General features: G+C 57.2%; 2 protein-coding genes across 5 annotated transcripts; both read left to right on the forward strand.

Annotated features, from left to right (window-relative positions):
- The first annotated feature begins 4,791 nt into the window (after positions 1–4,791).
- MEX3D (mex-3 RNA binding family member D) lies at positions 4,792–38,055 on the forward strand. Its single transcript, XM_075903262.1, has 2 exons — positions 4,792–5,462; positions 35,800–38,055. Exons 1-2 carry the CDS (start codon positions 4,961–4,963, stop codon positions 37,071–37,073), a joined length of 1,776 nt encoding a protein of 591 aa, XP_075759377.1. The 5' UTR covers positions 4,792–4,960; the 3' UTR covers positions 37,074–38,055.
- A 7,924-nt stretch (positions 38,056–45,979) lies between these two features.
- LOC102444310 (unconventional myosin-Vb-like) lies at positions 45,980–105,936 on the forward strand. 4 transcript variants are annotated; one of them, XM_075903258.1, is made up of 38 exons: positions 45,981–46,116; positions 62,185–62,295; positions 62,579–62,741; positions 63,233–63,377; positions 66,056–66,212; positions 67,875–68,018; positions 74,840–74,921; positions 75,956–76,063; positions 77,213–77,325; positions 77,535–77,800; positions 78,600–78,681; positions 79,820–79,960; positions 80,248–80,373; positions 82,109–82,192; positions 82,755–82,808; positions 83,337–83,489; positions 84,113–84,210; positions 84,543–84,629; positions 84,724–84,835; positions 85,816–86,027; positions 86,443–86,599; positions 87,425–87,664; positions 89,115–89,330; positions 91,055–91,148; positions 92,138–92,283; positions 92,744–92,860; positions 93,506–93,745; positions 93,856–93,968; positions 95,143–95,329; positions 95,688–95,781; positions 96,613–96,762; positions 99,159–99,310; positions 100,830–100,919; positions 103,000–103,150; positions 103,573–103,843; positions 104,415–104,589; positions 104,962–105,042; positions 105,194–105,936. In XM_075903258.1, exons 1-38 carry the CDS (start codon positions 46,090–46,092, stop codon positions 105,350–105,352), a joined length of 5,298 nt encoding a protein of 1,765 aa, XP_075759373.1. In that variant the 5' UTR covers positions 45,981–46,089; the 3' UTR covers positions 105,353–105,936. The 4 variants fall into 4 exon arrangements, with proteins under 4 accessions (XP_075759375.1, XP_075759373.1, XP_075759374.1 ...); XM_075903260.1 differs by lacking the exon at positions 80,248–80,373 and having other exon boundaries at positions 45,980–46,116; XM_075903259.1 differs by lacking the exon at positions 82,755–82,808.
- Positions 105,937–113,116: the final 7,180 nt, after the last annotated feature.

The following is a 113,116-nucleotide window of genomic DNA, read 5'->3' on the forward strand; positions in this document are numbered from 1 at the left end:
GAACAATCAGTTTCATACATACAAAATGGGAAGCGACTGTCTGGGAAGGAGTACGACAGAAAGGGATCTAGGGGTCATAGTGGATCACAAGCTGAATATGAATCAGTAGTGTGATGCTGTTGCAAAGAAAGCACACATGATTCTGGGATGCATTAACAGGTGTGTTGTGAGCAAGACACAAGAAGTCATTCTTCCGCTCTACTCTGCGCTGGCTAGGCCTCAATTGGAGTATAGTGTTCAGTTCTGGGCACCGCATTTCAAGAAAGATGTGGAGAAATTGGAGAGGGTTCAGAGAAGAGCAACAAGAATGATTAAAGGTCTAGAGAACATGACTTATGAGGGACGACTGAAGGAATTGGGTTTGTTTAGTTTAGAAAAGAGAAGATTGAGGGGGGACATGATAGCAGTTTTCAGGTATCTAAAAGGGTGTCATGAGGAGGAGGGAGAAAACTTGTTCATCTTGGCCTCTGGGGATAGAACAAGAAGCAATGGGCTTAAACTGCAGCAAGGGAGGTTTAGGTTGGACATTAGGAAAAAGTTCCTAACTGTCAGGGTGGTCAAACACTGGAATAAATTGCCCAGGGAGGTTGCGGAATCCCCATCTGTGGAGATATTTAAGAGCAGGTTAGATAAATGTGTATCAGGGATGGTCTAGACAGTATTTGGTCCTGCCATGAGGGCAGGGGACTGGACTCGATGACCTCTCGAGGTCCCTTCCAGTCCTAGTATTCTATGATTCTATTATATGCTTTGCTTTATGGACTACAAGTAGTCCCATTGGAGTTCATGACACTGGTATGCATATGCATAAATTTACACACCTGCTCAAATATCTGCAGGATCAAGGCCTTATTTTTAAGTATCCTTCATACGAATTGTAACCCATGCAAGCTTTACGGAGATAAATACCACTGTGAGAGGATCAAACATCTTTTGTTGCTACCATCTCCCCTTTTGAAGGATGATGATTAGTATTTATAAAATTAAGAGCTCTAAACAGGAGCAAGAAAATATCTTTCTTAGCAAGCAATCTGTATGAGAGAGACTTTGCTGTGTTGACTACTAAGAAAAATATTGCACTATCAATAATGGTAGCAATGGAAAATGTATTAAAATCCTGAAAAATCTGATAAGTAGCTAATGGGATTGGGGTGGGGATTAGAAATTCTGAATGCAACTGCCTGTATCAACAAAGGCCGCAGTTTTGCAATTAAAGTTCAGTGCAGTTGAAGTGTGATTTTCCTATTTTGATATATACAATAGTATTCACTTACAAATAAAGACCATAGAGAGAAAATCATTGGTTAACACTTAATGCTGTGACTGGCTATATATGTTCATGTACAGCAGGATCATCTTAATGTTTACTTAATACCACCTGTTGGGGACGTCCATCCTGTCAGTACAGGAGGAGTGGACTACATTTTTATCTAACAGCATTGTAGGCATATGTGGTACAGGCACTTTGCATGCAAATAAAAGATGCCCTCCTTCCCCAGAGGAGCTTACAATCTAGGTTAGACGACATGCCATGACACAGGGAGGGGGAAAAAGCAGAAAACAGAAGAAGCTAACAAAGTCTACTGTTATCAGGTTTCTGTTTTCATGTTTTGTTTCCACATTTTGTTGGGTTTTTAAAAATTCCTTTTTATTAAGTTGGTAATCTGAGATCTAGTGGATCTGTTCCATCTTTCATATAATTTTGCAGTGCATGCTGAATCATGTATTTTATTCATTTCATATATTTTGTGGGTCTTTATTGCTGATGTTAACAAAAAATGCTCAGACTATTACTCAGTGTGCTGTTTGATTATTCTGAGATTATGGGAGGTTAGTTTTTTTAGGGGGAAAAACAAAACAAAGGTGGAGGATTAATGCTGGAGGTTTCTAGTGCAATGTTTCTAGGATACCACCAGGTATATTATACAGGGGTGGCATGTGACTATAGGCCGACTCGGCCGTTGCCTAGGGCGCTGCCTTCAACGGGGCGCCCGATGATGATGTCACGGGGCGCCCGATGATGACTTCCCTCCATTGACGGCCATGCAGGCGGGGGCGCCAGCTGCTGCAGCCCGCCTCAGGCCGCTCCTGATATTATATGGAAATTGTAGTTTACGGAGCTCTATATTTATATTCGGCTGTATTAGCTTGGAAGCTGCTCTTCAGGAGAGAGCAGAATTATATTAAATTATAGGGGGGTTGGAAACAACGTTTAATATAAAGTTGCCTGACATTTTCCTTACATTATAAAAATTAGTGCTGGGCCTGTTTGTTGAGAGCTACATCCCATGAAATCCTAGAAATGTCAGGCTCGAAGAAACCTTGAGAGGTCATCTACTCCAGCCCTCTGCGCTTAGGTAGAACCAAGTAAAGCTAGACAGATGTTTGTCTAACCTGTTAACAAATTTCCAACAATAGACTTTCCAATAGACCTCATTTGGACGTATATTCTGGTGCTTACCTAGCCTTATAATTTGGAAGATTTTTCCTAAAAACTAACCAAAGTCTTCCTTGCTGCAGATGAAGCCCATTACTTCTTATCCTAACTTCAGTAGGAGAACAATTGATTCCTGTCCTCTTTATGCCTGGATCTACATTAGGGAGTTATTTTGAAATACCCCCCCCCTTATTTTGAAATAATAAGCAGAGCATCCATGCTACCAAGCCTGCTATTTTGAAATAACGGTCTGGTTATTTTGAAATCTGTACTCCTGTCTTCCTCGGGGAATAAGCTTATTTCAAAGCAGTTATTTTGGGAGTAGTTTTTCGAATTTAGTTATTTTGAAATAATTTCCTCGGCAGTCATCTTTCCTCAAGACTAAACATGCCCTTTTTTTAATCTTCTCTTCTCTGGTAAGGTTTAATAAACCTTTTATAATTTTTGTTGCTCTTGCCAAGTAGTCCAGCTGAGACCTCCCCAGTGCCAAGTACAGCAGGCCAGTTACGTCCAGTGTCTTACGTACATCTGTTAACACACCACAGAATGTCTTTTTCCCAACTGCATTAAACTGTTAATTCTCAATTTATGATCCCCAGATTATAAACCCAAATGCAGTTATTCCCCGTTTTGTAGTTGTGCATTTGATTTTTTTCTTCCTAAGCGCAGTACTTCCTAAGCATTTGTCCTTACTGAATTTCATCTTAATATCAACCCAATTCTCCAGTTTGTCAAGATGGTTTTGAATTCTAATCCAAAGTGTTCGCAACTCCTCCCAGACTGGTGTCATTCACAAATGTAAGCATCCTCTCCACTCCAATAGATAAGCTACGGATGCAAATATTGACCAGAACCAGACCCAGGATACGTTCTCCCAGTTTAACGGTGCATGACTGATCCACTTACTCTTTAAGTCGGGTCTTTCAACCTTCTGTGCACCCGCCTTACTGTCATCTAGACCACGTCGCCTTTGTTTTTGCTTAGCACGTGTGACTATCAAAAGCTTTACTACAATGAGGCTATATTACAACGCCAGTATCCCCGCCCCCATCCACAAGGACAGTCATCTTGTTAAAGAAATAAGGTTGTTTGTCATGATTTGTTCTTGATAAATCCATGTTGATTATTCCTTATAACCCTATTATCGTCTACGGCAGAGTCACTCAACATGCGGCCTGTTTGTAGCCCGTGATGCAGTTTGGATTTACACAAGGCTCACCATGTGGCCCATGGGTGGGAACCGTTGAACATGGCCTCCTCTGGAAACACGCTCCACAACGGAGAGGCATCTCCCAGGTGGGTGAGCATTTAAAGATGCAAGCGGACGGGCTCACTGCAATAGATGGGTACAGGGTATTGGCGTTTCTAGACCCTAGGGAGGAGGTGCCAGGAGCACTGAGGCATTGTGGGAAGTGCTGGTTGCTTAGCCTTGTGGGCAGAACCTGAGAGGTGCTGACTGGCTTACACAACCCACATTTAGGTTCGGTGCTGGGGCTTAATCTTTGTTTTTCATGCCCATCAGTGCAAAAGGAGCTATTTGCATATATTTGCATGTAGATGTAACCACTCTTAAGCTGTGGCCCTTGGCATGTGTTGTATTATTGTGGCCCCCGGGGCTTCCAAAGTTGAGTAGCCCTGGTCTAGGGGCTTCAGTCTGATTGACTGTCATTTGGGTCACGTGTCTTTTTTCCCCCCCTCTCCTGATACCGGCTGGTCTGTAATTCCCCAGGCCCTCTTTGTCCCCGTATTGTGTTTGGCTTCCCCTTGTTTTCTGCACCCTCCCCGAATTCTTACCCCGAATGGCTAATGGTTCCAAAACTGCTTCCCCTATTTCTGTAAGGACGCGACCGGTCGCTTCGCCAGGTGCTGCCAGCTTGAGATAATCTCGCCTACCTGAATATTCCTTACCTGGGGGTGTGAAAGCATCCCCCGCCCTGCCAGGGCCCCCCAAGTAAGCATGCTCTGGCTGACCATGCAGAAGGCCGGGGCTGGTTTCCCCACTGACTTGGGGCGCTATGGGGGTGCATTCACACCCTTGCAGCGCACATTTGTAACAACCCCCCCCCCCCCGAAAAAAAAAACCCTGCGCCCTGGGGCTGGCCCCGCATTGCTAGTCCCCGGGGTGCTGCGGGTCCCCGGTTATTTCCTTCGCTGCCACCGACGCGCGAGGCGTGGCCCGAGCTCCGGCCGGTGCCTTTTGCAGCTGGGGGAGCCACAGCGCCGCCCCCCCGCTCCAGCGCCGGCTCGCGGGTTGGCTCTCTCGCCCGGCGGCCCCGCCCCGGCCACATGGGCCGGGGGTGGGTGGGGGGCCCGCGCATGCGCCGCGCTCGCCCTGCCCCATTGTTGGGCTGGGGCTGACGTCCTGGGCCTGCGGGAGGCGGGGGGCGCTGCTCGCGGCGGCCCCTTCCAGCCCTGCTGCTGCCGCTGGATGCAGGCGGCCGGCCGGGCAGCAGACAAAGCAGGCGGCGGCGCCGGGGCGGGAGGCTCCGAGCGCAGGGGACCAGCCCGCGGCTGCTCTGCAGCATGCCCAGCTCCATCTACCAGCCGGGCGGGGGGGAGGCTGCCGGCTGCCCCGCGCCCTGCCGGGGGCTGCTGAGCCCCGCGCCGCCGCCCAGCCTCCCGGAGCAGCCCGACCCCGAGGAAGCGGCCGCCGCGCTGAGGTTTGCCCTGGACCAGCTCTCCATCTTGGGGCTGGAGGAGGAGGAGGCGGCGGCAGAAGAGGACGGAGCCGCGGAGGAGGAGGCGCTGGAGGTTGGGGATGGCGGGCTGGAGGAGCTGGACCCCGGGGCAGGGCTGGACAGGGGAGTTGGGATGCTGGGGGGGCTGCCGGTGCTGGATCCAGAGGCGAGCCCCCCCACCTGCAGCGCCGCTTCCCCTCCAGATGTGTTCGGCAACTTTCACCCCCACCCCTCCATCTTGGCGGAGCAGCTGAGCATCATTGGAAGCAGAAAGAAAAGCGTCAACATGACTGAGTGTGTCCCTGTCCCCAGCTCTGAACATGTAGCCGAGATTGTGGGGAGACAAGGTAAACTTCAGCGGCCTTTTTTTTCCCCCCTTTTGTTTTGCACACTGGCGGTGGGGCTCTTCCCTGGCACGCCCTCAGTCCCCCGCTCTCTGATAGGCAGCGTGGGGCTCCCCAGGTAACACTGTCTAAAATGGAGAAAGGAGGAGACGCAAGTCTGTAGAAGAAACCAAAGTATTTCTACATATGTCACTTAAAATACCCCCCTCCATATTCGAGAGAGGTTAGCAGACTTACAATTAGTGCCTGAATAACTTGGCCTGGGAACCTGAATACATGGATAGGTTTGGAGAGAACTAGAGAATCTTGTAGCTTAAATACTCCTGGGCCAGAAAGGTGTTGGCCTGTCTTTTTGGCAGGGATGGCATAGCACAGTGATGTGTGTGTGCTTTGGTATTTTGGGTTTTTCTTTCCCTGAACACCTATGCCCGGGTAGCAACCAAAAATCCTGCAGTCAGAAAGTCTGAGATGCTCTGGCCCATCCCAGTTTTTATTTGGGTCAGTTTTCGTCTTTGTTTCTTTGTGCTGAGGAGTGCAGTGTGGAAACTTGTCAGAAACAAAAGCTCACCAAACTCTTCGTAGAGACACTTTTAATTCTATTTCAGGACCAAGCCCACTCCCTGTGTGTCATTTTAAAATGACTCCACAATTGTAAATATTTTGCTTTATAGTTTGCTGTTGTTTAAACTATATAGGCCTGCTACACAGTGTGTATGTTACATACTGGCAAAGTTCTCATGTTTGCTGGACTTTTCAAGTCTGTGGAAATAGACTGCAAAATACAATGACCATGAAATAGATGAAAATACTTTCATTTATTTAATTGATTACTCCACCCGCTCTCTTAAGGCAATACTGTCAGAGACTTATTTGATCTCAGTAGGATTCTTAATTTCAGCTGCTACTTAAAAATATAGAAATGTAGCTGTGTTAGTCTGGGGTAGCTGAAGCAAAATGCAGGACAATGTAGCACTTTAATCTGAGGAAGTGGGTCTGGCCCACGAAAGCTCATCATCTAATAAACCATCTTGTTAGTCTTTAAAGTGCTACATTGTCCTGCATTTTACTTAAAAATATGTTAAACTCTTGAGATATGAAGTAGCTGTGGAGGGGTAGGGATCCCTCACCGCAAAAAAATCTGTCACAAAAGGACACAAGGGCACGCCTCAACCCTGGTGATACTTGGCCGGGGGTGTGCCGGTTGGATTTTGTTTCTTTCACATAAAAAATATCCTTCTAGTCTTTCAGGTTATGTCTTAAAGAAAACTGCAAGCTAAATAAAATACACATTTTTAGTATCAAAAATCATTGTGGAGATCTGAGTCTTGCCTGTTTGCAAGCTGACCTCCAGGATACTTGGCCTTTCTGCCGTGACCTCTGACTGTGGCCTCTCTTCGTAGATGTGGGGCGCAGGGTGATCATTTCATTTTCATTGATAGGATTTGTGGGGCCCTCGTGTGGTTTTCATGGGTGGAAGTGGGGCAGTGTTGGTAGCCCCATTGTTCTCTTTGTTAGCTAGAGCCATGCTGTGATTAGCATGATGACATCATACTCTCTGCTTCCCATTGGCCGGCTCCCGGAGCTCCAGCCCACTTCCAGGAGCACACGATCCCGGTTTGTACCAACCGCTCATGCTCCGCCTCCACTTTCTGCGCTTCCCTTTCTGTTCCTGGAGGCTGTGCTAGAGCTTGAAGGCAGGCGGGGAAAGGGGGCGTGATCACGGTAAGGATGATACCTGGTTAACTGACTCCTGGGTCAGGGTAGCAGGAGATCCGGGCTTCTTGGCCCGCTCTGCAGGAAGTATCAACTTCCCCTCCGATCCAGCCACTCCTAAGGGAAAGATTCAATTATCTAGTAGGTCTTTTCTATCCCTGAGCTGTCAGGTTCACAAACCGGAGTCCTTTCAGCACCTCCAATTTGCTGCCTGCATGGGTGACTTCACTATAGAAAAGGCCCAGTCATGAGTCTCATCCACCCTTATCAAATTACATCTCCTTAGGCTGTGCACTCCTAGTCCCCCAGGAAATACTCACTGCAAAGGGAAGCCTGGCTTCTTGTCAAACTCGGGGAACTGGTGCGGTTTATGCTGATACACTGCGAGGACATTAATAAGCAATGTGACTTCTAGGAGCGGAGTTGGGGGCCTTGAACAGCACATGCAAAGGCTGAAATGGGATGGACGCTTGGGTTCAAAACAGACTGTAGTTGCTCCCACTACCCCCATGCCTTGGGGAAATACTTAAATACTTTCACATTTTATATTCTCCCCTCTGGCGGTGTTCCCTGTCTCCCCGTCTTCTGGCTCTTCCAGGCATCCCTCAAGAGCCTGATTCAGCTCTGCCGGGTGGCCCCTCTGTTGGCATTAAGAGGCGGTAGGGCTGGCAGATTCGGCTCTTGAGGGATTCCCCCTGCACAAAGGTGCCAGGACCGGCAGGTTGGCGCTGCTATGTTTCGGTGACAGCCCAGTAAGGGGCTTCCAGGAGAGGGGGAGGTGACCCAAGCATCTTTGTGCTGTAGCTATTTTCCACCACCCAACAAGCCCTCGAGACGACTGGTGCAAGTTAGGACTGTGCTGAGGCTGCTCCAACCTACGTCAGAGGCCAAATTGGATCTGACCAAGCCCCGAATAGGGACAGCACAAAGGGGACTTTACTTTCTCTTGGTCTTGCATCAGGCTCATAGGTTGCCTGAAGTTTTTGGCTCTGTGCTGATCTGTCTTGTACCTTGCCCCTGGATTGAGCTTTACAAGCAGAGCTCTTGTGGTTCTGAGGCCCTCTGAGCCTTTTTTAGCCCTACCGGAGGAATGAGAGCCGTGGTTTTTAAATGACTTGGGCTTCTGTGCAGAATTGCAGCATCCTAGGAAACTTTTGTGAAACCCGTGTGACCTGCAAGCACCAGACTGAATTGAGCCCCCAAATCCCTTGATCACCATGGACACATGAATATGCTCACAAGACGCTTCTAAGCTAAAGTCAAGACTCCTTTAGTTCGCTGTCCCAGCAGATGACCTGTCACCCCAGTTAAGCAGGCTTACCGGTGAGGAGAAAGCAGCGGAGATCCCCTGCCCGTGTTCTCGCGTGCAAGGATTCTCAGCCTTGCTCTGGTTAAACTCCACAGCCTCGCTACAGCTGTTGTTGTGTGTATAAAAGCCAGGGCCAGTGTTAGGGGGTACCAAGCAGGCAGTTGCTAGGACCCAGGCCACAGATGGACAAAGCTAAGTTGCTTTGCTCTCCCCTCCCCCAAGGGAGGGGCTGTGGGTCACAGCCCCCTGAAACCTACCTGTGGCCCCCAGGGTACCCTGAATCCCTAACTGAGAACCACTGTTTTCGTGCCTAGTCTGGGCTAAGTGACTGTGGGTAACTGATATGTTAGTGGGGGGGGGGGGGGAAGGGCTCTCTCTGCCTCAGTTTCCCTGTCTGCAAGATGGGGAACTATTTTGCCCATGACCGCCAGAGAACCCGGTCTGAATGCAGTCCATCACAGCATCCCCATTTAGATGAGGAAACTAAAACCAACAAGTTCACTCACTTTTCCAGGATCTAAAAGTCTTTCTGAGCCAGGATCAAAATGTGTTACTGTGTCCTAGGTCTGTGCTTGGACAAGTAGGCCCCACCTCTGCGGCTACATTATATTTCTTCTGTGTTGTGAAGGTCCTGTCCCCTTGGTACCCAGATCAGTTGTAACAAGGAAAAGGGGTGTGAGGGGTGACGTGGGAGATGCTTTGTTCCCGGGGACACTAATCTCACAAGTGCACCGTTGACCTCGGGAGGTGTAGAGAGCAATGGAGGGGTCACGGGTGAAATCAGTTGGACCGCTGGCCGTTTTGCCCACACCAAACGCTTGCTGTGCAGCCCGGCCCGGTTCAGGGTGTGTAACGGCAGGAGAGTCCTGGTGTGGCAGGCCAGGACTGAGGTGCATCAAGAGAAGAGGCTGGGGAGATCCCAGGGACTGAACAGCAACGAGTGGGGAGCTGCACGCCTGGATTGAGGTGCATGGACGGAGCTTTTCACACAAGCTTCTTGGACCAAGGCCGGTGCCTCCCTGGATGGCACCTAGCGCCCTATGGGAGTAACTGGAATGCAGAGACCACCCCCTGGTTGGTCGGGGTTTAGTTGCCTGGCTTCCATAGCACCAAGCGGACGTTCCCCAACCCTCTTAACCTCGGAGCTTGAGCAGCACCACCGGTGCTCGTCGGCTGGGCTGGACAAATCCAAGATGAGGCTCAGCACAACAAGACCGAGCAACCCCCATCCCAGCGCACCAGACGGCTGGCGCGAGTTCGGTGACGGTGCTCGGCGCCTGTGCACCTTCCCACGGGCCGCCTGCCGGCTTGGCCCCTTCCTCTCCTCCCTGCTTTGGGAGACCTGCCTTGGCACCAAAAGGCAGCTCGGCCCAAGGGATGCTGCTGCCGTGCCTTTGCATGCAAACCCGCTGGTGAATCTCTGTGGGCGGGGCTGGCTCGGAGTGGCGCTGTGGACATTAACTGCAGCCATCGGGGCTGCTTTCGGACCCGCAGGAGCACTAATGAAATGAAACTAGTGCTGGGTGGGGGACGTGGTTACCGGAGCAGAGGGCTCGACGGAGGTTGCTGTGCCGGACTGGTGCCAGGGCTGCTCGCGTTACGCCGAGGTTGCTTCCCTCGCGTCCTGTCTCCAGCGAGGCAGGGGGTTCTACTGGCTCTGCCATGGCATCTCCTTGGGCACGTCCGCTCCCCTCTCCGGGACTCAGTTTCCCCATCTGCCATAAGGGGACAATTCTTATCTCCATGGGGGACTTGGAAGAGTTGGCGTCTGTGCAGATCCTTGCAGGAGAGGTGTCAGAGAGGGGTGCAAAGTGGCTGCTGGCCGGCATCACCCCAGGAATCCCAACACTGAGAACAGACTGTAAGTCCCACGTCTGCGCTGACATGGTGCTGCTCTCCCCTAGGCCCGCTGCTGAGCTTTCTTTTGACTCCCCTCACTTCCTTTCTGAGCCCTCCCCTAGCACGTGGCTCCTTCACCCTCGGCGTGTCAGTGTTTTATCACTTCCCTTTGTGTCCCTCTGAAATTCCCTTCCACGTGGCTCCTGTCCTTAGTCTGAGCTCAGGGTCAGAGGTTCCCTGTGCTGTTGCTGAGCTCTGCTCCCTGCATGGCCCACGTGCCCATCTTGGCTCTGGCGCTGAAGGTGTATTTACACTGCCTCCCCCCCCCCGTAGTGGCAAGTCTCAGATTCTGGGTCAGCTGACCTGGGCTTGTGCTACAGGGCTAAAACCAGTCGTCTGGATGTTCCTGCTTAGGCTCGGACCCCAGCATGGAGCGTGGCTTCGGAGCCCAGCAAAACCGTTTACACTGCTACTCCTAGACCCGGAGAGTGGCCTTAAGTCAGTTGATCCTTGCTCTGGGGCACGTCTCCGCAGCAAAGAGAAGCCCCTGGCTGGGGCTGTTCCATTGCTAGGTAGACTTCCTAGCCAAGCACTGGAACGCTCGGCACCACCAGCCTACGCCCAGGCATCCACACAGCAGTGAAACGGCTCCACGGCGGGCGGGGGCCCGCCCCAGGTATCTAGCTGCTGCGTAGACGCCTCCTGACTCTCTCCACTGCGGCTTAAGCAAGCGGCTTGGTCTCGCTGCCTCTGCTTCCCCACTGTTGGCGAAAAGCCGGAGGTGTGACGTGCCTGCCTCCCAGCGCGGGGTAAGGATGAGCTTCTGCACTGCTTTCCCAGCACTTGGGCGCTTAAGAACATGAGAGGAGTGCGAAGCGCTGTCGTTCTGCTCCTCTCCAGCTAGCCCAGCCCTGGCGCCAGCCTTCCTGTGTCTCTCAAACTTCGCGAGCTTTGTAAGGCTGGTCGTAGCATAGGCCTGGCACGTGGGCAGTGAAGGAGCTGGAGAAACGACAGAGCAGGCTCTTACAGAGAGAGCCATCGTCCAGGGGGCTGGCTGGGTTGTGTTGACCAGTCAAGGGTGGGGGCACCTCGAGGGCTTCTCGGAGGGCTGTCCCAGCGGCTAGCGTAGAAAACATCTCTGGTAGATTAGCTTGGGCAGCCTCCGACTTGCCCTGGTGCTGCTTGGGAGGCGTGGCAGGGCTGCAGGCTGCTGGGTGTTTGGTCCGGGGGTGACTGTAGCAATGCGCCAAAGCTTCCGAGGAGGAGCCGAGTTAGTCTGTAACTGGAGAAACTTCACTGACAACGAATGGTCCCGCAGCACCTTGGGGACTAACGTAGATGGGACCGTGAGCTGTCCTGGGTTGCCAGGCCCTGCCGATGGGCGTCCCAGAGGAGTCGGCCGGCTCCATGCGGTGTCTGGTGGGATGGGAGCGCGGGAAGGGGCTTGGCCAGGCCAAAAGCGGGAACAGGGAGACCCAGCTGCAAACGAACGCCGCCGCCGCAGCACAAACTAGGGATGTCAAATCCCATTGAATTGGTTAACCAATTAAAGGGGAGGTGGGATGGAGGAGTCACTCCATCCCAACTGCAGTGGCCCCCCCGCTCACCGAGGGGCTGCAGCAGCCCTCTGCCCCCTCGATGCAGGCTAGGGCCAGAGCAGCCTCTGTCCGCCCTTCGCCCCTCCCCCCCCCCCATGGGGCTGGAGCAGCCCTGTCTGCGGGAGGCCCCAGCCCCCACGAGTTAACCTTAACTGTTAAGCTTCACCCGGACTTGCCGGTTAAGTGCTCACATCTGTCTCAAACCACGGCAGACGGGACAGGTTGGATCCGTGCCCCCAGGCCAGCAAGTTTCATGTCCCATGCTCTGTTGGGGGGGGGGCGGGGGGAGCAAAGCAGCTCATGAGAGTGGCCTGCTTGTTTTGCCCACAGCCCTGTGTGGCACCATGGAGGTGGGGGGGTGGGGTATCGATAAGCCATGCAGCCCGAATTAGTCACTTACTTTCCTCCAGCTCTCGTGTCCAAGCCTGCGCCAAGAGCAATAAAGCCCAGCGTGTCAATGCAAAGTCCAGTGCAAAGGGCACACTGACTTGGGCTGGCTAGGAGTGCCGGGGAGCGGATGTTTCCTACCCTGGTGGCACTTTGAAGTGAGAGACTCTTCATCTCCCTCTGGTTTCTCCCAGTCACCCCAGGTCAGTTTAGAGGGGGGCTGGCCAATTGCCCCACCCCAGCGTTGGTGACGCGCTCTCCATGCCTCTGAGACAGAGCCCGATCCTGCCTCCCGACGCTTTGCAGAGCCCTGATGTCCTGGCCAGATTCCAGTGGGTAGCTGCATTCTGCTCTTCACTTCCTGTCCTGAACAGGGCCAACATCAGCGCTGCGCCATTTCCCAGAGGTGGCTGCAGTTCATTAAACGGCTTCCGCCATCCTTGTGCCCATTCCCAGCTCCCTCGGAAGTGCCCTGCGATCCTCCAGGGATGAGAGGCAGAGTGGCAGCCTGGGTCCTAGGGATGTGAATATCGGTCAATTGAATAGTCGAGTGACTATGAATTCTTATTGGTTAGTCGACTAGTCTACAGTCCCCGGGGGTGCAGCCAGCAGCGCGGGGCGCCCGGCAGGAGCTAATCCGTGAGGGGAGCCAGTTTCAAAACCAGCTCTTCTTGCAGAGGCAGCAGTGTGGGGTGGCAGCAGCCCCTGTGGGAGGGGCGGGTCTGAGTTCCTGGACCCGGAGTAAACTGGAACTGAGCTGGGCTGCCTGCCCATCTGGCTCCTAACACATTTTAAATGCAGAGCCGTAGCGGGGGTAGGTCCCGGACCCGGCGTGAGCCAGGACTGAGCCGGGCTGCTGGCTAGCCTGCTAAATTGTACTGGTTCGGGAGGGTGGGGAAATGCCTGTAGTCGGTAGCAGTAACCTGTAAGCTTTTGCTTATTGGTTAATCAGTTAATTGACTGCACTGTTACATCCCTACCGGGTACAGGGAGAGCGCTAGTCGATAAGGGCGCCTCTGCCTTTGGAGTGTAGCAACAGCCAGCGGGGGACTCAGGATAGCCTGTCGACTAATAACATTTGCTTACTGGCTGGCCGATTAGTCGTTCACCTGCCTAGTGGAGACGTGGGGCTGCAGCCAGCCTTGGACACTTGAGGTTTGAATGCAGCTCTAGCCGCCCCTCCACCCTGGACTTAAGATGCATCCTGGTCCAGGACCGCCCGTGCTTACGTAGTGAGGCTGTGCGTGAAGTTAAGCACCGGCTGTCCTGAGCGAGGCCTAAGGCAGGGCTGAAACGTGGCCGGTGTCGGTTGGAGGGGGAACCCTCGCGGGGGGTTGTCAGACTGGGGGAGTTGCACAGTGGGGTGTCTGCCACTGGGTCCCCTGGGGGCTGAACGAGAGTCACTTTGGTCTCTAATAGAACCATGTACATGCCCTTCTCCCTCCCTCCAGTGATTGACTCTGCCGAGGGAGCACCAGGAGGGAGGCTGGTCCAGTGGTCCAGGCACTGGCCTGGGATCCAGGAGACCTGGGCTCAAGTCCCTACTGTTCCACTTCAGTAGGACGTCACCGCACAGCTCATCTCACCAAGCCCCTCGGGAGGGGGAGCCGTTCGCTCGGTTCGGACAGTGCCTCCCGCAGCCGGGTCTGGGGCCAGGACGAGGGCTCTTGACCTACGAACACAGAGAGTTAATATCTGACACCGCACCCTTTGGGAACAATGTCGGCCCCTCTGCAGCTCTGCCCGCTGGGCATAGCAGTGCCTGCCAGGCAGCCTGTGGGTCGCTGCGGAAGCTGCCGCTCCCTCCCCGGTGGTTTCTCCACGGAGTGCTGCTTCCCGCTGCCTGGGGTGGTCTTGAGCTGCATCCCCTGCTGCCGTACTTGAGGCTTTGCAGCCCTTGCCTTCCTCCCACCGCTGCTGCCCTGGTCCATCCTCAGCGAACAAAGAGCCCGTCCCTACTGTGGGGCTGCCTCGGCTGCCCCTGTGTGCGCTGGGCCCGGATTCCTTAGCTCTGCCTTGCCCTTTGCCCTGGCTGGATGCTGCAGGCTAGTCTCAGTTCCCCGGCTGGCTGGGCTTCTGGCCGTTGCTTAACTCCACAGCGGTACAGGGGCTGTTTGTATTTGTTAGGTTGCATCTGGCCTTGGAAGTCGTCAATTAAAAGCGGCCTAATCGGTATGTCCAGGCCACCCCTTCACCACCTCAGCAGCGGCTGCTCGGCCCTGGGGCGGGGGAGGCTCTTTGAAACTCTTCTCTGGCCCTTTACGAAAGGCCTGATTCAGCAAAGCACTGAAGCACGTTCTTCAGCCCCTCCGGAACCCCAGGGGGCTGCACGCCGATTTTATGCCCATCTACCTGGGGGGGTTAGGGTGCGGTTTGTTTTGCCAGTGTGTGGGGGCGGGTCACCAGCGCGACCAGTGTCAGGTCTGCAGGGAATTCAGGCCAAGACCAAGCGAGTCGTTGATGACTTGACCGCTCACTTCCCCTCCCCTTGCTGCTGCGATATCAAAGGCAGCATGTGGGGAAGCAGAAGCCGGTGCTGGGGAGAGCTGGCTTAACCGCCCCCCCCAGCACTGTCTCTGTGTTGCTGCCTGCCCTCCCCAGCCCCACCCCCACCCCCAGCTGCTGCCTCTATTAGAGGCAGTGCGGGGGGGCAGGGAATGCTGCCATGAAGGCTCAGGCTCACCGTGGGCAGAGGCTGCTCTGCATCCCGTGGAGCAGCCCCTGTCCACGGGGTGGGGGGGGGGTCCCAGGACCCCCTATGGACAGGGGCTGCTGGACTTGGCATGGGCCAGGACTGAGCAAGCCCAGCTCAGTCCTGGCTCATGGCTGGTCCGGGACCTACTCCTGCTGCAGCTCTGAAGTTTAAATGTCGTAGGAGCCGGGCTACAGTGCGGTTTAGCTGCTGGACTCGGTGCGAGCCGGGACTGAGGCTCCCTCTTGTCAACTGCACGATTAGTCGATAGAAATTCTATCGATTCCACGATTAGCTAATTACTCCCTGCGTAATATTCCTACCGAGAGCCATAAGAGGGAGCAGGAGCTCCGTATCCTTCTTGTGGAGGCAGCCGTACATCCCCAATCAGATCCCAGCGCCGGAGACACGGTGCCCAGTGCTGCCGCCGCCTCTGTCAGGAGTGCCCCAGCGCCTACGTCGAAAGAGAGAGCCTCAGGCTGAGACCGGCACCATCAGACGAGTTCTTGGGGCTGGCCAGGCCCTGGGCACCGTGGCCAGTCACCCAGTCGGAAGAAGAGGAGGGGCCAGGGTCGGTCTGATTCCAAGCTCAGCTGATTGGCCGGTGCTGGTACCGCAGTTGGGCCATGAACCTGAGCCCACTGTCGAGGCCGAGTTGGTTCCTGCTCAGCCCAGACAGTTGAGTCCCAGCCAGGACCCTTCTGCGGTGCCTTCGGACGCCTGCCCGTGCCCTGCCCGCCAGAGGCTTTTCCAGATTTGATGCACCTTACGGCAGATACTGCGACAAGGGTGATGGCCATGGGGGCTGTGATGTGTAGGGGTCCTGCTTACGGATCTGTGCCCCGCCCCACGAGGTGCAGCAGACTATCCAGGACTTACTAGGTGAGGGTGACGGTCTCTTGACGAAGATGGACAAAAGGCCTTACCAGGCTCAAGGACCCCACTACGCCCCTTCCACCCAGTGAAGGCCCTTCCGCCCGCAACCTCCGCAGCGTTTTGTGCAGCAGAACCGTGGGCCCTAAGCCGCCCGCTGTCCAAAGCTGGCCTTTAAAGGTGTGCTCCAGGATGGCACCTCCCATCGGCCGCCAGATCCACACCAGCTTCACTTTCCCCCCGACTATCCCCTTTCTACCGGGCTAAGGCTCGTGTTACATCGGACCAATGGGTGTTCAGCACGGTAGAAGGCGGAAACTCAATCCAGTCCTTCTTCTGTCTCTGGTCCCCCCGTCCCTCCTCAGGGACCCTTCTCATGAGCAGCTTCTTGTTCAGGGGTGCAATTGCTCCCACAAGTAGGAGCAGTGGAGGAGGTTCCTCGGGAGCACGAGGACAAAGGGGTTGACTCCTGGGATTTCTAGACCTGTGGCAACTCAAGTTCATAGGAAAACACAAGTTCTGCTTGGTCTCCCTAAGCTTCCATTATTCTGGATCTGGCAGATTGGTTTGCCCCCTCGACTTAAGACGCGTATTTTCCCATAGTGATCGTCCGTTTGCACAGGGAGGATCTGAATTTCATCATGAATGGGAACCAATATCCATTCACAGTTCTGCCATAACATCAGAATGGCCGTACGGGGTCAGACCAAAGGTCCATCCAGCCCAGTGTCCTGTCCTCCAACAGTGGCCAATGCCGAGTGAATCGAACAAGGAATCATTGTGATCCCTCTCTGTCAAACATTCCCAGCCTTTGGCAAACAGAGGCTAGGCTCCATTCCTACCCATCCTGGCTAATCCATCCTCCATGAATTTATCTAGTTCTTTTTAAAACCCTGTTAATGTCCTGGCCTTCCCAACATCCTCTGGCAAGGAGTTCCACAGGTTGACTGTGCATCACATGAAGAAATACTTTTTTTTTAAAGCTGCTATCTATTAATTTCATTTGGTGACTCCTAGTCTGTGTGTTGTGGGAACAGTAAACAGCTTTTCCTTATTCACTTTTCTCTATACCTGTCATGATTTTATAGATCTCTATCCTGTCTCCCCTCAGTCTCCTCTTCTCTAAGCTGAAAAGTCCAACTCTTTTAAATCTCTCTTCATATGGCAGCCATTCCAAACCCCTCAGCATTCTTGTTGCCATTTTCTGAACTTTTTCCTATGCCAAGGTATCTTTTTTGAGATGAGCTGTACACCGTATTCGAGATGCGGGCGTACCATGGCTTTATATAGAAGCAATAAGATATTCTCTGTCGTCTTCTCTCTCCCATTTTTAATGATTCCTAACCTTGCTTTTTTGACTGCCGCTGCACATGGAGTGGTTGTTTTCAGAGAGCTAGCCACAATGACTCTTGCGCTTAGGGCGTTAACGTCCGAGCCGCTGTACACAGTGTCTTGCCCAGATAAAGTCCAGCTCCGCCTACATCCGGTGCTTTCGCCAAAGGTGGTCTCCCGTTTTCATGTGGGTCAGGACATTTTTTCCAGGTTTTCTAACCAAAACCATATCCTAGTGTTAGGGAACAGAGCTTCCATCCTCTCCAGGTACGTAGAGCGCAGGCTTTTCACCTTGGCAGAACGAGGCCGTTTAGGAAGTCCCCTCAGTTTCTTGTGGCAATTGCTGAGGGGATGAAGGGCCAAGCCGGTCTCCTCTCGGCATGTTTCTTCATGGGTAGTATCCTCTGTCTCTGAATGTTACGGCCTTGCAGGGATGCCCCGCCCCTGCTTACGGCACACTTTGCCAGGGCACTCGAAGAAGAAGAAACAACTTCCCTTTCTTGGCTGCTGTTCAAGTCCATTCCAGGACCCATCCTCCGTCCCCTCTGTCGGAGCATGGCAAAAGGATCTGAGAGAGATGGTCAGCTGTGTCCTATATGGGAAGCCATTTTGGCGCCGCTCCAGGAGGCGCTGAGGCTGACCCTCCGGCTAACTGCTAGTGGGAAATTTGTCTGGCTGTTACGTACATGCGCGAGCGCACACCCGATTGGAGGGGTGTTCAAGTACATTCCAAAGAACAGCAGTTACAAAAGGTAAGGAACTGTGTATTCCTCTTCCCGTACAAGAATAAACTCTCCTGATACCCACGTAACTGCACCCACAGTAAGGGCTGTACAGCTCAGACTGCACCAATCTGTTCTAAGTGTAGCGTAGGTCCTTGTGGCAATATACCTGTGTTCTTTTGCTTTGTTGCTCCTACGCAGCTGTTGGAGAATTTTGTCTGACCAAGGGCAGCCTGGTTTGTTTTTTCCCGATACAAAAAATAGCTCCAGGACACGCTAAAAATCTATAATTGCAACAGTGCATTGTATGTTTATTATTATAGCTAGAGTATTACATGAGTGTACTTACTGTACATTTTAAGCACATGCTCTGTTCTGCATCTGTAGGCTACTAACATTGTATCAATAAAGTGCTATGCATTGAGTTAACATTATACAAGTATCCAGTCTTATTTTGAGAACAATCGAACATCAACTGTGACAGCAAGCCAAGCCTTTTTGCTCTTGTAAACATTTTTTATACATGCACTTAACTGGAATACTTTGTGTGCGAGCTAAGTCACCCTGGAAAAAGGCATTTGCTAAACAAATAAATAATACTGTAATAACCCGCATTCAAGTAGTATTCCACATCCGAATGCATTCTGTTTATACCGTATCGGCTTGTAAATGGCTTCCGAATGGATAAGCTCATTTCACGGTGAAAGAACTCTCTTCATTTGCACTGCTGCTTAGTCACAACTCTGATTTGATGATGGAAATCGGTGTCCCAAAGGGACTTCTTGTCCCTGCCATCGAGTGTCCCTATTTGCAAAAAAAAATGCCAAAGTTTGTTCAAAACCTTCTGTGGCTCAGTTGGTTGAAGGTGGAACTTCATCAAAATCATCCTCGCTCTGTTGATTATCCTCTTGATTTATGATCTATTTCATCCACAGCCGCTCGTTTTTCCGGTCTTGCTGCAGCTCAGTAATTCCTCTTCGGGTTGCTCTTTGAACATGAACAAATCCTCAACCCGAGCAGCTGCGAAGTTCTCTTTTCTTCCCATGTTGACTGGCTGTGGAGCATCTTCCAGGGGATCATCAAGCTCTTTAATCTCCTCATCTTGCCCACCTGCTGTCGGCACAACAAAATTGTCTTTCCTGATCAGCTGTTATTGGCTTTGTCTTGCCCTGCCTTGGCAACCGGGAGAACCAGCAAGCTGAGGAAAAGAACGTGAGGGACCGGCAAATACTACTGCAGTGCTGTAACCAGCATCCAGGCTCCTCTGATTTGCACTGCTGTTTGCAGCTTTGGTTTCTAGGGTGGGTGACGAGAAAGTAGGTGTGCTGATCCCAGCGACTGGGTGTTCTAGAGGTCTCGCTCTCCGTTATCACTGCAGAGGTCCTGCGTTCAGTCCTAGATATGCCTGGGACTTGAGACCTGGGTTCAAGTCCCTGCTTTTCCACAGACTCTGACTTGGGCAGCTCATTTTGTCCCTCTGCCCCTCAGCATGGGCGCTGCAAGGGGGTGATAATGGTAACCTTGCAGACAGATGATGGTTATGGTTCCATCATCCTCAGCATCATCATCCAGGACAGTCAGGCCTTAATGAATGTAGGGGGGCCTGGCTCTTCAGCAGATCAGGCCCTACCCTGTTAGCCCCTCCGGCACTAGGGCCTGGTCTATACTAGATCTTAGTCTGAAATAACTGTTCCTCCTCCCCCCCCCCCCCCAATGTCTAATTTTAAGCGATGCGGCCACATTACCGAGTGCGTTATTCCGGAGTAAGGGCCTGTGGAATTTGAACTCTCTAGTCCTGTTTTCAGGAGGACTCGCGCTAATTCTGAACTTGGAAGTGCAAAATAATGTTAGTGCGGACGCTCTGGTGCCACTCATTCAAACGAATTGGCTTCCAGGAGGCCTCCTGCAGCTCCACAGAGCGCTTCCGGGGCTGTGAGCCCGAGGTAGCGTGTCCACAGTAACGGCGCCCGCCTCGGGTGACATTCGATTCGTCCCTGTAGTGAGGACACGGAGCTTCGACTCTGTAAAACCGGGTGCCTGGAAGTCAAACTTGGTAAATTAGAAATAATCTCCCAGTGTAGACATGGCCTAGAGGACTAGCCTTTCCCAGCTCCTATGGGATTGCTCTGGGGACTGAACACCTCCCCCATGCAGCAGCTCTGTCCTGTAGTGGCCTCTTGAATTACCCAGAGAAGGGGGTTTCTTAGCAGCTCAGCATGAAACCTCTGGTAGGGAGGCCTTCCGCCTTAGCCTTGGGAGCAGTTTGGTTTCATTTTGGAGCAGTTGTATAAACTCTCCCCTCCGTTTTGCACCCAAGGGAGCCCAGCAATAGCATCTGTTTTATTAGCTTCCCAAGAGAAGCACCCTTGGGTGCAATGTGCATGCTGGAGATAGCACAGACTCATAGGAGATATGGGTTAGAAGGGACCTGAGGAGGTGTCTCGTCCATCCCCCTGCTTGAATCAGAACCAACCCCAGCCAGGGCTTTGTCATGCCAGGGCCTAAAAACCTCTAGGGATGGAGATTCCACCCCTCCCTCGTTAACCCATTCCAGCGCTTCCCCCCCCCCTCCTAGGGAAAGAGTTTTTCCTAATATCCAATCTAGACCTCCCCCACTGTAACTAGAGCCCATTGCTCCTCATTCTGCCACCACTGAGAACAGCCTCTCTCCATCCTGTCTGGAACTCCCTTCAGGAAGTTGCAGGCTGCTCTCAAATCCCCCCTCGCTCTTCTCTTCTGCAGACTAAACAAGCCCAAATCCCTCAGTCTCTCCTCATAGGTCATGTGCTCCAGCCCCTGAATCATTTTCGCTGCCCTCCGCTGGACTGTCCAATGTGTCCACCTCCTTAGTGTAGTGAGGGGCCCAAAACCAGCCACGTGGACTGACACGCTTCCTAGGCCGGCCTAGAAGGCAGCCCCTTCCTCTTTGAGGCCAGTTCACGAGGCCGGGAGTGCGTTACTTGTGCATGGCCAGCCGGTGCAAGTGCAGTAACCCTCTTGCACCAGCCATCTTGGAGCCGACAGTTCCTGTGCGAGGCGTTTTAAGTGCTCCCAAGAACCCTGTGAGACGGTTTTAAGGGAAACGTTTCAAATCCCAGGTGGGAGGGGCATCTCCAGACTCTCGGCCCCCTGCACATCCCTCAGGCTTCCTTCCTTTCCAGTATCGCCTTCAACCCCCCTTTGATCCTGAGCCTGATGCTCCCCTGCTGCCGCCTCCCCTGGGCAAAGCAAATGTCCAACGCCGCCTGCTCCCAACAGCAGCACCTTACGCACCCTCTGCAGAGGGGTCAGCACCTGTGGCGAAGAACCAGCCCCATATCTCCCAAGAGACGACTGTCCCGTGAGCACAGTGTTGAAATCGCACTGCCAGCCTGACCGCCGGGGCACTTCCCGCTCCGGATGGAAAGCAGACAGCGGAAAGGATGGAAAGGAAATGTTACCGGAAGAGACCTCAGGAGGGATCTAGACCAACCCCCTGCTCGAAACAGGACCAACCCCAACGAAACTGTCCCAGCCAGGGCTTGTAAAGCCAGGCTGTAAATACCTCTGGGGCGGAAATTCCACCCCCTCCCTAGGCAGCCCATTCCAGTGCTTCCCCACCCTCCTACGGGTATAGATCTTGGGCCTTAATTGGACCTCTCGTGGCTTCAGTCGGCTTTGGCAGGAGCGGAGCAGGATTCAGCACCTTTGCAAACCAGGCAGTTTAATTGTTTAGGTGTCTCATGAATATGAACAGAGCAGGGGGTAACAGCCGTCTGCCTTCCCTTGTGCTCTTCAGCCGATTCCAGGAGAGACCCCAGAATCCTGAAGACAAATGTCGTGATTCACCTATTTTGGCCTGGTGTAAACGCTGGGATGCATCTTCCCTTTAATGTTTCAGATCAGCCCTGCACTAAAGGGGGCCCGGAGACCATTCCTAGTTTTGGATTTGAGACGTTCTTACTGAAATTCCTGGCCTGAAGGGCTGTGCCTCTGAACGCTGCTCTCTCCCGCTTCTAGGAGATCAAGTCTCCGAACGTGGTCACGCCTGCGTTTCATTTCCTGGCCATCTGTTTGAATTGCAGCCTTTCCTTGAGGCAGGGAAACGTGTGCCCTGGCAAGATCATTAGCGTAACAAGACTTGAAGGTGGGGAGGCAAATTCCTTCAGTGTCTTGGTGTGGCTGGCATCATGGCAGCCTGGAAGCTTAGCGGCATTTCTGTCAAGGAGCTGGATGCATGAAGTGGAGCTACCGTACGTGGTGGGTTCTTTTCCATGACATCGTAGCTACCTCACACCAGCGCTGAAGACCCCGACTGCTCGGAGCGAAGCAAATGGCGCGTGTGTGACGTTCTTTCGTGTGGCGGCTGAGAGAGGTAGAAGACTCCCTGCTTTCATTCCTGGCTTTGTGCCATCCTCCCACCTCTCTGATTTGCATGGGATTGAGGGGGTTTACTCATCACTGAGATGCGCACGTGGGATGCGGTGTACCAAACCCGCACTGGGGCTGCGAGGGTTAACGTGGCTGAGATGGCCCCGCCCCCACAGCCCTGCTGGGCATGCTCCAGCTGGAGGCTGGCTATAAAGGGGCAGACCACTGCTGGGGAAGCAGGTGTTGCTGGAGCTCCAGCAGAGGAACCGCCAACAGACGAAGCCACAGAGGCCGGTTAACGGGAGACTGCAAGGGAGGCCTCCAGTCTGGAGGGAAGTGCTGGAGAGAACCACCTGGAAGAGACCGGTAGGGCAGGGAATTGATCTCCGGGTGCTTGGTGTGTTTCCGGCGGATTCCCTGCTGGGTTAGTTGGGGGTCCCCTCCATCACTGACAGCGCCCTGGGCTGGGACCTGGTGGAACAGGTGGGCCTGGGTCCCCCATCCCTTCCTCCTCAGTCCCACCAGGGGACACATCTGTTGTCACAGCCTCTGGTCATTAGGCCACACTGCCCTGAGAGAGGGGGGCATTGTTATGGACTCTGGCTATTAGGCCACACTGCCCTGAGAGAGGGGGGCATTGTTATGGACTCTGGTTATTAGGCCACACTGCCTTGAGAGAGGGGGGCATTGTTATGGACTCTGGCTATTAGGCCACACTGCCCTGAGAGAGAGGGGCATTGTTATGGACTCTGGCTATTAGGCCCCTCTGGCTATTAGGCCACACTGCCCTGAGAGAGGGGTCATTGTTATGGACTCTGGTTATTAGGCCACACTGCCCTGAGAGAGGGGGGCATTGTTATGGACTCTGGCTATTAGGCCACACTGCCCTGAGAGAGGGGGGCATTGTTATGGACTCTGGCTATTAGGCCACACTGCCCTGAGAGAGGGGCATTGTTATGGGCTCCAGCTATTAGGCCCCTCTGGCTATTAGGCCACACTGCCCTGAGAGAGGGGCATTGTTATAGACTCCAGCTATTAGGCCCCTCTGGCTATTAGGCCACACTGCCCTGAGAGAGGGGCATTGTTATGGACTCCGGCTATTGGGCCCTGCGCGAGGAAGTGGCTGGGTTGGATGCTTGCCAGACAGCCCCGATAGCATCCACCGTGCAGTCGTCTTGACTATTGCAGAGTCACTGCAGCAGGGCGGGCCAGGTGCCCCGTGCCACCACGCTACTTGGGCGTGCCGGAGCTGTGAGTCTTTCTCTGAACCAGCGGTTCCCAACCTTTTCCAGATGGGGACCCATTGTGACAATGCAGGAAGAGTTGGTGACCCAGGGCAATTCAAAAAATGTGTGAATGGCTCCTTAAGAGCCACCTGGGGAGACACCTGGCGACCCTTATTTGGGTCCTGACCCGTAGGTTGGGAAACCTGCTTTAAACCCAGGAGCAGCAAGAGCCCGAAGACACTCAGCTGGGGGGAGCCCTCAGCCAGCCGCACCTGGGTTCTGACCCCAACTCTGCCACTGGTCTGCTGGGTGACTGGGCAGAGTCTCTTCGCTCGGCTGCTCCTTTCTTTCCTCGCTGATAAACTGGGCAGAACTTCGGACGTGGTGGCATCTGCTTTGAGCTTGTTGTAGGCCTCCTGGCTCCCCCCCCTCCCGTTCCCTACCCCTCTCCACACCTAGAGCGTGACCATCTCACCGAGGGGGACACAGAGCCCAAAATGGCCGGCCACAGGAGAGACAAGGGACCCGTTTACACAGACTAAACCTGGCCGTGCTGACCAGCCCAGAAATGGACCCATCCCGCAGGTGACTAAATGAGCCGGGGCCTTGCAGTCCCTTGTCACAATTCTCCCCGTCCTGCTGCTGCCCACAGGGGCGGCCCTGTTAGGCGGCATCCGGAAGAACAGCCGGAGTCCTGTGGCACCTGAGAGACTTGACAGATTTATTTGGGCATCAGCTTTCGTGGGTCCAGACCTCATTGGCAGTGGCATGTGGCTTGAAGGCACCACAGGGCTCTTTGCTGGGTTTTCGTTGTTGTTGTTCGGCTGGCTGCGGCCTCTGGCCACGGGCAGCGTTTTATGTGACTTTTGGTGCACTTGAAGGCTGCCAGGCTGGAGTCCCGTGGCAGTGCTGGGGAGGGGGAAATCTGGGGTGTCCTCAAGTCCAAGCCCAGAAGCACAGCTTTGTGGCCGTTCTGGCTGATCACAACCGGCGTGAGAGCACGGACAGGCCCCCGGGAATTCATCTTGGCTCCTTTTATCAGATAGTGTCTCTCAGGGGCTGGTCCTCCCCTGACCGAGCAGCCCCCAGGAGTAAAAGCCAGCTCCCTCGGCGTGTCTTGGGTTTTCCTTCGCCCCCTTCCCCTACTCCCCCTCTGAAAAACATTCACGTCTGGGTGGGTGGGGAGAATCCGGACATGCCACGTGCCAGCCCCCCGCTGTGGGAAGCAGCTGACATACCAAACCCTCCGAATTGCAGGGGAGGGGGCCGCGAGGGAAGAGCCGGGCACAGCTGTGCCGCGCAGGCAGCCAGCTGCGTGGAGTCTGGGACTTGCGCTGGAGCCGGCGTCCTGCTCGGCTGTGTTTGGCTGTGCGTCCTGCTCAGCTGTGCGTCCTGCTCGGCTGTGTTTGGCTGTGCGTCCTGCTCGGCTGTGCGTCCTGCTCGGCTGTGTTTGGCTGTGCGTCCTGCTCGGCTGTGCGTCCTGCTCGGCTGTGTTTGGCTGTGCGTCCTGCTCGGCTGTGCGTCCTGCTCGGCTGTGTTTGGCTGTGCGTCCTGCTCGGCTGTGCGTCCTGCTCGGCTGTGTTTGGCTGTGCGTCCTGCTCGGCTGTGTGTCCTGCTCGGCTGTGTTTGGCTGTGTCTCCTGCTTGGCTGCGCGTCCTGCTCGGCTGTGTTTGGCTGTGTGTCCTGCTCGGCTGTGCGTCCTGCTCGGCTGTGTTTGGCTGTGCGTCCTGCTCGGCTGTGTGTCCTGCTCGGCTGTGTTTGGCTGTGCGTCCTGCTCGGCTGTGTGTCCTGCTCGGCTGTGTTTGGCTGTGTCTCCTGCTTGGCTGCGCGTCCTGCTCGGCTGTGTTTGGCTGTGCGTCCTGCTCGGCTGCGCGTCCTGCTCGGCTGTGTTTGGCTGTGCGTCCTGCTCGGCTGTGCGTCCTGCTCGGCTGTGTTTGGCTGTGCGTCCTGCTCGGCTGTGTGTCCTGCTCGGCTGTGTTTGGCTGTGCGTCCTGCTCGGCTGTGCGTCCTGCTCTGCTGTGTCTCCTGCTTGGCTGGCTTTGCCACAGGCTGCCTCCCTGGAACGGCGCTTCAGCATGCAAGTGACTTTGGGGTTCGTGCCCCTACGTGTGCATGTTGCCACCCCAAGAGCTAAATCCTTCGCGGGGGAGCAGGTTTATTTCTGTGCTTTACCAGCTGGCTGCAATAGCGCCTAGAAGGCTGGGTCTGGTGTGCTTCCAGCACCCCTGTTTGTCTGCTGTGGGCGACTCAGAACCCCCAGGTCTGCCTGCGTCCAGCAGCCCCCATACCAAATCCCCTTCCCGTTCTGTGCCGCACCGCTCAGTCTTTCTCAATGCCACACGTCCCTGGGTGCTGTGATACAGTCGAGGTCTTGGACCACAACCCTTTCCAAGGCTCCGACTGGTTCTGGAATCCCATTGCGCCGCGGGTGTGCGTAAGCACCTGGCCTGTCCACGTCGTGCGGTGTTCTTCGAGAGGTGTGCTTGCGGGCGCTCCGTGGGGGTGTTGGCGCACCCCTGCCCTGCTGCGGGGAGGCTTTTAGAGCAGCGTGCTGGTGAGCCGCATGGGCGCGGTGCCTGACTCGTGCACCCTCAGGGCCCTGACATCGCGTGTGTTGCTTCTCTACCCTCCCTGGCTGGAGACGGAGTTTTCCAGTGTTCCTCAGAAAAAATGGCTGTCTTTCTTACTGTGCCTTAGGCACATAAGTAGTTGTTCTCCTGTTATCTAGATATGGTCCCATTACCCCAGTTCTTCCTCCCTCGCTCGCCCCAAAAACCCCAACAAACTTTCCCTCAAACTTTTCTCCTCTTCCCCATTTCTTCCCTAGAGTTAGGATTTTTGGTTTGAAGCTCTGTCCATCCGGTAAGGCCATTGTGCCCCAGAAACGTGTCCATGGTAAGAAGTTGAAGGCCAGGGTGCAAGAAGACTTGGACCTCTGACTCAAACTCGTCCTGATAGAGGAGTCCCCTCACCCTGCCTCAGACCCTGGGCCCGAACCCTCCACGGTCCACTCGATGCCTCGGCTGGTGAAGGACAAAAAATAAAATTTAAAAAGCTCCCGTCTCTGGTCACTAGCTGTTCTCTGGCATTGCTCGCACCATTAGCAAGACGGGCGTGCACCGATCCAGTGCCGAGGACAGAGGCTTGGCATTGCTTACCTTCCTGACGAGGGCACCGCCCAGCTCCCAGAGTGCTGCATGAAGCCAGCACCTATTCCCAATGTGGCACCACTGACTGGCGCCTCCCCGCCGCTGTCGGCACCCAAGAGTCCTGCGGCACCGCCATCGACCACGGTGCAGCATGCTACGGCACCCTCCCCCCAGCACCGCAGTTTGTCCATCGCAGGGACTTGTTAGTATCCTCTACACCAGGGGTGGGGAACCTTTTTGGATCGGGAGCCACTGACGCGCAGAAAAATCAGTCGGGGGCTGCACACAAGTGAGAAGCCAAAAAAACCCACAAACCCTCACTGACGTGGCCCCGACTGAGAGGGAGAGAATCACTCCCCACGTCCCCCTTGCCCAGCAGACCCTAGTGGGGCCTAGGCTAGTAGATTTTTGTGTGCTCCAGTCCCGCAGTAGGCAAAGGCTCCCGAGTGCTGGTGGGGGAAGCCCTGAGCCTCAGGGGCCGGATCTGTCCCAGAGATTCCCCACCCCGCTCTACACTTCATTCCCCATTCCTCGGCAGCACTCTGGCACTGCGCCGCCGCCGATCTCCCGCCCAATTCTCAAGCAAGGAGGACGACGACTTTTGGCAGTTTTTTCACCTCAGATTTTCCCTCCCACTGAACCACCAATTCCCTCAGCTCGTTCACGAAGCAGGGCCACTGTGGATAGGATCGCCTATGCCTGACCGAGGACACTGGCAATATGAGAGCCCGTGGGGGCCCCACGACAGACCTCGCTCCACCAAGCACCGTCATAGGCTACGTCTATACTGCACGATTATTTCGGAATAAGCTGTTCCAGAAGAAATACTCCGACATAGCACGTCTACACTACAGGGAAGCCTGTAAATTAGTCCGAGGCAGGCTCCCCTAATGTGGACGCACTACCTCAATTTAGAGCCCCGGGAAGCACTGGGGAGGAATTACTTTGAGTGGCCCTGGGGGAGGAGCTATTTTGAAATAGCACCCGTGGAGCATCCACACTCCCGCTATTCCGAAATTGCTACTTCGGAAGAGGCGTTATTCCTTGTGGAATGAGGTTTACAAACACAGAAATAAGCCACCTGATGTTTCGAAATGATTTCAAAATAATGGGCTAGCTGTATAGATGCTCGCATGGTTATTTTGGAATAACAGATGACATTCCGAAATAATGCTGCTGTGTAGACGTACCCATAATGAAATACATTTCCACATCCACACCAGTCTCCACCTATAGGGAAGCAGGAGGAGGCAGCTCCCACGCAGGCAGAATCCACAGGTCCGGATACCTCTCCAGACACCAATTCATCCTTTTTGCCAGTTGAAGCCATCAGGCCATCCCCTTCTATGGCAGCTGACAACGTCCCCCGTTTTCAGGACCATTTCAGGTGGGTGGCCACAGACTCAATATTACCCTTGAAGAGATTACAGAAAATCAGCATGATCTCTGTGATCTCCTACAATCAGTAATGTCTTCCAAGATGGCCCTGCAGTTGTGGACCTAGCCAAAACCATGTGGCAAACACCAGCCATCATAACTCCTGCCTGCAAACGGGGATGGAGAATACCACGTCCCACCCAGGGGTTCGGATTTTCTCTTCACACATCCTGCTGTGAACTCGCTGGTTGTGAAAGCCGGCCACCAAAAGAACAAGCAGCCACGTTATTGCTCTACTCTGGTGGTTCCCAACCTGTGGTCCACGGACGCCTGGTGGTGGGCGACAGTACTGCGGGGGTCCATGGAAAGTTTAAAAAGTAAGGATTCTTTTTTTTTCCTTTTCTCCCCCAGGGAGGGGGGATCCATGAAATTTCAATAGATTGGAAAGGGGTCTATATGCTCAAAACGGTTGGGAGCCACTGCTCTGCTCCTTCACTTCGGGACAGTAAAAGGCTAGATCTCTTTAGCTGAAAAGTTTATGCTTCTTCCACCCTCCAATTTAACGTGGCCAATTATGCAGCCCTCCTTAGTAAATACAATCATGAGAATTCTTCCAAATTCAGTGATTTTTATGAATGACATTCCCAAGGCAAAGAAACAACAGCTTGAAGCGGTCATAGCAAAGGCCAGACAATCTCACGCACGGCTCGACACGCTGCTTTTGATGGTGCTGATGTAACCCACACACCTAGGCTATGTCTACACTCGCGGCTTCTTGTGCAAGTATGGCCGTTCTTGTGCAAGAATCTGCAGAGCGTCTACACTGCCCGCCCGCTCTTGCGCAAGGAAATGTACAGTACGGCGTGGTAAGAGAGGGCTTCTTGCGCAAGAGCTACGCTCTTTTTTAACAGGTGTGGACGCTCAGCAGGGATGTCTTGCGCAAGAGTTACGCTCTTTTAACAGGTGTAAGCCCTCTTGCGCAGGAGCTCTTGTGCAAGAGGGCAGTGTGGACGCTCAGTAGGGATTTCTTGTGCAAGAAAGCCCTATGGCTAAAATGGCCGTTGGAGCTTTCTTGCACAAGAGGGCGTCCACGCTGCCATGGGAGCTCTTGCGCAAAAGCACAGCTCGCACATGGCAGTGTGGGCATTTTCTTGCACAAGAACCCTTGCGCAAGATGTTCTTGTGCAAGAAGCCGCGAGTGTAGACATAGCCCTAGTGTGGTGCACTGACCAATGCAGTGGCACTTAGACCACTTGTAGCAACAGATAAGAGCGAGAGACTTTGACAGCCTGGGCTGAGAGCCAGCTGACTTTTAGCTCAAATGATAGAGGCTCCTACACTAAGCTCCAGAGGTCCTAAGTTCGAATCCGTAGGGGGGTGGTTACACCGACACAGCGGCGAAGTCCACAGCTATGAGATGCAGTCCGTGGCAGGGGATCTTCCATTCGCCAGAGAGAAGCTCTTTGCCACAAACACCAAAGAGGTCCTCCATGGTATGAAGGACTCCCAAGGCAACACTCAGATCCCTCGGTATCCACACACGGCGTCAGCAGATAGTACAGATACCCGCCGTGCCCTGGACTGCGGTATCCTGCATCTCGCAACAACCACACAAGCAGAATCAGCCGCAGAGAAACAGAAACTGGTCTCCGCGCTGACGTCCAGCTTCAGCCAACCCACCGCAACCCCCTCAATCTCACCAGCAGATGTGCGAATTAGGGTATGGAAAACCAACCCCCGCTCCAGCTGCATCACCGTCTTTCAGACTGTTTGGTCACCATCTCCTCCCGTTGTTCGACAATGGGCAAGCCATCAGCTCAGACAACACGATCAGGCTACACCGGGGCGGACAATCATTTTTTTGCCTGGGGGCCACTTCAGAAATGTCTGAAGGGGCGGGGCCAGGATACTGCTGGGCTCCCCACCCCCAGGCCATGCCTTTGCCCACCTGCTCCTCCTTCCCCCAGGTGCCCATGCCCCTGGCTGGCAGGAGACTTCCCACGCTCCCTTGCCCCCAGGCCAATCAGGGGAGCACGCAAAGTCTTCTCCTGCCCTGCCAGTGTGCGCGGCACTTCTAAGCACTGCGTGCTGCTCTCAGGGCGGGGACAGAGCGGAGGAAACTTTGTATGCTCCCCCGCCCCCTGCCCCTGATTGGCCTGGGGCCGGGGGAGCACACGAAGCCTCCTCCAGCCCTCTCAGGAGTGCCAGGTGCTTCCACGCGCCACCTGCTCCTGGCAGGGTGGAGGAAACTTCCGTGCGCTCCCCACCCCCAGGCCCTAATTGGCCTGGGGGTAGGGGAGCTGCAGGGGCTGCACTATCCCCTTCAAGTCCGTATCCCCAGCCTGTCCCTCTGCACAGGTAGCTAGCCCAATAGACTTTCTCAACCCATTGCTCCACCAGGAGGTTCAACGTCTCCTCCACCCGGGAGCCACAGAATCCGTCCCGACCCGATGCAAAGGGAGAAGGTTCTGTTCTCGTTGCTTTCTCACTGAAAGGAAGAGCAGGGGATGGCGCCCAGTTCTTGAGCTCAGAGCTCTTAACAAATCTGTTTAAAAACCAGAAGTTTAAAATGGTGGCCCTCACATCTGTTATCCCTGCAGGGAGATTGGTTTTCATCCCTAGTCCTTCAGGATGCATAATTCCATGTTTCCATACACCCAGCCCCGGATCAATTCTCCGGTTGATCCTAGGCCCCAATCACAGCCAGTACAAGGTCTTGCCTTTTGCCCTTTCTACGGCACCAAGAGGTTTTTTCAGAATCCGGGGGATAGTGACTTGACACCTCAGAGAGAGGGGCATCATTACTTGTCCTTACCTGGACCGCTGCCTTCTGCAAGCGTATTCCATGCGGGATTCCCCACGAAGCACCTTCCTCGCCATCCGACGTTTCCACTCCCTTGGCTTGCAAACAAACGAAACAATATCAACCTTCACTCCAATCCAAAACCTACAATTCGTGGGCACTCCGCTTGACGCAGCCACTGCCACTGCTTCTCTGCCCACGACTGTCTCCAGTTACTGGGCCGCCTGGCAGTGCGGTTTTCCCGAACGCACGTCTCTTTCTGCGGTGCTCGCAGGGATGGCTGAGTCCGGTCTGCAGGCCGAGCTTACGCCTTTGCACCAAGCGCCTTTCCATCCCCCGACGGTCAAATGCTGCCTCACATGGTGGACACTTTGCTCGGGGGTCCCGTTCACGTTACAGGATCCCTCCATGGCTATCGCCACAGATGCCTTCCTTGCTGGATGAGGAGCACAGCTGAGGGACCATCCTGCCTAGGGTCTGTGGTCCACTGCAGAGCGAGAACCACAGAGATATGTACTTCATTCTGATGTGCCTGCAGCCTATTTCTTCCTCCCATCAGCAGCAAGCGTGTCCGAGTGTACACCGACAACGTCACCTACATGTTTTATATAAACAGGCAAGGCCGGGCCGAGCCCACAGCCTCTGCAGGGTCTACTACGCTCTGAAACTGGTACGTCCAGCACAGAATAACAAGATCTGCTTTTCACTGTCCCATAGTTCTCAAAACTACTGCAGATGCCCTCAGCAGAGCATGAATGGGAGGCCAGCGATGCCGTTATCAACCCCATATTCAACCGATGAGGTTCACCCCAGGATCGATCTTTCTGCCACTTACAGCAACAGGAAGTGCCGGGATTTCTGCTCCACAGCAAACAATCTCAGTGAGCGGCACTCCTAATCAAATGGGATTACGGTCTCCGATACACTTCCCATCAATATCACACTTCAACAGAGTAGTGCGAAAAATACAGAGGGACAGAGCTGCAGCCATACTCCTAGTCCCCTTCTGACTCAGGCAACATGGTACCCTGAGCTGCTAATGGCTTTAAATCTAAAAGCAAGCCAAAAAGGGTCTGTTAGTGCAAATGACTTAGCTAGCAGCTGCAAATAATAAATATACTTGCTCAGCAAACAAACTACCTACAGTCAAAAAAAGTTTAAATTCTAATTCTCCAAAAAAAGTAAAGAAATCAAACCTAAAAATAAAAAAATAACCCTAAGTGTAAAAAAAAAAAAAAAAAAAAAAAAGTATATGCAAAGTACTAAAATCTAAAAACAAATATAAAAGGGGGTCTAAAAAAGATTTTAATACCCCTACCTTTTAATTTATCCAAGCCCCCAAAACATAATTAAAGCCTTGGAAACTTTTAACTTTAGGAAGGCGTTAAAACACACACATTAGCCTAAAAAATAAGTTGTCTAAATAAAAAGCATAGCATAACAAAATATTTAAATACCCATTTGTAAAATATTTTCATGCTAGTGGTATTGATTAAAACTAAAATGTAATGTTCACAAGTAACCCTGTAACAATGTATAATGTTTTCCATTAAAAGCATTTTCGGAAAAGCCAATCTAGACGTGGTTTTCCGCAAAAAAGCCCCGATTGCCATTTTCGCGATCAGGTCTTATTTGCAGAAAACGCTACTGTGCTGTCTACACTGGCCCTTTTGCGCAAAAGTCTTTCTGAAAAAGACTTTTGCCTGAACGGGAGCAGCATAGTATTTCTGCAAGAACACTGACGATCTTACATGAGATCGTCAGTGCTCTTGTGGAAATTCAAGTGGCCAGCGTAGACAGCTGGCAAGTTTTTCCGCAAAATCATGTGATTTTGTGGAAAAACTTGCGTGTCTAGACACAGTCCAAGAGTGAAAGCATAACGGGCAGTGCGTGCTTTGGAGGAACAGCCAAAGGGAGGTACCAAACGTGTCATTAGTGCGTAAGAGGATTCGTACTGTGGGTATCATAGATTGGTCATTTCTGTCTATAAATATTGAGGTACCTCAACTTCATTCTTTGGCCAGCCTACGGGGCGATAGTATGGATTTCACTATTGATTGAGCCATGTCCATTGTCCTGGGTACAAATAGGTAGGGGCTTAGAGGCCATCTGGCTACCGACGACCACCAATGTGCTTCATTGGACAATAAACCTGACTTGGGTGCCGTTGTTGCTTACCTGAGTGTGGTCTTTGGGGCTCTCGTGAAGTCTATTGGGCTAGCTACCTGTGCAGAGCTGCCATGATATACTGAGGGAGCGTATGAAAATGCAGGCAGCTAAACGTTTATCATCACTGATGGAGCCGGAGACCTGTCAGGACACCACACCAGTGAATCCTGAATTGCCTGGCTCGCTGTCTGGAACGACGACACCTGCCTTTATGCTGGGTATACTAGCACCCCGCCACACGGGTTCTGCGCTGACTGTGAGCACCGCAGTCAGTACAGGGCCGTGGGGGACGTGTGCCTTAGATAACCTGCCTGGTGAAGGTCCCTCAAACACGTTTCATGAGGTTCTCCGCGTGTGCTGGGGACTCTCTTGGCCTGTTCGTTTGTTCTGTGTGTACAGTGCCTGGCACGGTGGGCTCTGGTGTACGCCTGGGGCCGCCAGGCACTGCTACAGTACAGTTGATTACAAATGCTTTGGGTTAAATCAGAGGGTGGGAAGGTGCAGAGAACACGGGCTGCTCTGCCTGTGTGACGGGGCGGGAAGGCTGGAAACAAGCCTGGTCTCTCGTTCTACAATGTGTGAATTTAGTTTCGAAAGGTTATTGAGGCGCAGTTGGTACAAGCACAAATAGCAGGCTGTAGTGGGCCTGTAGCTACAGGAAATGTACCCCCCCCCCCCCCCCGGGAGGTTGTGTTCTGCTGGGCTGTGTCTAGACTGGCCAGTTTTTCCGAAAACCTTGCCAGCTGTCTACACTGGCCGCTTGAATTTCCACAAAAGCACTGACTTCCTACTGTAAGAAATCAGTGCTTCTTGTGGAAATACTATTCTGCTCCCGTTCCGGCAAAAGTCCCTTTTGCGCAAAGTTTTTGCACAAAAGGGCCAGTGTAGACAGCTCAGATTTGTTTTCCGCAAAAAAGCCCCGATCGTGAAAATGGCGATCGGGGCTTTTTTGCAGAAAAGTGCGTCTAGATTGTCACGGACGCTTTTCCACAAAAAGTGCTTTTGCAGAAGAGCGTCCGTGCCAATCTAGATGTGCTTTTCCGAAAATGCTTTTAACGGAAAACTTTTCCGTTAAAAGCATTTCCGGAAAATCATGCCAGTCTACACGTAGCCCTGGTGTTTTGGAGGCTCCAGCTGAGATCAAGGCCCCGCTCTACACTCAGGAAGAAACGTTCCTTGCCGTAAAGAGCTTGCTGTCAAAATAGACAACAGGTGGGAGGGGAAACTGAGGCATGGGAAGTGATTTCTCCAAGGTCACTCAGCAGGCTGGTGGCAGGGCTGGTATCAACACCCAGATCTTCTGAGTCCCAGGCCGATGCTTCGTCCACTGGACCGGTGGCTCTCCACCTTTCTAGGCTACTGGTGCCCCTTTTAAGGGTCTGATTTGTCTTTGCCGACCCTCAAGCTTCACCTCCTGTGAAGATGACCTGCTTACGAAACCAGCTGTGAAAATACGAGTGTGTCACCGCGCACAGTGACTGAAAAGTGGCCATAGAATTACAGACTCGATCCATTGAAACAGACATTGTCTAGAGCAGCATAAGCCAGTCATGGTCTGCGGGACGTTAGTTTGTATTGACTTTGCTAGCGCTTTTTATGTGCCCTGTTGTAAACCTAGGCAAAGATCCAGGTGCGTTGATGAAGATCCCTGCGTATCTCTAGGGTACACCCCACCCCCCCCCGGCCAAGAACCACTGTTCTAGACCACCCTGCCTGTCCTCAGACCGGCCCCCTAATTAACACAGCCCCTCCCCGGGGCTCCTCAGGGACACTTTCCCTGTCCTCCTTTTTGCATTCTTCCTAGAGGCAGACACACGTGAATTTTTTAGACCAAAAGCAAAGGAAGAAGGGAGGAAATCTTCCTAGAGCGAAGACTCTCCCAGGGTGTGTCTGGACAGAAGGGTCATACTGGAGCCACGTCTGGTGGTAGCAAGGGGACTGAAGAAAGAAGAGGCGAGGAGAGGTGGCAGGTCTGACTCCTCCCACCCCGGAGCGGAATGGATTTTCTTACCTGTACCATTGTGGAGGGGCTGTGCGACAGATCACCTTCATGTTGGTGCCCATAACAAAATCCAGGTGGGGGCCAAGGGGTTCTGAGTGCGGGAGGGGCAGAGGGGTGGGGTGCAGGAGTGTGAGGGCTCTGGCTGGAGGTGTGAGCTCGGGGGGGGGGGATGCTTTTGGAGTGCAGACAGCAAGGAAGAGCTCTTTTCCTCAGCTCAGTGCTTCTCCGAGCTCGGCGTCAGCTGCCCCAATAGAGGAAGCCTTGGGAATTAAAAAACCAAACTGGTCACTTCTCTGCACCTCCTCGAACTCACCCCGAGACAAAGGGACTCTTGGGCCTGTTTCCTTCTCTCCAAGGCGAAGGCCATCGCCTACAGCTGCTGTAACTCTTCATCTTTCCCCACCTCTCTACGCAGTGCGCGCCCGCACACGCCCCTGTTCCCTCTTGGTTCCCCTCCTGCATTTGAACTCCTTCCTAAGGAGCTGTCTGGGAGGGGCCATCTGTGGGGTGGCCCTGAGCCCCGGTTGGGGTCCAGAGGGCCTGCCCCAGCAGCCGTGTTTCGGGCTAGCTCTACCGTGCTCCAGCACTCAGGTGTAAGTTCCTGCCTGGGACGTGTGAGGCCTCCCCCTCCAAAGGTTTCCCTGCTGTGGTCGCGTGTGAATTCAGTGGAAACTGTTGCACCGTGTCAGGTCTGTTGGCTTCCCGGCCCTCCTTCCAACCTGGGCAGCAAGGTGCGTTTGGTTCCCAGCTTACACACGGGACTTAACGGGTGTCGCTTTTCTGTCTCCCTCCATCCCAGGCTGTAAGATCAAAGCCCTGCGTGCTAAAACCAACACCTACATCAAGACGCCCGTCAGAGGGGAGGAGCCCATCTTCATCGTGACCGGGAGGAAAGAGGATGTGGAAATGGCCAAGAGGGAGATTCTCTCGGCCGCCGAACACTTCTCCATGATTCGAGCAACACGCAACAAGGTCAACGGGCTGACGGGCACCGTGCCGGGTCCCCCTAATCTGCCGGGGCAGACCACCATCCAGGTGAGAGTCCCCTACCGGGTGGTGGGCCTGGTGGTGGGACCCAAGGGAGCCACCATCAAGAGGATCCAGCAGCAGACGCACACGTACATCGTCACCCCCAGCCGAGACAAAGAGCCCGTCTTCGAGGTGACGGGGATGCCCGAGAACGTGGACCGGGCCCGGGAGGAGATCGAAGCCCACATCACCATGAGGACAGGCTCCTTCATCGACATCAACGCCGACAACGACTTCCACTCCAACGGCACCGACGTCTGCCTCGACCTGCTGGGCAGCACGGCCAGCTTGTGGGCCAAAGCCCCCAACCCCGCCCGCAGGCCCTCGGCCGGCCTTCGCCACGACAGCCTCAGCTCCCTGGGCAGCGCCTCCACCGAGTCCTACTACGGCGGCCGGGTGGCTGACGCCAGCCCCACCAGCCCGTACAACACTAGCAGCGGCTTCTCCTTCAGCGAGCCCCCGGCGCCGCTGCCGCTCAGCTCCGAAGACGGTGACTTCGGCTTCGATTTCCTGGCCCTGGACCTCACCACGCCCACCACCATCTGGTCCCCCCTGGAGCGCCCCAACCCCCTGCAGGCCTTCAGCAGCTGCTCCTCCATCAACGGCTCGCAGCGACGCAACAGCAGCATCAGCGGCACGGCCACGCCCCGGCATTCCCCGACCCTGCCGGAGAGCGGCGTGGCCCTGGAGCACCCCCTCGCCCGCCGCATCCAGAGCGACCCGGTCAGCACCTTGTCTTGGCTGCCCACCCAGGGCTCGCTCTCCTCCTTCTCCAACAGCACAGGCTACTCCTCCTCCTCCTCCCTGCCCGGCAGCATCTCCGGCACCTCCGGCTCCCCCACAGATTCCAGCAGCTCCGACGGGCACCGGAAGAGCTCCCGGGAGTGCATGGTGTGCTTCGAAAGCGAGGTCATTGCCGCCCTGGTGCCCTGTGGCCACAACCTCTTCTGCATGGAGTGCGCCATTCGCATCTGCGGCAAAGCCGAGCCGGAGTGCCCGGCCTGCCACACCCCGGCCACTCAAGCCATCCACATCTTCTCATAGCTGTCCATCCCGAGTCCGATGAGCTGGGCAGCCGCCCCCACCCTCACCCCTCTCCCTACAACACAGCTTTTTAAGAACTTTTAACTGTTTAAATCAACCTTTTTATTTAAGGGATGGGATTGGGGCTGCGGGGGTGGGGGTCGGGTGAAAGACGATGCTTCTTGCTGGATAGAACGCTGGAGAGGAAGATCACGGGGAGGGCGGGGGGAGCAGAGGAAAAAAGACAGGAACGAGGGGGGTGAAATTACAGAGGGGAGAAAAAAATCAAATGTTTACAGAATAGCTTTAACTCTTAACCCAGGTGTGGAGTTCTGGGGAGGAGAAAGAGCAGCTGTTCTTCACCAGTTCTTTCCAAATAACAGTATTCAGTTTGCAAAGTGAAATAAACAGAAAGAAAAGGTCCGGTTGCACTTTTTATTTTAGGACACACAAGGGTTGTCTTTATTTTTTTAAAAGCATTTTATTATTATTATAACATTTTGGGTTTTTTGTATGTAGTTATTTTTGGACGGTTCTCGATGGTTCTATAAATAATATCTATATATATTTTTTTTTGTAACACAATTTTGTCTTCTATTTTGCCAATGTGAAAGCTGCCCACAATGCATCGTGAAGGACAGGTGAATTGACGGGGGCTGGAGGGAAGAAGAGGGGTGCAGTTAAGCATGTCATGTCACACAAAAAAGATGATTTCAATCGCCTCCTTGGTTTTGGGATTTTTTTTTAGTTTTATTTTTTTATTTTTTACCTCTTATGTATATGTAGGGAATTTATAGGAAAATATGTACTTTATTGAATAAATTTTAAGAACTAAAATATATTTTATTTTAAAAGAAAATAACGGACCTTTAACCTTACATGGCTAAAGTACTGATTATATATTTGCTGAGCTGACTTGACGGTTATGAAATTGTATCAAGAGTTTTATTTTTTGACGTCAAAGCCTTCTTAATAAAGACTTTTTACTATATATGAATGTACACTGTCTCTCAGGTGTGCTGCTTTTTGCAAGGTCTCACTGTTAACTGTTACCTGCCCACGGCGCAGCAGAGAAACACGGACATGATGCAACCAGACAGCGACCGTTCTCTCTGCTGTGGCGTTCTTCGAAGAGCAGCAGGTTCCGTTTCAGGTTTTTCCAAAACCATTCAGACAGCACAGTGCGTGTTGACTTTTCTTTGCCACATCCCAGTTTTGACAAACTGCTCACCAACTACCTAACACTGCTTCTGCGGTCAGAAGCGCTTCTTCTCTACTCCCAACCTTAAAATGCTAGGGGGTGTTAGACAGCTGCTGTACCTCACCCGAGACGTGGCAGCCTTTCCGCCGTGTGGTTTAGCATGCTTGGATGTGCGAGACCTGCTTCCCGGGGGCGCTAGCCCCTGCCCTCAGCATGCGGGAACCTTCTGTCTCAAACAAACTTGTGATATGCCTTCTAGAGCCTACACTTGCCTAACCAGATGCTGTCTTGTCTGAAGGTTTGGGCCACGACCCTTTCTTGCAGCACTGAACAGCCAGGTCAGCTGTGTGACCCTTGGTTCATACGAGCATTCTAGCCATTTGTCCCCTTTGTCCCCATTTTTGCGATCGGGGCTTTTTGGCGGAAAACAAATCAGAGCTGTCTACACTGGCCCTTTTGTGCAAAAGGGACTTTTGCCCGAACGGGAGGAGCATCATATTTCCGCAAGAAGCCCTGATTTCAGACAGTAGGAAGTCAGTGCTTTTGTGGAAATTCAAGCGGCCAGTGTAGACAGCTGGCAAGTTTTTCCGGAAAAGCAGCTGATTTTCCGGAAAAACTGGCCAGTCTAGACACAGCCCAGGTGAATTCTTTGGTCTAGTCTCACGGCGGCCTCTCCAGACAGCATGTTCCTTCATGTGGCGGGGGTGAGCTCGCTGCCTTTGCGGCCCTGATTAGCTGGTGGCTCCCTGGTCGAATAGACTCACGTTGTAAGTGGTCAGCCAGGCCGATAAGTGTCTCGTGCCCCTAACTGCACACACCAGCTTCTGGTGACCTGTCTTCATTTACATGGGAGCAGTTTTCAGCCTAGAGACCAAACTCCTCCATCTGTGCCTCGTGCCGGGATGGGCCCAGTGATGCTTTCCGGCCTGTGGGGAGAGCCCTCGCATGCATCCGACCCAGGGGATCCCTGTAAACCCCTCTGCACCCAGCGTGCTCCCTGCCCACTGACATGGCAGGGTGTACAGGGTGCAGTGGCTTGAGGCCGATCTTGCTGGAGGAGGGAAGGATGGGCTGTGAGAGCATGGCTCCCGCCAGGGAGAATGGCTTTTGGCAGTGCTGTAAAACCCCGACTCTGCTGTATCGTAGGGTCTCCCAGCAGTGGGGAATGATGGCAAAGCCAGCTTGGCCGTGTGTTCAGCTCTGCCCTGCAACTTGTCTGGGGGGAGGGAATGGTGTTGACCCTGATGCAACATTGACTCTACTGTGCAGTCCCCAAAAGGGGCATTAAACTCCGACTTCCCTACTGGCCACGAGGGCTGTAAAATCCCATTCAGCCCCTTCAACGTTACATTCAGCTGGTAAACCACTTAAACAGGATCCCCTGGGCGGGGGCCCGGCTGAGCTGGAGCGACCCCCCGCCCGCAATGCTCCAGCCAGACCAGGCCTGCTGTGAGTAGGGGCTGCTTGGGCTGGGCGGGGACTGGTTGTCTGGCAAGCATCCAGTGACATCCTAGCCACCAGTAAGAATGGGGCACGAACCCCGTAGTTTCATTGCACAGAGAACACCTCTTGGCTGGGCAGCACCAGCCAGCACGTTCTGGGCCTGGAGGGATGGTTGACTGGATCTTCCTGGCCTGGAATCAATCGGCTTATGATGGCTGGTCCTCCAGGCCTACCCATTGGGCCCCAAAAAGCTCTACAGGTGCCAAGCAGGGAAGCCCCTCCCCCCTCTGCAGTTCCCAAGGGCCTTGTCCATCTCTCTTCCTCATCCTGGTCCTGGCTACCTACTGCAAAGCTGCCAGGCCGCCCGCGTGTGGGCACCAGCTGCCTCGGGGGGCAGGGAGAGTCTGATGTTGCTGAGCAGCAGTTACCTTGCAGCAGGTACAGGATTGTTTTGTGTGAAAAGGGCGTTTTTCCACCAGAAAACTCCCCCCAGTGGAAATGCCTCAGCTATTTCTGCAGCCTTCTGTGCGGGATCGGAAAGGGCGTTGGTGCAGGAGATGTTAGTACGCAGGAGAGCTCCCCCTCCCCTCCCCCCGCCTTCGGCGCCTCCTGGTGTTTCTAAGAGACCAGCCCAGAATTATCCGGGGGCAATTCCTGTTTCTGTTCAGCTTCCACCAGGTGCCCAACTTCGCTCCAAAAGTGGGTGCACAGCTTCCATGGGCTCCTGAAGAACGTTTTCTTTCCCTGCTGCGACAAGGGGGGCCGGCGCAGGAATATTACCAAGTCTTAGCCAAAAGGGAGGCTCTGCTCAGCGAGTCGGCCCCCCTGCAAAACATGCCTGGCGCCTGCCGGCCTCTCCTTCCTGCGCCCCGCACGATAACGATAGCGCAACTAGTGCCTGTGCACGCGTGAACTGCGTCCAGTGCCTTTCTGTGAAAGGGCTCGATCTACTCGCACAGCCTCTGTCCTGGGGATGAGGTGAGTGTTCGCCCCATTTTGCAGCCTTCCGTGAGGCAGGGCCGGTCCTAGCCAATTGGTGGCCCCAGGCGACCGCCCAGCTCGCCTGTAGGATTGCAAGTGGTTTCCAAAAAAAAACAAAGGAAAAATTTGTCAAGCAAAAAGAAAAAAAAGGGTCAGGGAGTAACCAGGGAAATCTGGGGGGAGGAGCCGCCCAGTACCTGACTTAGGTTGACAGTGGGAGTTAGTGGTGGAGCTGGGGACAGACCAGACGTCAGGGCTCCGTCCTGCAACCCGCATGTCCGGCACGAAGATGTTACCGTGCAATACCGAGGCCTGATGTGGGTGGTACCCCAGCACATGAATGCACTTCGGACACGCCTCCTAACAATCCAAAATGCTGGCTGCCCTGCGCTTCCTACCACGCAGTATTTAATGCTGCCATGTTTCCTATACCTTTTAACCCCCCCCCCCCCAAACTGCTCATTCCCATCCTCCGCTGCTTCAGTCCCCTGCCAGAGGAGCTGCTGCCTGCATCAGGCAGATCAGAAAGCACCGTGGAAGCAGGTCCATCCCCACTTTGTATCCTAGCACCTGACTGACGGGGCCGTAGCAATCGTGTCTGTCTTTAATGCAGCAAAAGGATGGTTGGGGGAGGTGCCAATTGTACCCACTCCCCTCCTCTGGCTCCCCCCTTCGCCTGACATGCTGCCAACAGTGCTAGAGAGTGGCTGTCAAGAGGGCTCCTACTCGGCAGCTTTTCTCCTCTGGCCTTGGAAACCCTGCTGCCATGAGTAACGTCTTGCTACCACTGACTCCAGTCGGCCCTGCAGAGCTGAAGGCGAGGCGTCTGAAGGAACTGGGCATTTAACTCCCATGGGCATTGGGTGCCTGAACCCCTTTGCGAGTCTTAGACATTGGCTAGGCTGGATCCTGAAGCAGCAAGAGAATTGTGGCCGCGGCTCCAAACGCAGGGTGGAACCTGGGCCTTGCCAGCCCTGTGTGTTCTGCCCGAGCCCTGGCCAGCCGGTGGCACCCTTCATGGGGCTGAGGCCGGGACAGGGAAGGGCCCAGCCTGGCTCTCACACTGCAGCCCGAGTTGGCAATTAGAAAAACTGCCCCTCTGCCTTTCGGAATGGGCTGAACGAGGCGTTCAGAGCCCGCCGCGCGCGCAAGGCCCTTACGTCCACCTGCCGGCGGCTGCCTGGCTGTCGGCTACCCAGGAGCTTTCCAACCCTCCCGCCACAGCGCTGCCACGTTTCCAGGGAACGGTCTCGGCCTGGGTGGGTGTCAGCCTAGTGATTCTGGTGAAAATCAGAGACGCCGAAAGGAGAAAATGGCCAGAGCCCCTGGCAGCTGCTTAGCAAACCCAGCAACTTCCACTAGGTCTGTAACTCTACAAGGACCAGCTAATGGCAAAAATTAACATTTCCCAGCCCCCCCCTCCCCTTTCAGCCCTGCCCAGGCACAAATGAGCTGAAAACCCTGCAAGAGAAAGCAGGAATTAGCTTGGTATGGGGGACAGGGAGCTCAGACTCCTTGGTGCATGGATGGGAAGGGCAGCACACAAAGCCACTGGCGGGTGGCAGAGTGCAGGCCCCTGGCGAGGGAGGCTGCCCAGAACCAGGGGCGTGAGGGCAACTGGGGAGACCGGGCAGCTCCTGTTGGTCCCCGAGTCCTGCCTAAGGACGGCAGTGCAGCTGCCTGCGTGAGCCAGGACAATGCGGCTACGAGGGGGGCAGATGGACAGAGAGCCGGGCAGCTGGCCTGGCCTGAGACACAGCCCTTGCTCCTGCCAAGTCCCCACTGACTCAAACGAGGCCAGGCCCCGGGGGAGAAATTGCTTCTGGGGAAGGGTGTTAATACTGTGAAGCTCCTCCGGAGCCCCCTGTTCCTCAGGGCAGAGTCCTGGCTGGCTCAGGGGCCTGGCCATGAGCACTAGAGCCTCTCGTTCCTGGCGCAAGCGCAGGGCTGGATGTTCCTGCCCTCAGGAAGCCTGCATGCGCCAAGTCAGTCTGGAATCCACGTAATAACTGCATCCCGGCGGGCACCCCAGCCCAGCCTCCCCGTGGCCAATGGCGCATTGATTTCCCAGGGTGCTAGGTGAGGCCTAAGGACCTGTAACGCCATGAGCACGGTCGCTCCCCTTTGCTTTCCGCCTCACCAGAGGCCAGGGTCTGCATGGGCCAGCGAGGCAGAACCTCCTTCACCCCCTCCCCCAGGTCAGCGCGTGCGCTCTGGGGCAGGAGCTGTCTGCATTTGTCCAGCACAGAGAACGTCATGGAACTGAGTTGTCCTGTGGGAGGGGGACTCCTGTCCCGGTGTCGCTGCTCTGGCCCAGGATTTACCTGTAGGGCTCGTCACTGGGTTTATTTACACAGGAACATGCAGGAAAATGAATCTGGATGTTTAAAGTGGATTCATTAAAATGCATGAAATTCCTATGTGGACACACTCCTTTAAAGGGGCCTAGATTTGGTTTAGCTTAATTAACTTTGGAAGCAAATTAAGATCAGCTGAACGAAAGCCACTTTCACTCCGAATACGAGTCTCCACAAAGGGGGCATCACACAGTTTAACTCATCCGCTGCATTTTCCCAAGTGTCTCTGCATAGACAATCGTTTTTTACCAGTGCTAAATTTTACCAAGCTTTTTTAGTTATTGGAAAGTGTGACACAACCCGCGGGTGTTGTTTTCACCCCTTTCCTTTTCTCCCTCACTGAAAATGCTGCTATTAATGGTGTTTCAGTCTGTGACTACCGGGGATGCATGGTGCAAACCTGCCTACACGATTTATTAATGAGGCACATGCTGCTGACAGCCCCCGGGCAATTAGAGCTTCATTATTTTTGCATCCAAAAATGTCTTTATGGGTTTCATGTTGCAGAATTTGTTCACATAAAAAGGCAACGTTTTAATCTCTCCCATTATTATGTTGCACTAATCCTTCCGAGCATGCTGGATTAATGGAGCATTTGCCTTATATAACTTCCAGGCCCAAATTATTCTGAGCCACTGAGACCAGAGAGGAAGGGAGAGGGCAATCAAAGAAACAGCCAACCCAGTGGGGGACAGTGAGGGGTGGCCGGGGCATGAGCTGGAGCAGTGGTGGGCAACTCGTGGCCCGAATTTGGCCCATTGGTGCTGTGTGTGTGGCCCACAACGCATTTTGCTTACAGTTGCTTACGCGCAGGGTTGCCAGATTCCACCATTTTCCATCCACGTAGGTTTTTTTCCTAAAGTGACATGCATGTAAAGCCAGGGCACATGAAGTGAGGCGCGTGCTGATTGCACACAACGTTGGCTGTGAGAGCTGTGTGCTCCCTCTGCATCCAAAGCCCTGGCACAGCCCAATCAGCAGGGTTGCCAGGTGTCCAGTTTTCAACCGGACAGTCTGGTATTTGAGTTTTCTGTCTGGAAAACAAATAGAGAAACTACCGGACATAGAAATGTCCAGTATTTTCTAATTGAGTTTTTATTATTCTCATGTTGAGTATCAGTATGTAGTTGTGTAGTGCCTGGCTGGTAGACAAGCCCACACTACGTGAGCATGTCTACCAGCCAGGCAGTATGCAACTACGAGGCAGAAAAAAGGAAAGCGGGGCAGGGCAGGATGGAATAGCCCATGCACTCTGCCAGGACTGTGCGTGGGACCAGCAGCATCCGGGGATCTGCGTGCGCCCGGGCCAGCCCTGCTCCCCGCCACTTGGTTCCCCCTCTCACTCCCCCCGTGACCAGCCTCGATCCCCAGTGGCCGGTTCCCCCCCAGCCAACCCCGCTCCCAGCCAGCCCTGCTCCCCGCCAGTTGGTTCCCCCTCCCACTCCCCCTGTGGCCGGTTCCCCCCCCAGCCAACCCTGCTCCTGGCCAGCCCTGCTTCCCGCTGGCCGGTGTCCCCCTCCCCGATCTCCCCCGGCCAGCCCCACTCCCCCCTACCCTCCAGCCCTGCTTCCCGGCAGCCGGTTCCCCCCTACCCGATCTCCTCCTAGCCGCCCTCACCCCCCCCCCCCCCGATCTGAGATTAAGTGTGTCCAGTATTTTTTTAAAACCATCTAGTAACCCTACCAATCAGCCCCGCCTGCCAATTCTAGCTACGCTAGCGCCATTGGCAAAACCACCCTGGGCCGGGAGACCGTCTTGGTAATAACAATCTTGAGGCCCATGGAGATGAAGGAGGGATGCTCGTGCAGCCCAATCGCTAGCCTCAGCTGCCCCTAGCTGGGCTGGAGGCATCAGGATTGTTCCTGTAAATGACAACAGTGTTCTGCGGGTGACACTCACTCAGCACAAGGCCACCTAGTTCTCCAAAATCAGGTGGAAGTGGGGCCACGTTGTTGTTATTACGACAGTGCTAAGAGCAGTTTTGCATTATGCAGAAAGACGGGAGCAGAAGGCCAGCCCCGTGGTAAGGCAGATCCTAGGACTTGGATGACCTGGGGGCAAGCCCAACTCCTTGTGTGCCGTTGGGGAAGTCACTTAGCTGCTCGGTGCCTCAGTTTCCCCTCTGTGCCCTGGCAATAACAGCCCTGCTCTGTCTCCCAGAGTGAGTTACAGTACAGGCTGCGAAGGGCTCAGATCAGCTAGGCTGGCCTTGTGCTTCCTTCTGCCCTGAGAGCCATCCTCTGTGATGACACCCCCTGAACATGCGCCTTGACTGCATTCCCCTTGCTGCCAGCTAACCCCTCAGGCCTCCCCTTGTTTTCACCTGTGGTCAGGGGCAGGCTGCTCTGCGGCTAATAATTCCCATTCTGCCTTGTTGGCCTGGGAGCCCCACACCCAATGTTCCCTCTACTCTTTTCTACCCAGGTGTGGAATAAATTGTACATGCACCAAGTCATGAGCACATGTGCACCACCAGCAGAAACCCAAACCTGGCTGTGGGTGCTGTGCTCATCAGCTGGGCAGTATTGGAATCTCCTGAGCGGATGCACAAGCACCTGGATTACAGGGAACCCTGCCCACCCGCCGGGTTTGCTTCCTCCAGCTCTTGCACCGGGCCTGGTGCAGGACTAGCTGCCTGGGGTTCTCTGGTCTGTGCAGCAGCCGGCGCAAGGGGCCCTGCCTCAGTTGCCAATGAAAGATCCAGGGATGCAAATCACTGGAATCAGACCCCAAGGGCAGCCTCTGCTGCTGGAGTCTCCCCACCTGCATCTGGCACCAGCGGAGGCCAGACGTGGGCCGAGGCCTGGGCATGTGCTCATGGCACCTTGGCAGCGCAGGACTCCTGGCCGCGATGCCCCTACCGGGCCCTGCACCCTCCCCCAGCCACGATGCCTGGGCCCTGCAGAGCCCATCCCCGCGGTTGCTGGGCGCACGGAGCAGGCCCCCCGGGGCGGTTAATTGGCGATTGATCCCAGGTGCAGGCGGGCTCCAGCCGCCCATAAGCACCCTGGGCAGCGCCGCTGCAGGCCTGGCCCCGCTCCCAGCCCCCTTCGCCATGGCCGCAGAGGAGCTGTACGCGCAGGTAGGCGCAAGTCGCGCAGCGATGCAGAGCGCGGCGCCTCCGCCGCACGGGCCGGAGCAGGCTGCTTCTGAGCTGGGCTGTGGGCAGGGCTGGGCCCCCCGGGAGAGCCGGCGGCGCTGCAAGACGCGCAGAGCCAGGCGCGGCGAGGCGCTGCGCCCGCGCGGGGCCGATTTTCAGCGCGTCGGCGGCGAGAGGCTTTGGCTGCGCTGCTGCCCGTACGGTGCGCCCGAAATGGGAGCGGGATCCCCAAACCCGGGCCGTGCACGTGGCTGCGTAGGCGTCGATGGGAGGCCGAAGGCTGCGCGCTTAACCGTGGCCGCGGGGCAGTCGCGCTGCGCGGTGACTGGGCGGCTGCGTTCCCCGCCGCGCTGCGGAGCGTCTGGACCCCGGAGCGGGCGGCGCTTCCCCTGCTCCTGGGACAGCGGGGCCGGTGGCAGGGGGCTGATACACGCGGGAAGAGCCACCGGGATTGCACCATACACAGGCGCTGCCCTCCCCGCCCCCTCTGGGGCTGCTGATGGGGAGACGTGGGCAGTTGCCCTGGGGCCCGACGGCTGGATCCTTGGGCTCTCTAAGCTGCTGCTGGAGTGCCAGGTGACATGGGCCCTGAAGGGCTGGTGAGGGGAGGTTGGCCCCCAGCCCTGCCCCTTATGGGGCCTTGCTCCTGGTCCCCGGATCAGTAAAAGTCATTTAAAAACCTTCCCCCGGCTGTCCAGCTCAGCCCCTTGTGCTGTCACTGGGCCAAATGAACCTGTTCTGGGGTCTTGCTGCCCTTCAGATACTGGGGAAACCTTCGTCACTGTGGCAAACTAAGCCAATTGCTAATTGCTCTAATTTCAGTGGATGAGGTGAGCACTCGATTGTTGTCGTTAACACCCCGTACGTTTTTTGATGGTTGTTTTCAGGTTCCCCATGCAGCCCCCTGGAAAGGCCAAACATTTACCCTCTGCTCTGAGGTCAGGTGTCCTACCTTGGTCGTCTTGGTTGCTCTCCTCTGGGCTCTTCCCAGCTTGTCCACAGCTCTCTTTGTGTGATATGGAAACACAGCTGGGGCCTTGCTGGGGATGTTAAATATCAGCGAGCTGAACAGTCGATTAACCTCATGAATTCTTATCGGTTAGTTGACTCTTCTATAATTTCCAGGGACAGGGCTGGCAGCAGTGCGGGGTGCCAGGCACGAGCTAGTCCATGAGGGGAGCCAATTTAAAAACCAGCTCCTTTTGTGGGCCAGCTGCTTGTTGCCCTGTGCTGCTGCCTCTGATAAAGAGGCAGCGGGAGAGAGGTGAGGGGTCTGCGCTCCTGGACCCGTTGTGAACTGGATCTGAGCTGGGCTGCCTGGCTCCTAATACACTTTAAATGCAGAGCCACAGTGGGGGTAGGTCCCAGACCTGACCTGAGCCAGGCTGCCGGCCAGCCTGCTTAAAAATCCACTGGTTGGGGTGGAAATGCCTGTAGTTATAGCATTACTTTATAAGCTTTTGCTTATTGGTTAATCGACCACACGATTACATCCCTAGACCTTGCTGACACTGTTGCCTCCTTTGTCTTGCATGTGACAGTGGGAATATTGGCCTTTATTTGCAGCTCCAGCTTGCTGTTGACTCCTTCACTGTGTGATCCCGTAACTCTGCCCTGTGGGTTAGTCCCACTTTGTAGTGGTGCTGGTGTGTTTGGTGTTTTTCCTTCCTACTTAGCACTTGATTGGTATCAGCCAGACAAAAACCGATCCTCCCGTTTATCCAAGTTGTGTTACATTCCGATCCTGGCCTCTGAAGTGTTTAGTGATTCCCTCTCCCAGCTTGGTGTCATCTGCAGATGTGTCAACGGGGTCTCTGCTCCATTATCAGTCATCACAGAAAATATTGACCAGTTCTGGACCCCTAGTTGGGCCCTGCAGCCAGGGCTGTTGGGGGGAGGAGAGGGCATGTGTGGGGTCTGAGACCATCACCCTGCTGCAGGCTTTGCCCCTGCTCTACCTCTTCCTTAAGCACCACCCTGGCGCTATCCCTGCTCCACCCTCTTACCTGCTCCCTTGAGCAACACAGCCTGGGGCACTGAGGGCCTGCCATGGCGGCAGCAGGGTTCCCCCCTCCCCGCACTCACTATGTGCATGGCGAGAGCTGGAGCAGCCTGCTCCTCTGCAGCAGCGGGAAGCAGTGTCCTGGGGCCGGGGCGCTCGGCTTCCTGCTGCCATGGAGAAGCTGGCAGGTGGGGCAGAGCAGACTCCCAGGCCGCTCCAGCTCCTGCTGCCTGTGTGGTGTGTGTGGGGGTGACCCCTGTTGCCTCATGCCAAGCCCCCATAATCCCCTGGGTCTCTGCCATCCACAGAGCAGTTGAGGTGGCTGCTGTGGGACCTCCAAACACCGGGGCTGGCTGCCCCGACTTGCCCTATGGGCTCTGCCTACAGGAACCCATGAGGCATGGCCTCCCGGTGTGAGGGCCTGGCGGCCGGTGACGTCGGCAAGGGAAGGGACTGCCTACGCTCCACAGCAGCCGGATGGGGCTTCAGGGCTGGGGTTGGGTGGGGCTTGACTGGGAAGGGGACTGTTGCAGAAAGGGTGGGGCTGGGGCTTGGCTCCCCCAGCCGGGTCTTTAGCCACCACCCATGAGTGACAGTAACCACGCCTTGTGCCACTCTGTTAGCTGGGCCCCTCCTTGCAGTAATATCATCTAGGAGACATTTCCCTCGCCGGCTGATGAGAGCATCGTGTGAGACTGTCGAAAGCTTGACTAGGATAGAGGCGGCCTGTTTACTGCTTCTCCCTCAGCCGCTGCGCCCCGTCAAAGGAAGACGTTGGGTTGGCTTGTCAAGACCGGTGGTTCCCAATCTGTCGTCTGCGGACCCCTGGTGGTCCCCCTGCGGTGCTGCAGGGGCTCCGTGGAAAGTTTAAAATGTAATGATTGGGGGCCCACTGTGGACCTGATCTGTCTTCCTCTCTTGGGGGTTGGGGGAGGGGGTGTTCCATAAACTTTAATAGATTGAAAAGGGGTCTGCATGCTCAAAGGTTGGGCACCGCTGGTCAGGACTGATCTCGCTGGGTGCGGAGTGACCGTTGCGTATAACCCTGTTATCCGCTAACCCACTGGCTTGTCCCACTGACTTTTGAGGTGTTGAAGTTGGGCTGAGTGGTGCTACTCCCAGCTTCTCCATTTCCCTTCTCAAGCCAGGTGTTGCGTTCACCTTCCCCAGGACCTCGGTACCTCGCCTGTTTGCCATAACTCTCTGATAACTGGCCTCACTTAGTTCCTTAACTGCCCGGCATGAATTGCATCTGACTTGAGTGTGTCTAACGTACCTCAGCATCTCCTCACCGACCCACCCTTTCCCTAGTGGGCTTGGGTGCCTTCCCCTGGTGAGTGTCAGGTTCTCCTGCCCCAGTCTAGCAAGCCCAAGAGCTACTAACCCCTCAGCCTTCCGGGTGTGGTCAGTCGATGTCAGAAGGGCTGGAACAACTTGTGCCGAGAGCCGTTGAACCCAACTTTGCAGGTTAGTGATTAGCAGCTGGACAGCCTTGAGGAGTCTTCCTGACTGCAGGCTCCCTGCCTGCTCAGGCCTCACCCTGTCTGTGGGGGGGGGGGGCGCGGCGGCACACAGGAGTCTTCATGTTGCTAAAAGTGTTCCCCATGTGTCCAGTCCCCTCCGCCTCCAGGCGACTGGAGTGGCTGCTGTCTGCGCTGACTCTGCGAGATTGTGTTACAGCCTCACACACAGCAGCTCTCAAACAACTTCTGCTCCACGGGGGGCTGCAGGCGACGGTTCAGAGCGCGAACTTGGAAGTGTCCCCTCTTGGAGCCTTCAGGACGCCACATTTCTCTTCTGCTCACATCGTGGGGAATCCTTACCCTGTGCAGGGCCCAGCTTTGCTGTAGGCTTGTGCTGGGATATCGGCTCTTGCAAAACAGCTAGGCTGCGTCTAGACTGGCAAGTTTTTTCTGCAAAAGCAGCTGCTTTTGTGGAAAAACTCGCCAGCTGTCTACACTGGCCGCTTGAATTTCCGCAAGAGCACTGATCTCATGTAAGATTCAGTGTTCTTGCGCAAATACTATGCTGCTCCCATTCAGGGGGGGGGGAAGCCCTCTTGCACAAATGTATTGGCACAAGAGGGCCAGTGTAGACTGCTAAACTGTTTTGCGCAAAAAAGCCCCGATGGCGATCAGGGCTTTCTTGTGCAAAACCGTGTCTAGATTGGTATGGACGCTTTTCCACAAAAAGTGCTTTTGCGCAAAAGCGTCCATGCCCATCTAGATGCTCTTTTCCGCAAATGCTTTTAATGGGAAAAACTTTTCCGTTAAAGGCATTTGCGGAAAATCATGCCAGTCTAGATGTAGCCCTAGAGTTTTTGTTAACATTTGTACATCACTTGGCACTAGCCTGGTCCCTTGTGTCTGGGGGAGTGAGCACAAAGCAAACTACCTTCTGGCTCCCATCCGTTTCTCCCTCCCCCCACTTCTTTAAGCCTGCTTGAGACACTCGGTGTGTCTATATTACATGGCTCTGGCGCCAGAGCCAAGTAGATTAGTTTACTAGACATGCCCAAATGAAGCCGTGATTTAAATAATCGTGGCTTAATTTAAATTAAAGTTGCTGCCGCACTGAGCCGATCAGCTGTTTGTCGGCTCTGCTGTAGTCTGGACGCTCCGCGGTCGACATCAAAGGCGTTTGTCAACCTCCCCGGTGTGCCTCATGGGATGAGGTTTACTGGGCGGTCGACAAATACCTTTGTCAACCGATGCCTCTCCTAGTTCTCAGCCCCAGGCTTTTACGGGCTGATGGCTACTGGGACAGGAGGTGGGTTCATGGGATCAGGAGTGGGAGCTTAAGATGCTGTTACATAATGTGGAACCCACCAGGGCCAGAGGTGTCGTGAGATGGATGCCAAACACAATCCTTCACCCTCCTGCTGAGGTCACGACTGCCTCCTGTCCAGACTTGGGGGGAGGGGGAGGCAGCTCGAGAGGAAGAGTGGCCTAGTGGTTAAGGCATTGCTGTGGGAGAATCGTGTTCCATCCCCTCCTGAGCTACCAACTCCCTGGATGACCTTAGTCAAGTCACTTTGTCTCAGCACCCTAAGTATCTTAGGTGGGATTGGTCCTGCTTTGGGAAGGGGGCTGGGCTTGATGACCTCTATGCAGCAAGGCAAAGAGGGCTGCCCTGGCTCCCAAGGGTGCTGAGGATAAATACACCAGGCTGCAGTGCTCATTACTACAGTAATATGGGGCAGACAGCTAAGTACTGAAAATAGCTGGGTTGGGAACAGAGTCTGGCCATCAGCCAGAGGATTTCTTCCTCCTGACTTCATAGCCCCACCCCCACACATGGCGAATTCCTGGCCTTGGTAGAGCATGTGGGTGTCTGGAGAGCGGGTCCGTCACCAGCTGAGATGCAGCTGCTCCTGGGACTCTGCTGGCCTGGACAGTGTGACCAGTGCCACAAATAAGCTGCTGCTTCTGATCCCTCAGTGCAGTGTAAATTGATGACTCAGATTTCTTGCAGCCTCCAAGAAGGCCTGGAAGGTCCATCTTTGGCATGGCACGGTCTGGGCAAGCTACGGCCTGGGCTTTTCGACACGCCTCTGCGTTCTAATTGGGGCTTCCAGTTGTCGGTAGAAGGCCATCTGCGGTTAGAGTGGGGGCGGGGGGTGTTGTCGGAGTCAAAATCCTGCTCTGAACAAAATCAGGTGGCTGCTCTGGCCACAGCTGCTCTGGCCGCAGCTCAAAGTGCCCCTCGGCTTCCCTGCAGGGCTGGGCTCTGCGTGCCGCAGAAGTTGGGTAGTAAGTAGAGAGCTTTGGGTCTCGCTGCCTCGTTCTGCCTTAGCTCGCCGCTGCAGCAAGAACTGCTGCACACCTGGTCTTCAGTCTGGCTGCTCCGCGCGACTCCAACTTAGGGCTTGGTGTTGCTGGGGTTAGCGGAGGCCTGCAGTGAGGGAACTGGCTCCAGGGGGAAGATCAGTGTAACCCAGCCTGGTGTTCCCTCAGGGCATCTGATTCAGGGGCTGTGTCTACACTGGCATGATCTTGCGCAAGAACTCTTTTGCGGAAGAGTTCGTGTGCAAAAACGCTTCCAGAAGAGTGTCTAGGCTGGCATGTGCACTTGTGCAAGAGATGCGCTTTTGCGTAAGAGCATCCGTGCCACGGGAAACACTTTCTTGTGCAAGAGAGCTCGGGTGGCCATTTTAGCCACAGGGCTTTCTTGCACAAGAAACTCATGTTGCCTGTCTACACTGGCCTCTTGTGCAAGAACAGTTGTGCAAGAGGCTTATTCCTGAGCGGGAGCATCATAGTTCTTGTGCAAGAAGCCCTGACTTCATACATTAGAACGTCAGTGTTCTTGCGCAAGGACTTGCGGCCAGTGTAGACAGGCAGCAAGATCACACCCGTGCAGACACAGCCCTGGAGCTCGCACCAGGCTGTCGAGGAGGGCCTCCCTCTCCGCCAGGTGTCTGGTAGGTCTGGCCACCAAGACACTAACTTCAGTCTTATCCCATCGTACGTGGTCAGCTTGGCAGGCTGGCCTGTTTCCTGGAGCTTCCTCTGGTCTTCCAATCAATAGCGGCCCACCCTTGATCAGCCCCAGGGGAAAAGTCACTCAAGCAATGGTACAGCCATCGTGTGACGTCTGTGCACTTGGCTGGCAGCAGCCTATTGTTCAGCCAGAACTCTCCTTGCACACAGGAATCGTTAGAATATCTTACTGCCTCTCTAAACCCTCATATGCCCTCATCTTGAATGCTGTGTGCAAATGTGGAGGCTTCATCTCCGATGTATTGCAATTGTAAAAGGTTCAGAAAGTGGTAACGAAAATGAGGGGTATGGAACAGCTTCCATATGAGCAGGGCTCGACAGATAATGCAATCTTCTGACCCATGGCGAGTAGATTGCAACCCGGAAGAGCCGGGTTCGGGCGATCGGCGTATGCGCGGAACGGTCTGCGCATGCACGGCTGGCGAGCGGGACTCGCCGCACTTCAGTGAGCCCTGCATATGAGGAAAGATTAATAAGTCTGGACTTTTCAACTTGGAAAAGATGTATAAGGAGGGTCTATGATGGAGGTGTATAAAAATCACACCGCATGTGGTGAAAGTCCAGAAGTGTGGATGGCAACCCTTATTACTTGAGATGTAAAATGAAATAGGTAACAGGTTTAAACCAAAGTATTTATACAATGCTCAAAAGCTTCAGAGAGGTAGGTAACAGGAAAAACTTAAATAGCAAATAGTCTGGTAGCACCTTAAAGACTAATAAAACATGTAGATGGGATCATGAGTATTCCTGGGTACAACCCACTACTTCCGGTCATCTGAAGAAGTGGCTTGCGCCCACGGAAGCTCATCATACCATCTGCAGGTTTTGCTAGTCTGGTAGCACCTTAAAGACTATTTGTGTGGTTTGTTTGTTTAGACAATGGACAGTCAACCTGTGGAACTCTTAACAACCGCCTCTGGCAAGGACCAAACTAGAAGAGGGTGCAGGGAAGGATGGAGGATAGCTCTGTCCTTCACTATTAGCAAGGGTGGGCAGGGATGGTGTTTGTTTCCTGTTTGCCAGAAGCTGGGAATGGGTGACGGGCTGGATCACTTGATGCCCTGGTCTGTTCATTCCATCTGGGGCACCCGGCATTGGCCTCTGTCAGGACACTGGTCTAGATGGCCCTTTGGTCTGATCCAGTCTGGCCGTTCTTGTGTTCCCCTGCCTACCAGGGCCCATCCTAGCTATTGCAAAAAGCCTATTTCCAGCGTCTCTCCATCCATACACGTACTCAGCAGCAGGTTCTTAGTTGGCTCCTCTCTGAAGAGTTAATTACCCTGCATGTGACTAGACTCTGCGTCCGGACCAGTGTGGATTGGTTTGTATCAGCGGGCTGGAAGTACTCATTTAAAATGGTTCACTTTTAATCTTGGCTTGTGTTTGTGCTCTTCTGTCACTTCCGTAGTGACAAATGCCCATTGGTTGAGAACCATTAGAACTTGATTTGTGAGTAAATACTGAATAGGGGCATGTGCTATTGCTGCACATCTCTTCAGATTCTTCACATGCCTCGGCTTGTTACGAAATGGTGGAAGAAGCATTTATTTACTGGAGGACTTAATTTGTTTGACTTGTCCTGTGGCATTTGGGTGGAAATTCAATTAGATGTGCATACTTGCAGATTCTGTTACGTCAGGCTTTTAAATGGCTTTTATTACACTCAGGAAATACTACCTGTAGCTACTGAACGGAACTGATTTCTGGTCACCATTGTACTCCAAGAAGTAGTAGACCACCTCCTGTTTTTAACTCGTAGCAGGAAAACTGGTCTTCCATCTCCCAGCTGGTTCCTTACCTTGGAACAAAGTAGTCACTGAAAATACTTCCTCTGCCCCTGCAGAAGATGCTATTTCTGTCTAACTGGCTGGAACTCTGGTTCTAGGTGTTTACCCAGTGACTGTTTCTGGAAAACAAATTCACTTTCTTGAAAACTTGAGAGCTGACCATGTGCAGCTCAGATATCAACTTGTAGTAAGTTTGGGCTTTATCAGGTTGTCAATTTTTTTTTAAACAACATGGGTTCTTAATCTGGGCTGGGTGGATAACAAACTTCTACATGAAACAGGCAAAACCCACTGAGTTCTGATGTTGTCTAGCAGACACAATCTCTGTCGGGGTTCTTAACCACTTTCTTTCTGAGCCTCCCCCTCAACATGCTATATACACACCTCCCTTGGGTCTCAGCTGGCTTTATGCATATCCAAGCCAGGGCTGGCAGACGTTCTGCACATGGATGGAGGCGATTTATTTGATGTGCACCATCATTAGAAACACGGCCTAGCTGTGAGCGTGCTCATTCATCGGCCAAGCTGTGAGCATGCTCATTCATCAGCCAGGTGACATGTGAGCTGCATCTGCACAAGTGCCCAATTGACAGGGAACACTGCTGGCATCACAGGGTAGCAAACAAGGGTATTGCCTGGGGTCCCATGCCACAGGGCCCCAACAAATGTAAGTTCCTCAGGCTTCTGTCCTGGAGGTGGAGTCCAGAGCACAGGCTTCATAGCCAGGGTTGCCGGTCCATAAATTTACAGACAGTCTGTAAAAAGCCAAAATTGGACGTGTCCATAAAGTCCCTTTAAAAAATTTAGGTGTCCATAAATTTCAGAAGTGCAATAACATTTCAAAACAGCAGTTACTCTATAGCAATTAAATCTCTTCGGTGCTGCTTCAGCCATTTGACTGCGGAGCAGTGGAAATTGGACGTTTTAGTTGTTTGTTTAGCTCAATGGTTGAGGGGAAAACTTCCAGGACCATGACTGACTAAATGAAAGTGAATTAAATCGCGCATTGTTCTTGTGATGTATGAATGACAATGATTACTTTCACTTTTGGCCGTTTGTCCTCTTAATATAGTATAAAAATTGTCCATAAAAACTTGTCTCATTTACGGACAAAATGGGAAACATTTAATTTCTGTGGGTTGGCAACCCTGTTCATAGCATCCTAGAAGAGACCTCGGGAGGCCAGAGTCCAGCTCCCTGCTCAGAGCAGGACCAGCCCACCTAAATAACCCCAGACAGGGCTCAATCAAGCCGGGCCTTAAACCTCTAAGGATGGAGATTGCACCTCGCTCCCATGCAGTGGGGCTACAGCTTTCTTCCCTGGGCCCCAGAGAGTCTAATGCTGGGCAGACCCCCCCCCCCCGAAACCTGTTCGGAGGCTCCTGGGAGCCCCAGGCTGTGACCACTGTGCTAGGGGGTGTAGGCCCTGCTAGCAGGGGGACAGAATACACCGAGTAGGCCTGGGTCACACTTGCACAACTCCACTTGCCGGCTGTAGGAGCTGGGGGTCTCAAATCTGCCCTGCGTCTGGCGTCCACCATGCTTACAGGCTTGTCTAGCTTGCAAGTTGGGGTGCAGATCCAAAGCTCTCCAATGGGCCATGACCAAGAGGCTGGGGAGACCTGGCCACTGTGCACTTTAACCTGCTCATGTTTGAAATGGGATTAAAAGGCTCTGGCCAAAATGGCTCTGCTGTTACCGGGAGCAAGACCAGGGGAAACTCTTCCTTGTCCTGTCTCTTTAAACTTTACCCTGTCTCACTGCAGACTTCTAAGGCAGCTGCTTTGCAGCAAGGGCTGGAAATCTGGCAGGAGTGAGGAGCCGCCATAGTGTCAGATGGGGTTTGCTTGCTGCTCCCATCCCGTGCTCAGACCTGCCGAGCTAAACCCTCTGGAAGCTCAGTTTGTTTCTTCCCACTCGCTCAGGCTGTCTGCGCTGATCGTGTCTCGGTTTGGGGCTGAGCAGGACTCTTCCTGCAGCTGCCCCTCCTGGCACTAAAGGTTGGGCTACGCTGGTTAAACCCAGGGCTGCCCTGTGCCAGGCAACTTGGGCTCTAGGACACTGAGGGGGGAGGATCCCGGAGCTTGTGCCGGAGCCGGAGCCCATCTTGTAGTGACACCTCTGAGGCCTGTGAACCTGCCAGTTGGCCCAGGCCAGCCACGGGTTTAATTGCAGTGCGGACGTATCAAGGTGCCGGGCACGAGAACTGTGTGGTGCACTCCAGGGAGAGGGGGTGCGACAGTCCAGGCAGTGTGAGGGCTGGCTGCCCTTGGTCCCCCCTTACGTGCACCCCCCAGGGCCTGGCGTGGCTGTTAGCTCCCCTGGCTTGGGAATAGGAGCCAGGGGCCGGAACAGTGCGAGGGCAAAAGGGTGGAACTGGCCTATAACTGGGAGAACCTACTACTGCTCCCAGACCCTCCATTAGTCTCAGCTGTGGCTGAGTTGGGTTGCATGGATAAGGGACGTTCTGGTGCTTTGCAGCTTCAGAACCTCCGTAACCTGACTCTTTTCAGCCTAGGATTTCTGGATGCCATGCCCCATACATCCTGTCTAGCTGGAACAGCCCTTAAACCCCCCTTTTTAGCCTTAACCAGCTGTGAGTCGTTAGCATCTTAACACCTGGGTCTGACATGCTGCAGAAACACTTGCTGGGAGCCAAGTTACATTTTTTGCTGATTTTGCAGATCTCCGAAACTTGCAGCCCTTATTTCTAGCGGCAGGCAAGGAGAAGCCCGCTGGGAGCATGAGCTATATTACCAGCTGCCTCGCACATCTAAAATGGACGGGAACTGTGGGGCTTCTGCAGGGGGCTAATATGCCCCTTCCCCTCCTCCCCTCCCCCAGCCTGGGCCTGAAAGCTGGGCTGGAGGTATGGGGTGGGGGAGAAGGAAGGAGCTTTCCATTGACTTGTAGTAGGCCTCTGGCTGCTCTTAGGCAGGGTTAATTTGCGCCGGGAGACCTGCCTGCTGGCAAGTGAGAGATGCTCACCAGCTGCTAATATCCAAGGGGAGAAGCCGTAGGCGCTTATGCAGAATAAAGGGGAAGGGGACTTCAGTCACTAGAGCAGGGAATGGGTCACACTCCTGGCTTCATTTCTGCTCTGTCTCTTCTCCCCCCTCCTTGGCCCCATGTGCCATTAGCCTGCACTTGGGAGTCCCGTGCACAGGGATGGGGACAGATTTTGCTGGGCCCTGGGCCCCCAGAAAGGGTAGGCTTCTGGGTGGAGGGGGCGGGGCTAGGGCTAGAATTCTTCTGTTGCCCTCGCGGTGGCTACAGCAGGGCAAGTCGGCTAACGTCCTCTCGCGCCCCTAAGCCAAGGCGCCAGGCGACCCAAGCTGGAGGTGGGCCAGGCCTTGCTGGACCCTCTCCGCCGGGGAATGGTGCCGCTGCGGTCGGGGCCTTGTTGGCTGCCCTGCCTGCATGCGGAGCTGGTGCTGCAGCTGCCTGTGTTGTCTGGATTCCTGTTCTAGGGCCTGGGCTGGGCTGGGCTCCAGTAGGGATGGAAAGTCCCAGTTAACCGGTTCCACGTTGGGTTGACCTAGTGTCTAACGGGGTGAAGTGAGATCCGGTGTGGGGGCAGCTCCAGCCTGGTTAGAGCAGCCCCCAGTGCCATGGCAGGCAGGAAGCTGCTCCAGACCCCACCGGTGAACTGGAACCACTAAGCTTCCCCGGGTTAGGGTGCTGGATGACCTTTCGCATCCCTGGTCTCGGGCAGCTGGCTCCTGCCCCCAGCCTGGGAAGAAGGGCGAGGTGGTGTGCGGAGGGAGAGCTGCTGCTTTGCAGTGTCTGCTCTCTCCTCTTCCCCCCCCCCCCCGGACCCCCTCTCCGCTGGCTGTATGTGGGCGTTCTTCCTGCTGCCGGCGCCTCGGGGCAGGAGTCTTACCGCTCCCAGCTCCTCAGCCTGGCTCTGAGGATGGAGAGCTGCTTTCGGCTGCACAGGGCCCAGGCATCCGCCAGGGTAGCAGCATCGCCCCATGCTCAGCAACCCTAGACGGGGGTGCATGTGTCATCTGGCTCTGCAGCCTTGTAAAAACCTCCCAGGTTCAGAGCAGGGCTTCCCTTGGGACTCCAAATGGAGACTCCATGTCACTGGCGAGTCGCAGCCAATAGACGGGGGAGAGATCTAGGCTTTAAACGCTAAACGCCTCCAGGAAAATTTTAGCAGCTGGACCAGGCAAAAGGGGATCTAATCTTGAGACTGTTTCACTGACTATAAATCCAGGAAGTGGCAGGAATAGCGCAGCCAAAAAGAGCCAATTTAGTCATCTGGGGACTTACAACAAGGTAAATTCTTATTAATGGCTGGCAAGAGCCGTTTCTACCCCGATTAACCCCTTAAATGGATCCCTCAGTCAGTGAGCTAGCAGGCTTGGGTCAGGGTGTGTGGGGGGGGGGGGTAGGTGTGTTCTTTTGAGCCTCTCCCCTGTCAAGGTGAAGTTCGTATGCCAAGGTGAGGTGTTAAAACCTTGGAAAATTCCATTCTTTAAACCAGTGTTTCCCAATTTTAATGGCTACGGAACACTTTTCAGCTTAAAATAATTTCAAGGAACCCCTAGGGTTCCCAGGGTAAAATTTGGCAAGAATAAACCCCCCCTAAAAAACACACACACAACCCAAACCCATCAGAATTGGTCGAGCAAAAAAACCTGCAAAATATACTGTCTCTAAGAGGGGGCGGGGCAATGCCACATTCTCGTGGAACCCTTACTTTCCCTTCGCAGAACCCCGGGGTTCCACGGAGCACCAATTGGGAAACACGGCTCTAAACCAATGCCAAGTACATTACCTCACCCTGTCTCAAAGGTTACTGCAGGACCAGGGAGGCTTCCAAGAATGAGGGCCCTGGGAGACCCTGGTCTGCAAGCCTCTCATGAGTAAGAGGGGACGTCTGTGCTCTAGAGGTGGTAGTGAGACGTCTCGCCTGTCTCGTGGCACAAGACCAAGGGACGTTCAATCATAAAGGCAAAACCGATGAAAGGAAATGCTCCCGCACGATGTCATTGGGCCTCACTGCTACAGGCAGGCACTTGGGCAAAGACCTTAAATTTCCAGGTGAGGCCTGGACCTGAGATGCTCAAATATCCAGACTTGGTACCAACAGCTGTTGGAAAGGTTTGAAGTCTGTATCTAGATAGAAGCTGAGGAGAGCTAATGGAGAGGGTACTCTCTCTCCCCGCCTAATGCTGGGGCCGATTTCAGAAGAAGGCTGTCTGGCCAGCACTGGAAGTTGCCGAGATGCGGTTCCAGGCGAAAGATCTGGTTCAATTTGACTGCTCCGGTCCCTAGCCTAAAAATGTTCCATGATGTTCGTTCTTCATGGAACCTTCCAACTTCTGTCTTTGCCAACCCGCGGGTCAGACAAGCCCAATCACCCCTTTCTCTTCCAGAGCGGCTTCCTCCCCTTCCTTCCCCTGCCCCAAAATCGAACCTGCTGCTCTTTCTCCAGTAGAAAATGCTGAGAACAAAGTCCTCTCTTCTGGCCCTTGATGAATGCCTGCCTGCATTAGGAGGAAGAGCTGAAGGCTGAATTGAAGATGCTATGGGATGCTAGAGTCATAAATTATTGATCTCCTATAGATGAGTCTTATGATCTGCATGATACTAACGAGTCTCTTCTATATCTTGGGGGCTCCTCCTGGGGCAATACCAGGTGTTACTAAGTTTGGCATTTTAATGCTGGTTTTCAGGGTTTCAGAGGGGAACTCGCGTCTTAACTCGATCCAAGCTTGAGGGGTTCCCCGTCCCCAGTAAACGCTGGCCCAGATGCTCACTGGGCTGGTGTTATAGCAGGTATCTGCTTTCTCTGTGGCTCTCCCAACCCTGGCATCTCTTAAGTGAACCTGAAACTGTTCTGAGAGCCTGGTGCCAACCCTAGGCCTCGCACGGTTGCTTCTTCGCATGCCTCAGCAAACACGAGTCAAGGGGGTTGGTTTGCAAGCTCTGGGGAAGAAAATCCGGCAGCGACTCCAATAGCAGCGAAGGAGGTGAATGCAGCAGTGACTTCAGCTGCATGGACTGGAGGGGAGTTAACCTGCCTGGCCGAGAAACAAGCAGAGCTGATTCTTGGTACATGGTGGCAAGTTTTGTGGGATTTGCCATCTTGGGCCCAGTTTCTGGCATCATGGGAGCAGAGGAGAAGCTCAGCTCTTCCAAAAGGGAGTTTCCAGCGCTTGCAGCTGCAGGGAAGATGGCGCTGGGGCGGGAGGTGGGGTGAGGAGAAATGTAACCAAAAAAGGCAAAGTCCACATCTGGGGGCTTGATGCATGACTCTAAAAGCAGTGTTGGGCCTGGGTATTAACCCCCCCCCCACCTCCTAGTGGTTCTGTTGGTGACTTGCTTGTGAGTTCACGCACAGCTCATCTGGTCCAGGCTTGCTGCTCCCCCATATTGCAGGAGAGCTGGTCTTGGATCAGGCAGCTTCCCCCTCTGCTTGTGCCAGACAGATCATACACTCACAGCCAGTGTTTCCTGTAAGCTGGGCTCTTGGGTGGCTACCTAGGAGAGATTCAGATGTTGCCCTGCTGATTAACAGAGCGCCTTCAGCTGGCAGCATGTCTGTGCTTGTGGTGCACATCTGCACAGGCCTTGGTGCATGTAACAGAACTTGTTCTGCACATGGATGGAAACAGCTGGGGGGGGGGGGGGTGTGACGTAGTGCGGGTACTTGCTGGGCTGTGGTGACCTCTGCTGTCTGGAGCAAGACCCAGCAGGGAAAACCTTATTATGCAAAGGTGACTCCATACCAGTTGAACCAGCCAACCCCCCATGGGGAGAAACAAAGGGAGGTGGATTGCTGCCCTGGCTGGGGGCAGGGCTTGGAGAGGGGGAGTTGGTTCCTGGCTGGAAAGCAGGGGAGAAGGAACTGGGGAAGGGGCTGGGATTCCCCTATCTCAAGGGGGGCACTGAGGCCTCTTAGCCCCAGTTCCTATAACTAGATTACATCTGTGCTGTGCTGTATCGTGGAGAAGCAATAAACCACCTGTATTCTACTGGCTGGTGAAGTCTGTTCGTGCCATTCCGGGGCTGCAGGAGACTGGGGAACCCCAACGCGCCGTCACAGGGGGTGCAAAGCTGGGCTGTTCCCCAGGAGCCGTAGGGAGCTGAGCTGCAATGGGCTATTAAACAGCATGGAGTGAGGGTCCCGGTGGCTGTGAACAGCCAAAGTTCAGCTGCCAGAGCCCGGAGGAGAGAGCCAGTGGGGGAGGCCCAGTGTCCCAGCCCAAGGCTGCAAGCTGAGCTGCTCCCACTGCTTGGTTCTCGTCCCCGCCTCCGCTACCAGCCCATCCCCGCCCTGCCAAACGCGCCCTGCACTGCCCATCCGAGGTGGCGACGAAGGGCACAGCTGGGATCCCAAGTGGCCTCCTGTAGGAGTGAAGGGGTCCCCTTCTCAGTGCCCTCCCCTCACCTGCCAGGTGCTGCCACATGCCCTGGTTTGACGGGGCTTCCATCCCGTGCAGGGGCTAGATGGCTGAGCGCCCCACTGTACAAACAGTGCCAGTGCCCTGCCCCGGGCTTAGATCTGCCCCTGCCCAGTCGCTGGGAGAGGGGTTAGAATCATGGAGCTGGCAGAGACCTCAGGAGGCCAAGTCCAGCCCCCCGCCCGAGGTGGGACCAACCCCAACTCAATCAGCCCAGCCAGGGCTTGGTCAAGCCCAGATGTAAACCTCTGGGGTGGCTCAGCAGAAGCGGCCTTGTTCCTCCCTTGCATCTGACAGCAGCTGCTTGTCTTGTTCCCGGGCCTCCCCGGCTTTCCCTGTAGGGCGCCCGGGTGTGGGTCCCTGACGCCCAGGAGGTCTGGAAGCCTGCGGAACTAACCAAGGGCTACGAGGAAGGGGACGGCTGCCTCCACCTCCGACTGCAAGATGGCTCGGTAAGGCAGGGAGCTTTCTGGCCCTACATGGTCTAGCAGAGGGGGGCTGGCTTCTCTGCCCTGAGGCTCCTCTGCCCCTTCCGCAGGACACGCCTGTCTGGCATGGTCACTGGCTCCGAGCACAAGTGGCCGGGGATTAGGGTGACCCCAGATCTGGGCTTGGGTAAGCAGCTGCTGCTTCTGCCAGGTGGGAGGGGAGGTCCCAGCTTGCCTCTGTCAGAGGCCTCCTAAATGCCTTCTAGGCTGGGCTGCTGATCTCCCACGGCATCCCTCCTCTCAACAGGAGCTGACCTGCCCCGTCGGCCCCCAGCTGCCCTTCCTGCGCAACCCCGACTACCTGTCGGGAGAGAACGACCTGGTGGCGCTGAGCTACCTCCACGAGCCGGCCGTGCTCCACACGCTCAGGGCTCGCTTCCTGGAGACCAACACCATCTACACCTACTGCGGTGAGCGCCCGCCCCCTCGGCTAGACGCCCACCCCCTCAGCTAGAGCAGGCTCCCGGGGCTCTTCTGTGCTGGCAATGTGGGAGTCCTTGAGCTCTGACTCCAGTGGCTGGGGAAGGGGCGTGAAGGCTGGACCCCGGGTTCCATGCCTGGCTTTCCAGGTGATGGGAGACCAGACAGGCTCCTAACCGCCTGTCCCCACACCAGTGGGAGGGGCCTTCTCTCTCCCCCTCCAGCTGCCATTTTACAGCAGGCAGGATTTGGGCATGGTGGGGAGGTTCATGCCAGTGCCTTGGAGACAGCCAGTTAGCACAGTGGCTGTGCACAGCACATACCAGCCTAGGCGCACCTCCGTGCTGGCTCCAATGCCCCATCCCACCCTATAGAGCTTCCTTTGAGGTGCTCAGGGGTCCCCCCCTGCAGTCAGCATCTCCTGCCCCACCTCTCTGCTCCCTGGAGGAGCTTGACTGTTCATTTCACCCCTCGGCCCCAGGTATCATCCTCGTTGCCATCAACCCTTACAAGCCACTGCCCATCTACGAGGAGCCGGTCATCTACGCCTACAGCGGCCAGTGCATGGGCGACATGGATCCCCACATCTTCGCCGTGGCCGAGGAGGCGTACAGGCAGATGTCCAGGTGAGCCGAGCACCTGCTGGTGTGTGTGCCCCTCACCTGCTCTGTGCCCACCTGGAGTGACTGGGGGGCTGTGTCTAGACTGGCCACTTTTTTCCGGAAAAGCAGCTGCTTTTCCGGGAAAAACTTGCCAGCTGTCTACACTGGCCGCTTGAATTTCTGCAAAAGCACTGACGATCTCATGTAAGATTGTCAGTGCTCTTGCGGAAATACTATGCTGCTCCCGTTCGGGCAAAAGTCTTTTTCCGAAAAACTGTTGCACAAAAGGGCCAGTGTAGACAGCAGAGACTTGTTTTCCGCAAAAAAGCCCCGATCACGAAAATGGTGATCGGGGCTTTTTTGCGGAAAAGTGCGTCTAGATTGGCAGGACGCTTTTCTGCTAAATCTAGACATGCTTTTCCGAAAATGCTTTTAACGGAAAACTTTTCTGTTAAAAGCATTTCTGGAAAATCGTGCCAGTGTAGACGTAGCTGGGCAGAAGAAGCCCTGGCTGCTCTGGGCCCCTGGCTCTCTAATGCTGCATCCCCCGGGCATAGCGGTGGACTATTGCCCCTCGTGTAGCTGCCAAGGGGACTTAAGCTATGTTAGGAGCTTGTGATCGTGTGTAGTAGGCTCCATGCTGGAGGTCTCTAGGGCCTGCCCCGCTCCAGTAAAAGGCGGTGGAGAGGGTCCTCCAAGATGTCTAGAGAGGCCATGTTGGATGCAGCCAATCCAGGCCCGTTTAAAGGGAGCTGCAGGGCCAGAGTGAGTCCAGTCTGCCAGCAGGGACGGGATGAGGGGTGCTCCTGGCTGGCTGAAAGGGCTGGGCAGAGCAATTACTGGCAGGGACCAGGGGAGCCAGAAAATAGCTTTTGGCTTGTGCTGGGACTCCCTGCGGCCAGGCATTGAGGTGGCCTAGAAATGTAGAGCAGCAGTTAATGGGACACAGCCCGTGGCTGCTGCACTAGGACAGGACCCGGAGCTGTGGGTGGCAGCAGGGAGAAGTGACTCTGGGCAGAGGAAGGGACTGGAACTGGCCATGCAGGTGCGGTGGTGGGGCAGGCTGCAGGGCACCAGGGAGTGGGTACTGCGGGAGGGGGGTTGGGTTTTGTGTGACTTGGCCGGAGGGCTGTGGCGTGACCCTCCTGACTGGTGCGGGGGCACTGAGGGTAGAAAGCTGCAGGCATGGGGGTGAGCTGCTCAACCAGGGGGCACTGTGCCACCCCGTTCCAGATCTCCAGTAATGCCACAGGGCAGGCAATCCGGGGCAGGGGTCGGCTGGTTTCCTTGCTCAGGGGAGAAGAGGTGAAACTGGAAGTCCAGGACCCAGGGCGTGGCAGATGCCACCCCCAGAACTGTGCTGCCAAGTCCTGGCCAATGGGAGGAACCCGGTGCCCCCTTGGAGCAGTGCAGCACTCGGGAGCGATGGAGGCCGAAAGGCAGTCGAAACCGGACACCTGCCTTACTGGAAGCCCTGAGTCAGGCCAGCAGGGGCAAGACTGACCCACAGTAGAGCAACGCCCTCAGCAACCCCCATCTCCTCCTGGGGCCAGGAAGCCTAGGGCTGTGCGCCTCTTGCTGGGGGGTAGATGGCCTGCCCCTACAGTGGGGGAGTTGGCTCCAACAGGTGCCTGAGGGGAAGGGGTGGACTAGGCGCTGGCCTCCCCCAGCCCTGTCTTCACCCATGTCTGGGGGCAAAGTCCAGAAGAACCGAATACAGTGGAAGTCCCTGAACTCCCCATTAAATTCTGGAGAGAAACCCAGTCTGTTCGGCCCATCGGTATTCAGGGCTGGGGTGCTCTCGGATTCTAGAGAACCCATAAGGCTGGATGGGAGAGTCTGAAATGGCTGAGACTGGCTCCTTGGCCGCTTGTCTCTCCCTGGAAGTACATGGAGCAGCTCTGTCTGGGGATGGGCATGTTGTGGTTTGAGGCTCCTTAAATGAAGGACTCTCCCAAACTCTGGTTTTCCACCTGCTGGGCCCTGGAGGGTTCTCCTGGCGCTTCCAGAGCAGACTCTAGGGCAGGGGTGTCCAAACTTTTTTTCAAAGAGGGCCAGATTTGATGAAGTGAACATGCGTGAGGGCCGACCATTTTGCCGGACATTCTTTGAACCATTAAAATTAAATGCAAATTAACTATTTTATGCAAAGTTTATTGCAAATGGCATACTTTTCATTTCGTCACATGGATGACAAATCTAAACAGGTGTTAAATCACTCGGCCCTTCATATCTGAAGGCCAGAGGAAGAAAAAAATCCAGGAATCTGAAATATGTCAGGAACATTGTAAAGTACATTACATATTATTGGTAATAAAGGTTGTCTGTCAACTTTTAAGTTCAAAAAATATGAACAGGAACATAACACCAAGTATACATGTTGTGTCCAAATATATTTATAACTGATTTAGACCAACTGAGATTTTACAATGTATTCATCTCAATACATATGGATTCGTTGGGGGCCATAAAAGATAGATATTGCCAAATTTCCTGTGGGGCCGTATTAAACCGGAACACAGGCCGCAATTGGCCCGCGGGCCGGACTTTGGACATGCCTGCTCTAGGGGCTTCTCTTGGCCCCGACTCATGGGCAGCTCTCCCAGCTGGGCCCCGTGGGGTGGGGTGGGGCAGGCAGCTGCTGCTGGCAAGGGCCCCTTCCCGCTGAGTCCCGTCTCCCATAGCAACCTTGCCGCCCGCAGGTACAGCAGGGACCAGTCGCTGATCATCAGCGGCGAGTCGGGGGCTGGGAAGACGGCCTCGGCCAAATACGCCATGCGGTACTTTGCCACCGTCGGGGGATCGCTGAGTGACGCCGGCATGGAGGAGAAGGTGCTGGCTGCCAGCCCCATCATGGAGGTAGGTGCCGCTTTCCCGGGTGCGCCCAAGAGGAGGGAGAAGCGAGGGCCGTAGGTGGGGAGAGGGATCTGTGTGGCCTCCAAAGGGCCAGGCCAGGAGGGCTCCCCAGCCACACCTGGGGGCAGGCTGCTGTGCTCTGAGTGGGGGGGTGGGGGGGAAGGGTCCATCTTGTAACAGTGAGCAGCAGGGTTCAAACTCAGTTGAGACTGGGCTGTAGTGACCCCCTCCCACTGCTCCTGGGCTTCCCTGGCTCCTTGGGGCCGCAGGCGTGGGCTTTGCCGGAGGGCTGGGCGCTGCAGGGTTTGGCCTGGAGGGAGATGCTCCTCCCTGCCCCCAGGAAGCATGCAGCTGCCCTTGGCACACCCTGCCTCTCTGGGGGCTGAGGGAGGGGCTCTTCCTCCTGGGCAGGGAGTCTCTGGAGCAGCCTGGCTGGGGGCCTGGGGTGCATCACTCGCTCTCAGGCTTCCCTTTCCCTTGCTGGGCCACGGCTCCCCTGAGGGAGGCCCAGCCGCTGAATGCCTGCCCTCCGGCTGGCTGCCTGTCATCTGGGCCGGGGGAAATGCCGCTCACAAGGCAGCTCCCTGCGCCCCCCCCCCCCCCCCCCTCCCGAGGTCCATCGTCTTGACCGGCTTTCCTCCTGGAAGCGAGCAGCCGCTTCCAGCCTGGGCGGTTTATTCCCCTTGTCTGTGGGAGATGCAGAATCCCACCCTGGGCTTGGGTGCTGTGGGGCCGGGTCCCTGCTAAATGGCCCCCCCTAAGGGGGGGGGGGAGGGGACACAGGCAGCAGCTCCCGCAGCTGGGGGGCTGAAGGGTTTGGCGAGCGCTGCAGGGGACTCCCCGCTGCTCTGAGGGCCTGGAGGGGGAGGCCCCTGCCCTTGCTAGCTGGCAGGCCGTCCCTGCGGGCTGGGACCTCTGGGACCTTGAGGCTTCTCTCTGGCCCTAGGCCCATCAACGTGCGTGTGCGGAGGGGCTGCCGGGCAGGCTGAACGGGGCTGGGAAGGGGCCCCTTGGGGTGGGGCGCCGGTTGCAGCAGCGTGGGAGCCAGTGGGCTGGCCTGACCGGCCCCAGGCAGAGCGGGGCTGGCGCTTGCAAGCGGCAACGGGAAGAGTCTGTTTCCGCTGGCTCCTCCCCCACTGGCCCCAGCCAGCCGCTTGGCAGCACTTTGTGGGGCTGGGCCAGGGACCCAACACCTTGGGTGGCCAGGCCATATGAGAGTGGTGCTGTGAGCCTGTCTGCCAGGAGCTGGGCCCAGATCAAGGGGACAAGAGGTGCCACCAACACCCTCCCCACTGCAATGAGTCCATGACCCACATGGAACCTCCCCACAGCAGCTGGAGGGTCAGGACCCAGTGTCTGGGAACACTCAGGCACACCTCACACTGGCTGCTTCTCCTCAAACACCGCTAGGAACAGGGAGCGCTCCGGGCTTGCGGACTGGCCCTGGGCATGGCTAGAGGGGAAGGGTAGGGTGCATAGACCCAGGACACTGGACTAAAACTCTGGAGATTTAGGCTGTACTCCCCAGTCTTACTCAGTGGGTCAGTGGCAGAGCTGGGAAGTCACCCCCTGCCTTGTTTCCCTACCTGTAAAGTGGGAGGAAGGATGCTGACCCCTTGGCCAGGTACCTGGAGATGTAGGGTGCTCCACTTCTGTTCCAATCAGGCTTTTGGAAATGCCAAGACCACCAGGAATGACAACAGCAGCCGTTTTGGGAAGTACGTGGAAATCTGCTTCAACCATGAGTATCGCATTGTTGGGGCTGCCATGAAAACCTACCTGCTGGAGAAATCCCGCCTCACTTTTCAGGTGGGTCCTGGTCCGGGAGGGAGGGAGCATGCTGGCTGGTGAGGACACCAGGGTGTTGCTGAGTGTGCAGCTGGGTCCAGCTCCGAGCCCTGGTCTTTCAAAATAAACCCCCTTTACATCAAAATAACAAGCAGCACGTCCACACTACCAGGCCCGTTACTTCGAAATAACAGGCTGGCTATTTCTAAATCTGTTCCCCTGATTTCCTCGGAATAACGTTTGAAAGAAGCATTATTTCAAAATAGCAGGAGTGTGGATGCACCGCTGCTATTTTCCAATAAGGACTCCCCAGAGTCATTCGAAGTAATTACCCCCCAGTGCTTCCTGGGGCTCTAAGTCGAGGTAGCTCGTCCATGATAACAGAGCTTGCCTCGGACTCATTTTGAGGCTCCCCCCCCCCATTTCGATTTTGTTTCAGGCGTTACTTCACGCTTAGTTACTTGGAAATACTTTGGGCACGTCTACACTAGGAAACTGAGGTTGGCAAAGCCCCTTGACAGTAGGGATGTAAAATCCCACTTAGGGTGTGTCTAGACTACAGAGTTCTGTTGACAAAACTATACCTGCGTCTACACTACCGCTGAGTTCTGCCGACATAACGTCGACAGAACTCAGCAGTTTTGTCGACGCTGGTAAACCTCATTTTACGAGGCATAACGCTTTCTGTCGACAGAAGGTGTTATTGCATGTAAACTGTCCTTTGCGTCTACGCTGCCATGTCGACAAAGCAGCTTGCTTTGTCGACAGAACTGAATGTAGTGTAGATGCTCTTTGTCGACAGTATCTGTCCACAAAACTTCTGTCGACAAAACCCTGTAGTCTAGACGTACCCTTAGTGATTAACCAGCTAAACTTTAGGGTTAACAACTAAGTGGGATCCCGGGGGAGCCGCTTCAGCCCAGTGAGAGCAGCCCCCAGTCTGTGGGGCTGCCGGCTCCTGTTCCTGGGTGCTGGTTAACCCAAGGGTGGGCGAGCACTCCAAGAATTTGGTATGTGGTCGAGGGCTGCACTCTTCCATGATATTAATGGAGCAGGTGTGGGGTCGGGGATGGAGGTGGGTGCAGAAGGGAGCTTGGGGCAGGACTGGGGCGTGGGGCTTGGCTGAAGGAGGTAGCTGTGACCTGGGGCAGGATCCGAGAGGAGGGGGCAGAGGGTTTGGGTTGTGGGGGGAGCAAAGGGTTGAGGGAGGGTCTGACCAGGAGATTTACTGAGGCAACCCCCAAGCCAGCAGGTTTCTCAGGCAGGCTGCCTGCCTGCCCAGCCATGGCGGGGGCTGTATGGGTCTGAATAGCTAAGAACCTGAGGAAGGGGGGAGGGATACTTCATAGGCTGCTTATTCAAAGTCAGCCCCCTATTGGCCAGTTTCTGGCCAATGGGATTGTTTTGGGGATGGGGACGGCAAGCAAAGCCTCTTCTTCCCTCCCCCCCCCCCCCCCCCCCAAGTTTTGTGGCTGTTCAAAGAAACTGCACCCGGAGCCACACTTCTGAACCGAGGGGATTAGGGATGAACCTGCTCACATCCCTGTTGATAGACAGCACTGGGGTGGCTGGTACTTCCCCGGCTTGCTGGGACTGCAGCCTTGCCAGGCTCTGGCTCTCCGCATGCTGCGGAACTGGGCTCTGGAAGGGTTTGAGGGGCGGGTACTTCAGCCTTCCCCACTCACGCTCCCTTAACCCAGTGCAGCTGGTGTGATGGTGTCGGGGTTCCCCTCGACGCTGCACCCCCGTAGCAGCAAGAACAGACTCTGCCAGCCAGTAGAACGGGGGTTTATTGCTTCTCCAGGCCACAGCATGGACATGATGTGTCCACGGGAGGCTGGGCCAGGATGCCTCTGACCCCTTGAGATGGGGTCCCTGGGCCCCTAGATTCCAGCCCCTCCATAGTCTGTTTCATGGTTCCAGCCCCAAGACTGCCCCTCTCCCCGCACGCTCACTTCCTTTTCCATCCCTTCCCTTAACCAGTGGACCTGGTTTGATCATTGTCAGGGGGGCCCTCCGGTGCCCCTTCTGGGCAGTGCTTACAGACAGAGGCCAGTAGGGGTCACCCACAGCCCCATCCTAGCAACCAGCAAGGTACTGACACTACATCACACCTGGTCACTGCCTACAGCTTTGTACCAGTCCTTCAGTGCAAACTCCACAAACAGCAGAAATCTCTAGTCACTGTGTGGTGGGGAGGGCGGTAGGAGACTGCAATAAAATGGCAAGTGAATTTTAATGTTGATAAATGCCAAGTAATGCACATTGGAAAGCACACAATCCCAACTATGCATACAAATCGATGGACTAAATTTGCCATAACCACTCGATCTTGGAGTCCTTGTGGCTAGTTCTCTGAAAACATCCACTCCATGTGCAGCAGTCAAAGCAAACTGTTAGGAATCCTTAAAGGGAATAGAGAATAAGACTGACTATCTTATTGCTGCTATATAAATCCATGGTAAACCCACCTCTTGAATTCTGTGTACAGATGTGGCTTCCTCATGTCAAAGATATAGTGGCATTGGAAAAGGTTCAGAGAAGGGCAACAAAAATTGAGGGGTTTGGAATGGGTGTTCTCTGAAGAGAGGAGACAGTCTGGGACTCTTCAGCTTAGAAAAGAGGAGACTAAGCGGGATATGATAGAGATCTATAAAATCATGACTGGTGTGGAGAAAGTGAATAGGGGAAAGTTATTTACTTGTTCCCATAACATAAGAACTAGGGGTCACCAAATGAAATTGATAGGTAGCTGGCTTAAAACAAACACAAGGAAGTACAACTTCACACAATCTGTGGAACTCCTTGCCAGAGGATGTTAAAGTCCTGGTCTTCACAAGGTTCAAAACAGAACTAGACAAATTCATGGAGGTTAGGTCCATGAATAGCTCTTAGCCAGGATGGGCAAGGATGGTGTCCTTACCCATTCCCAGCTTCTGATGGAGGCTGACTGGGTGGGATCACTTGATTCCCTGTTCTGTTCACTCCCTTGGGGGGCACCTGGCTTTGGCCACTTGGTCTGACCCAGTGTGGCCGTTCTTATGAAGTGCTCCCATCTTGTAACAGGCTCAGGGACTGGCACAATCCCCTGACTTCAAAAAAGCAGACTTCGACTCCCTCCGAGACCTGATGGGCAGCATCCCCTGGGATGCTAACATGAAGGGGAAAGGAGCCCAGGAGAGCTGGCAGTATTTTAAAGAAGCCTTAGTGAAGGCACAGAGAAACCATTCCAGTGCATAGCAAGAGAAGCAAATATGGTAGGAGACCGGATTGGCTTACCAGGGACATCCATGGGGAACTTGAGCACAAAAAGGAGCTTACAGAAAGTGGAAACTTGGACAGATGACTAGGGAGGGGGATAAATGTCTAGCTCGAGAATGCAGGGGGGTTATCGGGAAGGCGAAAGCGCAATTGGAATTGCGACTCTCAAGGGATGTGTAGGATAACGAGAGGTTTCTACAGGCACGTTAGCAAGGAAAAGGTGATCAGAGAGGGGGTGGGGCCCCTACTGGATGAGGGCAGTAACCTAGTGACAGATGATGTGGGGAAAGCTGGAGTACTCAATGCTTTCTTTGCCTCTGTCTTCACGGACAAGGTCAGTTCCCAGACTAATGCGCTAAGTGATGCAATGTGGGACAAAGGTGGACAGCCCTTGGTGGGGAAAACAGGTTAGGAACTATTTAAAGCGAAAGGTACAGAAATTCATGGGTCCGGACTTAATGCATCTGAGGGTACTGAGGGAGTTGGCAAATGTCATTGAGGAGCCTTTGGCCATTATCTCTGAACAATCGTGGAGATTGGGAGAGAGCCCGGATGATTGGAAAAAGGCAAATGTAGAGCCCATCTTCAAAAAAGGGAAGAAGGACGATCCAGGGAACTATAGGCCGGTCAATCTTACCTCAGTCCCTGGAAAAATCACGGCGGGGATCCTCAAGGAATCCATTTTGAAGCACTTGGAAGAGGGGAAGGTGATCCGGAATAGTCAGGATGGATTCACAAAGGGCAAGTCGTGCCTGACCAATCTGACCAAAGCTTTGCTAAAGTCAAGGTCTATCGCATCCACTGACTTTTCCATATCCACAGAGCCAGTTACCTCATAACTTCTATGATGAGGTAACTGGCTCTGTGGACGTGGGAAAGTCAGTGGATGTGCTAGACCTTGACTTTAGCAAGGCTTTTGATATGGTTTCCCACAATATTCTTGCCAGAAAGTTAAGGGAGTGTGGATTGGATACATGGACTGTAAGATGGATAGAAAGCTGGCTAGGAGATTGGGCCCAGCAGGTAGCGATGTCAGGTTGGTGGTCGGTTTCTAGCAGAGTGCCCCAAGGTTCAGTTCTGGGATCAGTTTTGTTCAACATCTTTATTAATGACATGAATGAGGGGATGGATTTTGCCCTCAGCAAGTTTGCAAGCAAGCTAGGGGGAGAGGTAGATATGCTGGCAGGCAGGGATAGAGTCCAGAGTGACTTAGAAAAATTGGAGGATTGGGCCACAAGAAATCTGAGGTTCAACAAGGACAAGTGCAGGACTCTGCACTTGGGACGGAAGAATCCCAAGCATTGGTACAGGGTGGGGACCGACTGGCTAAGTAGCAGTTCTGCAGAGAAGGACCTGGGGGTTACGGTGGATGAGAAGCTGGATGAGTCAGTGTGCCCTTGTAGCCAAGAAGGCTAATGGCATAATAGGGTGCATTAAGAAGAGCACTGCTGGTAGATGTAGAGATGTGATTATTCCTCTTTATTCGGCTCTGGTGAGGCCACGTCTTTAGTATTGTGTCCAGTTCTGGGCCCCCAATTACAGGAAGGATGTGGACACACTGGAGAGGATCCAGCGGAGGGTGACCAAAAATGATTAGGGAGCTGGAGAACATGACCTACAAGGAGAGGCTGAGGGAGCTGGGTCTATTTAGTCTGCAGATGAGAAGAGTGGGGGGGGATTTGATAGCAGCCTTCAACTTCCTGAAGGGAGGTTCCAAAAAGGATGGAGAGAGGCTGTTCTCAGTAGTGACAGATGGCAGAACAAGGAGCGATGGTCTCAAGTTGCAGTGGGGGAGGTCCAGGTTGGAAAAACTATTTCCCTAGGAGGGTGGGGAAGCCCTGGGACGGGTTACCTAGGGAGTAGTGGAGTCTCCATCCCTAGAGGTGTTTAAGTCTCGATTTGACAAAGCCCTGGCCGGGTTGATTTAGTTGGGATTGGTCCTGCCTTGGGCAGCGGGCTGGACTTGATGACCACCTAAGGTCTCTTCTGATTCTGATACTTCCCCTAGGGCCCTTTCTTGTGTGTATAGGATTGAGCCTGGATTCCTGTTGCTGATGGAGACTCAAGGCTCCATGGAAGTCTTATTCTGCCTCCATACCCTTCCCTTTTTCCTCCCCCTCCCCAGCCTGATCTGTGCAGCCCCAGCTTGACTCGGGCGTCAGGAAACTTCCTGAACAAAAATGTGTTTGTGTTCAAAGGGCCTTTTTGACAATCGGGTGCACAAGACCTTGCAATTCCTCCCTCTGTCCCTCATGCCCCTGAGCGCAGCAGGTCATGGGGTGTGGGGATCCTTTCAACATTTTGTTTGGATGCTGTTGTGAAAAGAAAATGGGGAGGGTGAGAGGAACCCAATACTCCTCCCCTCCCCCCCATCACTGATTGTCACATTGTGTGGCAAAGCTGGTAAAGGGAAGGCCTGCAAGATACTTCAGTAAATGCACATGGAAAAATCAAGACCTTCCACCCTGTCAGTCATTCAAAGTCAGCCAGCCACAAGGACCTGGATGTGACTTTTTTTTTCTATAACCAATTCATCCAGAGATTGTGAGTTAAAACACCAGGGTGGGCTCAAATGTGCCCCTTGGTAGACTTCCCCCTGATGGCAAAGTTTAAGTGGCTGAGCCGATCCAGGCCACCTCAGACAATCATGGGGAAAGGAGTTCCACAGATCCCTCACTTGCACCATAGGGCTCTGTTGGATGACTGAGGTAGGAGTCTAATCTGAGGCTCCCATTTTGGGTCAAAATTGCTGTTACCTTCCCCTTCCCCCTCCCCTTCATCCAGGGAACAAATCAATAAGAACAAGACCTGGTTCTCTTCCACCCTCCTACTTCCCCCAATCTTTCTCCAAGCAGGAAACATTTTGCCTGCAGGTAGGAAAAGGGCACCTTCCCCCCCCCCCCCCCCCCAAGATTTCCCTTTGGCAATGGGCTCCTTTAAAACCCCTTTCCGCCTTTTAAAGGGAAAACCCACCGTATTGTGAATAAGCCAATGAAACCCTCTCTTCTAGAAACAGGGACCAGAAATGCCCAGGGGAAGCCGGAGAAGTGCTGCTCTCTCCTGGCTTGAGTCGGGGGGGGGGGGGGGGGGTAGATGGCTGAGAGGCCCTGAGACCCCGGTCTGCCTGGGTCTCTGGGCATCTCTGCCAAGATGTGGACATGAAGCTGGACCAGGTGCTCTCTCAGCAGCCTGGGGGGGGGGGGGGGTGTACAGTCCCTTCTCCCTTGCGAGGCAAGAGACCCACAACCCATTTGGAGGTGCCCCAGTGAATATCTAGACCACGGCTCTGACCCCTGCTTGGGCGGGCGGGAGTCTGAACCCAGAGCTTTTGATACAGGAGGCTCATCCTCTTGAGCTTAAGGAGAGACCCCTTTAGCTGGCAGCAATAGTAGGCTGCCGCCCTCCTAACAGTGGCTGGCCTGGTACCATCCTAGCAGGAGTGTCACCTGTCCCACATTACCATGTATCTGATGTGGCCTGCACGGTCCTCTAGCTGGAGAGATGAGGCAGCAAGGGGTGGGGGGGGGGGGGATCCAGGAAAATTCGGACCAGCCTCAACTGTTCCTCTTGTTTCTGGGCAGGCGAAAGCCGAGAGGAACTACCACATCTTCTACCAGCTGTGCGCCTCGGCCGCGCTGCCGGAGTTCCACGCCTTGAGGCTCGGTGAGCAGCATCCCCCTGGCCAGCTGGCCCCATGCACTGTCCCAGCAGCAGCTCTCTGGACAGTGCAGCGGCTGTCCCAGGGTGTCTGTCTGGATACGGGACTGCCCTGCAGTGCCCATCTCCTTCAGCTGCTGCTTCCCCAGCTGCAGTCTGGGGCAGTATGTGTTAGGGGGGGACATTCACCACTGTCTGTGGGGCACTGGCCCCACAGTTGGGGGCTGGGAGTGGGAGGTTGGTGTGGGGTCTACCCGGAATGTCTCGGGCTGGGGCGCTGGCTGGGAGAAGCTAGAGGTAGGTGAGGTTAACACGGTGGCTGGTGCTAAAGGATCGGTCCCCTTGCTATGGGGCTCCCCGTCCTGCATGAGAGTGGTGCTGTCCCACCAGCCCCATGGCAGGCACCTGGACAGGCTAGGGCTGCCTGCCGTGCCTGGGGCGTGCCTGCTGCAAAGCTCTTCCAGGGACCCTGCCTGTTCGTCAGACTCCAGGCATCCTGTGGAGTAGGGTCACTTGTGACTGTCCCAGTCTTAGTCCTGCCTGGCCTCCTGACAGCTGCTCCATCTGGCTGCTTGGCAGGCTGCCTGGTAGCTGCTGGGGGGCGGGGGCCAGGATTCCAAGGGTCTGCAGGGCTGGGCCAGCCCACCAGGGCTGGGGGTGCTGGAGCTGTGGGAGCCGGGGTTCCTTTCACCTACCGACAATCCTGGTCTGACGGGATCAGGGTGGTGGGAAGCGACAGCCTCTTTGTGCTCTTGCAAGGAACTTCTATGTTCCAGATGGCGAATACTGGGAGCCCAGCTCACGGGAGAAGCTGGGCCCAAGAGGTTTAGTTCTTGCCAGGTGCAAAGCATGTGGCTGTTTAGTGTGCAGCTTCCACCGCCAGTAACTGGCGCTGTCCCTCCAGGGAGGGGCTGAGCAGGGCCTGGGCTGCCCCAGAAGCTGGGAGGCGGGGGGGCTCGCATGCAGCTGATCTGGCCCGGTCACAGGGGCGGGAGCTGGCTAGAAGCTGGACTCAGTATCGTGTGTCTCTAACCCGGCAGGTGAGGCCGAATCCTTCCACTACACCAAGCAGGGGCGGTGCGCGCTCCTCGAGGCCACTGATGATGCTGCTGACTTGGAGAGCACACGAAACGCCTTCTCGCTATTGGGTAGCTTCCCTGCCTGTTGGGAGTGGGCGGAGCTGGCTCTGCTGCTCGGGGCTGAAGCTGGCTCCTTTGCCTCGCATCCTCGACCCCAGGAGCGTGTAACGTATCAGGCCAGGCTCCATCAGTGAGGAAGGCACAAGGAGCCCCTAGCTAGCGGTTACGGCCTGACCCTTCCATGGTTCTGAGTCCTCGCAGGCTCCACGCCCCTGCCCCTGCAGTCTTGTCACCTTCAGCCCTGCTGGCAGCCAGTTTCAGAGTGAGGGCTGCTGGGGCTTCTGGCCCTGGCTCCCAGCTGACAGCGGGGTCCGGCCCTGCAGGGGATGGCTGGGCTGGGACCATGAAACCGGCAAGACAGCCAAAAGCCTTGGGTTGGTGTGACGTAGTGGGGGTACTTGCTGGGCTGTGGTGACCTCTGCTGTCTGGAGCAAGACCCAGCAGGGGTCACCACAGCCCAGCAAGTACCCCCACTACGTCACAGTTGGTTTCAAACCTACTCAGAAGGAAGTATTTCCTCACAAGGCACAGTCAACCTGTGGAACTCCCTGCCAGAGGATGTGAAGGCCAAGAGTATCCTAGGGCTCTCGGAGCTAGATAAGTTCCTGGAGGGTAGGCCCATCAATGGCTACTAGCCCAGATGGTGTCCCTAGCCTGGCGCTGGATTAAGAAAGGGCCTTTAGGGGCTGCAGTCCAGGACACACAGCTCCTGCCCAGCACAGGGATGGGGGGAGGTGGTGCCACATGCTGCCTCCTCCCCTCCCTGCACCACCCGGCGCAAGGAAGCTCTGTCCTGCTGCTGCCCTTGCCTGCAGACTCCGCCCCCTCAGCTCCCATTGGCCGTAACAGTGTTAATTAGGTCAACTTTAGTCAGGTGGCCGTAAGGCAGCTAGTGTAGACCCGCCCCGGTCTCGCCCGTGCTCTGTGGCATGCTGGGAAAAGAGCTGTGCCTGCGGGCTGGGGAGGCAGCCCCCCAAGCTGTGACTGCCTGGGAGGGGGTGGGGGGCGTCCGGGCCTGTGCAGCTCCCCCAGGTCACAGCTGTCGAGGGGCTGGGAGCGGCCCCTTGTCCAAGTGGATGCTGTCCTGGGGCAGTGTGGGTGGGGGAGCTGCTAGTGCCCCCTGGCCTTGCAGGGTACCGAGCGCTGTGTGCCTGGCAGGGGTCCACGAGTCAAACCAGCTGGAACTGTTCAGCATCCTGGCCGCTATCCTGCACCTGGGCAACATCCGGCTCAAGGCGAAGGACCGGCACGGGGAGAGCTGCTTCCTTGAGGTAAGGGCCGGCTGGCCCTCTGCTACCCCCGGGGTGCAGGGAGCAGGTGACGGGTGCAGAGGGGTGGCCTTGCCCTGCGCCGGGCTGGAGGTGGGGGGCAGGTGTCTGAGCTGCAGGGGCCTTAGGCTGCCGGCTCGGAGTGGGGTGCTCTGCGGGGGCTCCCCGGGGCTCTCCCTGTGGCGCCACTGATGGGTGGGGTCTGTGCGCAGCTGGAGGACGAGGCCCTGGGCCGGTTCTGCACACTGCTGGGCGTGGAGAAGTCCCAGGCCTCGCGCTGGCTCTGCTACCGCAAGCTCGTCACGGCCAGCGAGACCTACGTGAAGCCCCTGTCCAGGCAGCAGGCCTCGACCTCCCGCGACGCCCTGGCCAAGCACCTCTACGGGCAGCTCTTCAAGTGGATCGTGAGCAGGATCAACAAAGCCCTGCGGGCGTCCTGCAGGCCACACGCCTCCATCGGCATCCTGGACATCTATGGGTAGGGGGGCCTGCGGGGAGACCAGCCTTCCTCGCAGGGGCTGGACCAGCGGGCTTGCTCCATGCCCCAGCTGGTTCCCCCGGGAATCTCGGGATGGGGAGGGGGAGGCTGCCTTCTGAGCTTGGAGGTCTTCGCTGTCCAGCCGAGCAGCACTCTGGGGTGGTCCCCTCTGTGTTGCTCCCAGGCCCCTGGCTGGGTGGGGTGGAGGCTGGAACTCGAGTTCCCATGTGGCCAAGCGTAGGGGGTGTGGCTGGCAATAAGCTGCTGCCTGAAGCTTTGCTCGTGGGGCTTAGCCAGCTGGGGGTGCAGCACAGCCCCCCCCCGCCCCCCCCCCCGGTCTCCTGCTCTTGCCCATGCACTTGGAGTGCTCCCTGCGCATCGCTGCTCTAGGCCATCCTCTGGAAGGCCCAAGGGCTCGGGACAGCCAGCTGTCAACTCTAGGTCGGGGGGGGGGAACCGCTTTTGGGTGGGGGGGGGCCACACAGTGAGAAGCAAAACCTGCAAACTCACTGCCATGGCCCGCAACTAAAACAGTCCCCATGTTCCCCGTGAGCCTGGGGGGCCCAGCCGAGTAGATTGTTCTAGCCCCCATGGGGGGCTCCCAATGCTGGGGGGGCTGAGGTTCCCTACCCTGACTTGGGCCGTCACGGGAGCTTACGGAATGGGGGGGGGGGTGCAGCCCGGGGATCCCCTTGGCTCTCGCACTGGACAGAGCTGGACTCACTCCCCACTAATCTCCCTGGTGTAAAGGCGCCGCCGGCTCCCCCGCCCTCCTGGTCACCCCGCTCCCCTCCCCCAGGTTCGAGACCTTCGCAGTCAACAGCTTCGAGCAGTTCTGCATCAACTACGCCAACGAGAAGCTGCAGCAGCACTTCAACCTGGTCAGTGCGGCTGTCCAGGCTCTGCTGCCGGGCTCCTGAGTCTCGCAGGGGGCCCGGGGCAGGGCCAGGCCCGGGTGCACAGCTGGGGTGCCCCAGTAATGCCAAGAACTGAATTCACTGGGATCCTGAAGGGCCATTTTCCCTGCCTCTCCACCCCCGCTCTGTCCAGAGCCTGGTGCCCTGATCCAGGACACGCAGCTGCTCTCCGAGCTTTGGGCAGCCCCGTGGGGGTGCACTAGGAATTGCCGAGTCCCCCTCCCATGTCCCTCTGGCGCTGCCAGAGACGTGCTGAAGGCTGCCCTAGACGGCTGGCAAGAGCTGGCAGGTCCCTGCTAGCACAGCAGGTGCTGGAGTTCCACGTTGTTCCCCACAAGCCCCCGTGTCTAAGCGGAGTCAAAATTGGGACAAATTGATAAATCAGAAGGGTTTTTAATTGGGTTTTGTTAAACTTTTTGTTCAGAAACTGAATGAAAATAGTTTTTTAAATGGGGGACGGGGAGAGGAGGGAAGTCCCTGCCGGCTCTAGCGCCCTGCCCCCTGCCGGCTCTAGCGCCCTGCCCCCCTGCCGGCTCTAGCAGCATGGAGCTGTCATCCCGCTAAACAGCGAGCTGCAGAGAAGTGACCTCTGGCCTGGCCCTGCCTGCCATGCCTTGGCTTTCACAGCTCCCACTTGTTTGGGGCGGGTGGGAGGCTGCAAGGCCGGAGCTCTCAGCGTCTCCCGTGGGCCCCAGATTACCCACTCCCCAGGGGAGCGAATTGCCACAGTGGCCAGGCCGGGGTTCAGCTGGGGTGGCTGCCGGAGAGCAGGCTGCCAGGGCGTCTGCTGGGTGTGTTTCTGGGGCGCTGTCTTTGGGCTGTGCCCTCGGCTGCCTGTCAGAGGCCCTTAGGAGTCCCAGTCGCGCCACGGCAGGGCTGAGCAAAGCTGCTGGGTCAGGCAGGCAGCCTGGGGCCGGAGTCTCCCCTTGACCTGTGGTGCACGCCTAGTGCCCTCGGAGCCGCTCTCCAGGGAGGAGGGGCGGGCTGGCTGGCTGCTCAGGGTCCCGAGAACCCTCGCGTGAGCCGTCTGACCCCCCCCCCCCAGCCCTGCGCCTTGGGGGAGGGCAGAGCCCTGATCCCATTCCCACCCCCGCCCCTGCAGCATGTCTTTAAGCTGGAGCAGGAGGAGTACGTGCGGGAGGGGATCCCCTGGGCCTTCATCGACTTCTCCGACAACCAGCCCTGTATCGACCTCATCGAGGCCAAGCTTGGTATCCTGGACCTGCTGAATGAGGAGTGCAAGGTGAGCGGCTCCCCGGGGTCAGGGCGGGGCTGGCTTGGTGCAGGCAGGAGGGTCTAGTGCTCCCCTCCAGCCTGTGGAACGGGACCTCTCCGGCCTGAGCCCGCCTGCCCCCCCCGCCCCCATGTCCTGGGGGGTAGATTGTGGAGAGGGCACGTGTCTCAGACTGGGGGATGCTCTCAGGCCTGTCTCAGCCCGGAGACTCCTGGTGCTCCCAGCTGCTGGGGGGGGCACCGGTGCGAGTCCCTTCCTCCGGGCCTCCAGCTGTCTGACTCCTCCTCCCCACCCAGATGCCCAAGGGCAGTGACCGGAGCTGGGCACAGAAGCTCTATGACCAGCACCTTCACCACAGCCCCCACTTCCAGAAGCCCAAGATGTCCACGGAGGCTTTCATCATCCAGCACTTCGCTGGCAAGGTGGGGGCTCGGGGGTGGGCGTAGTGCTCTGGAAGCCCCGCCCAGGGAGGGCACATGGGGGTACCGGAGCGGCTCCGAGGCTCCCCAAAGGCCGGGGTGAGACGGGCGCTGGCTGGGAGGAATCCAAACGCTGGTTTCTCTCGCCCAACCCCCACTGGGCTCCTTGTGACGCCCGTGGGGAGAGCCCTGCTACTCCGAGGAGCGTGGGAACCCAGCAGGCCTAGGACTCCGGCTGCGAAGCTCCCTCTGCCACAGTGTCCCTGCAGTTCGTGGCTGCCCAGTCCGTGCGGCACTGGAGAGGGGTGCCCAGGAGGCTGGCTGCAGGGCACAGCCTCCTCCTGTGCACCAGGACCCAGTGAGTCTCCTGCTCCCCTTCCTCCAGGGCTGGCTGGGCTCCCCGCTCCAGTGAGGGGACTGAAAACACACAGCCGGCTCGGTTACAGGCTGGCCTCTGCACTCTAGCCTGGGAGATGCTAGCGGGGATCCCAACGCACCCTCAGTGTCCGTAGCCATGTGCTGGCCCCTTGCAATAGGCTCTGCCCAGAGTAAGGCATCCTGGGACTTGTAGTTCCTAGGAATCAGGTGATGTGCAGACTTGGAGCAAGGCCTGCTGGGAGAAGCGGCGAGATATAAGGCACGGCATTCCTGCAGAGGTGGGCAAGTACCCTGGCTGCTGGCCAATGACCAGGACTGGCCCAATTGGCACAAATCAAATTAACTCTCCCCACCGGTGTTGGGTCTGGCTGCAAGAGGCACTGCCAATGCGAGGAGACGCCCTCTGCCCCACCTGGCACCAGCTGCTGCTCTGGGTTAGTCGGGCAGCTGAGCTTTGAGCCTGGGACTCCCAGGGGTGTCTGGCTTTGGCCCCTCGGGCAGGGGCTTGACTAGACCTCTGCAGAGGCCCTGCGAGCCGGCCGGGTCTGTGGCTTTCCATCCAGGCTCTGGGTGGGATGGGCAGCAGCTGGCTCCTGCGCCTGGCACTGGGACTGACACCAGTTGCTGGTCCTGCGGGGTCTGACTGTTTTCTCTTAAACCTAATTAGGTGCAATTCTTCCCCATCCCTCCCATGTAACCGGCAGCGGCTCTGCCATCCACCCCCAACCGTTCCCCGTAGGACAGCGGGGGCGAGAGGAGACCTGGGCTGGGATTTGTCAGCCCCCGCCAGGAGCTGCAGGCACCCAGCTCCCACTGGTTCTGACTTCCCTGGCACCCCTGCTCTGGAGACCTGTGGGTTGCCCCAGGAGAAGCCCAGGTTCCTAGCTAGGAGCTGAGGCTGCCTGCGTGACCTCCCCCCCCCCGGTGACAGTGTCGTGGTCCCCTGCCTCCTGCACCCCCGGAGTGGCACGAACAGACTCCACCAGCCAGTAGAATAGAGGGAGTTTATTGCCTCTCCAGGACACAGCACAGATGTGAACTGGGGCTAGGAGGCCTCAGTGCGTGCCCCCCCCCTTGGGGGGGGTGACTGGGCCCTACAATCCCAGCCCCCTCCCTAGCTCCTTCTCCCCTGCTTCCCAGACAGAAACTAAAACCCTTCCAGCCCTGCCCCCCCAGTCAGGGGCAGCATTCCCCCCTTCCTTTGTTTCTCCCCCTGGGGGGTAGCTGGTCAGGTAGAGACCCTTGCCTAGTGATTCATCCCCTGTCCTGCTGGGCCGTGGTACAGACAGCAGCCAGTGGGGGTCACCCACAGCCCCAGCCTAGCAACCAGCAAGGTACCCCCACTGTCACCCCCCCCCAGGTGGAGTATCAGTGCAGGGGGTTCCTGGAGAAGAACCAAGACATGGTCCCTGCGGAGCTGATTGGGCTCCTCCGAGCCAGCAAGGTGAGCTCCTGGCGGGGGCAGGGGGTGCTCAGGAGCAGACCGCATGGGGAAGGTGGCGGCGTGTGGGGATTGTGGGTCAGACGGGGCAGTGCCCCTTGGGGAGGTGCCCCGCCCTCACGGGGAGTGGCAGAGTCTCCGCACTGGGCGTTCTCTCGCGGATGTTGCGTGAAGCTTGGCCTGCCTCTCCCGTCCCCTGCTCGCCGGCACGGCTGGCCTGGAGGTGGGGGGCACCTGCCCTGTCCAGATGCCGAGGTGAGGACCCGTGTGCTTCCTGCAAGAAGCACACGCTGAACTGCCCTGAACCTGCCCTCTCCGGGCAGGGCTCCATTGATGAAATGGAGTCACCTCCACCAGGGGACACCAGACCTCTCCCACCAAAGCCATGCTCTGCACGCTGGCACAGGAAGGGGCGTGCCGGCCCCAGGACGGCCCCGGTGCAGTGCGGAGGCTTTGGCTGAGAATGGGGGTTCCAGCTGTCTGCACTGGCTGGTCCTGCAGCTCCAGGCTGTGCTCAAATGGGGGGGGGGGGGGGTGGAGTTGCCACTTGCTGATGAGCTAACAGCTCTGTCATTTCTCTCCTGGCCGGCTGCCCTCCCACCCGTGGGCCCCGCAGAAGGTAAGCTGCGACGCGGGGCTGGTTGTGATGGAGCTCGGCAGGTTCCATCCCTGCCGTAACCTTGAATTCCTGGAGACCTTCCTCCCCAGGGGCTGCCAGCCCTCCTGGGCTGTCAATGGGGAGATGTGGTGCATTGCAGGGGCTGGAACCCTGGGCCCCGCCGGCTGTGGCTGCTACATAACTTATTGGGTGGGGGGTGAGCCACTTCCTAACCAGGGGTGGGAAGGTGAAGTCTGCATGTGTCAGACTCTGCTCTGTGCTGCCTGACTCAGCAGGGCCCGATCAGGGTCAGGCCCCAGCTGGTGGCAGAAGGTGGCCCAGGAGCTCTCGTGTAACCAGCCCTGTGGCTCGTGCACCCCTCTCCCGGTGCTGCTGGGTGCCCTGTGGCCGCAGCCCATAGTCCCTTGTGCTGCGCTCAGGTGGGAGCCCCTGTGGCAGGATGTGGGGTTCAGGCACCCTGCCCCTGCTGGCCAGTAGGTGTCACTGCTGGCCTGCTGCTGGCTCTGATGCTGCTGCTCTCCCCACTAGTCTGCGCTGCTAGCAGAGCTCTTCCCGGAGGAGGGGGACGGCAGCATCGCCCTGCCCTCCCGCCTGTCGCATGGGTCCAGAGTGACCGTCCGCCCCAGCAGGAGGTCTCTGCCGGCCACGGACAAGGAGCACAGGAAACCCATCTCCACCCAGGTACGGAGCTGGGCTGGTGTCAGTACCTGATCCATGGCCCTCCACGTCATTCCCCTTCGGACGCTGCTTTGGGCGTCCCGGTCTGTGCAGAACCCTGGGCTGCTCTCACTGCTCTTGGCCTCCAGAAACCCTCATCAGCCGAACGCCCCTAGAAGTGAGGAGCCCCACAGAGCCGGCTGGCCTCAAACAGCAGGTGCTCAGCACAGCTGGAGATCGGGGCCTTGCTCCGTCTGGTAGATGGAGGAGAGATCCCTCCAGGAGCTGCTCCAAAGGCTTCCCCTGGGCTGTGGCTAGGGATGGGCCCAAGCACATGGCAGGGTCTGGGAACGCCCGCGGGCTGGGGTGGGGACTGGTCTGAGTGGCTCGGTGGGCTGGGGACTCTGGTGTGAGGCCACGTGGAGGCTTATCCGTGTCTGAAGCACCAGGTAGAGCTGCCTGGTGAGCAGGTGGCCTGGGAAGGGCCGCTGGGTATTCAGGGGCTGCATACAGGGCTTCCCTTTCTCCAGTCGGGGCTGCCTGCCCGTGGAAACTGGAAACCGCTCTGCTCTGCCGCTGTGCCTGGGCTGCCCTCTGGGGCCCTGCACCGCGCCCAGAGCTGAGCCGGCTTGCTCTGTCCCTCGCAGTTCAAAGCCTCGTTGCACAAGCTCATGGAGACTCTGGCCTGCACCACGCCCCACTACATCCGCTGCATCAAACCCAACGACCACAAGCGGCCCTTTGAGTGAGTGCCTGGCAGCGCTGGGGTCGGGGACGGAGGGGAGGCAAGGGCCGGAGCTGCTACTGGGGACCCTGCATCCCCAAGAAACTCCTGGGAACCCAGCTGCAGTGTTCCACCCCCTGCCCTAGCAAAACTGGGCCCCCATTGGGCGACTTCTCTCTGCCCCCAGCAAGAGAACCAGGCACCCGGCTTCCCGGGGTGCCCCTACCTGCAGCTGCGGTACAGATAGGGAGTAAGGAGGTGGGCTGAGCCCAGCCCCAGCCAGGCGTGCTGCATGTGGGGTGGCAGAGCCCTCGGGACCCTTGCATGGGGGTCATGGACTGCCTCTGCTCTAGGTTCGATGCCAGGCGAGTTGTCGAGCAGCTGAGAGCCTGCGGGGTGCTGGAAACCATTCAGATCAGCGCCTCTGGCTACCCGTCCAGGTAGGGCTGCTCCAGGGGCTCGCGCTGGGTGCGGCGCATGCGTGTCTGGTGCTGGCTGACTTGGCCCCGGGGCTGGCTTCTGTCTCCTCCGCAGGTGGACGTACGCGGAGTTCTTCGGCAGGTACAGGGCTCTGATGCGCCCAGAGGACCTGACGGGCGGGGACGAGAAGCAGACCTGCTGGCTTGTCCTCCAGAGGCTGCTCAAAGTAAGAGCCCCGGGGTGGAGGGGAAGGGGATTAAATTCTAGGCTCTTAGGTGCTCGCTGCTGTGTCCGGCCTTTCCTGCCATCCCAGCCCCTCCTCCGTGCCCCAAGGGAGCTGCCTGCCTGTGCATGGGCCAGCAGCACGGCCTGGCGGGACCCATCCCTCTGGGCGGCAGTGCTGTTGTAGGGGAACAGGTCTCATAGGTCAGAGCGAGGGGGGGGGGGGGGAATCGGGGCCACATGGCAAGCAGGCGCTAGCCCCGCTACTGACCTGCATGTCAGTGAAATATGGACGAGTAGCACCCTGGCCAAGAGCAGTGTCTGCGGAGGAGGGTGGGGCAGCGGGCAGATCTGGGAGGGAGTTTGCTGTGAGCAGAACTTGGCAAGTCCTGCTGCAGAGAAGGGACACGAGACCCCTGAACTACAACTCCCAGAAGGCATTGCAGCAGCCTTTCCAAATGGGAGTAATGAGGGCTTCGGCCCCAGGAATGTTACTGCCTCCCCAAGCTGTCTCTTGCGCTGGGCCGGCCCTCACTCTGCAGCTGGCTCTGACTGTCCTGCGCCGGGCCAGCTCTCTATGGCCCCCCACCGATCGGAGTGTCCTCGGGCAGACCCAGGTGTGTGTCTGCCTGCGGTGGCAGCTTCCCTTCTGCCCAGGCTGTGCCCTGGCTCTGCTGGAGTCGGTGACCCTGGGTGGGTTCCTCTGTAGGCACCTGGGTCCCCCTGGGACTGCCCGGCTCTGCTGCTTGGTGTCCAGGGCACCACAGCTGGAGAGGGGTGTGGGAGTTGAAGGTCAATACCCCCCTCCCCTTCCCTCCCAGGAGCGGTCCAGATGCTGTAGTCCCCACACTTGGCAGCTGGGGTGGGGGTGTCTGTCCAGCAGCCAGGCCCCGGTGCCCCACAGGGCCAAGCATGCAGCACCCAGGTGTGACTTTGCTCCACCCCGTTGTACGTGCTCGGTCATGGATCTTGCTCTCCCCACAGGACTCCAGCAAATTCCAGTGTGGGAAGGGCAAGATCTTCTTCCGTGCCGGCCAGGTGGCCTTCCTGGAGGAGCTGCGTGGCAGGAGGCTGAGAGCAGCCTGCGTCCTCATTCAGAAGAGCCTCCGGGGCTGGCTGGGGAGGAGACGCTTCCTGCGGATGCGAGCCGCAGCCATCTGCCTCCAGCGCTTGGCCCGGGGCTTTCTGGCCCGCAGGTGAGCGGTGATGTCCTGCAAATGCCGCCTTGGCATCTGACCAGGGGAGATCGTCTCTGGACACCCTGGGCTGCATCCAGCCTCTAACAGGGCAGTTGAGTGACAGGCAAACAGCATCCCCACAGCTACAGCGGGGGACCCAGCGCCAGCCACGTGGACCCCAAAGGTGGCTGTTTCAGTCTGTTCACAAGTAATTGTCTCGGGGTGGGGCTGGGCAGTGCCCTAGGGAGGCAGAGGGGTTGGCCTGGGGTACCAGGGATTTGCTGTGGGTCTCCACAGAAGGTGAGTAGACCCTGGGACTGTGCTGCCGGGGGTCACTCTGTCCCTCGGGGGGGAGGGGGGGGCGCAACACCTCTGCTCCTCCAGCCCTGTGGGCTCTGGCTTCCTGTACCCAGCGCTGCGTTGCCCTTGGCAGACTCGCCAGGCGCCTGAGGCGGGCCAGCGCTGCTCTCACCATCCAGAAGCACTTCAAGATGGCGCTGGCCAGGCGCTCGTACCGCCGCACCCACGCGGCAGCTGTCACCATCCAGGCCTTTGCCCGCGGCATGTTCGCCAGGCGCCTGCACCGCCAGGTACCAGCCCTGCCCGCGGCTGGGGGGATGGGGAGCCGCTCGCCGCGGCGGGGGGTGTCCTGCGTGCGCTCCCTATGCTGGGTTGTGCAGCCCTTGGAAGGGGGCACTGAGTGACAGTCCCAGTTAATGGCTCGGGGGGCCTGCAGCTGTGTCCTTGGATCTGGAAGGAGCCCCCTTTCTTTGGACCCCTCCCTCTCTTGCCACAGGGCAGAGCAGTGACTTACTGGCTCACCTGCATGTCTGAAGCCTGGGGCCTTGCCTGGCAGCAAGCGAAGGGGTCCCAGTGGGAAGCGGGGTTCCCCATCAGTTGAGCACTTGAGCTGCTACCCAGCTGATGAGCAGAATGCCTACTACTGGTGGTGCACATCTGCCCAGGCCTTGGTGCACAGAAAAAAACTTACTCTGCACAGGGTTGGGGAGTACTCGTACTCTTGCCCCATAGGCGCCCCCCCCCCCCCCCCCCGCAGGCTGCGAGAGCAAGTCATGCCGCAGCTCCCTGGGCAGGTGCCCGTTGTTCCACTCTCCAGGGGGTTAGAGCAGCCTGGGGTGCCAGGTGGCTCAGGAACAGCTCACCTGTGGGAGCAACCCCATCGCTGCCCAGGCGTGACTAGGCTCCTAGCAGATCCCAGGGGCGGACGCGCACCGAGGGTAGATGGGGCTGCACGGTGGCTACGCCGCCTCTGCGCAGCTCAGACTGGAGCATCCCACCCCTGTCCAAGCCAGTCGCAGCGCCTGCACTGGTGTGGACAGGCCTAGGGAGCCGCACCTGGTCTCTCGGATACTGCACTGCCCTACCCCTCAGCTGCCCTTGTCTCCCCTCCCCAGCTGGTGGCTGGCCGGAAAGCCGTTGTGATCCAGAGCGCGGTGAGGGGCTGGCTGGCCCGCACCGCGTACGCTCGGGCCCGCAGGGCTGTGGTCTACCTGCAGTGCTGCTACCGGCGCATGCAGGCCCGCAGGGAGCTGAGGCGCCTCCGCATCGAGGCCAAGTCGGTGGAACACTACAAGCAACTCAGCAAAGGCATGGAGATCAAAGTGGTGCAGCTGCAGTGCAAAGTGGATGAGCAGGTGGGTGGGTCGGCCCCTCCTGCTGCCCCAGAGCTACGCGGGAATTCAGACTGCCATGGGGTGCTTGAGAGTCCTGGGTAGCTGCATTCTGCCTTAAGCTCCCCTAGCGTTCTGCTCTGGGTAATCGCCGCCTCCTCTGTTCCTGTGAGCTGTTACGCAGTAGCCATGCTCCACTCCAGAGGTGGCCGCATTCCACTCCCTTAATGATAGGGTCGGATCTCTGTGGGCGCATGTACGCTGTGCCGAGAAGGTGCCTGGGGGGAAGCTCCTCTAACCTCAGGCTTGCTTGGCCCTAGCAGTGTCCGACTCACTCCTAGTCCGTGGGGACTTGGCTCTGGCTTTCCTGGTGGCGCAGGATCCTGGACCCTGCCTTTCCTACTCCAGTCCCATCTTGGGCATTGAATGGGAGGGGGCCCTGAGTGGCTCTAGAGGGTGCCACATGCTCATGCCCCTGTGTGGAACCTCTCCTCCCCACCCCACTCCTGCACTACGGAGCAGCTGCTCAGGGGTGACGGGGGCATTTGGGGCCACCGCATTTACCAATTTAAAATGTTGGTGAGGCTATGGGGCAGCTGGGAGCCCCCGCTGCAGATGCTGCTTGTAAGCGCTGCCTCCGTCTGCGCCCTCCCCCGCCTGCAGCCTCTCTGGCTTGGCTCGTGCCCTGCACGCCGTGTTCTGTCGCTGAATATTTCCCAGTGGGCGTGGTTGGCGCTGCCATCTGTCTCTGCCTTTCGATTAAAGGGACTTCACATCAATCCTACACCCCCATGGCCTCCGGCCTACGTGGGCTGGGCTGGGTGGGTGAGCGTGCTCTGGCCTAGATACATCCAGCACCTCTGCCAAAAGCTGCTGCAGGGGAGCTCAGGGTTCTCCGAGGCAGCATTGGGTTCTGCTCTGTGGGGGGGGGGGGGGGGGTAGACTCAAGGCACAGGTTGACTCAGGATTGCTCAGCACGCTTTGGAGATGGACTGGACTCGGCTTTGCCCCGCTGCGCATGGGCACAGCAGCACCTGGTCTCTGGGCGTGGGGGTGCACAAGCTGTCACTCCTCCAGCTGCCTAGGCATGTTGGGCTTGGCACCTCAGGCTGTGCAAGGGGGGAGGCCCAAGTCAGGGAAGGGCTGGCCTGGCCTGTGTGCCCTAGGGATTGTAAAGCAGGACTCCTGGGTTCCATTGCCAGCCCTGACGGCAGTGGTGGCCTTGAAGCCATTCCTCCTGTGCCTCAGTTTCCCCAGCCTGGGGCCAACTGAGCTTGGTTTGGGGGTGCTGTGGCTAGTACCTGACTTGTGGGAGCAGTTTGGCTTTGCAGGGAATGATGGGGCAGCCTGGCAGGATGAAGCTGAGGCAGCTTCTCTGGATTCCACCCCCACACCCTGCTGTTCAGTGCTTGGATAGGAATCTCCCACTCCTCCAGGCCTTACCTGGCTCTAGCGCTCGGTGCTGTCCCCATAGGCCAGGGAGAACCAGAGCCTCTCAGAGCAGCTGTCGGCACTGAGAGCCTCCCACGGCGGGGAGGTGGAGCGGCTGCGTGGTGAGGTGCAGCGGCTGCAGCAGGACAAGGCTCAGGAGAGGCACGTCCGGGAGCTGCAGGAGCAGCTGCAGCACATGGAGTTGGAGAAGAGCCTCTCGGAGGGCAGACTGGGCCGGGAGCTGCAGGAGCTGAAGCAGGTGTGGGGCAGAAAGAGGCCCTTGGCTGGCTGATGGGTGGCCAGTGATAGCTCTGGGTGAGAGGAGAAGGTAGAACTAAGGATGTTAAGGACTGGTCGATTTCCCCACCCCTATCAGAGGCAGCAAAGGGGGGAGGGGAACGGGGTACTTCCGTGCGGCGCTGCTGCTTTGACCCCATATCCGGGCTCCATGCGGCACTGCCTCTTTGAAACGCCGTGGCAGCCTTGGCATGGAGCCTGGAGCCAGCGGGGCACTCGGCTGATCCTGGGTTCTACTGAAATGCTGCACGGAGTCCCCCGCTGACCCCAGGCTCCATGCTTTGAAATGCACAAGAGACTCTGCTGGGGATCTTGTACATTTCAGAGCTGGCCCACACGTGGTCCCACTGGCCCGGGGCTGCAGGCGCAGGTCCCACTGGCCCGGGGCTGCAGGCACAGGTCCCCATTCCTCCTTCCAGTGGGAGCTCTTGTACATTTCAAAGGAAGAATGTGCAAGTGCCTATCCACTAGTTGATGGAAATTCTGCTGACTACTCGATATTAACATCCTTAGGTAGAACCGCTGCAGAATTAACCCTGAAACTTTCCTCCTTTGGCCCTGGTCCCAAAGAGCAACAATCCCCCATCCAGCCAGTCATGGGTGTCCCTGAACATACAGGGCAGCTCCAATGGCTGGCAGCAGTAGTAGGCTGGTTGTCCTCTCTGGAGCAGCTGTGAGAGGGGGAGCTGCTGTAAGCAGGCTCCTTGCTAGCATGCTGTGCACGCTCTGGTGACTAACCAAGCTAGCCTAGATGTAGACTTGGCAGGAGTTGATTGTATCAGTAAATATCCCTGCAGGCATAAACTGTCCAATACTTCATTCGGAACGAGGTCCAAGCCAGAGAAACATTCTGGAATCAAACCCGCTATGTGGCATGGTTGTGACAGGCAATAGTGACAATAGCTTTTTGGCTTAAAGCTTTAACTCCTGGACACTCATATCTACTGGCCGTAAAGATTTTCCTCCTCTTCCCCCTCCCCCCCCCAAATTTCCCACAACTATGAAAAGTTAAAGAAAAGGTTTTCCTCCTCTTCTCCCCCCCCCCCCCCCCCCCCCCCCCCCCTCCGCCGATTCTATCCCTCAAAAGTAGAACTCTGCCACGCCTGTCAATACATCCCAGCTACGTCTACACTGGCATGACTTTCTGAAAATGCTTTTAATGGAAAAGTTTTCCGTTAAGCATTTTTTGGAAAAGAGCGTCTAGATTGGCAGGACGCTTTTCCGCAAAAACACTTTTTGCGGAAAAGCGTCCGTGGCCAATCTAGACGCGCTTTTCCACAAAAAAGCCCCAATCGCCATTTTCGCAATCAGGGCTTTTTTGCGGAAAACAATACTGTGCTGTCTACACTGGCTCTTTCGCACAAAAGTCTTTCGGAAAGACTTTTGCCCAAATGGGAGCAGCATAGTATTTCCGGAAAAGCACTGACGATCTTACATGAGATTGTAAGCGCTTTTGCGGAAACTCAAGTGACCAGTGTAGACAGCACTAGCAAGTTTTTCTAGAAAAGCAGCTGATTTTCTGGAAAAACTGGCCAGTCTAGACACAGCCCCCCTGTTTGGGGCTGGCTGGCAGGGCATGGGGAGGATGGAGAAGCCCTTCAGCCTGACTGGCCCCCGGCAGGTCCTCTTGCCCCATAGCTCTGGACTGCTGTCAGGGTCCAATGCACTGCCCCTCTCTGCCCCCAGCGCCTGGCAGAGCTGGAAGCCATGAAATCCAATCTGAAGGAAGAGAAGGACGCTCTCAACCAGCGGATCATGGAGCAGTCTCAGGACCTGGAAGGTAAAATCCTGCCTTGCCCCCTCCCCCAGTCTGCAGCCCCTCTGCCAGGCTGGGGACTGGATTCTGGGGGTGCCCCAGGAGTGACAGTGGCTGTGCCAACCAGGCCACAGCAGCTCTGGCAACTGGTGGCTGGCAACTGGGCACCCGCTGGTCCCCATACTGCTCTGTGCTGAGCTGCACCTGCCTGCCCTGTGGGGAAGCCATGGGCCCTCTGGCCGCCGTTGGGCACTCCCAGCTAGGCCCGGGCCCCTGGCATGAGCTCCCGCAGGAAGTGGTGGAGTCTGTCTGGAGGCCTTGAGCGATGGAGTTGTGGCTCATCGGCGGGTGGGGTGCAGCGTACTCCCCTGGCGAGGCCAGGCTGGGCAGGTGAACGGAGCCGGCCGTCTGCGAACCCAGACTTCCCTGCTCTGTGGGCCATGCAGCTCGGAGGCCAGACCCTGCGTAGCCGGGTCCCTCTGCCCCGGTGCCGTATCCTCCCCCACCAGCTCTCGTTCCCAGAAACCTATCGAGGGGGCGGTATCGCGGGGCCACCCAGTTCTGGGGCCTGAGCCCGTGGATTGTGGACCACTGCATGTCCTGGTGGGTGGCAGCGTTGCCAGGGCAACCGGCCTCTGTTCTCGGCAAAGTGCCTTGTTTGGGAAGCACCAGCACCAAGGATGGGGCAGCTCCCAGCCATGCAGAGCCTGTTGTGGCCCCGAAGGGGGGGGAGGGGCCTTGCCCAGCCTCACCCCAGGGGTCAAAATTGGCCCCGTCCCCAAGCCCCCAACCAGGGGAACGGTGTAGCCTGGCCTGAGCCAGCAGCTGAACCCCTGGGGTCACGGGCCTCCCCTGCTAGGGCTCCCAGCAACCCTCCTGCCCTCTGACGTCTGTGCCCTGAGCCGGGCGGGCTCCTCCGCAGGGCACTGGGGGAGCAGAGCCCTGGTGCATCACCCCCCCCCCCCCCCCCACGGAGTCAGCCATTGCTCTCCTCCTTCCTTCCTCCCCTGCAGAGCAGCTGCGCTGTGTGAGGGCGGAGAGCCAGGAGCTGCTGGGCCAGCTGGAGGGGGAGAGGACTCGCTACCAGAGCCTGGTGACGGAGTACGCCCGCCTGGAGCAGCACTGCGAGAACCTGCAGGACGAGGTGGCGTTCCACAAGGTGAGCCGGCGGGGCCGGGCCCACCCCAGGCATCCTGGGGAGCCAGACTGGGCGACAGGCCGCCGAAGGGTCCTCAAGGAGGCCAGCTGGGTGGAAGCAGGCGTAGGAGGGCAAGGAGCAGCGGGTGCTCATGGTCCCAGGGCTGGGACCCGCCTGGCAAAGTGCCCTGTAGCCAGAGCCGTGCCCTGATGCTGGCGGGGGTGTTTTGAAGAAACCAGACTCCATCAGCGCTCTGGAAAAGTCCCAGCCCTATGTGAACAGCATGGCTGCACCATCCATGTCCCTCCCCTTGCTGTCCCAGAGCTCAGAGGGAACTGTCCCTCCCCGTTCCCACTGCCAAGATAAGGCTGTGAGCTCTGAGCCGTCTCCCCTGCCCACCTAGTCCCCGCACGGTATGCTGATCCCACTGGACCTTCAGCTGCTGTATAATGCATCCTTGTTCCTTTTGCCCCCACTCCAGCGAACCCCCAGCCTCCGCAGGTCCCCTTCCTCTGACAGCATCCTGGACTCCAAAGGCAGCTACCCGTCTTCTCTGTCCACGGCGCCGTCCTGGGAGGATACAGACCAGCAGAGCGAAGTGAGCCGCTGCGTCGCACTAGCCACCTGGCGCGGGGCATGGCTGTGCTCCTGCGCTGGGTGGGAAGCGGAGCACGTGGGCTCCGGAGCGAGCTGGGCTGAGCACAGACAGGGAGCGTGCTGGAGCTGTGTCCGGTGCCCATTCAGAACGGCCCTGCTTCCTGGGACCAGCTGTTCCGCCCACTGCCCATCTCTAGTCCCACCTCCCCCAGCAGCCTCCCTTGCCCTGCAGTCAGACCAGCACCCCAAGAATGCCCTGCGGTGGCAGCATGCAGTGCCAAAGGCGCGGGGGGAGGGGGGGAACGGGAATAACAAGGCCCCTCTGCCAGGATGGGCTGTGCTGCTGCTCTTGTTTCAGCCGGGAAGGTGCCTGCAAACAGCCTTTGGCCAGCACCTGTTCCAAGGGGCTCCGTGCACGGCCTGTGCAGTGCCTCTCCTCCCACCCAACGTCTCGTCCGGTCGGGGAGCTGGCCAAGCCCACAGCCTGGCGGCAGAGCCAGGAATAAACCCCGGCATGCTCCCTGCTCTGATCTGTACCATGCTGCCTTCTGGCCGACGGCCACAACATTTGTAGGTGGCGAGCCCGAGTCTGACGTCCCCGGGACCGTACTCGAATGAGCCCCTAGCCTCATTCTCCTCTCCACAGTCCCCATCTCAGCCCCTGGACCGGGAGAGAGGCCCCTGGAAAAGCAGGGCCATGTCGGACAGCCCCCGCTCCTCCATCACTGACGAGGATGGCCAGGACCCCTTGGAGAAGGCCTATCTCCTCCTCCTGGGACAGCTCAACGCGGTTACCGAGGACCTGGCCAGAACCCGGGAGGAGCTGCGCAGGGCCAAGGCTCAGCTGGCTCATGAGAGGAAGCCCTTTGAGCTCTTCAAGCGCTGGGTGAGACTCGCCCTCCTTCGTGTCCCTCGCTGCGGTGGGGGTGAGGGAGGGGCTCAGCACAGACCTGCTGCCTGACTGGTGGGTTCTCAGTCATCTCCTTCCCCCAGCAGAACGCTGCAGAGATCCTGGGGCTGAGCAAGAGCCCGGAGAAGATGATTGAGGCAGACTCGCTGATGGAGGAGGACTTGAAATATGCCTATGATGCTGTCCAGGTTTCCAACAAGTGAGTCGGTTACAGACCTGCTTCCCCTGCCCTGTCTGGCGCACCCGCGTTTTGCAGAAGGCTTGAAAACGGCCCTGCCGGCGCGCCTTGCCATAGCGGGTCGCCCCAGGGAGCTGTCTGAGGCTGCAGGGACGCTTGGGGTGACTGGCCAGCGCTAGCGCTGAGCGAGGTGCAGGGCTCAAAGCTCTCAGAGGGAGACTCGACCAATTCCAGCTGTTCACACGCTTGCTGGCTTACGGCTGACCAGCCCCCCACCAGGTGTGACTGGGGCAGCTGTGGGACGCCAGACCGTCACAACTGGCTGAAGGTAGTGCTGGCTGCAATGTGCGGCGGGGGGGGGGGAGTTAAAATCATTTGGGGGAAACCAAACAATTCCTTTTTGAAAGGCTATTGGGCCTTGAGTGCTACTTGCTCCCATTCTGGGTAGGCTGGGTTCTGGTGCTGGACTGCAGCCTCCCTGTTGGGGGCAGGGTGCATCTTGGGAGATGTAGTTTGCATGCTTCAAGCTCCCAGGCTCTTTATGGGCCAGGCTACCGAGCTGGACTACGAGTCCCAGGAGCAGGGCTGGCCTTACCATGAGGCGAACTGAGGTAGCGGTCTCAGGTGCCGGGGGGCCACTAGACCCAGAGAATCGAGACCTTTCAAAGTTTTGGCCCAAGTGAAGGGCCAGGGGGGCGTCATTTGAGCTCCCCACTTCAGGTGCCAAAATGTTGTGGGCCGGCCCGGCCCATGAGGCGTCACGCGGCACTTCTAAAGCCAGCTCTTTGGCTGAAGCTTTTCAGTCATGGACAGCAGGTATCGGGCGGGGGGAGCCGAGCCTCCCAACAGTCAGGCATGGCTCTGCCCCCAGCCCCCTTGGGAAAATGGGCTAGATAAACTCATGACCAGTGTCCCTCTAAGACTTTCCATCCGTGAGCAAAGCAGCCTCTGTCTTGTGCACCACTAGTGCGCGTGTTTGGACGTGGCACCAAGGTCACCTATTATGACAGTCTGCTCCCTAGGTGGAGTCAAGTCTGCCTTGACTTGAGCGGCTTCAACCCCGGCCTCAGTTTCCCTCACTGTAAAATGGGGATAACTTACCTGTCTCCCCCTCGAGGTGCAGAGACCTCCCCCACCTCCTGCCTGGTGAGCCGGTGGCTGGCACCTCCGCGTGATTGCCCTCTCTCTCTTGCAGGCTGCTCCAGAGCCAGCTGCAAGAGCAGCAGCAGCAGCACGAGCAGGAGCTGGAAGGCCTCTGCCTGGACATCCGTTCCCTGAAGCAACTGAGCCAGCAGCAGCAGAGCCTGATCCAGGACCTGCAGCAGCATCAGGAGGAAGACGGGCTCCTGCATCAGCTAGTGCAGCTGAAGAGAGAGAACCTGGTGAGGGGCGGGAGCCAGACCCGGCGAAGGGGGGGGTGGGAGCCTGGCACAGCTGGGCTGGCACTTAGGTGCTTGCTGTGGGGCCAGGCGAAGGCTCCATGCCACCGCACGTGCTGGGTAAACGCCCTGGTGCGTGCACCACGCCTGCTGCCTCGTGCAGGGACTTGGCTCCATGGAGAGGCCGTGAGCCTCCTAGAGACACCAGTAGCTAGGGCAGCATTAGGGCCAGTTGCTCTCCCTCTGCTGCAAGGCCTTGCTGCCGGCTGGGAGGGTGTATCAAAGTGAGGAGCCCCCACCCCCCGGTAGCAGGCGGTGCTGGGGCTGTAGTCTCTGGCCTATCCCTTCCTCTGTGCTCCAGGACCTGGCGGAGCAGCTGGAGCGGCAGGAGAGGAGCATGCTGCAGCTCCGGAAGCAGCTGAAAGCCTCCATGAAGCAAATCCAGGATCTCACAGGCAGGTGCCTCGGGACTGGCCAGGCTGGGAGACCAGCTGCCTTCGTGGCAGGCTTCAAAGGGCTCTGCCCTTATGTTGCCCAGCCGGCACGTGGCAGTTTGGCACCCCGGGGGCTGGCGAATGTGCCTTTGCGCTAGCTCGGCTGGCACGGTGCCTGGAGTGGTACTGCCGGGCACTGAGCCGGCCAGGCTGGACATGGGCTGCTGTGCCCACGGAGGGACCAATGCCTCCCCCATACCCGCCGGGGGCATGGCTGCTCCGCAGGCAGCGGAAATGAGCCAAGAAAAGCCACTTCAAGCAGCTATTCTGGGCCAGCTGTCCTCTGCCAACAGCAGAGCTGCCAACCGCCGCCTGGCTGTAAAGCTCCGGGCTCTGGGGTGAGCTGTGCGCCCGGCGGCCCCGTGCGGAGCTCAGCAGCCCTTCTCCATATCTGCAAGTGCCACTTCACTTAGCTACTGGGGAAGTGGGGGGGCTTGGAGCAGCAAGTAGATCTGCCCCTTAGGGCACCTGCTGACCCCCAGAGCTGGGGGAGGGGGATGCTCTAGGGACCAAAGACAGGGCGAGAAGTTGCTGGCTGGGTGTTGGGCAGCCAATGTTAGATTAACCCTTAGCTTGCCAGGGCTGCCTAGCAGCATCCTGGGCAGGCATGTGGCTTGCTCAGCAGGACCACTTCCACCTCTCCAGCTGAGCCTGTTCTCTGCCTGGGCGGCGTTCCCCAGGAGAGATGGGCAGAGGAGGGATGGGGGTCCTCCCCCACCTGGGAGTCGGTTACAAGGCCCCAGACCCACGTGGGTGCTTTGTCTCATGTTCTTGCTCTTCTCTCCGGTGCAGCGAACAGAGAGGCCATGTGGCTGGAGCACAAGGTGAAGGCGGAAGAGGCGGAAAGGCCTCTTGGTGTCCTGCAGCCTGCCAGGGCTCTGGAGGGCATGCTGGGCTGCAAAGCCGAGGATGAGGGGCGCCTGATCAGGGCCATCATCACAGGTAGGGACTGGACCCCCCTGGGGGGTTGGCCTGGCCTGGCCCGTGCTGGCCCCCTCCTGTCTGTACAGACAGGGCCATCTCTGGGCTCGAACCTGCAGCCCCAGGACCTGCAGGGTGGGAGGGGCCAGGCCTCTGCTACCCCCAGTGGCTTGCCCCTAGCAGGCCAGACCTGTCAGCGCTAGAGCAGCGGCAAGAGGCTAGCGCAATGCAGAGCAGCAGGCGCAAAGGCATCCGTCGTGCAGCACCTGCTGCAGCCAAGTGGAGAGGTGCCACGGGCTCCAGGGGCAGAGACGCTCCTTGGGAGGGGGGTGAAAGATGGCTCGCTGGGCAGGATGCGGGGCGGGGAGCCTGGAGAATCCGCACTAGGAGGGAGATGCTGGCTCTGGAGCTGGGAAGCCAGCGAGTTGCAAAATGGCTCAATGGGGACACATGTCGGGATGGCTCCCTGGGCAGGTGTCCCCAGCTGGGAATGGGCCGTTCCCAATGGCCCCTGTGAACTTCCCTAGCTCCTCTTGCGTCACCCTCCCATGTGGCTCCTTTCCAGCACTGCCGGGCCTGCCTAGCCTCGTTCAAAGCAGCAGCGAGGTTGGGATGCTCTGGGGCAGAGGCATCCGGCTATGCAGGGAGTAAAGACTGTCCCTTTGCCGCCTGTGGGGCAGTGCAGGAGCACGGGGCAGGACACAGCGTGGCTAGTGGGGTCCAGCCAGGACTGGGGGGGGGGGGGGGGGGGACAAGGGTGCTGGTTTGGAGCCAGCCTGTGACCAGAGATTGGCTTTGTCTTGTCCAGTTTCCCCCTTTAGTTGGGGCCGGGGAGGGGGTGACGGAGCTGTTAGTGGCTCAGGCCCTTTGCAAAGAGCTGGGGACTTTGCCCGCTAATTCGGGGCCGGTGTCCTTGGGGCGGATGAAACCGCTGCAGCCTGCCCGGGGCCGGGCCGTGTCAGAGGCCAGGGCAGCACGTCCGCTCTGCAGCGACCGCGCTCGACTGAAATCCCCTCGGGCTGCAGCCCAGACTCCTCACTGCAACCTGATCAGCCCTGGGCCAGGCCAGGCCCCTCCCTGCAGGAAAGGGGCCCAGCAGCTGCTGGAAGGGGCTGCTGGGCCATTCTGATGCAGCAGCCAGGATGTGGGGGGGAGGCTCCAGTGAGGCTAGTGACTTGGGCATGAAGTGTCAGTCCTGCCAGCCACCCCCACACTTGGCGTGGGCCCACCCCACCCTGCAGCATAGGCTGCCCCTCAGCCGGAGGGGGACCGGTGGCTGCTGGAGGCTTCCTCCCTGAACGCTAACCAGACTGTTCCCTGCGCTCGCCGGCTGCACCCAAGCTGGCAGGAGGGGAAGTGGCTGAGCTCGTGGGCAGGGGACAGATGAAGCCACCAAGGGGACTACGCAGGGAGAGGGGCTAATGACAGGCAGGGTGACGGGTGGGCAATGCTGCTCTGGGGTGATGGATGCTACAGACGGGGCCTGTTGAGAGGGATAGGAAAGGCTAGTCGAGCTGCTAAGCAAATGCTTTTTGGATGGTAGACTGGCTAGTCAACTAGTCTCCCCCCCCCCCCCCCCCCCCCCCGCCTCTATCAGAAAGAGGCAGCAAGTGGGGGAAGAGGAGGTACATCAAAGCAGCAGCGCTGTGTAGAGCTTGGGGGCCAGACCCTGGGCTCTGCACGGCACTGCTGCTTTGAAACGCCACGTGCGCCCCAGGGTCAGCTGGGCTGTTCCCAGGCTCCATACAGTGTTTCAAAGCACCAGCACCTCACAGAGCCCAGGGTCAGTGGGGGAGTCCCCAGCTGACCCCGGGCTCCACACGGCGCTTTTGCCTTTGAAGGGTAGTAAGAGCCCTAGGGCTGTGGCTACACGGCGGCGGCGCTCTGTCGACTAATCGAATCGTCAGTGCAGAACGTGACACTTCAATGAGTCAGCTGCTTGCCCTGTAACATCCTGCTCTGAGATCCCTGGTCTGGCTGGAAGGCCGAGGGACACCTGGCACTGGGCAGACAGGACCCAGCCTGGCTGCTCTGATGGGGGGTGTACAGCTGACATCTGTTGGGATCTGAAATCGGCGCTGAGTGCAGGGCCACATTGCCGGCTACAACTGATGCTCCGGGGCAGGCCCTGTTGCGAGGTCAGCAGCTGCTGTGGGCCAGGACTCGCTTGTGGCTGGCCTTTGGGCTCCTGACTAGGGCACAGGCAGGGGGAGACGCAGCCTGGCCTCACCCACACTCCACCCCCACGACACCTGCTGTCGAATGGAGTTTTGCTTCCCTCCCTGGTGCTCCTGGCCGGGAAGCTGGGGCCACACACCCACCTCTCCGTGGTGGGGGGTGGGGGTCTCAGCAGAAGGGGTGGGGCTGCCCACAGGCACAGGCCATCACAGACTTGCTCGTTCTCTCTTGCCCTGCAGACTTCAAACCGCAGCACCATCCCGACGCCCTGCCTGGGCTGCCAGCCTACGTCCTGTTCATGTGCCTCCGGCACGCAGACTCCACCCGCGACGAGCACAGGATCCGCTCGCTCTTCGCCGCCGCCATCAGCGGCATCAAGAGGGCTGTGAAGGTACAGGGAGCAGGGTGGGGGGAGCATGGTCCCTCTGGGGAGCAGCGGGGCCGCTGAGGGGCTGCCCTCAGACGCTGGTTCCCTATCGCAGGCAGCAGCAGCTCAAGGGACCATCCCACTGGTGGCATTTGTCAGCCTGAATCCAGGGCCAAACAAACTCGTCTGGGGCTGCTGGATGTAGTGCTCCCCAAGGCTCCTGGGTGGGCCCAATAGGAGGTTGAGTGCAGGAGGGGTGAGGGCTCCTTCTGGGGGTGGGGCTGGGGATGAGGGGTTTGGGATACAGGAAGGGGCTCAGGGCACTAGATTAGAGGGGTGGGATGTTTGACTGGGGCAGCTCCCCTTGTGCACAGGCCCTGGGGAAGAGGGGACAGATGGCTGTGTGCTGCCCTGTGCTCACCTGCAGGCCCTGCCCCACAGCTCCCATTGGCTGGGACTCGCGGCCAATGGGAGCTGTGGGGGCGGAGCCTTCAGGGCACGGAAGCATAAGATCAGAAGCTGCTTCTGTGCCTCCCCCTAGACAGGGCTGAGACACGGGTTTGAGGGGCTGCAGCCAGTGGGGCTGGAACACTTTGGGGGGGGCGCTGAGCTGCCCCCCAGACCTGTTGAGATCTGGTTGCCACGTTGATCGGACAGACTGGATTCATTGCTGCCCATGGCGTCCAGCCCAGGGGAGTTGGCAGCCGACACTGCCCCAGGCGGGGGCAGCTGCAGAGCCCAGGGCCGGCAGCGGGGTCCTGGGGCTGGTGGGTTGCGTGGCAGTGGTGGGGGGCTGGGTGCAAAACCTGGGGGTGCTGCAACATCCCACTTCCTGTGCCTGTGGCTGCAGCCTGGGGCCCACACATGTGCATCTGGAGTGGCCCACAACTTTTTGCAGCCCCCCGTTTAGCTTGGGGCCCCAGGCTGCAGCTCTTCTTAGTCTGGCCTTGCCTGGCCCGGCTGCCTCACCACAGCGGCTCTGCGCTGGGTCAACGAGGCCCAGGCTGGCTCTGCCTTTCCGGGGGGAGCTTGGTCTCATCCCAGCTGAGCAGGCCGGGAAGGCGAGGCTAGGGCTTGGCTGAGGCCTTGGGGACCCCTGGCCGCGAGTCCCTCTGAGCTGTCCCTCGGCTTCCCTGCTCTGCTAGAGGGTTCCTGATGGGGTTGAGGCATTCTCTCCCCCCTCAGCTTCCCGGGCATGCTCAGAACTCCTCCTCCCAGGCTTGAGGGGCTGCTGGGGAGGGACGCTCTGCAGAGCTGGCGGGGACACTACCATGGCCTGGCACAGCCTCCCGCCGTGCGCTCTGTGCGCGGGACCAGGGCTGCCTGCTGCAGACAGTGAATCGGGGCCTCTCTGCAGCAGGCCTGTGACTGGGGGGAGGAACTGGTACCGGCTGGGTTGCCTGGGAACAGCGCTGGAGCCTGGTGTCCCCCCCCAGGTCTACCGGGGCACAAAGGGAGGGGTTGGGGCCCAACATGGCCACTTGCCATCAGCATCCGCGCCGTGTCCTCCTGTGCTGAGGGTTTGTTTTGTCGCCTGCCGCAGAAGCACAGCGAGGACGTCGACGTGGTGACGCTCTGGCTCGCCAACACCTGCTGTCTTATCAACTGCCTGCGGCAGTACGGCTGGGACCAGGTGAGGGCACGGGGCCTGCCCCCCGCGGAGCCCCCAGCTGGGGCTGGCCTAGCCTGGCCTCCCTCCAGTGTCCCTGGGGTGGCTGCTGAATACATCACGGCTGAGGCACAGGCAGCATGTGGCCGGTACCCTGGGGAGCTGGAGTTGGTTCCATGGGGGGCTGTTTTCCTTCAGTAGGCTCCTTCCCTCCCCACTTCCTTCTGAAATCTGGGTGGCTCGGAGTCTGTTTTTAGTGCTGGCTCGTGCTGAAGGCGTCTCCACCCACTCCTTGTGCAGTGGCCATTGGCCTCTGGCTGTTCTCTCCCTTGGCCTCTGGCTGCCTGAGGCTGGGTCCGGCTGCCCGGACAGGACGCCTGTGGCTTACACGGCACTCGTGTCCCGGCTCCATAGTGGGTGGCAACTTGGAGAAGTGGCGTGAAATCAGCAAGCCGACATTGGCTAAGTGCGGAGCGCTGCCGTGGGACCGGAAAGCCAGAGGCCCAGCCGGGGGAGAGTTGGCCGGGCCCAGGCCGTGCCGAAGGGGGCACGGAACAAGTTGGCAGTGCAGAGCCAAAGCCAAAAGCGGAGATTCTGGGGTCTCTGGACAGGAGTGTTACATGTCGGGCACAGGCAGTCACTGCCCATGTCTGTCACTGGGGAGGCCTCTAGTTCTGGGCGCTCCGCTGGAGGGGGTGCTGCCTGATCTCGGGAGTGACTATTTAGTGGGTTACTTGTGACTCTCCAGCTACCACTTGGGGGGCTGACAGGTCCTTTGGGAGCTGCCTGACCCTGGGCCAAAGACACCCCCTCTTCCTGCCGCCCCTAGCCAGGGGTGCCGCTTGTGTAATACGAGCCTGTTGGAGGCATCTTCAGTAGGGGACGTTTCCTTTTCTCCTCTGCATTGCTTCCCCTTGCTACTGGTGACGTGTCTTAGCTATCGGCCGGTCCCTCCTAAGGCAGTTCACGACCACGGCCCTTCCGTGCATTGCTATTCCTGGCCTACCCGGCTGTTCGGTCGGGTCTCACCTGGTTATTTCAGGGTTCCACGTAACGTTTGCCTGTCAGCTCTGACGAGGCTCGTGGAAGCCCCCTGGCCATTGAAGGCTGCTTATCTAGCCAAAAGGCCCTGCATAGACGCACCCTGGCTCGGACCTGTTACACAGATGGCACAGGCTTAGGTCTGCTCGCTCTACCTTAGCTCAGCAGGCCTTGCCTTGCAGCCAGACGACCTAACACAAACCTGCTGTAGCCGATTCTAATCCGAACCGTGAGGAAGTAATCTTGAAGGTTCGTAGCCCTAGGCAAGCGAGCAGGTTAGCCCCACAGGCTACAGGGGAGAGCAACCAGAATGAGACCATGTGCAGAGCCTGAGGCCAAGGACCAGCTGGGCATGGCCCTGAGAGACCTGGGGCTTGAACATGCAGATTGGCCTGCAAATCCCTGGAGGGCCAGGGCCCCTCAGGCGGGGATGAGCTCAGCAGCCCGCCTGCAGGGACAGGAATTCCTGGGCTTGCTCTGCAGCCTGGGGTGCTGGAGAGGCTCCTGATGCGCGGGGCTCCGGCTCCCTGCCAGGCAGTGGGAACCCATTCGCTGTTGGAGGACGGGGCTGGGCAGAGGCCTTGGCTTGGTCCTGCCCTGGCGCAGGGGGCTGCAGCCTGACCCCTCTCAGCCCCATCTAGCCCCACGAGTCTGATTCTCTGACAAACTGCAACCCAGCCCTCAAGCCAGGCAGCTTGGGGGGGGGGGCTCTGCCTGCCGGGGGCTGAACCCAGCCAGGCCCCTCATGGAAGCACTTGGGCCCAGCAGCCTCGGGGGGCTCTGCACACTAGGCTGAGTAGGAGGCCTGGTTGACCAGGGACTGGCCCGTCTGTGCCGGGGGCCCATGGTGGTGCCAGGCACTGCTGGGTTCTGCCCTCGGCCTGCCTTGGGGTGCAGGGGAGTGGTGCTGGAGTCCCTGCCCCATGGGGGGGGATCCAGAGGGACGACGCGGCCCTGGGTGGGTGGGTCCTTGTGCTTGGCTGTTGCCCAGCTCTCTGGAGCCCAGCAAGCGGCTGTGCCCTGCTCCGGCGCCGCAGTCTAGAGCTGGCTCTGCTCTCGGCAGAGCTACCGGCTGGCCAACACCCCCAAGCAGAACCAGCACTGCCTGCGGCACTTCGACCTCGCCAGCCACTGCCAGAGCCTGGGCGACCTGGCCATCCACATCTACCAGCAGCTGGTCCGCGCCGCCCAGAAGAGACTGAAGCCCGTGATTGGTAGGGCGGGCCGGGGGCGCCCTGTGACTCCAGCCAGCGCTTGAATTGGGGGGGCTGGGGAGGCCTGGCACCTTGAGGGCAGTGGTCCTGGGCCCCCGTTGCCTGGCTATTGAGGGTGGGCAGGGAAGGGAGCTGCCTTAGCTCTTGTGGGGGATGCGGGAGGGATTTGAGGCAGGGCTGGATGGGGATGGGGGGGACCCTACTCTGCTCTGCCAACCACCTGAGCCGCCTGGCTGGGCAGCTGTGCTCAGGTGAGGCTGGCCCGGGCGGTCAGTGGCTCTGAGCAGTGATGAGGGAGGGATCAGGCTGGCGGGGTGCAGCAGGCGAGCTGTGGGTGCAGGGCAGGGCCAGCGGCTGCGGGTTGGGCCCCTGGGATTTCCACCCTGCCGGGCACGGACCCCGAGCTGCTGTCTCCCCCTCAGTCGCCGCCATGCTGGAGAGCGAGACCATCCAGGGCTTGTCGTCGGCCAGGCCCCCCGGCAACCGCAAGCAGGCGGCCGCCCCGGCCTACACGCTGGACTCGCTGCTGCAGCAGCTCGGCTCCGTCCACGAGGCGCTGAGGCAGCACCAGCTGGAGCCGGCGGTGGTGAGCCAGGCCTTCCGGCAGCTCCTCTTCACCGTCAGCGGCGTGGCCCTCAACTACCTGCTGCTGAGGCGGGACGCCTGCTCCTGGAGCCGAGGGGTCCAGCTCAGGTCAGTCCGGCCCCTCCCGCCTCCAGTGGGGCTCAGGGCTGCCCAGCCGGCCTTGGCCAAGTGCCCGCCTGTCTCTGCCTGGAACCTCCACCCCAGCGACAGCCGCTCTGCCGGCTGTACCCCCAACCTGGGCCTGCCCCGTCCCCCGGAGCATGGGCATGGGCCCGGGCGGTGGCAGCCTCTGCTTCCTCGCTGGAGCCACGTGCCGGCTTGGCAAGGGGGCGGGAGGGAAAGGAGAATTCCCAGGCTCCGGTGCCGCCATGGCCAGCTACTCTGGATCTCCTGGGACAGTGGTTTTCTGGGGCCAGGGGGGATTGATGCCTGGAGCAGTTTGCTCTGGCACCTGGGGTCCGGTCCTGCCTGTGTCCCAGGCTGGTGCCCTACCCACTGGGCCATACTTCCTCCAGCCCCGCTGGCTGGGATTGGAGCTGCTGGGCTCTTGGCCTGTGTCCGGCCGAGCAGGCGGCTGGAGAGCTGGGCCCGGTGACGCTCAGCGTGGCACTGGGTGGGGACTGAACTCTGGCCGTGAGGGGGGCCGGGGCGCAGCAGCAGCGTCTCCTGGCTGTTGCAGGTACAACGTGAGCCAGCTGGAGGAGTGGCTGCGGGCCCGGGGGCTCCAGCACAGCGGGGCCCTGGAGACGCTGCAGCCCCTCATCCAGGCTGCCCAGCTGCTGCAGGTGAAGAAGGCGACGGAGGACGACGCCGAGGCTGTCTGCTCCCTGTGCACGGCGCTGTCCCGGCTGCAGGTAGCCAGCGGCTCCAGGAGCTGCGGGGCAGGGAGCGTGGCTGAGGGTCTCTGCCCCCTTGCAAGGGGTGGGTGCTCCCCAAGGGGGTCAGTGTCTGTATCTCGGGGGGGGGGGGGGTGCTCAGGCTGCCACGGGGACTGGCTCTGGGAGCTGGTATCAGGCTGGAGGTTCCCAGCTACTGCCAGGGGCTCCTGCTCACAGGGTCCCTGCTGTGCTCCCTGCAGCCCCTGGCCCGGGGACCAGAGGGGCCCTGAGGTCTCGGCTCAGTTCTTGCTGGGTTGGCGACTTGGATGGGGAGAGCACGTGGCAGGGCGGGTGGACAGGCTGAATTCCCAGCATGGCTTCCCGCCTGCCTGTGATCCCTGCTTGCAGATCATGAAGCTCCTGCGAGCCTACACCCCGGCCGTGGGGCTGGAGGAGCGCGTCAGCCCCAGCTTCATAAGCAGCGTAGAGGTACGTGACCCTGGGTTAGTGGCTTGGGGAGGGGGGTGTCTGTGCCCCACTCCTGTCTCCCCCAGGCTGCCACGTTGCCCGCAGGGGCAGGAGACGGCTGGGTGCAGGCTGGGGGGTGTTGCTGGTGACTGGATTGTGTGTCTCTGCCCAGAGCCGACTGGCTGCCCGGTGCCCCGCTGGCCCCTGCCAGCTGCTGGTGGACACGGCTCACCTCTTCCCCGTGCACCTGCCCTTCTCCTGCTCGCCGGTGCAGCTGGACGAGATCCGCATCCCCGACAGCATGGACCTGGCGTTCCTCACCCGGACCTGAGCTGCGCCGCGAGGATGCCCCAGGCAGGGGCTCAGGACGATGCGTCTAGCAGCCCGGCGGGGTACAGGCTGCAGCGTCCGGGGCGGGGCAGAGAGATGCGCCCTTGGGCTGAGAGGTCGGAGCTTGGGACCGAGGCTGCACCCCACAGGGCTGGCTCCAGTGCGCCCCGCGAACGGCGCTCTTGAGTCTTTAAACTGCAGGGATTTCCACTGCCGCCTGCACCACGTGGCCTCCTCCGGGCCGCCCGGGTCTGCACCCGCCGGCTTCACTGACCGACCCAGCTCCCTGGAACCTGCCGTCCTCGCTGGCCCGGAGGGGGCAGGAATGGGGGGGGGGGGTTGGGCTTGCCACAGAAGGCCACGTCTGAGCACTGGGAGCAGGTTCAGTGGGGGCACCCTGCCTAGGCACTACTGGGGGGAGCCAGGGCTGGGGGCTCTGCTCGCCCCCTGGCTGCAGGCAGCTGCTCTTGGCCCTTGCCCACTGGGTCTCCATGGATGTCTCCTGGGGGTGTGGACTCCCTGCCGCCTCGGTTGCTAGGGTGGGGGCAGAAGCCAGGCCTTGGGGCTGCCTGCCCAGCAGCTGGGGGGGGGGGGGGGGGGCTCATGTTTGGTGAAATGTTTTAAAATTTTGAATGAAATAAAAGTTGTCTAAGCTACACCCTGGGTCTCTGCTTGCTGCAGGCGGCTGATCCCAGAGCCCGTGGGACGGGGGGGGGGGCAGAGGCTGCCAGCTGGGACTCTTACTGGGAGCTCTGTGGTGCTGAAGGGAAGGTGGCTCCTGCCAGGCTGGGGTGACTAGAGAGGAGGGGGGGGGCTTGCTAGGGGCTGCAGATACGCCCCCCCTCCTCCCAGGCCCATCTCCAGCAGGCCACAGGCTGTGTCCTTCACTGGGTGGTCAGGTCCTTGTGCAAAAGCCCCCAGGGGTAGCATGTGGGTCCGACCCCCAGGCTGGGGTCTGGGTCAGTTCAGTCCCGTCAGGAAAACTACCCCAAACCCCCTGCCCAGCTCTGCTGGTGATGCTGGGTCCGGGCTTAGACTTGCTGGGGGAGGGGATGTTCCAGCCTCTCTACTGCTCAGAGGCCTTCGTGTGGGGAGCAGCCAGGCCTTGGGGCCGGGGTCACGTGTTGGGCTCTCCGGCAGCTGTTCTCGGAGCACCAGCCCCAGAAGGGCAGCGCCACAACTCCCTGGTGCACGTGTGAGGGGCATCCTCTCCCTCGTGCAAACAGCTGTGCAGGGACTCGAGGTTCGTAAGATCGGCTGGCCAGGGTGAGACCGAAGGTCCAAGTGAGCTCGGGAGCTGTTGCTAGGGGCCTCAGAACAGGCCCCATCAAGAGCAGAGTGAGGGGGGATTTGACAGCAGCCTTCAGCTTCCTGAAGGGGGGTTCCAAAGAGGATGGAGAGAGGCTGTTCTCAGTAGTGACAGATGCAGAACAAGGAGCAATGGGCTCAAGTTGTGGTGGGAGAGGTCCAGATTGGATATCAGGAAAAACGATTTCCCTAGGAGGGTGGTGAAGCACTGGAAGGGGTTACCTAGGGAAGTAGTGGAGTCTCCATCCCTAGAGGTGTTTAAGTCTCGGCTTGACAAAGCCCTGGCCGGGTTGATTTAGTTGGGATTGGTCCTGCCTTGGGCAGGGGGCTGGACTTGACCTTCTCTTCCAGCTCTGTGGTTCTAAGTGATCCAGCGCGTCGCCCGTTCCCAGCTTGACAGGCTAGTGCCACTGTCCCTGCCCAGCCTGGCAAGTAGCCGCTGATGGAGCAGTTCTAACGCCTCTCGCCGTAGCCTGGGCCACACTAGGAGTTCAGAAGTTGGGGTGGTTTTCCCCTAAGCTGTGTCCACACTCCCACGCCTGTGGCTGACCTTAAGGGCAGCTGAATTCCACTGGGTACTCCTGCCTCCGGATGGAGTAACCCTCCTCGTGCAGGCAGGACCCTTCCCAGGCCAAGCCAGCAGCGAGGGTCGGGTGTCACTGCAGCACAAGGCCCAGGTTTCTGGTCGCCGTGTCGGCATCCTCTCCCTTCCTATTTGTGTGATTCAGGGAGGACGGATCTCGCACGGCAACCCGGCTGGAGAAGGAAAAGCTGGTAGCTGCTGCCTCTGCTGCTAGTATGGCCTTAGCCTCTAGCTACCCCCCACCAGGACTGGCCCATGTGTCTTCCCCCCCCCCCCCCCCCCCCCCCCGCCGCAGAACGCTACTTCCTCATCCTGCAGGAATCTCCCAGAAAGCTGCATGTACCGGACAAGAGGGAAGCTGCCCGGCCGTGACCAGACCCTGCGCCTACCTGACCCCAGCAGTTCCCTTCCCATGCCTGCCTCTGAATCCCAGGAGTCCAGCAGCTCCCTTGAACTGTTCCTGCTTCAAAGCAGCCAGGGTGCAGCAAAACTGGCCTTGCACAGAACACGCATCTCCCTGCCCGTGAGATCAGGGAGCGCTTTAAACGCTGCCTCTCCTGGAATGTGCTCTCGGATCGCTCCGTTACAGCGGGCACAGCAGCCGGCTCCCTGCGTGCTCCCCCGGCTGCCAGCTGCCCGCCTGGTGCAGACACAACTGGGCGAGGGCCTAGATGTGGAAGGAGCAAGGGGAGGGGAGGGGAGGGACGCCTGCAGGGAAGGGCAAGTGAGGCAGCAAGAGACTCTTGGCCCTGAGTGCACCTGGTGGGGAGCATAGAGAACCCCCCCCCCGAACCTCCCTCCCCCAGTTCCATAGCCCCCACCCCCGCTGGGGTGGTGAAGACCTCAAGGTAGCCGCACTCCTCCAGGCTGCTGGGTGGGAAAAGGCTGTTCTCATGCCTGAGCACCCTCCCCTGCGGCTTCCCACCATGGACTTGTGGGGGGGGGGGGGGGGAGGGGGCAGGCAAGCCCAGTGCATGCAGGGCCCCCCGCTGAGTCTCAAAACTGGCCATTCGTGCAACTTTCTTTCAAGCCTCTGCTTTGCGCTGCCCCCTGCTCTGCCCCCCTTAACCCCCTGGCTAGGTGCTCTGCCACCGCCCCCTCCGCCTGCTCAGTCAGTTCCCCTCCCCTTGCAAGGCTTCGTGCGCACACACCAGGCGGCTGTCACCGAGGGGAGGTGTCCTACGCTGCGGCCCAACCTAGGTGGGAGTCTCCTGAACCTTCCCTTTAAATGCCCCATTCAGCCACCCACTGCGCGTTCTCCTTCCTAGGGGCGAGGCTGCCCTGTGCAGCTTCATGAGCCACGGGAGCAAGGGGTGGGCTGGGTGGCCAGGGATCGCTACTGGCACTTCCACCTCCCCTTCTGATTCTCCGGGAGAGGCAGGCGTGTACCTTGCCTGGCCATCCCGCGCTCCACGTCGGCCCTTGCGATCCACCAGCGCCTGCCGCCCCACAGAAGTACCCCCCTTGTGGCTTATGTGCTCCGTGGCAAGGTCAGTGGGGGCCAAAATGGGGGTGTAGTCTCACCCCACTGCAATTAGGGAGCCCCACTACAGCCAAGCCCCCCACGATGGTAGCCATGGTTCCCAGAGACCCAGCCCTCCCTCACAAAAGGTTCTGAGTGCCTTGGCCACGTGTATACCAGCCCCCACTGTAGGCGTCCCCACTCCAGGCTGATTCCTAAGGATTCCCAAGGGTAAGTCGACACTCGCTTTTTATTTTGGGAGTGCCCATAGCGCTGTGCATTTGCATCCTTCCTCCGGGTGTTTTCGGAAGATGCTCTTCTGGTATTTCCCCACCTTTACATGCAGCCAGATTTCAAAATAACCCCTATTGCGAAAGACCCCTCTAAACCTCATGTCACATTACTGGATTTTAAGGGGAGCAGCCAGATCACTGGGGGGGGGGAGGATATTTGCCTCAAAGCCTATACAAAGGGGGCCATGTGAGGGTCAAATGAAAGCTCATGTTCTACTGATTCTAGGCGGGCTACTCATGCACTTGTGTGATGTTTGTACGTGGAGTTCTGAGAATGGACTCTGCTGGTGCTGGGAATGTTCTCTGCCTGACATGGAGCAAGGGGCCGGGGCTGCCTGTTGTGAAGGATTGTTCAGTCAATGACTCTAAGGACAGTGGCCCATTCACACCTCAGGGATGTGGCTGGAAACACACAACCAATCCGGGCATAATGGCTGCCAGCATGTGAAACAGACCGGTCACTTGACCATGTGACCCGCTCTGGCTAGGGCGATGCCAGGAATGGATATAAAATGCCGTGGAAGCGGACTCCGTCTTGTTTTCAATTCTGCTGCTGATCCCATATGCAGCCTTGCGAGAGACAGAGCCGGGAAGGATTGCTGACCCGTCCTCACGTTAGGATGTACACCAGAGATTTTTTTTTAGATAGCAATTTGTAACATCTCTGCTAAAAGCCTCCATCAAGAACTTGGTGGTTGGTGCATGCCATGTGTTCTCCTTAACAGCCTAACTCTCAACCTTTTCTTTCTTTTATTAATAAACCTTTAGATTCTAGAGAATTTGCCCAGTGTGCTCTTGTGGGTAAGATCTAAAGTGTAAATTGACTGGGGATCTGTGGCTGGTTCTTTGGGACCGGGAGAACCCGTTTGGGGTAGGTGAGATCGGGTTCTAGAACCCCTCACCTGTGTGTAGGCCCGGGGCTGATTGTGGCACAGGGAGAGCTGGGGTGTCCGAGGGCTTTTGTGTGTGAGGCTTCCTGCTGGTCAGCTTGGCAGCTGAAGCGCTCGGTGTGACTGGCTTGTGACCTGTTTGGGGAAAGGTCTCCAGTCTAGGGCTGTTAGCAGCCCTGCTTCTGAGCGGATGCCCTCAGCACGGCCTGAGCCCAGACCCAGCCGGGTCCGTCCCACCTCATTGTAAGAGGAATTAGGGGTTTATTCTGAAATTCAGCCATGTGTAGATGTGGGTCCCTACCAGTCGACTTGTGGCGCAGACTTCCACAGGCGACTGCCACGCACTTCGCTGTGGTCCAAGCCCGCCTCATGCTGGTATTGGCGCGCTTTGGGGTGGGGGAAAGCCGTTTGTGAAGTTCCATGGAAGGGGCCTTTGCAGCTGCTGCTCATGGGCCTGTAGCCACGGCACGGTGCGGTCCCACCCCGCTGGTCTGGTCTCCCAGCACCAGAACTGACGTGTGCCTGTGTTCATGGGTGCAGAGACTGGCTGCTGCTCCATTTCGCTCAGCGGGGGCATGGGAACCCGGGACAGGAGCTGCCTGCTCCACATGGCACTTTGGGAATACTGTGCCACTAGCCACAGCAAGGCAGACTGCACCATCACCCTGGTTGGAGGTGGATCCCTGCTGCCATTGCTAGGGCCTCTGCGCAGGCACCCAGGGTCGAAGCGGGGGAGAGAGACTGGCTCCTGTTCATCTCGAGCAGGGAGCAGATGAGCACATGACGACATGAACCCATAGCTACCCTCCGCTGCACAGCTTTGGTCCCAGCATGCACCGGGAGCATAATCCAGAACACAAAGCAGTCTGGGTGCTGTGGGACAGCTACCCACAATGCATCACTCTCAAAGTCGATGGCAGTCTCCCGACTAGGGCTGTGGTACTTTGAACTATGTTGAATTCTTCCCTGCACTGGGGAGACAGACCTGGGCCTTTGCAAACCCAGGTGGCCAGAAATTGACCATAATAGATTTGACCACATCTCATAGGCTGTGTCTAGACTGCATCCCTTTTTCGTAAATGGGATGCAAATTAGACATATCGCAATTGCAAATGAAACAGGGATTTAAGGGCTCGGAGCTTTGCCGGAAAAAAGCACCAGTCTAGACGCGGATCTTTCGGAAAATAAAGCCTTTTCCAAAAGATTTTTAAGAGGGATAAGGGATCTTTCAGAAAAGGCTTTACTTTCTGAACGATCCGCGTCTAGACTGGCGCTTTTTTCTGGCAAAGCTCAGAACCGGAAAAAAGCGGCAGCCATGTTTATGCAAATGAAGCAGGGGGGATTTAAATCCCTGTTTCATTTGCAATGGCGATATGTCTAATTTGCATCCCTTTTATGGGATGTAGACATGCCCTCTTACAGGAACCCTGTATAGGGTCCTAGGGCTGGGAGAGACCTCAGGCCCCCTGCCCAGTGCGGGACCAACCCAACTCAATCGTCCCAGCCAGCGCTCTGTCAAGCTGGGGCTTAGAAACCTCTAAGATTCCACCCCCTCCCTAGGGAACCCCTCCCAGTGTTCTCCCCCCCCCCGGAAATCGTTTTCCCTACGATCCAGCCTAGAGCTTCCCTCTGAAGGATAAACTTAATTGTTGCCAGTACGACCCCTGTGTGACCTGGATGTTAAGTCTGGTCTTTGTAAAGAGGGACGTGCTTGGACACAGGTATACAATCAGGAGGGGATCGGTGAAACTGGTTTGAACCTGTTGTAAGGCCTGAAAAGGGCCTGTGAGGGGCTGGTAATGATTGGAGGGAGTTTGGTGCAAAGGGGCATGACCTGTGTGTGCATGCAGCTGTAAGTGGTCAGTGGGGAAAGGGTGATTATCATGTAAGATAGTACAAAAGACATTGCCTCTTGTTTGGGAAGCTGCAAAACTTTTCCTGAGAGTCTCCTGGAGAACTTTGCCCTGGAATGCATTCCTGACTGAAGCTGGTTGCTCAAGAAGGGTGTCTGCAATTGATTTGGTTGGGGTTTTGGGCCCCCATCCGAACCCTCGGATTAAAATTCTCCGTCATTTCTGGTGTCAGGAGCGGGATGGATCGGGACACCAGGTGATTGTGACGGGCCGGACCGGAGAGACTGAACAGAAAGGCGCCATACAAATCGGTAAGAGATCCGTGTTACAAAATCTCACTGTTCCGTTCCTCTCTCCTTGTCCTGAACGGCTGCTTTCACTGGCGGTGAGCGTCCACCCTACGTTAAGAACACCCTTCCCAAGCAACTGTAAGTCTTTCTCTTTTCTTTTTCTTTATTTTTTTTCTCTCTCCTTCCTTTTGAATAAGTTTGTTAGAAAGGGACAGTGATAGGCCACTGAAACAGGGTCAGCTCAGGCTTGAAGCTGAGAGGAAGGCAGGTTAGTGCCGGATTGGAACTGTCTTATAGGTAATAGGACAGGTATTATGGGGAATAAAGGATCTAAGATAGATCCAAAAACCCCTCTGGGTAAAATGCTGCAGATTTATAGTCAGCCGGGGAAATTGCCAGCAGGTCTTAAACTCAGGAGGCTGGTAAAGCTCTCACATGCGTGGAATGAATATACTTATGTAGAATCAGAACTACAATTCCCAGTTCAAGGTACCTTTCAATTAGACAAATTAAATTATTTGAAGGGTGTCTTAGAGTCCAGTCACCCCTCCCAGATGAATTATTGGCACCTCTGGGATGATCAAGCCTCTAAATTAAGAGATAAATCCATAATGGCTAGCCTGAAGGACTCAAATGAAAAACTAAAAAAACAATTGGCAGAAGTAAAGGAGAAATCTGACTCCTCTAAAGTTTGTCCCCCTCCGTACAACCACATTCCTACACCAAGCACGCCCAGCGGACTCTACCCATGCCTCTGGAAGCCACCAGCTCTGCTGCCAGATCCACCTGAAGATCTATTAGACATGTGGGTCCCCAACTTCCTAGCTCCCCTTCCCACCCACCCGCACCAGCATCAGCAAATATTGCTTACCAATAATTCAGCTGCACCAGCCCAATTTGAATGCCCCGCACATGCTAACAGTTCTGCAGGGGCGGAGGAGGGTGCTGACCTGGCCAATAAAACCTCAGATACTGATATTAACCCCGAGCATACTCAGAGTCCGGTAATTCCAAAGCTGTCAGAAGTCTCCATACAGCTGTTGCAGCGGACATTGGCTAAAGAGGTAAAGGACCTGGGGTTTGTTA

The sequence above is a fragment of the Pelodiscus sinensis genome, chromosome 19 (genome assembly GCF_049634645.1).
Source record: "Pelodiscus sinensis isolate JC-2024 chromosome 19, ASM4963464v1, whole genome shotgun sequence".
NCBI lineage: Eukaryota > Metazoa > Chordata > Testudines > Trionychidae > Pelodiscus > Pelodiscus sinensis.

Excerpts from the sequence above, each read along its gene's own strand:
- MEX3D (XM_075903262.1), top strand. The coding sequence starts at position 4,961 with ATGCCCAGCTCCATCTACCAGCCGGGCGGGGGGGAGGCTGCCGGCTGC. Across the intron at positions 5,463-35,799 it reads CGAGATTGTGGGGAGACAAG|GCTGTAAGATCAAAGCCCTG; the intron begins GTAAACTTCAGC and ends CCTCCATCCCAG.
- LOC102444310 (XM_075903258.1), top strand. The coding sequence starts at position 46,090 with ATGGCCGCAGAGGAGCTGTACGCGCAG. Across the intron at positions 63,378-66,055 it reads GCGTACAGGCAGATGTCCAG|GTACAGCAGGGACCAGTCGC; the intron begins GTGAGCCGAGCA and ends TGCCGCCCGCAG. Across the intron at positions 91,149-92,137 it reads GCAGTCTCAGGACCTGGAAG|AGCAGCTGCGCTGTGTGAGG; the intron begins GTAAAATCCTGC and ends CCTCCCCTGCAG.